This window comes from Alosa pseudoharengus, unplaced genomic scaffold, assembly GCF_046254945.1.
Source record: "Alosa pseudoharengus isolate Yale_2024_CS ecotype anadromous, Long Island Sound unplaced genomic scaffold, YU_APseudo_1.1 YU_APseudo_1.1_scf_7, whole genome shotgun sequence".
Classification (NCBI taxonomy): Eukaryota; Metazoa; Chordata; class Actinopteri; order Clupeiformes; family Clupeidae; genus Alosa; species Alosa pseudoharengus.
The window spans coordinates 11475106-11619284 of NW_027468859.1; the positions used below are offsets into that span (position 1 = coordinate 11475106).

At 42.6% G+C, this 144179-nt stretch overlaps 3 protein-coding genes and 6 pseudogenes across 3 annotated transcripts; 2 read left to right on the forward strand and 7 right to left on the reverse strand.

Annotated features, from left to right (window-relative positions):
• The first annotated feature begins 14129 nt into the window (after positions 1 to 14129).
• Positions 14130 to 30538, forward strand: LOC143110327 (trace amine-associated receptor 9-like). Its single transcript, XM_076273206.1, has 2 exons — positions 14130 to 14505; positions 29658 to 30538. Exons 1-2 carry the CDS (start codon positions 14130 to 14132, stop codon positions 30536 to 30538), a joined length of 1257 nt encoding a protein of 418 aa, XP_076129321.1.
• Positions 30539 to 33658: 3120 nt separating this feature from the next.
• LOC143110328 (uncharacterized) lies at positions 33659 to 34534 on the reverse strand (annotated as a pseudogene).
• Positions 34535 to 55192: 20658 nt separating this feature from the next.
• LOC143110330 (trace amine-associated receptor 8b-like) lies at positions 55193 to 74293 on the forward strand. The gene is made up of 4 exons (XM_076273207.1): positions 55193 to 55244; positions 71677 to 71844; positions 72229 to 72345; positions 74274 to 74293. Exons 1-4 carry the CDS (start codon positions 55193 to 55195, stop codon positions 74291 to 74293), a joined length of 357 nt encoding a protein of 118 aa, XP_076129322.1.
• A 458-nt stretch (positions 74294 to 74751) lies between these two features.
• On the reverse strand, positions 74752 to 77101 carry LOC143110331 (uncharacterized; annotated as a pseudogene).
• Positions 77102 to 77103: 2 nt separating this feature from the next.
• Positions 77104 to 78710, reverse strand: LOC143110332 (uncharacterized; annotated as a pseudogene).
• Positions 78711 to 87490: 8780 nt separating this feature from the next.
• Positions 87491 to 96191, reverse strand: LOC143110333 (uncharacterized; annotated as a pseudogene).
• A 14781-nt stretch (positions 96192 to 110972) lies between these two features.
• LOC143110334 (uncharacterized) lies at positions 110973 to 111859 on the reverse strand (annotated as a pseudogene).
• Positions 111860 to 111864: 5 nt separating this feature from the next.
• Positions 111865 to 113138, reverse strand: LOC143110336 (uncharacterized; annotated as a pseudogene).
• Positions 113139 to 133514: 20376 nt separating this feature from the next.
• Positions 133515 to 134510, reverse strand: LOC143110337 (trace amine-associated receptor 13c-like). The gene has a single exon (XM_076273208.1). It carries the CDS (start codon positions 134508 to 134510, stop codon positions 133515 to 133517), a length of 996 nt encoding a protein of 331 aa, XP_076129323.1.
• Between the last annotated feature and the right edge of the window lie 9669 nt (positions 134511 to 144179).

The window sequence follows — 144179 nt, forward strand, 5'->3', positions numbered from 1 at the left end:
AGCTACTGAGACCTTGAATTTCCCCTTGGGGATCAATAAAGTATCTATCTATCTATCTATCTAGCCCTGCAAGGGTTATAGCCTGGGTGTTCCCATGCTGCCTTGCGCGCGATTTGATTCACGCTGCTAAGGCAGCCTGGAAACTACCGCCCTAATTTTTGCCTCAGATAGGGAACCAATCACAGAACAGTGCATGCGATGAGCTATGCACAGACGCATTTGATAGACATCCGTGGCACCCAATAAACGGATCTGGGCATTTTTTTCAAATACGAGAAAATGAACGTTTGGTTCCCAGACCACGTCTTATTGAGAAGTGGTGGCGCAAGCCAGGCTACAAGGGTTAGGGTAAAAACCCTGAATCGTCGGGCCCAACGATAGAAAGCGATAAGCCATATCTCAGGATAGGAAGGTCATAGAGACCACAGACCAAGTGTCCTGGATGCCTTTCGTCAAGACAAATCGATAGGTGGCACTCCCGACTTCCTGCGATAACCGGAAGTTGGTGTAATTCCGGAAACAAGAACGGAAGGTCGTAGGGACATGGGGACAGGTCAGGCAGAAAAGAAAAAAACATTTGACCTATGACCTTTCGTTCCGGAGATATAGGCGATTGAAATTTTCCCATTGAAATTAATGGAGATAGAAGAAAGCTGAAATTTTGTGTTGAGGCCAAAATCGTACCCACAGAAAGTGTAGAGGAGTATGTTTCAGAGCATTTGGATTCGTTTGGTACCCACTTTTTGTGAGATTTTTTTTTGTGAATCGACAGAACTTTGAAAATTACTTACCGTAGCCACCGTCCATTTTGTTATTCGTTAATATCTCGAGAACTGAAGGTCATAGAGACTTAAAACCAACATCCGCCCCACATAATTCGACTACGAACTTTCCAACGGTACCATACACGAGTTTCTACGATGTACGGTTCCTGAGTTACGATTTGTTTAAAAATACCAAACTTTTGTATGCATATTTCCCGACGTCGTGCAATGTTGAGAGTGGTACCGTTGGAAAGGTCTACGACCTACTACGACCTTCCTTACCGAATCCAATGACCATTTCGTTATTCGTTAATAATAGAGACTTAAAACCATGATCCGCCATACATAATTCGACCACGAGCTTTCCAACGGTACCACCCACGAGTTTGTACGATGTACGGTTCATGAGCTACGAATTTTTAAAAATAGGAAAATAATGAACCTTTGTACACATATTTCCCGACATCGTACAATGCCGAGAGTGGCACCGTTGGAACAGGCGTGGTCGATTTAGTGGGGTTTCAGGTCTTCCTATGAAGAGAAACAAATATGAAGAGAAACAAATATGAAAAGATTAAGTGGAAAAGACATTTTCATAAAATATTTTTATTTTCGGTATTTGTTATTTTAAAAAACAGAGGTTATAAATAGGGATGCTCTGACTTGAGTGCCATTCAGAGCTGCACAGAACCAAGCAACTGTACAGAGCTGCACAAAGCTGGACAGTAGCATTTTGCTAATCTTCTATGGATTTCCAAGATGTTGACGTTGGCCACGTTGTAACGGCCATAGAAAACATCCACAATCTAGAAGCAACCTGGTGTCCCGCCGAAAGCGTGGACTGTTTCTTGCGGGCCGACCTGACGATTCCGCTTCACGCCAGCACCATAAGTCAGCTCTCGGCATTCCTTGAGTACAGCTGTGATATTGACGGTGTCAATGTCCAGCTCCAAAAGGTGACAGCAGGTCTTCACTACCTGTTCTTGCCACCAGTACTGAAGGTGAGGAATCAGTACTTCCTGCAGAGGAAGCATGTGGACTTGCAGTCCTATTCGGCCAAAGAGCGGATGGCGTTGTGGAACTGCTGTTGGATTGTTCTTGCTCACTTGGATTGGCACTGTTCTTAAACTTGACAGCCATGCCTAAGGACCCAAGAAACCCCAATCCAATCCTGGAACAGCAACTGGCATACCTCACTGTTGCCACCGAGGCTTTGAATGAAGTGAGGGAAAACTTCCTGGAGCAACTTCAGGTACTTCCAGAAGAAGATCTTAGAAGACCGTCCCTCATGAAACAATGCCTCTTCCACACCACCAGGTTTGAGGTCCTGCCGCAATTTGTCATGTCACTACTAGGGATCGACCGATATATCGGCCGGCCGATATTTGCGTTTTTTACATGTATCGGCATCGGCCGATAAGCGCCTGCGTTCGCCGATAGTTTTTTCCCCCGCATTATTTACATACAGGCGTCCACAGGCAGCTCTGTGTTGCTGGAGACTCTGCAATTCACGTGCAGACTGCCCCTCCCCCACGAACAGAGCTGAAAGCCTGCTCTTCAAGACAACAGTAAACTTTAAACTTTCAAAGCATCTTTTAACTGTTTGACTTAGCTTAAATATTGCCATACACTTTGAAGGTGGAAGCAAGTTTGTGGGTCCAAGTGGAAAATGCGAATGATATAGGTAGCCTACTTTATTTAATGCTAATGCCTCGTTTATAAAACTGCTTGCTATTGTATTTAGGTAGCTGCAAATAGCTAAGTTGTAGGCTAGGCTATCCATCATATGATTAATGCCAACGTTGTTCCGTGGTATTTGTGGGAGTTTTATTCAGCGACCACCTGGCTGAGTGTTGGACGCGTGTGGTGTGTGTGTGTCTCCCTCCCTGAATGCCCCTCTTCTATAAGACTGCTTGCCATTGTATTTAGGGAGCTGCACTAAGTTGTAGGCTATCCGTTTGCATGGGGTAGCGGTAGCTGTTACGAACACTGGTCAATCATATGATTAAGTAATGCCGACGTTGTTCCGTGGTATTTGTGGGAGTTTTATTCAGCGACCACCTGGCTGAGTTTTGGACGCGTGTGGTGTGTGCGTCTCCCTCCCCCTCTCCCTTCGAGCGGGCAGAGTTGCCATCGCAGTGATATCAGAGCTTTAATAATGAGAGACGTGTTATATGTAGTTGAATATTAATTCGTGTTAACGTTTATCATGTACCAGACATACCGTGTATGCCTTACTTGTTTAGAGCCGTTTGCTAACGTTATCATTATCAATCCAGTTCAATGGTGGTTCGTCAGCTACCAAACAGAAGTTTGTGTGTGCGTCTGTCTGTCTAACTCAGTGGGACACACGCATCACAGCGATATGAGAGTGCTGCGCTACCTGAAGGAGAGATTTTAAAACTGAGAGATATGTTTATATAGGCTACCTTTTGACGTTGATGCCGTTTAGAACAGAAACATTTGACACCACGTTATTTTCCTCTGCTGATTTATGTTCTGTGGTTGACATCTGGCAGCTTTTTTTTAGAAAAATATAGACATAGAAAAATTGAAACCATGCAGTCTTAAATTACAAATCAAGCACTTTATTTCAATAGCTAATTTTCAGGCTTATTGTTTTCTTAAATTATTTAAATGTGTTGACAAAGGACATTTTGTGATGACCTGAATTATGTCTTATAGTATGTCAGCAAGCAATGCGTCATCAAGGCTGTGTTGTAAGATGTTGATGAAAGCATTTTGCACAGTTAACCATATTCAGTGCACCCATCAATGTTCAATGTTACAAGTTCAATGTTCCTTTTTTAAATTGAGACTTATAACATTTGTTATCATTTGTGTAATTATGTGTCATTTGTATGATGTAAATTGAGGGAGCAAAATAAAAGCAGTATCGGCTCCAAATATCGGCTCAAGAAAATCGGCAGCCTGTATCGGTCATCGGCTTAGGCTGATGGAAAAAAATCGGTATCGGTATCGGCACTAAAAAATCCATATCGGTCGATCCCTAGTCTCTACGTCTCTCATGTTGACCCTAGGCCAATTTGGCCAGAAAGACCCCTCATCCCTCAGACTTTTGGATGTTGTTGACCTCCCTGAGGTCATCAGCATCTCAGTTCATGTTGCCATCAGGGCCGTTTCAAGGAATTTGGGGGCCCCAAGCAAAATGGACATGGAGCACACACCCCCCACACACACACACGCAAAGCCTACAGGAACCACCGCATAGCTATACAGTTTAAGTTCACCCACAGTTTATATAAATACAAAATTTTGACAGTGCAATACTGCAGTTGCATATATACTGTGCATTAGTTTTGAACATTTGAACATTTGCAAAAACACCACCGTACCATAAAATCCAATATAAATGTAAAAAAAGTGCACAATAACTAAATCCAACATACTTAAACACACACACACACACTCACATTAACATTTTTCAGTGAGAAAATAAAACACTGCCATCTTATGCAGAAAAAGGATGCATTGTTCAAACTATAAAGAGTGCAGGTTGTATAGCAATTTAAAAATCCAACATAAATACAAGTACACACACACACACACATACACATAAGATATACCTTTCAGGCCATCTTCATCAGTGGAGGTATCCTTAGGAAGAGCCTGAGGGCTGAGAAATTTAAGCAAAGCACCTTGATGGAGAAAGAAAAGATATGTTAGCATTTCCATATTTTGATATTTAGAAGGGATGCAGCTGCTTTCACAACTACCAATGCTTACTGTAAAAACATCCCAAGCTAATGTTATACATTGACCTAGGCCTACTTGTAGCTTAACATACAGTAGCATTTAAGCATTCTGCTGTTTGAGAATTAGACAGACGCACCTGATGCTTTAAAGACAGTAAACAGCTGGCGTGCATGAATACTACTAGACATGAATGTTCCAGTCTGCTTTGATGCACGGAATTTATCGTGTGGTTTTCCTAACCCCCTTTGGTAAATAGATTATCACGGTCGAATAGTTAGTATAGCAGAGAAGCTATGCCACTTTCATCAAAACCTATTACAAAGCTATAGCAATGATATGTCATTAAATACGATAAACAGTGATTCTGGAACAGATCTGCGTCTTCCTTATCCCGTTAATAAACATATTACAGTATGTAACCATATTCCGTCCGTTCGGAAAAAAAAGTTGCGCTAACTGTTCTAGTTTGTTACAAGCAGCATGAGCCGTCAGGCAGGTAGTTAACATAAACATTTTTTGCTAGGCTAGTCTTCCTGCTGCGACATTACACCATTTGTACAAGACAAGTAGAGCTATTTTATCCAGTGTAATATATCACTTACCACTATCTTGTTTTTTCTTGTCATTCTCTTCCTTTCTCTTCTGGCCTCCAGACGCATAACTCCGCTTCATTATGACTGCCGAGGTTTTATATTTTCGCGGCAGCAGCAAACCTGGCTGGCTGGCTGCTGTCAGCGACTACTGAGAGGGGCCCCCTTGAGGGGGATCCCGGTATTGCTGGTAACAGTGTCGTTGCACTTGCATTGACTATCAAAGGGGCGCTCACAGTTTGTCATTGCATTTTATTTTTAACCAGTCGTTGTCTTGGGGCCCCTGGCCAGCTCGGGGCCCCAAGCAATTGCTTGGTTTGCTTGCCTTCTAGCGACGGGCCTGGTTGCCATGTCCATCAGGCCAAACCCCGTGGGCAACCTAGGCTCCCTCACCCACCTGATGTGGGTTAGGTACAGCCTAGAACGGGTGACGGGGCCTAGGGGCCAAATGTATACAAATTTGTCAATTCACGAGTCGGCAAATTTTCAGACAAATTTGGACACCAGACATTTGGACATCAGTCCATTGTTGTATGTAATCCTGAAAGAGCAGCCAGAGCGTCCCCGTCTGACCCACCTGCAAATGTGCTGTGACTCGGCCCACACGCACCAGTGACTGGGGTGATTGCAGCGTGTGGGCTGTTGCACCCAAAGCAAACCAAGGCCATGTCAGCTCGTGCCGAGGACTACATGAGCCACATGGAGGACCTGGTGGCTAAGGCAGACATTCTGCTGCCAGCACGGGTTGAGGCGGTACTTTTGTTTGACGAGGAACGGGACATCCCGGACATTTTGGAGCTCCTGCCCTTCAGGGATACAGATGGGGAGGGGTTGCACACCGTAACCCAGGGTGTCATACGTTTCTTGTGTGAGGACCTTAGGAACTCATTCCTAATGGCTGAGCACACAGGGGGCTATGACCATTCAAGGCTGGCAATCCAGAGAGAGTTGGCTCTGGAAGAATACTTCCATGGCCAGCCACAGTGTTCAGTCTCGCGCCAATACAGTGTAAGCCTGGGGACAAGCTCCACAAATATTAACAGCGTAACGAAGACCCGGGAGTTTTTGGGTCTGGCGCCCCACTCAAGTGCAACCGCTGGGCTGGTCCCTCCACCGTTGGAGCCCTTCGTTTGTGACTTGAGGCAAAGGGAGAGGATCCAGAGGCTATTTTTATTATCTGATTCACAGCCGGCTGGCTTGGCAAGGAGCTCATCCTCATCCTGTTAAAGGATATCTACCGCCGGAACTGCAACATTCCAGTGGATGTATTATCATCCGCCACAAAAACAGGTGTTGTGGCCAACTCAATAAACACTGAGTCCTTCATAAGGAACATTAACGATCATGTAGGAAAGTTTCCTTGTGTTTTCCTAAGGGCCTACAATATGATTACCCATTTTGGGAACGACTTCTCCCTTCTTATGATGGAGGGTATGAAGTCCCTAGGGTTGAAGTGGTTCCCGAGGATGAGGTTTTATAAGGGCAGGGCCCGAAGGATGAACTGGGACGGGAGGGAATACATGGAGGTGTACTTTAGGGATGAAGAGAGGGTGATGCCGATGAACCTCACTTTACAAAACTCTATCCTAGAGTTTGTTGTGACCCGGCAGCTGTGTTTTGAAACAGGGATACATCGCTATAGAGAGTGGGGGATGCCTTGGCTGCCCGAAGTCATGATGAGGCTTGGGGGCAGGTGGAGGCACCCCCAAACCCCAAATGATGAGGAGAAGCAACTGAGATTGCTCGCCTTTGTCAGTTGCATTGCGTTCATCCAGAACAACACCTATGTTGTTTTTTAAAACTCTTTTGGAGTTGTACAGAAGCTGCCCAATGACAGTGAAGGGCTTAAGGGAATTGAAGGTTCTCAGCAATTTTACTCTCTCCCTCAACGTGGAAGGGATTCAGCTTTATCAGCTGGGACGAGACATCCCATTCCAGGTCAATGAAGGGAAGCTGGGCCCAGCACCCAGGCCAACCGAACCACCTGGAGAGGAACCCGAGCTTGTGGCTGAGGATTGTCATCTCCTTAAAGAGGATGAACCGCTCCCAGAGAGATCAAGGGCGATGGTGTTGCCGGCCAACAGCAGCAAGGTGTGGTCGAGCCAGGAGTTGGCATTGATCCTAGGGTTGTCTGGGTCTCGTAGAGAGGCGTACAGTAGGTACATAAAGGCCACCCAAGATGCTGGGTTCCAAATCCGGTCGATAAGAGCCTTCGCCTATAGGTGGAAGCAGGTGAAGGAAGCTGACGGTTAGGGCTTGGTTTAGGTTTAGTCTAGTTTTTTTGTGTTACAGTTTTAACTTTTTTGTTCCACGCATGAGAGTGTGAGACCTGATAATTGGCAACCGTAAGTCGTGGTGTTTTTGTAAATAGTTGTAGTGTGTAGTAGTGTGTTCTGGTGTGTGTAGTGTAAGATCTAGTTTAAAAATAAGGGCTGCTGATACAGATACCTCCACGTGGTGCAGCCTGGATACTGCTGATTGGTACAGTGGGCATCGCTTTCAAATGACCACTTCAGTCGCGCATTACGAGGCGTGAAGCTTCGTTAAGATTTAGTACCACTTTCAGCCACTGTGCGTCGCTCTGCCACTGTACATCGCTCTGCCTGCCGCCCCTACTGAAAAAGCAGGAGACTTGCCGAGAGTAATCCCAGCCTACGAATTCAATAACAAAATAAATCATGCATAATTAAACATTACCTCGATTTAGGCTACTTGGGTATGTCTTAAGGCTTGACTACACGGTGGTAACGAAAATTAGCTGTCTACATTATTGTCAGTGTTGGGGGTAACGCAGTTACGCAAATGAAAACAGTGGTGTGATAATTGAGCCAGTAGAGAAATAACTGTTCAGAATGAATCTGTAGCTTTGGGTAGGCTTCTGCAGAAAACAATGTTGTTGCCGATTTAATACTATCTGGCGACGTTTTTAACAGGCTACGCAATAGAGGCTTAGACAACTATGACCCACGTTTTGGTTTCGTAAATTAATTTGCCCTACTTCTTGACTGCAATGTAGTCATTTGACTGCTTGACATGTCATTTTTTTTTTTCTGTACAATAAACAAATACATCTGCTTTATGCCGCAGAATTACATTCATATTTGGCTGACTTCTGCAGACGCGCAAAAAAACACTGCCAGGCCATCCTTAAAAATATTTTTGTTTGCCGTAACCCGACCGACCCTGTGAATTTAGAACCGACCCAAATATTTATTTTTTTCCCCTTTTAGTCCGACCGACTTGCCGGTTGTAAACTTGCGTTAAGACCGACCGATTTTTTTTTACTCTAAACAACCAATACAAATAAAATACTATTTATTTTAGTAGGTTATTTATTTAAGTATTGTGAATATAAATTGCCTACATACAAACTAGGGGTGTGAATCTCTCATGTAAAAGACGATACGATTCGCATCTAGATACATGGGCACGATTCGATACAAGAAAAGATACATGTTTATAAAAAACGATTCAGTACGATTCGATGCAGTTCAAGAATGGAAAGCATTCTGAAAGATTTTTTATAATTTGCTCAAGGTGCACATTCATTTTATATTATCAATTATCATGGTCATGGTTGTCAATTAGGCAACAAAATGTGTGAATATAATTATCTAAACTGAGGTTTGTTTCATATACTGTATTGAAATGAAAAAAGAATAGTCTACATTTCAGTCAAGCACAGCAGCCAAATACAACATAAAAATACATTTTTATAGACTTTACAGATTGTATAGAGTTATATCTGATTGTTTTCATGGAGCTGTAGCCTTGTTGAGGTAAGACAATACAGAAATAAAATAAAACAGTGCTTAAGACACTCTTGGCCTTTTCTCATATAGGCCTAGCCTACCCTACAAGAATAAAATAGGCCTACAAATCAATGAACTCTCTGGGCTTATTTTGTTCCAAAACCTAATGCAGAAACCTAAAATGCCAGAAGTCTGAGTGAATATGAACAAAATCATTGGCTAATAATTTATGCATCGTTTTAGCAGCAAGGGCCAAATTATTATTTAACATTAAGGAAATCCCTTCATCAAAGGTAAGGCTACTCTACAGACTATCGTTGCCGTTTAGGAATGCTATAAGTGCTTAATTTCGCGCTGGATTTCGAAAAACAAAAGCCGACCGAGTGCAAGTTGTCACATGGTTAAGTTGCAATGGATGTATGGGTAATGAGGTCATTTGACAACTTTGGGCAATGAATGTAACCAAAAACTAACTGCATTACCCACAATTCCATGCCACGGTTTCAAAACTGGAAGTGGGATGAACGCGCTGCTTGGAACGTAAATGAGTCTGAAAAGGTTGTGCACCGATTCATAACAAGTAAATCGATATAACGATCGGTTCATTTCAGTTTCTTTCCGATACGGGGCTTCACGTATCGATGTAGCCGTATCTTAAACGTTAAAAACGGATACCGATACGTATCGGTTAATCTTTACACCCCTAATACAGTGGGCAGTGCTTCGACTTCCCTCGCGGTCCGCGCGCGGGATCACGCGACTTTAATTTGTATTTTTCCAGTGACGCTGCAACAGCCGGCAGAGGTCTCAGGGTGTCTCGTAAAAACAAATGGAGCTGGAAAACCCTATACAGACTTCACTACAGACTTTAGCAGACTGGTTTAGAAATAATTTATTAGCCAGAAATATGCCTGCCCTGCCCTAATAAAGAAATATTTGGTTAACGGCGAGTGAATCCCGTTTGCAGCCGTAGAAGAAACGCAGGACAAATTAAACATTCTGGTTTTCTCCGAGTGCAACGATGATAGACAGACATCATTTGGACAAAATATAGAGCATATTAACCTCCGTTGCTCAGCCAAATGCCTTCCTGTTACGTCCTGTTATCATGGAGTTACAGGCGATAAACGATTTTTGATGGTCACAAGTTTACTTCATTAGCGTTTATTTTTTTGATTATTAAAGAGTGTTTTACATTTAAAGGCTTGACTTCGTGCTTATTCAGAAAAGCATTTAGTGCTCTCCCCAATCCCAGACATTCACATGGCATGTTTGTTTGTAATGGATGCAACCGCGAGATACGCTTGTCATAGGTGCCGATACCGTGGGTGCTCCGTCTCTCGGGCACCCACTGAAAACAACGATCACCCACGTGTGCCAGCTTACAGTCCCGGCTAAATTACCATTAATTTAAAATCAAACATCACAGTTTATGTTAAATTCAGCATCTCTCATAATGTGATTGGATATGTTGCTGTCAATTCCCTACTCCATATACTAACCACCAATGAGAGCGTCTCTCGTATGAAAATTCCTGACACTTCCCACCTGAATAATTAACGCAAGGCTTTGTCGGCCTGAATAGCCCTGAATATCATTTTAAAAGTAGTCTGACAAAGCTTATTGTTTTGTGACACAGCTAAACACTGGTACCTCATAGAACGTCTATAACAGCCTAGGTGGTCGCAACTCACAAAAGTAAAGCAGATAGAAAAAAACTCATGCAAATCTAGCCTACAACACACAGACAGCTTCATGCGCAGGGAAGAAAGCGCGCGCGCGCGCACTGTGCTTTATGATTGTTGGCTTCTGATGGTATCTTGCTATTCACTGAACTGCATTAGGTGACACAAATGGTATTGCCTTTATCTTATAACTCCTTGTCTGAGCGACTACCAGGCCTATGGTTTTTAAAAGTCAGATGTTCCCTGACAAAGACATTCAAAAATTAAGAATGTTTATTGACTTGAAAAATACACTAATTTTTGCAAACTTCATTCAACCCTTGAAGAAATCGCGGTCTGGTGCGCTATGTAGATTGTTTCTCGTACCATTTAATTTCTCAGAATGTAGGTCTACTAGGCCTACAATAACGTCATCACCAAATACATCTTTTATTTTTAGTTGATCAACCACAAAGAGTAGCATAGGCCTACTGTGCACAGTGCACTGACGACTGTAGCAGCCCAAGGTTGTTGTAGATGAGAGGCAACCCCTTGTTTCAGATAGCCTGGACAACATGTTACCTGGGTGTTGCCTACGTTATTAATTAATGGTAGGCTACAATAGTTAATTGATTTGCGTAACATATTAGTTGGCTCAAAGAGTAGGGAATCAGGATGGAGAGAGTCACGCGTGTGTTGCTTTTGCGGGATCGAATCCAGTTTAATGCTAGTTTTCAAAATATATATTTTTTTACATGTCTTTTGTCCGAGTGGCTGTAATGTAACCGCCTAAAACAACTTGTTTGTGAATGTCTGACAACTGCTGCAGCGCATGCACGCGCAAGGAAACCAGTAGGTGGAGAAACCAGAAGGCACACAACACCGGAGAGCATTGGCGCTTGCATATTTGGCCTTATGTCTACGAGCGCACCTGCCTACCATCAGGCTACTCAGCTACTAGAGAAAGAATTTCCCCTGTTTGTATGTTCACTCCAAGTTGGCCTACCATAACTTAGCAACTCTGCACTGTAGACCCTGAACTGGCTATTTATATTTTTCTGTGAAATAAGCAAATGTATTTGTTCAACTTTATGAAGCAGAATGCACTAGGCTACTTGGAACGTAACACATTTGACAAAGGACAGATGTATGTTGCTAGTGACAAAATATTAACTTTCAGTGTTTTACGATGTCTTTGTCATAGGGAAGTTTTTTTTCCCATGCATTTATTCTAGGCTACTGTCAGTGACTGCCGTGAGAGAAGCGGGTTCTGTGTTTCGTTCATGTCAGTGACTGACGCGGGAGAAGCGGGGTCTGTGTTGCGTTAATTTATTTTCAATTGGGCATGCCGTGCCGTGTTGTCCACAGCTCAGTTCTGACAAAGCCGAATTTACTCCTTTTGAGACAATGAGTGCGCGCGTTTGTATGGTTATATTGCTTGACAGGGGGATCCCAAGCAGCTTTCAGCCATAAGGCTACTTTGAGAACATTTCCTAATTCACCCGACACTAATATTCAAAATGTTGAAAACTATTTCGGCATAGCCTATTAACTGACCACCCGATTCACGTTGACTAGGGGGCAGGGGGGGCCATCAGACATTTGTGCCCAGTTAATCCGGCCCTGCCCCCAACAAATCACACCTTCCCACCAGCTGTGACAGCTTAAAAGAAGTCAAGAGGACTCCTAACTCACAGACCTATTCACAAACCGGTTTTGTGGCATTTCGCCTGTTTTGAAATCCTATGCGGCTACAGGAGCTTCCAATCGTGAGGAAGCAATTTTGCATTGTAGGCATAACTAACATGCAATAACGCCACCAACAACAACCAAAACTAGGCTACTCATTGTCAACATGTAAATTAAATGTAACATTATTGTGAATCAAATTAAAATGTTCTCTTTTGCAAACGTAGGCATAGGCATAGTAACAGATTAATTAATAATGTTACAAAGATACTACATCAATCCGTATGTTTCATTAGGCTACTAGGCTATTTGTTCATCATCATCTGTCCTTGTGTAGCGCACGCATTCTCAGACCTGTCACCTGCCACTCATCGTAAGGGAGGTGTTTGGAATCATTCCCGCGTTACAATCATCAGCCAATCAAGGTGGTCACTTCAGTCAAGCTCGTGCATTAGAGTAATAACGTCATCCATAGCAACGAAGACTCACTCACTCTTAGACTGTTAGTCAAAGATTCTAGAGCGCTCAGCTCCAGAATCTGTTCAGGAGTTGTCATTTTCCCTTACTAAGAGTAGCCTAGGTCTGAAAGGCATTGTGAATAACTTAATAAGAGAAACTCCTATAGCTAAAATCTTTTATTGCTATTTAGGAGTAGCCTACTCCTAGTGGTAAGATAAAAGGCTTTGTGAATATGGCCCCTGGTGTCTAACCCAATGCATAGCCCATTTACACAAAATAATGGTCGAATATTAGGCTACTGATGATCATTGTTATTTAAGAACATGCAGAGCACCAAAAACATCTTGCTCGTAAAAAATCATCATACCGCACATTGAGGCGGGTCTGTTATTTAACCTACTTACTGTAGGCTGCGCAAACCACAGGCCTTAATTTTGGGCAAGCCTGCATTCGAGGCAGGCCTTCTGTTGAATAATTTTATATAAAGCCTGCGCTAACAGTAATCCTCCTGCCCCCGATACCACAGCTGTGGATAGTGTGGAATGCAAGTAATAACACAATCCAATGTGTGTCTCAATTGTCTCCCGCTGACCACCTCACACATTTCTAGATTTTGCAACGACCTTAAAATGCCAGTGTTTAGGACACCGAATAATGTTTGTAATGATACCACCAGTTGACTGATGATAGTGGACATAACGTGTTATCCCGAGGCCTTTGCAAGTCAGCATCTCCGACGGTAGTCTACCCTATTAAAAATATACGTTTTCGATGTCCCAAACGGAGAGCCATACTTTATTGTTTTAACGATCTCTATGCTACTCACCAAAATGTAGGCATGGGAACATGATGAAGTATCCAACTGTCGTGTGTTAAATTATTGTGATTACGAGCCAGTGGTTTTCAAACATTATGTCCTAAAACAACCCTTAACATTCGTTTTCAAAACTGTGCAACTCACCAAGTGGTTAGTGGTGTTCGTTGATGTTCCAAAACAAGTAGCGTAGCGAAATACAGTTTCTGTCGTGTTTTATTTGGCATTTTGTAAAATCCCATTTATTTCTGTTGGTAGACTCATTGCACGTTGATATTACTGCGCCACCGTCTATGCTTCAGGCTCAAATATTGAGCGGAAGTTTATACGCGGTTGTGAGGTGTCTGAAAAAATAGGTCCACAATAGCAAATAAGACGGCTGGAAATCATACATTGCGCTGATATATTTGATTTTAATAATCAACAAACACCACTAACCACTCAGTGAATTGCACAGTTTTGAAAACGAACGTTAAGGGTTGTTTTAGGACATGTTTGAGCATGCCTGTAGGCAGCCACTCTGACTAGTCAAAGGCGATTCAAAACGAGTCAGAAAAGTCGAGACAGGACCAATCATCAAAATTTCGGTGTCCACCACTCTAGTTCATCCAAAACAACCCAGAAAAGGGACTCAAAGTGCTAAATACCGGAATTTTCCTTTAAGCAACTGATTATATGTTATGATATCAGCATTTGTGCCTCCAACTCCGTCCAACCTCTTCTGCTGGGGTAAAGCAGTGACTCCTCCTTGCTCGTTGTGTTCTGGGGTTGGGACCCTGGAGCACATTCTCAGCTGCTTCTCGAAAGTCCTGGAAGAAGGACGTTATCACGGCCAGGTGCTGAAGACAGTGGCTGAGTCCATCAGTTCAGCCATTGCCCGTTCCCGGCACCAGAAACCAGCTAGACAGACCATCCCCTTTGTTGAGGCAGGAGAGAAGCCCAGACCGCACCAAAGGGCAGACATGGTGCTTCAGTCAATAACAGCAAGACAGGTAATTCTGGAGCTCACAGTCCTCTGGCAGGACCGGATGAAAGAGGTGAGAGGAAGCAAGCCAGGTATGCTGACCTGGCAGACGAGGTGCAGGACATGGTGCCGCCCATTGAGGGCATACCATCTCCTAGACATCATAGGTGCCTACAAAAGGAAGGCCATCAGACACTGCAAAGAGGCAGAAGAAAAGGCCTCAAGATGGCTGTGGTTAAAGAGGAGCAAACCGTGGAGAGGTGCTACTCAGACACAAGTCAGATAATATTACTAGTATTATGAAAAGCATGAACCAGGTAAAGAAATGGTCTTTCGAGCTCGGCAGGCTCTCTGTTGATCAGGCCTAATTGATTGATTATATAGAAAGGAATAAAATATAACAGCTTGCTATGTTCATCAAAAACATGGAAAACGTGTATCCTCCTCCTCCTCATCAGCCACATCATTATCCTCAGCATCATCATCAACCCAACCCCCCAAAAATCTCAAAGCACAAGATACAACTCAGCTCCAAACTCTACTGGTCTCTAAGCATAACCCTCTTTAAGAAAACCCATGTGAAAACTTTTGCCAACAGCTGCATGATTATCTCAGTGTTCTTGCAGGCTCATGTAAATATAAATGAAAATTGGTGACACTAACTAAGGCAGTGTTTCTCAAACTTTTTCAGACCAAGGACCACTTAACCAATTAAAAAAACCTCACAAACCACCTAGCTAAAAAAAAGAGTAGACCTACTTAAACAGTATAATAACACTATGCCTACTCACTGAACCACCTTGCTTATTGTCTTTGCAGAACTGTTTAGATTTACATACAAGTTGGTTCAATATTGCAAACAACTCATCTATATTATATTTTACCACGTCTGCTCGCGGACCACTTGGGATAGCTTGCGGACAAGCAGTGGTCCCCGGACCACACTTTGAAAAACACTGCACTAAGGCATCCCATGTGTTAATTTGCCTCATTGGTACAGTACTTAGGCACTTCACATTGATCTTACATAATTCTGTTGGATAAATTCATTGTTGTAGCAAAATATGCCAGTTCAACGTAATAACAATGTGTTTGAAGGAAAAACATGAGCTTGTTTAACATGTTTTGTGGTTTAGTAACTGTGACAAACCCTCTTTTCCTTTTTACATATGCATACTCTATGTGATTCAATTAGAAAAATGGATTGCTTGATTGGAATTACTATTTGAACACAATAATGTTCCATTCAAAACTAGTTTCATGTAATTGTAATGCAATATGGTTTGATAAATTGGACAGCCCTGACTTTTCCTTTTTTTACAGTGTAGGCCATTATGCCCATAAAAACAAGAAGATGAATCTTAACCCATGAATGCTTTCCTAGGGTTGTAGGTAATTAGCTTTAGCAGACGTTTGACATGTTTCACACCTGTAATTGGGGATGAGCTCTACTGGTACCCCTGATATCCCCAAGGACTCCTGGCAATTAAAGGTGTTGGCAAACAAACCCTCACTCTACATGATGTAATGTGTTGTTGCACTTATCATATCAACTGATATCATATGAGTTTGTCAATAATATGACTCCCCTTGGTGATTGTGATGACAGGTTACCTGCTGCAAAGGTTAAATTAGTAATGTAACCTTTATTGATGTGTGTGTCTCAGCAGTGTTTTGTTTGTGTGTGTTGTTTGAATTTGTAATATTTGTATTTATATGTACATGCAGGGATGGGCACAAATACATCAAAATGTATTTCCAAATACCCACCTTAAAAGTGTATCCAAATAAGCTACAAAATACAGCAGCCAAAAAATGAATCAAAATAAAATACCGTATTTTTGTATTTTCAAAATTCTACAAAATACTTTTTGCTTACTTGGCTTACTTACTTTTTTTCGTCTATCCCTTCACTTGTAGGCCTACACTACCTGGAAAAACCACTGAAAGCAAGAGACAGCAGAGTTGCGACAGTTCCGTGTGAATTTCCTGCTACTTGAAAACAAAGATGAATGCTGCTGTTGGCGAACAGCGCAACTAGAGTTAAGCTTGTTTTAAGTTGCCAAAAGTTTGATCAACTAGCTCCGCTGGTGGCAAAACCTACGACGGAGTATTAGGGCCACACATGAAGAAAAAAATCTTTTTGCCATAATTAAACTCGACAAGTTGACTTTAAAGTAGCCATGTCGACATTAAACTCCGACCGATCCAAAGTAGGTTGCCTAACCGTGACGATTGAAAAGGAGGACGAATGAAACATTCCAGTTTTCTTCGAGTGCTACGGCGATACATAGGCCTACGCATGTGGACAAAACATAGAAAATATTAACCTCCATTGCTCAGCCAAATTCCTGTTAGGCCTACGTCCTTTTATCACGGAGTTACAGGGATAAATGCGATGGTCAAAAGTAAACTTCATTAGCGGTTTATTTATTTATTGTAGGCCTATTATTAAAGAGTGTTTTTCATCTAAAGGTTCGACTTCATGCTTATGCACTAGACTAGGCATAAGTGCTCTCCCCAATCCCAGACTTTCACTTTGCATGTTTGTTTGTACACACACACATAAACACGTACACGCACACAATTCAACATTTTCTCAGAATTATGAACAGGCAAGATGGGGGTGGGGTTGTATAAAATGCATTTTACATGTGAAATCTATGAACTAATCATGTTTTGGTACTTTGTCTAGCAGATACCAGTGAGAATTGGGTGTGCATAATGCAATTCAGTGAGACAGTTAGAATCATATATGCCTTTCACCTTTTATTTTTAGCCAGCAGCCAGACCAGCAGATACCCTGACTTTGCTGAATTACTGAAGCTAAGCAGGAACAAAGTAGGAAATGAATACAATTTAACAAGCATGACTTATTTTTGTTGAAAAAATGTGCTGGACTGGGCGGCGGTCATATTTTGTACCGTTCTGCGGTACAAAACCTGTCATTGGTGGAGTTAAGGCTACGACACATTCTCTTTACAAAACTGATGTTCCACAGAGTATTCCATAACTGATTTATAAACCAATTATTATGACCGCTGCTAGCGAAGCTAGCGAAGCGGTCATATAGGGATTGTCAAAGTTTTTTTTTTTTTTTTTTTCCCCCGTCATCTACTTCCTGAAATTTTGGTCAACGATACCCGGGGCACCGAAACACCAGGGCACATGAAATTTGGTGGGTATGTAGCCCCACTAGACTTTTACGGAAAAATTTCGTTTGGTCCCCGGGGGCCACTCCCCCTCCGCGCTGGGCCCCCCGAAACCCAAAAAATGCAGTTTTTCCTAAATAACTACCTGAACCGTGGCACCGAGGATGAAGACATTTTTATGGCATGTTGGTCTCAAGGGCCCACATTAACCTAGCCCATAATCACTCATTTGTGATTTGCACCCCCCCCGGTAAAAAATGAAAATGCAATATCATTCTGCTTTAATCGCCCCTCTCTTCAGTAAAGACGTTCAGAACTGCACCAAATTGTATGTGTATGATTAACCTGACATTCTCTGGGGGTATGCCAAGTTTCGTAGAATTTCATCCATGGGGGGGTTCTAAAAAATTAAGTTATGTGTACATTTAGTGACTGTACACTCATTGGCCTGTAGATGGTGGTGCACACATATACACATGCACACACACACAGGCACCCACATACTATCGGTATTAGAACGGCCGATACATAATTACAAATTCAGTAGGATTAAAAGAAAGCCAAAATAAATATTCATCATCATGGCTGCATTTCCAGTATTGGCGATAAGTAGTCGTTTGTCCACTAGATGGCGCATCGTTGCAGTGAGACGTAATTTTGTTGGAAGTTAAACGTGGGTTGGAATAACAATGGACGCTTCCTACAAGGACTGTAGTTTACCGCAGAGAACGTCTAATAAGGATAGGATGATGTTCACATGAAATGTAATTCCCATTTCTTCTTGACGCCGAAATAAATCTGAGGATGTTTATCGGACATGCTTGGTTTTTACTGCAGGTACGTTAATCTTATAATATCAATAAGGACCTAGGTAATGTTACCGTCAGCGTTGGTTGAGTGATGGAGGCCAATTTGATTGATTGCATTTGTAGAAAACTATAAATGCGGTTATACCAAGCAAATTGATAGCAGCACTGTAATTGTATCTTTCGACTGTCATTTGTTGCACGTGCTACAAAAATCATTCTGTGCAATGGAAGATTTACCAACGTTACACCGGTCTGATACAGTTTTGCCTATACATGCGTGAGACTGAGACGCCTGTTTATTTTGTTTTAAGTGCGTGCAGGGTGTGAGAGGGGAATCGATGTGCTTTGATTCCAGCTTGGTAGTTGTAGTGAAATTAAAAAGCGTGTGTGTGTGAAGTATCCAAACAATGACACCTTCATGCCAACCATGCCTATGCCAACATCCGAGAATACCCACCTTCTATATGCTCCCTAAGGTTCATAAGTCCCTTGTATCTCCTCCTGGCAGACCTATCATATCGTCCAATGGATCTCTTACTGAGCCAGCCTCGCAATTCATAGACTTTCACATTAAGCCGCTGGCTCAACAGCTTCCTTCCTTCATACAAGATACTACTCATGTGTTGAAGGTTTTAAGTGATTTGAATGTTCCAGACAACTGTTTTTTAGTCACGTTAGATGTGGAGTCTCTTTACACTAATATTGCTCATGACGATGGACTGAAAGCCCTACAGCATTTTCTGAAGAATAGGCCTACAGACTCTTTGCCTCCCTCTGAATTTATTATCCAGCTCACCGAATGGACATTAAAAAACAATGTTTTCCTTTTCCAAGACCTTTTGTACATTCAGGTTCGGGGTACAGCAATGGGTGCGTGCTTTGCCCCTAACTATGCTAACCTGTTTTTAGGTTTATGGGAGAGGGATTTTGTCTATTCAAACGAATACAGTGACAAGATAAAATGGTGGGGGAGGTATATTGATGATATTTTTTTGATATGGGGTGGTTCTTATGAAGAACTGTTGTTGTTTTATGATCATCTGAACAACAATAACAGGAATGTAAAATTGTGTATGGAATATTCCAAAACTACTATCAATTTTTTAGATCTAACCATTTCTAGTGGTAATGATGGTAAGCTCCATACTACTGTATATCGTAAAACTACAGATAGGAACACCACGTTGAAAGCGGATAGCTTCCATCCAAATTGGCTTAAAAATAATATACCTTTTGGCCAGTTCCAATGTCTTAGACGAATTTGTGATACTGATAATGAATATGAAGTGCAAGCAAAGATAATGTCTAACCGATTTTCACAAAGGGGCTACCACACAGAAACTATACAAAATGCCTATAGGAAAGCTCAGTCCATTCCTAGATCAGAGCTACTCCAGAAAAAGAAAAGGCGGTCCTCTGAAGAAAAAAAACAGGCTTATTTTGTTACAAAATACAGCTCTTTAGCTAATCCTATAAAAAAGATAATACACTCAAATTGGAATCTCATCGAGAGTGACCTGGTACTCAGAGAAGTGTTTTCTGCACCACCAATAATTAGCTTTAGGAGGGCTCCCACACTACGTGATAGGCTAGTACCAAGTCATCTCCCTGCTAAAAAACAGGTTACTTGGCTTCATAGACAGTTAAAAGGTACCTACAGATGTGGATCTTGCAATCATTGTTCCAATATTAAAGAATGCAAACAATTCTGTGATTTCAAGACAAACAAGACGCATAATATAAAAACATTCATTAATTGCAATACTACGTTTGTGGTATATAGACTATCATGCAAATGTCAATGCTTTTACATTGGTCGAACCAAGAGACGCCTTAAAGACAGAGTATGTGAGCACAAAAACACCATTAGAAAAGCTAATTCGGATTACCCTATGGCAAAACACTTCCAAAATGTGCACAACTGCAATCCAGAAGGCCTTATGGTAGAGGGTTTAGAAACTATTAAAAAGAACATTCGGGGTGGTGACCGATTAAAATTACTTTTACAAAGAGAAACATTCTACATATACAATCTACAGGCCACAGTTTACCCTGGGTTGAATGAAGAAATAGATTTCAGTCCTTTTTTGTGATCATCTTTTCTCTGTATGTATTTACTTAGGCTTAACTGGTAATAATCTTTCATTATACCTTGTACTCTCTCTGGAGGCTTATATTCACGATGTATAGCCACCTAGTGGATTATTTTTGTCTTCATTTTTTTGTCTTTTTTGTATGTGAACATCTATAGCCAGCCACCTAGTGGACTGTTCTGGCATGTTTCATGTGGTAATTCACCATATCACTCAGGTGTTTCCAATTAGCCTACAAAAGGGGAAATTGTTTGTCTGTGAAGCACACCCTGAAGAAGGCTGCTTGTGCCGCTACGCGTGGGTTGCTTCTCCTTATGTTTTTAAACGTTCTATGATGAATTAGCCAGTTAAATAAAGCTTTTTATATTTTTTTGAAGAAGAGTGCCTTGGACCCCCTTTTTTTCTATTTACTATTGGATTCCCGAACCCAAAGAGCACCTTCAAATTTCTGATTGGAACTTCCTGAGCACCCTGGACTTTTTTTGCCTTTTCATGAATCAGCCTATATTTGCACGAACAATAACGGACAACAGCTCTTCAACTTTGGCCCGTTAAAATGTGTATGAACAGTCTAGCGACGCATTTCATCAAGGCCCATTTGGACATGTCAGTTATTTGCACCACTAGATGTAAAACAGCATTTCGTTTCAGACTACTGTTACTTAATTTGTGCATTGACAATAAAGTATTACATGAACTAATGATGACTAAAATCTTAGAAGAAGAAACATTCACAAAAAAATCCATCCATCCAAAAATGACCTTTGTTTTTGATAGCTGTTGAAAACGGCATGGAACTGACAGAGATGTTTTTGTAAATAAATAAATAAATAAATAACATTATGCTGATACCTTTTGCTTTTCCCAAATACAATGTAGCCTACAGGTGTAAGTGACCTTTCAGCAATCCAGTTGCAATGGATGAACTGCCCTACTTGTGATTGTTTAGAGATTTTAAAGGTTTTATAACAATGCTACATCTTCTTTGGCTATTCTACAATCTATTCACCTTTTCAGCACCAGTAGGCTACTTTCTGTGCAGCCGCACACACACACACTCAGGCATGCCAAACAAGCATACACAAAAGTTTCAAGAGTGGGGGATGGAGTAAAATATGGAGACAAATTGAAGTGTAATTTATTTTCGCGGAACGGATGTACAGGACTGAGCGGCGGTCATATTTTGTACAGCTATGCGGTACATCTAGTTTCAGAGGTTTTCGATGGATTGGCTGTAGGTCGGGAGAGTAGAAAGATGATTAGGCTAAAACTTTTTTGTTTTGTTTTACCATGATTGTGTTTGAAGATGATCATGTCTGGTAGTTTCAACATTAACACGACTTGATATCACAATAACTAGATGTACCGCAGAGCGGTACAAAATATGACCACCGCCCAGTCCAGCACATTTTTTCCACAAAAATAAATCACACTGAAAGGCATTTATGATTCTAACTGTCTCACAAAATTGCATTATTTACACTAAATTCTCACTGGTATCTGCTAGACAACAAGTACCAAAACATGATTAGTTCATAGATTTGACATGTAAAATTCATTTTATACAACGCCACCCCCATCTTGCCCGTTCATAATTCTGAGAAATTCTTGAATTGTGTGCATGTGTGCGTGTACATGTTTATGTGTGTGTGTGTGTGTGTGGTCGATTGTGTGTGTGCCTGCGTATGAGCCTGTGCATGCATGCGTACATATGTCTACTGTGTGAGTATGTGTCATACGTATGATTACTGTGAATGTATGTGTGTGCGTGTATATCTGTTCATGTGCATGTGTGCATATGGAATAGGTTAACATGACCCCTGGAGGCAAACATATGGAAAACATTTGTCATCCTAGGCCCTACGGTTCTCAAGATATTCACAGAAAACTCTGTTGGTGTACGGTCACTAAATGTACACATAATTTATTTTATTGTAAGGCCCCCCATGAACGAAAGTTCACGAAACTTGACATGCATTCGGAGGGTGTCATAATGATCCTACACTTTCAATTTCGTGCAGTTTTGACCATGTCAGTACGAGATATTGTGATGAAAACACCAAAATTTTTGCTTTTTAATTTTTAACTAGGTGGCGCTATACATGAAATAAGTGGTAATGGGATGGGTTGACATGGCCCCTTAAGACCAACATACAAACAAAAGGTGGTCCTCCTGTTCTCGAGATATTCACAGAAAACTGTCTCCGGCCACCTATAGGCCAGTTGGTGTATAGTAACATAAATTAATTTATTGTGTGGCCCCCCATGAACGGAATTCCACGAAACTTGGCGTGCATTCAGAGGGTGTCATAATGATCCTACACTTCCCATTTCATGCAGTTTTGACTATGTTAGGTCACAGATACCTGCGATTACAACACCTCATTTTTACTTTTTTGTGTTTAACTAGGTATACATGAAATGAGTGGTTATGGAATGGGTTGACATGGCCCCTTGAGATCAACATACAAAGAAATGGTCCTCCTAAACCCTACGGTTCTCGAGATATTCACAGAAAACTGTCTGCCCTACCCTCCTTTCGGGGGGTCCAGTCCAGCGGGGGGGCTACAGATTAAAAAAAAAATCTATTTTTTGTTATATCTTGTTAACACAAAATAGGGGCTACGGGTTCACCAATCCGGGGTCATCCCTATGTTCCCCAGGCCCTATGTTCCCCGCTCGGGGTTAGGGTTATGGTTAGGGTTTTAAAAAAGGGTCCTATGTTACCCGGTCCCATACAAAGCGGGGAACATAGGACCCAGGGAACATAGGTACGCTCCCCACAAATCCTTGTTACAGATACACAAATCCTATCCTGTGAGTCACAACTTTCAAGAGTAATGCACTCGACACTTTTGCTCCAATCGTTGCAGCGCAGTTGGTGCGAAACACATTTGCACATCCGTGTTTCATAATCTGAGAACATTTCTAAACCCAAATGTGAAGTTGTACATATTTTTTTTATATCTTGTTAACACAAAATAGGGGCTACAGGTTCACAAATCCTTGTTACAGGTACACAAATCCGAAGTTGTGCATCTGTGAAATAATTTCTCATTAATGAAATTCTACAGATCGCTTTGATTTTCTTGCACGACTACAAGTCAATTGATACAAGTGCTCGAATCTGCCTCTACGAGTGACGGATACTTTTGCACCTCGGTAGGTGATATAATTGGAGCAAAAAGATTTGTATGTGTGCACGTCGAGCGAATCGATCGAATCGATCGAGAAAACAAGGCGGCCGGATCTGGATCCTGGATCGCGCTCAGACTAGCATTGCCTGCTCATAAAATAAGTAACCTCAGCTTGTTTCCTTATCAATGAAGGACGCACGATTTATAGTTTTTCTTTGCACAAAGGGAGAAAAAAAAATATTTGTTGTGGTGTGCGGTGTTTTACGACCTTATTGTAGCGCCAAGGCTATTTGCCCCCGTGTTGGACTACTCTCCCCTGTGTGTCTTCTGGCCGCCAAAGGGTACACTTGCCATTACACTTCAGTCCAGCAGATGGTGGTGGTAATGCACTCCAAAAAAAAGCTCACCGAAAAAGAAGGGTTCACTGGCCTGTTCTTCTTCAGTGAGTTTTTTTTGGCAGTTTGCAAACGGAGTGCATTACCACCACCATCTGCTGGACTTAGGTGTAATGGCAAGTGTACCCTTTAGCCTCATTCTGGCCACCGGGTGAATTAGGCGAATTATGCAGATACCCTGACATCCCTAGTATCTCTGTGTGAGAAATGCAAGGTGTGGCGTGTGAGCGTGTAAACTTGTTGAATTAGGTGTGTCCAGGGTGCGATTTGTGTAAAAACCAGAGGGGGGGATGATTTTGATTTTGATGCATTAAACATTGTTTGCTGGTAACCAGCCACAAATAGCCTACAGATTCTTACGCGCGTACATTCTCTATTCTCTCCAAAATGTGCCCGTTCTATAGGCTGGCCAAGTGCGTAATTCTGCGGCATAGAGCAGATGTATTTGTTTATTGTACAGAAAAATAAAAATAACCTGTCAAGCAGTCAATTGACTACATTGCAGTCAATAAGTAGGGCAAATTACGAAACCAAAACGTGGGTCATAGTTTTCCAAGCCTCTGCTGTAAGGCCAAACCCATGAACAAAGACGCATTGATATCTGCAATAGTTTTTTTTTGGCGAAACAAGCTAACAGCCGAACGAGTCATAGCACTGAAGGGAGAGGCAACTGGCATGTGATCTCCCCACGGGCCAATGGATGTACAAGTTTTCTCCTGTGCCTACGATATTTAATCCAGTGTTTTGTCAAGTTGCAAAATGCTATTCGTTTTAACGAATTTTTATGATAGTATGAAGTACTTTTTGTATAGGGTACTATCTTAATTGCTTTATACTCAATACTTGACCAATGGCTATTGCATCTGTCTATTGAAAGTGAGAATGTGGCATGTGATCTACTGTGTAGGCTTCATAAAATAAAATAAACAGATTGCTAATGGCCTACAAGCTGATCTGGGGTGCGTTTCCCGGAGGTTAGCTTTTTACTAACAGGATGCATCGTTCAACTAACCAACATGTAAGTTACAACTGTTTCCCAAAACTGTCGTACTTACATAGTACTGTACATGTGGACCATGATAGTTTCCAAACTTCAGTAGTCTGGACTAAGGTGGTTAATGACGTTTAGTAGCACGTGAACGGGCACCTGCACACTGTGGCGCTGTGTGCTGTGGCGAATCTGGGTTAAGATTTTGACAACAATATTGACATTGTTGTTTACCTAAGTTTATCTTTTGTGCAGATCATATTATCAAAATCAGAATCAGCCTTCTTGGCTTGGTTTGCGTAAACTAACAAAGACCCCCCCCCCTCCATGAAAATCAAAGGCTACATATTCTCAGCTGACTCGTCAAAAAGTGCGCACCACCTTATTATTATCTGCAGGTATGTGACTTTTACTTACGTGAACATGGCTGCAAATTGACTTTTAATTTATGTATTTTCTGCCTTGGGCATTTTAAAATATGGATGTATGATGGTTAGAAGTGTAAATATCAATTAGAAACCTAAATAGATTTATAATTACTAATTTGCAAACAAATAACTGGCGTCAGTGACGTCTACCACAGGTCGAGAGGTGTAGTTGTAACTACACAACTTAACGATAGTGGTTGCGAACGTTTGTTGCTATGGTTTTGGGAAACACTAACGTAGTGTAACGATGCATTGTACTTTGTAAATTCGAAATATGAATGTAATTCTGCGGCATAAAGCAGATGTATTTGTTTATTGTACAGAAAAATACAAAATTAAATGTCAAGCAGTCAATTGACTACATTGCAGTCAAGAAGTAGGGCAAATTAATTTACGAAACCAAAACGTGGGTCAGTTGTCTAAGCCTCTATAGCGTAGCCTGTTAAAAACGTCGCAAAAGCCTACCCAAGGCTACAGATTAATTCTGAACAGTTATTTCTCTACTGGATCAATTATCACACCACTGTTTTGATTTGCGTAGTTGCGTTAACCCAACACTGACAATAATGTAGACAGCAAATTTCGATTTCCGTTACCACCGTGTAGTCAAGCCTTAAGCCATACCCAAGTAGCCTAAATCGAGGTAAATCGAGCTTTTTCAGAAGGGGCGGCAGGCAGAGCGATGTACAGTGGCAGAGCGACGCACAGTGGCTGAAAGTGGTACTATAGCTTCACGCAGCTTCACGCCTCGTAATGCGCGACCGAAGTGGCCATTTGAAAGCGATGCCCACTGTATCTTCCCTAAAACCTGCTGAAGATCAGAGATAAAGTCAATGGCGGAGGTTACTAACATAAACATGTCATAAACATGTTACATACTGTAATACGATAAAGGCTACCTTGTTGTACCTTGTCATGGTCATGGTGGTCAGTGTTCAGGGATACAGCTGAATCATGTGACCATTATCACATGTGGTATCATGTGGTCTATTGTTATCCAATTGCGTGCAGTGAGATTTTTAAATGCATGCTTGTTGCCGCCCCTTGAGTTGGGCCATTACATTGCTCTTTGCCAGACCCTTAATCTTTCTAAACAAAGGACCGTGATTATTTGCAGGCAATACTGAGATGAGTTAGCTCACTTGCTAACATTAGCTGTTTCTTACCTTGGAGCAACGAGACATTCAGCTGCGAATGGGGCCTCCCACACTGCTTAATCCACTCTCAGCATTTGTCAAGCTTGCTGAATTGCTTAATTACAACACACTAGGGACATTAGGCCTCGGACAAACAATAGCACCACCCAGAGGCCAAATGACTCAAACTTCACTAAACTAAGGGCTTGTTTACACGTATCTAGATTTTTTTAAAAACTGATATTTTTGTATGCGTTTGTTTTTTAATCGCACTTACACGACATGCGATTAAAAAATATATCCATACACACTGGAACGCAAAATGATTCCAAAGGCGAATGTTAACGTAGAACCTAGAATAAAGTCTTGCCTACTTGTCTGCGTTGCTCGCCCTCCCTCCCTCCCCTCAATTAGCCTAATGGCAGGAGACGAAAGACGCATTGGTTTACCAGTGCTAGTTTATCAGTTTGGCATAAATGACATGCACAGTAGGCTATGATAGGCCAACAATATACAATATGAGATGGAGATGAGTTGTCAGTTATGTTATATCGTGTTATGGCAAGCATCTATTAAAATGTGCAAAAGCCTACAACATCTCACGGTTCATTTTACACAAATCGGCGTCTGTAACACGCAGGCCAAATGATTGCGCTAGTCAAAGTTCAATCGCATATCCGAGAATAAATTTAGGTAAATTTAAAATGTACAGAAGGCTACGCGATTTAGGCTGATCGAAGGGAAATATGGCAAAAAGAAAATCAAAAAGCGACTCATACATACACACTAATAGCCTATAAAACATTAGCTCTCGCCCATGTTCATTTTGTCAAAGTAGGCCTAGCCCTTGGAGGAAAAAAGGTTGGCGACACCTGCTTTATATCAACACCAGCAATTGCCACTTACACCCAAGTCAATAATGAAAACACGGATGCGCTGTTAGATGTTGCACTGCTGGAATGACGGATGTCACTCATTGGTTTAAATACACCCAAAAGACACCCATGACTGGTTAAAAAACGTAAGAACTATAACATGCGTTAGGGTCAAAATGCTTAATGACAAAACGCCTACAGGTGTAAAAACATTAGGCATTTATTTAGCTATCCACAACGTAAACAAACGATTTTAAATGCCGTGTAGCCTACGCCTACAGACGCCATCCTGCGATCTTACATCCAGGCCTAGGCTAATTCGTAATAAGAATATATCTACATTTTAATAAAGACATGTAATAACACTGCCGCAGACATCCCAAATCTCCCGGAAGTCTCCCATATTGATAGCGGCTCCCTGATGCCCGCAAATTAGATAAAATCTCCCGGAATCTAGAGCGAGCGAGTAAAAGCGCGCTCGCAAGACCAAGACTTCAAATCACGTATGCATCTGAGTTTAGCGCGCACACGACGGAGAGAGAGAGGGAGGGATGGTGCGCTTGTGCCTAAAGCAAGACGCATCCTGATTGGCATGTTTTGCTAAATCAACCAATCAGTTTTCAATGATGTCGGGCTTTTATGTCTTTTATCCCGAACTAAATTAATCAGTTCAGTGTATCTAGGAACAGGAGCGTCTGGCAGAGTCAGAGTGCCCCCAAAAAATGAACATTTAAGACCCATTTCACATCAGACTACACAAAAGTGTACTGTAGGCCTACCTTTGTCTCAAAAGAGTAAAAGATAATGACTGTAGTTGCATGCTGCACTGTTTGTAACAGTGACCTATTGCCCATGGCGAGTTGAACAAGTGTCATTTCATGTGCATAATACCAAAATCTACATATTTTATTATCACAATTTCTATCTATAGGCCTTCTTTATTTGGTGTATTGACTAGACATTATTGAACAAACATTCATCTATTTCAGTATCTAAGTATACCTATAGGCTAAAAGAATTCATTTATATATATATATATTTTTTTTTTTGGGGGGGGGGGGGTGTTTTCAGTATACCTCCCTGAAATGACTTTTTGCAGGTTGGGATGTCTGCAAACAACTGCAAAAGTATTGTAACTTGGCGCGCTGGGCTGTGTGCTTGAGATTCCAACGATGTTTCGCGCTGAGGATTCTGGGAGAACTTTGGGGTTGTTATTGTGTGTGTTTGTGCCTGTATTTACTGTTTATGTACCTGTTTTAGCGTAGCGTGATTCCCTTTAAAATGTTACCTTAGCCAGCAGGCTATAGCTCACTAGTGAAGAATGCTATGAAAATTGTCTCCTTAATCCCAAATGGAGACACAGTTGACCGAGTAGATTCCAGTGTAGTTAAGAGCAGGTAAAAACTTGAGGCTGGCTTGCGAAAGAATAGTTCTTTATTCTGGATGTAACAACAGAGTTCTGGTAACCCTGTTGTACGCACAGCACAGCACAGTGTTGCAAGGTGAAGCCAAGGTAATGAACTGAAGCAAAGATCTGGAAAACTTCTGGCTAATTATAATACCAGAATATACATTCACGTCTGGGGTCAAATTGGAGGGGGGGGGGAAACAGACAGTGATATAGCCTTATTCAATTAAGATGTCTTGTGGGGGAACAATTAGTTAGGTACACCATTTGCTATTGTAAGGTGACAACATTCTGTCTGCTTACATCCTGTCCTCGCAGTTTCTGCAGTATTAAACAAAGAACCAAAAGAATGACATACAGAAAACCACTAAAATCTAACACTAGCAACTAGACAGTTAAGTGGTAACCACAATTTTCTGGGGGCGACACTGACAAGATACAATGTCCGTCCCTGCAGACTGTTGTCCTAGTGTCCCTGTACCAGCATCACTGTAAGGTCTAAAATTAGCTACACTAAGAGAGGGAGATATATGCAGCAACAAACTCCCTTCCCTCTTAGTGAGGGAGAGCTTGCCTCTCTGACCTCCAATAGGCGTACTTCACACTCAGATCTATCACAATAGCAATAGTTTGAAATGGACCTGTAAATGTTATTCTGTCTAAGATTTCTTATTAGTATTATTTCATGAAAACATTTAATTCAGCAAAAATAATCTAATGAATTCGATTGTTGTGAGTAAACTGAACATAACATTGTGCTCCAACAACACAAACCAAGATTTTCAGGTGTCACCTTCTATTGTCCTTTTCTATACCTGTGGAGCTATACTTGTCGTCTTGACCGTCTGTGGAAACCTGCTTGTGATCATCTCCATCTCACACTTCAAGCAGCTCCACACACCAACAAACTTCTTAATTGTTTCTCTCTCAACAGCCGATCTGATTGTTGGCACAGCTGGTGTGCCATTTCTGTTGGTGTTCATGAATCCAGGCTTGCACATTGATACAACCCTTTATTACGTAGTCTTAATGTGTTTTGCATATGTTACATTTCTATCTATTTACAATGTGGCCTTAATTTCCCTGGATCGATTTTATGCTTTGAGCAACCCATTTCAGTACTCAAAGAAAGTCACAGTCAAAGTAATTTCTATTGTAATTTGCTCAATGTGGTTTATTTCATTTATGTATAACCTGGCTTTTGTTTATTTCAATGTAATAAGCACAGATGAGCTTGGGATCTGGGCAAACATAGACTTTATAGTCTATTTCCTCTTACCATGTTGTGCCATCATTATTTTGTACACCAAGATATTTGTTATTGCTAGAAAACATGCCATAAGCATTAGGTGCACCAGAGAACAACACATTTCAGGTACTACAAAGTATAGAGAGACTTTTCCTAGAGAACATTCAGAGAGGAAAGCTGCCATGAAACTTGGGATTCTTGTCATTGTGTTTGTCATATGTTTCTTGCCATATTTTATAATTAGTCATTTAAGTACCATTGTTCCAGCTACAATGGTTGTTCACGTTACAGATGCATCTGTGACTATAGTACAACTGAACTCTGCAATTAATCCAATAATTTATGCTCTCCTCTACCCCTGGTTCAGAAGATGTGCAAAGCTCATCCTCACATTAAGGATTTTCCGTCGTGACTCCTCTCTCAGCAATGTACTTACAAAAACTGGGCCACAGTGACATATCTGAAATATTTAGCTCCTCTCAATGTATGTCGTTTTGATTATATGTAATAATGCACATGAGTAACATTTCAGTAGGCCTAAGGCTGAAGGATATTTATTATCTTTTAATGCATTACAATGGTCAGAGAAAGAGAACATTAGTGAAAGTGATCGCCCCAACCTCAACTGTCAAAAGGCTCTCTGATCTTTACACTCCCAAAGACTTCCATTATTTTTTTTATCATTCATAGAAACTCTCATGCATTGACTATAAAGCACAGCATGTTCTGGCCAACTCGGATTGTATGCCTCTTGTAATCTATAAATAACTATGAATGTTATCTACTTATGTTAAATCTCGAATTGATCCATACAGTAATGGGCAGCTGTCTGATTATAGTACATTCATGTCAATTTTGTGCATAGCAGTGTTTTTGACTGAGGCCCACTTTAATGAAATGCAATTTGGTGAAATTGACCCCCTCAGCCTAACCAGCTTTGTCGTGCCAGTCAGGTCTAGTTCCCTTTTCCCACGCCTGTGCCCTTTGGTTCTTTGTCTCTTTTCTCTCCCTCAAGTGCTATCGCATTTACTTCTATTTGGGCTGGTTAATAGAGTTTACAGTTCATGCATTGTATGTTTTAACAGGTTTATTTGGACATGCAAATGTATTTTGTTTAATTGACATTCAACCTTTTTATATTTTAGTTATTCTAGTGTTATTTACCGTCTTGTTAGGGCCCAAGCACCAGGTGCGAAAGCGCCATTGTTTCTGTAAGTTTTATTATCATTAGAGCCTGAGCACCAGAGGTGAGAAGCCCTATTGTTTGTGGAAGGATTGTTGGGGGCCTAGCACCAAAGGTATATAATTAATAAATTAATATATGTGGACATTTAGTGACTGTACGAAATTTAAAGTGTAGGATGGATCATTATGACACCTTCTAAGTGTCAAGTTTGTGCATGCCAAGTTTCATGGAATTTCGTTCACGGGGGGGGGGCATACAATAAATTAATATATGTGTACATTCAGTGACTGTACACTACGCACGCACGCATAAAGACACACACATGCACACACACACACATAAACACACAAGCACAGACACACATCGGACACACACACACACACACACAGTACACATGCACACACACGAATGCACATGCTGTGAGGGGGAAATTACAAAGATGGAATGATGATAGAAATGTTCTTAACCCAGTTTTAATGTCCTTGGTTCTTAATTAACTCATTGTATTGACTAAGTCATGTGTGTGTGCAGGGAGGTGTAATAATACAATGATACAATGATATTACGATATGATGCAAGGTATAAATGTGTGTATGAGAAATAACTGATTGTCTCTTTGGTGCACATACTTTGTCTCTGTATCCTGATTGCAGGATGCATATGATACCTCTCTGCAGAGATTAATAAACTACTAACAAGAAAGACAAAACATACACAACTAAAACCTCTCATACACTGGTGAAACCATTTACATAAACTATTGAAATGCTCTCACACTCATAGTAAAATGTATATACACTACTGAAAAACATCCTCTCACACACACATACTGTATGAAACCATTCACACACTATGAAAGCCTTACATGCACAAGTGAAACATTTTACATACACTGCTGAAACGCTTTCAAACATAGGCCTAATAGTGAAATGCACTCACATACACATATGAAGCATTCACAAACTATAGTGAAAACCTCACACATACAGTAGGCTACACAACTGAAATGCTCACACAAACAAATGAAATATTAGCTTCTCAAATACACAACGAAAAAGCTCTCATTGAAAATAGTGAAACCTTTTACATACACTATTGAAACGCTCTCTCGCACACTAGTGAAATGCATTCATATACATAACTGAAAATGTACCTCTCACATACACATTTGAAATTCATTTACATACGATACTGAAAACCTGACACACATACAAATAAAAAGCGCTTATATACACAACTGAAATGTTGTCTCACAAACTGCTGAAAACAATCGTTTACATAACCCCGGTTCTCTGATAACAGAGTGAGGTATCTCACTATGGGAGACGCCCTCTGGCATGACCGACCACGGAAGCACCAATTACACCACGTCTGTCGCAGACAGACCAATCACAGCTGTGATACGGAGGCCGCCCTCCATATATATACTACAGTATCAGCAGCTACCTGTCATTCATAGCATGCGCTCTTCCCCGTGCGTGAATGCAAGAAGGGAAGTGTGGTGAGATACCTCACTCTGTTATCAGAGAACTGGGGTTATGTAAATAACCTAACGTTCTCTTTCAAACATTCGCTCGGTATCTCACTATGGGAGATATAGCCAACTCCCGGATTGCATGCTCGAGTTCGCAACAGACGTGAAATGGGGAGCCCCTGATGTGAAGTAGCCCATGACACGAACAGCTGACTACTTTTCCTAAGTATCTTTGTCCTGTCCACGTAAATGCGTAAGGCACAGACTGGGCACAGGCAATGGAGCCTCGCCTCCTCTTCTGAAGAGAAGGGGGGCAGGTGAAACGCGTCCAGGTCAAAAGAATTACACCTATAAGATGATTCAACGACCTTCGGAACGAAAGCGGGGTTGGGCTGTAAAGACACTTTTTTGAACGAAGGGCTAAATTGCAAGCAAGAGGGATGCACTGACAGGGCCCGTAATTCACTCACTCGCTTAGCTGACACAAGCGCCAGTAAGAGGACAGTCTTGAGCGTAAGAAGCTTCAACTCGATTCCGTCCATCAGTTCAAAAGGCGGATGAGAGAGCGCCTCCAGGACCTCGGACAGGTCCCAGGACGGGAAAAGACGTTTTGTCGCTGGGAGTAAACGGCGTGCCCCCTTCATAAAGCGACACACCAGAGGGTGTTTGCCCGCCGACGCTTTGTCGAACCCCACATGACAGGCGGAGATGGCTGATAAGTAGACTTTAATCGTGGAGAAGGCCTTACCCTTGTCCAACAATGACTGTAGAAAACACAGCACATTAGCAACATCGCATTGGAAGGGCACGATTTGTTTGTCATCACACGACATTTATTATCATATAGGGCGCGTGTGGAGGGTGCTCGAGCGCTTTGAATGGTGGCGATCACATTATCGGGGAGACCAACCGCATTCAAGTTGAACCGCTCAGGGGCCAGACCCAAAGAGCTAGCCGGTCGGGCTGGGGATGAAATATTTGACCTCGCGCTTGGGAGAGAAGGTCCCGGCGCAGAGGAAGCTGCCACGGCTCTCCGTAGAGGAGTTGCGTTATCTCTGATAGCCACATCCTCCCTGGCCAAAGGAGGGCTATGAGAAGCAGTTACAGGCCGTGCTCTCTTACCCTGGCGAGCGTGGGTGAGATGAGAATCATCGGTGGAAACGCATAAAGCAGCACGTTTGGCCACGGGTGAGCCAGAGCGTCCACACCCAAGGGAGCATCTGTGTCTGTTAGAGAGAAGTAGAGGGGACAGTGCGCGTTTTCGTGCGAGGCGAAGAGATCTACGGCAGCTTTGCCGAACCTCTCCCAAATCATCTCGACCACCTGAGTGTGAAGCCTCCACTCTCCGTAGAGGGGATTCCCTCTGGAGAGGAGATCTGCCCCCCTGTTTAGGACTCCCAGAATGTGTGTGGCGAGATGCGTGCTGCACCACAACACAAGTCCGCGCGCTAGCCTGTGAAGCTGGAGAGAGCGCGTCCCACCCTGTCTGTAGATGTAAGCTACCACGGTCGTGTTGTCCGACCTGATTTGAACATGACAGTTGTGGATGAAGGGGAGGAAGTGTTTCAACGCCAAAATCATCGCTAATAGCTCCAGGGCGTTTATGTGGTGGCTGCGGATGTGCAGAGGCCAGATGCCGTTTACTGTTCTGCCTTTGTACACCGCTCCCCAGCCTGTCAGGGACACGTCTGTTGTTATTACCTTCCTCAGAGAAACCATACCTAGGGGGGCTCCCGTGAGGAAGATCGCAGGGTCCCGCCACCAGCGTAGGGCTGCGAGGCATTGTGCAGTGATATAGCGCAATAGGAGATAGAATTTATCTGGACCCCCAGATATTCTATCCTCTGGCAGGGTGTCAAACAACTCTTTGTGAGATTGATGTTGAAGCCCAAATTTCTGAGGTGGGAGACGAGACGAGCCGTGTCTCGCTCCGATTGCTCTCTGGTTGAACAGCATAGAAGGTAATCGTCTATAAATGCTGATATCCTGAGCCCCGAGTGTCTCAGTGGAGCTAGAGCAGCCTCGATGCATTTGGTGGAAATTCTGGGCGCGAGCGTATACCCGAAAAGGACTCTCAGGTATTCGTAAGCTGTGCCCTGATGCGAACCTCAGATATTTCCGGTGTGCAGGTATCACGCCTATGTGGAAATATGCGTCCTTCAGGTCTACCGTAGTGAACCAGTCCCCTGGCCGGATAGAGCTGAACAGTGTTTTGTGAGTGAGCATTCTGAAGGTGAATTTTCTTACATGACCGTTCAGAACACGCAAATCGAGGATGGGGCGAAGCCCCCCGTCCCGTTTCGGAACCAGGAAGGAACGGGAGTAATGACCCTTCTCCATTTCTCCCTTCGGGACTTTTTGTATAGCTCCCTTCTCTAGAAGGGAAGCTATTTCGGCTTCCAGAACGCGAGCTGATTCCCCCTGAGCCTCTGAAACTAAAACCCCGTTGAAAGGAGGTGGTTTCTTTATTAACTGTAATCGAAGGCCCTTCGATACGGTGGAGAGTACCCGGGGGGGGGGGGGGGGGGGGGGGGAGGGGGGGTGGGGGGGGGGGGGGTGCCACACGCACGCCAGGCTTCTATTTGGGGAGCAAGGGGGCCGATGTGGTTTATTCGTTGTGTTGGAGCGCCCTCCTCTGGCGAACACGGGGCGTGTGCCAGAGGGAGGTGAAACACTTCGTGTGAATTTCCCCGCACCAGAGGCTGAGGGCCTGGGCGAGGGCAAAATTTTAATATGTTTAATAACGGCTCTATAACAGAGGTTATCTGGCGCCACCGGTCACACTTTTCTCCTCTCCAGCGGAGCTCCGAGAGGGGCTGGGGAAAAAGTGTGTGCGGGAGTGCTTGTGAAAACTGACTGTGAGATGGGGAAGTTGAACTGGCCATGACACATTGTAAACACTTTATTGACATTACCCTGCAGTGAGACTCCGTGAGTGACTGCGAGGGGTGACTGCACTCGATTACGCTCTCTTTGTACACCGGGGAAGCCGGGCTGGCTGAAGCACAATGAGCTGGGGTTTCTGGTGCTTGCAGACGCCTCTTCTTTTGCGGAGGGGGCGAAGCGCTGCTGGCGGGGGGGAACAAGCCAGGTAGCCCTAGGAGCTGGCTGTTCATCCCGTTGGCGAGAGACACCTAAGTATCCCCTGAGGGTTACCAGGCCGGTGCCTGGCGGCGGCCGCGAAGAAGGTGTTCCTCGCCCAGGACCTCGGGCCTGACGCCCTAGGCTGGGTGTTCGCGGTCTGCTCAGCCTGTTGGGGTCTGGGTGGCCTGACTGGCTGCTGGAATCCCCTCGGCTGCTGCGGGGATGGTGTCGGGGCGCGAGCCGTCGAAGCGGGGTGGGGTGTCTGTTTGCGAGGCAGACATACATCGAACGCCTCGTTCTCCTTCTTCTGCAGGTCGCACTTCGTGCGCATTGCAGCGACTGCTGGGCCGAAAAGCACCTTCGGGTCAACCTCGGCATCGAGGAGATCCACCTTTTCTTTGTCGTTTAGGCTTGATAGATTCAGCCACAATGACCACTCACCGACGACGGCCAGTCCCATGGTGTAGCCGCAGCATTGGATCGCGCCGCGTGAGGTGCGGAGATTCAAATCTGTTATGTAGCATATCTCCTCCCAAAGGGCTGGATTCGGGTTTCCGGATTCCAGCTGGGACCCCATCTCGTCCAGCAGCTCGGCTTGGTAGGCTGTTAGAAGAGTGGTAGCGTTGAGGGCTCTAACCACGAGGCCAGACGACTTGTAGATTTTCTGATAAATGGACGCTGTGAAGCGGTCCATTTTCCCTGGCAGTGTCAGGTTACACGCGGAGAGGAAGGGTTCTCCGGCTAGGGTGCAAATGATGAGCGACAGACGCCTCGACTGCCGGTGGGGCGGAGAGCCCAAGCTCGTCCATCCCCTGGACATCCACTGCGGAGAAACCTTTGACAGGCACCCGATGGGAAAAGGGTTTGTCCCAGAAACGCTTCATCTCGGCTATGCACGCCGGAACTGCGGGAAGGAGTTGTTTCGCTGGCGGGGCTCGGGAGGGTAGGCGTTTTCCGTCGAAAATGTCTCTCGCTGCACCCGCGTCTTATACAGCCATCTTAATCCATAGCCATCCAAGACAATGTTGATGGTTGTATGCATGCATATTACATGTTCACAAACTGGTGTAGTGGTAATGCTAAATAGCGCAGACATTTTAAATTGAAACTCTGGGCTGTATTTTGGGCACCAGCGCATGGCGTAAAACTCATTTTTCACCCGCGGAAAGTTTAATTTGGTATTTTGCACGTTTATTTTTTAAACATTGCGCCCAGGGGTGTGGCAATTAACAACCTAGGGAGGGGCCAGGCGCGTTGTCTAAATATCGCTATCGTACACCACCTAAACCTGGTCAGAAGTCAATGGCGAGTTGTTCATATGCTATTTTAAGAGCGCATGTCAACAGTCATATTGGCAGGTGCACGCACCATCCTTCTATCATTCATGAACGCACACCAGCACACGTCCATACAAAGCATTACAAATTGCACGATTACAATGGGAAACAATTAGAATAAAGATCTGACAAAATATTGTACATCTCATGATGAGTAGTTATTCACCATCATTTGCAAATTGGTAATGACGGTTAAAAGTGATTAGGGGAGAGGCGAGAGACATGTATGGAGCACAGCTGAAGACGTACTGTCACGAGATATAAGCAACTCCTCTGCAGGATAAATGTTGTTTTATTCAGTCATTTGAGCAATATTAGGGTAAGCGTTGCTTTTTCCAGCCTATGTTTTCGAAGGTAACCCATTGTCAGTCAATAGTGAAAGTAACTGCATATAACTGTCTTCGTTGACTGACACCTTGGTGAAGTTAGTTTCACTTTGCCAATGAGTTCAAATAATAGACGAGTGCAAATGCGTGAAGGCTATGCTAGGTTTTAGTAATGAATGGTTTAAGAATGACTATTTCATACGGTCTCGCAAGCAGCCTCCATCAAATGCGCCGTTGAATGCCAAAATACCGATGCATTTATTTGACATATCGCGCTTTGCGCCGTTAAAGGGAATGACAGATGTCATTCTCATTGGTTTAAAATGATGTTACGCCCCAAACACACCCATATGACTGATTAAAAAACCTAGGAACACCTTGTTGCGCCATGCGCTCCACATTTGATAACGAAACCCCTCCCAATGTGAACTGGACATCCTACTAAATTTGAATAGACTTTTGACGAGTGACGATGCACTTTAGAATGTCATGATAGGGCCCTCTGGCATAATTCAAACCTGGGTCCGATTTTTTATGTCCATACTTTCTGCAGGGACAAAAATTAAGAAAGGGTAGAGCATTGAATAGGCTAGCTAAGCTTTTATGCAGTATAATGCAGTCATGTGTATAGTGTCACGTCATTGACGCCAAAGTAAACCTGACTACTAACAAAGCTCAACATTAGGCTAAGTGTCGGCCAACATGGACGGGATCCTTACCGAGTTAACCACGTCAGAGCCCGTTTACGGAGAGCCGGTTCACTCCCTATTAACTCCATTGTACCTGCAATCTGTTGCAGTTCTGCTAGGGGCGATCACAAATAAGTGCAAAAACAATGGGGGTCTATGGAGCTAGACGGCTTAATGTGTCTCTTTCACCTGGTTGTCATTACAAAAAATAGAAGATTTGATTGTGGTTTCTGCAAGTTCAATATGGATTACAGGTTAAAAGTTGAATGAACGAGTACTTACGTCCTTTTGATTTCTTACAGGTTGAGTCGTTGTTGCCCACAACACTAGCTTTCTGCTAATGAATGATGTCATTGACACATTTGAAAAGCTTTTTAGAACAAATAAGTGATGCGTCATGAAGAGGAAAAAAGTCGCACTGGACCATACGTTTATTTAGAAATGTATTTTACAAAATCCAAGACCAAGAACAGACATTTAATCTGGAAAGGCAAGTTATTCAACTACACAATAGCCAGGGTTCTCAAGTTTTGAGCTCAGCATGGAGTGAGATTGGGGGGGGGGGGGGGCACTCACTCACTCACTTAATGTTTGGCTTGTATGCTAAATCATGTGCTCATTTTAATTGTTGTAAAATGAGTGTAGAATTGAATAAAGTAAGTGCAATATTTACTAAGATGAGTGCACCAATTACTAAAATAAGTGCACGATTTATTAAAACTTGCGCACTATGTAGCAAAAGGTGCGCACACATGGACGGGTTATCAGCCAGTGGGCCCCTAGGCACAGATGTGAAAAGGGCCCCCCTGGCCACTTCAAAAGGTTGGTAACTCAGCTTAGTTAGGGTGGTCTGGGGGCATGCTCTCCCAGAATAATAATAAAGAAAATAACGACTTCTGGCAAGTGTTTTTGGAAAGAAGCATTAACCCTTTGAGACCTTGAATTTGTCATTGTAATCCATACATCCTATATCTTGTTTTTGTTTATTTTTCAGGACAGTCTGGGATTTGTACCAAGGGGGCATGCGAATTCCCGGAAGTTGAACCACCCATGGAGCCGTGGTTATCAACTCTCTGCTAACCCCATAGAACGCCCATTCATTTGGGATTTTTTTAAATTACTTCATATAACATATAAAGTGCCGACATTGTAGCTTCTGTATTATTTACATGAAGGCAAAATAGGCTCAACTACCTCGTACATAACGTTGGGTTCCCATAAGAAGAATAGTTAGCATGTCCGGTTGTAGGGAAGCTAACTTTTGACGTAATTTGACGCAATTATGCCTGCGTCTTTCTGTCGCACAGTAGGGAAACAACCGTATTGTTTGGATAAGAAGCTAAGTCTAGCCAGCACAGAAACAAAGCTATGTAGCCTACAATACCATTGTATGTTAAGGTAAAGCATTACATAGAGGTAAGTAAACCTAATAAAAAAAATGGCACTAACGTTAATCATTTCAGAGGTTTTCGATGGATTGGCTGTAGGTCGGGAGAGTAGAAAGACGATTAGGCCGAAACTTTTTTGTTTTGTTTTACCATGATTGTGTTTGAAGATGATCATGTCTGGTAGTTTCAACATTAACACGACTTGATATCACAATAACTAGATGTACCGCAGAGCGGTACAAAATATGACTCCAGCACATTTTTTCCACAAAAATAAATCACACTGAAAGGCATATATGATTCTAACTGTCTCACAAAATTGCATTATTTACACTCAATTCTCACTGGTATCTGCTAGACAACAAGTACCAAAACATGATTAGTTCATAGATTTCACATGTAAAATAAATTTTATACAACGCCAACCCCATCTTGCCCGTTCATAATTCTGAGAAATTCTTGAATTGTGTGCATGTGTGCGTGTACATGTTTATGTTTATGTGTGTGGGTGTGTGTGTGTGTGTGATTGTGTGTGTGCCTGCGTATGTGCCTGTGCATGCATGCGTACATATGTCTACTGTGTGAGTATGTGTCATACGTATGATTACTGTGAATGTATGTGTGTGCGTGTGTCTCTGTTTATGTACATGTGTGCATATGGAATAGGTTAACATGACCCCTGGAGGCAAACATATGGAAAACATTTGTCATCCTAGGCCCTACGGTTCTCAAGATATTCACAGAAAACTCTGTTGGTGTACGGTCACTAAATATACACATAAATTATTTTATTGTAAGGCCCCCCATGAATGAAAGTTCACAAAACTTGACATGCATTCGGAGGGTGTCATAATGATCCTACACTTTCAATTTCGTGCAGTTTTGACCATGTCAGCACGAGATATTGTGATGAAAACACCTAATTTTTTGCTTTTTAATTTTTAACTAGGTGGCGCTATACATGAAATAAGTGGTAATGGGATGGGTTGACATGGCCCCTTAAGACCAACATACAAAACAAAGGTGGTCCTCCTAAGGCCCTACGGTTCTCGAGATATTCACAGAAAACTGTCTCCGGCCACCTATAGGCCAGTTGGTGTATAGTAACATAAATTAATTTATTGTGTGGCCCCCCATGAACGGAATTCCACGAAACTTGGCGTGCATTCAGAGGGTGTCATAATGATCCTACACTTCCAATTTCATGCAGTTTTGACTATGTTAGGTCACAGATACCTGCGATTACAACACCTCATTTTTACTTTTTTGTGTTTAACTAGGTGGCGCTATACATGAAATGAGTGGTTATGGAATGGGTTGACATGGCCCCTTGAGATCAACATACAAAAAAATGGTCCTCCTAAACCCTACGGTTCTCGAGATATTCACAGAAAACTGTCTGCCCTACCCTCCTTTCGGGGGGTCCAGTCCAGCGGGGGGGCTACAGATAAAAAAAAAAAAATCTCTTTTTTGTTATATCTTGTTAACACAAATTGGGGGCTACGGGTTCACCAATCCGGGGTCATCCCTATGTTCCCCAGGCCCTATGTTCCCCGCTCGGGGTTAGGGTTATGGTTAGGGTTTTAAAAAAGGGTCCTATGTTCCCCGGTCCCATACAAAGCGGGGAACATAGGACCCAGGGAACATAGGTACGCTCCCCACAAATCCTTGTTACAGATACACAAATCCTATCCTGTGAGTCACAACTTTCAAGAGTAATGCACTCGACACTTTTGCTCCAATCGTTGCAGCGCAGTTGGTGCGAAACACATTTGCACATCCGTGTTTCATAATCTGAGAACATTTGTAAACCCAAATGTGAAGTTGTACATATTTTTTTTAAATCTTGTTAACACAAAATAGGGGCTACAGGTTCACAAATCCTTGTTACAGGTACACAAATCCGAAGTTGTGCATCTGTGAAATAATTTCTCATTAATAAAATTCTACAGATCGCTTTGATTTTCTTGCACGACTACAAGTCAATTGATACAAGTGCTCGAATCTGCTTCTACGAGTGACGGATACTGATATAATTGGAGCAAAAAGATTTGTATGTGTGCACGTCGAGCGAATCGATCGAGAAAACAAGGCGGCCGGATCTGGATCCTGGATCGCGCTCAGACTAGCATTGCCTGCTCATAAAATAAGTAACCTCAGCTTGTTTCCTTATCAATGAAGGACGCACGATTTATAGTTTTTCTTTGCACAAAGGGAGAAAAAAAAATATTTGTTGTGGTGTGCGGTGTTTTACGACCTTATTGTAGCGCCAAGGCTATTTGCCCCCGTGTTGGACTCTCCCCTGTGTGTCTTCTGGCCGCCAAAGGGTACACTTGCCATTACACTTCAGTCCAGCAGATGGTGGTGGTAATGCACTCCAAAAAAAAGCTCACCGAAAAAGAAGGGTTCACTGGCCTGTTCTTCTTCAGTGAGTTTTTTTTGGCAGTTTGCAAACGGAGTGCATTACCACCACCATCTGCTGGACTTAGGTGTAATGGCAAGTGTACCCTTTAGCCTCATTCTGGCCACCGGGTGAATTAGGCGAATTATGCAGATACCCTGACATCCCTAGTATCTCTGTGTGAGAAATGCAAGGTGTGGCGTGTGAGCGTGTAAACTTGTTGAATTAGGTGTGTCCAGGGTGCGATTTGTGTAAAAACCAGAGGGGGGGATGATTTTGATTTTGATTTTGATGCATTAAACATTGTTTGCTGGTAACCAGCCACAAATAGCCTACAGATTCTTACGTGCGTACATTCTCTATTCTCTCCAAAATGTGCCCGTTCTATAGGCTGGCCAAGTGCGTAATTCTGCGGCATAGAGCAGATGTATTTGTTTATTGTACAGAAAAATAAAAATAACCTGTCAAGCAGTCAATTGACTACATTGCAGTCAATAAGTAGGGCAAATTACGAAACCAAAACGTGGGTCATAGTTTTCCAAGCCTCTGCTGTAAGGCCAAACCCATGAACAAAGACGCATTGATATCTGCAATAGTTTTTTTTTGGCGAAACAAGCTAACAGCCGAACGAGTCATAGCACTGAAGGGAGAGGCAACTGGCATGTGATCTCCCCACGGGCCAATGGATGTACAAGTTTTCTCCTGTGCCTACGATATTTAATCCAGTGTTTTGTCAAGTTGCAAAATGCTATTAGTTTTAACGAATTTTTATGATAGTATGAAGTACTTTTTGTATAGGGTACTATCTTAATTGCTTTATACTCAATACTTGACCAATGGCTATTGCATCTGTCTATTGAAAGTGAGAATGTGGCATGTGATCTACTGTGTAGGCTTCATAAAATAAAATAAACAGATTGCTAATGGCCTACAAGCTGATCTGGGGTGCGTTTCCCGGAGGTTAGCTTTTTACTAACAGGATGCATCGTTCAACTAACCAACATGTAAGTTACAACTGTTTCCCAAAACTGTCGTACTTACATAGTACTGTACATGTGGACCATGATAGTTTCCAAACTTCAGTAGTCTGGACTAAGGTGGTTAATGACGTTTAGTAGCACGTGAACGGGCACCTGCACACTGTGGCGCTGTGTGCTGTGGCGAATCTGGGTTAAGATTTTGACAACAATATTGACATTGTTGTTTACCTAAGTTTATCTTTTGTGCAGATCATATTATCAAAATCAGAATCAGCCTTCTTGGCTTGGTTTGCGTAAACTAACAAGGACCCCCCCCCTCCATGAAAATCAAAGGCTACATATTCTCAGCTGACTCGTCAAAAAGTGCGCACCACCTTATTATTATCTGCAGGTATGTGACTTTTACTTACGTGAACATGGCTGCAAATTGACTTTTAATTTATGTATTTTCTGCCTTGGGCATTTTAAAATATGGATGTATGATGGTTAGAAGTGTAAATATCAATTAGAAACCTAAATAGATTTATAATTACTAATTTGCAAACAAATAACTGGCGTCAGTGACGTCTACCACAGGTCGAGAGGTGTAGTTGTAACTACACAACTTAACGATAGTGGTTGCGAACGTTTGTTGCTATGGTTTTGGGAAACACTAACGTAGTGTAACGATGCATTGTACTTTGTAAATTCGAAATATGAATGTAATTCTGCGGCATAAAGCAGATGTATTTGTTTATTGTACAGAAAAATACAAAATTAAATGTCAAGCAGTCAATTGACTACATTGCAGTCAAGAAGTAGGGCAAATTAATTTACGAAACCAAAACGTGGGTCAGTTGTCTAAGCCTCTATAGCGTAGCCTGTTAAAAACGTCGCAAAAGCCTACCCAAGGCTACAGATTAATTCTGAACAGTTATTTCTCTACTGGATCAATTATCACACCACTGTTTTGATTTGCGTAGTTGCGTTAACCCAACACTGACAATAATGTAGACAGCAAATTTCGATTTCCGTTACCACCGTGTAGTCAAGCCTTAAGCCATACCCAAGTAGCCTAAATCGAGGTAAATCGAGCTTTTTCAGAAGGGGCGGCAGGCAGAGCGATGTACAGTGGCAGAGCGACGCACAGTGGCTGAAAGTGGTACTATAGCTTCACGCAGCTTCACGCCTCGTAATGCGCGACCGAAGTGGCCATTTGAAAGCGATGCCCACTGTATCTTCCCTAAAACCTGCTGAAGATCAGAGATAAAGTCAATGGCGGAGGTTACTAACATAAACATGTCATAAACATGTTACATACTGTAATACGATAAAGGCTACCTTGTTGTACCTTGTCATGGTCATGGTGGTCAGTGTTCAGGGATACAGCTGAATCATGTGACCATTATCACATGTGGTATCATGTGGTCTATTGTAATCCAATTGCGTGCAGTGAGATTTTTAAATGCATGCTTGTTGCCGCCCCTTGAGTTGGGCCATTACATTGCTCTTTGCCAGACCCTTAATCTTTCTAAACAAAGGACCGTGATTATTTGCAGGCAATACTGAGATGAGTTAGCTCACTTGCTAACATTAGCTGGTTCTTACCTTGGAGCAACGAGACATTCAGCTGCGAATGGGGCCTCCCACACTGCTTAATCCACTCTCAGCATTTGTCAAGCTTGCTGAATTGCTTAATTACAACACACTAGGGACATTAGGCCTCGGACAAACAATAGCACCACCCAGAGGCCAAATGACACAAACTTCACTAAACTAAGGGCTTGTTTACACGTATCTAGATTTTTTTAAAAACTGATATTTTTGTATGCGTTTGTTTTTTAATCGCATTTACACGACATGCGATTAAAAAATATATCCATACACACTGGAATGCAAAATGGTTCCAAAGGCGAATGTTAACGTAGAACCTAGAATAAAGTCTTGCCTACTTGTCTGCGTTGCTCGCCCTCCCTCCCTCCCCTCAATTAGCCTAATGGCAGGAGACGAAAGACGCATTGGTTTACCAGTGCTAGTTTATCAGTTTGGCAGAAATGACATGCACAACACAGTAGGCTATGATAGGCCAACAATATACAATATGAGATGGAGATGAGTTGTCAGTTATGTTATATCGTGTTATGGCAAGCATCTATTAAAATGTGCAAAAGCCTACAACATCTCACGGTTCATTTTACACAAATCGGCGTCTGTAACACGCAGGCCAAATGATTGCGCTAGTCAAAGTTCAATCGCATATCCGAGAATAAATTTAGGTAAATTTAAAATGTACAGAAGGCTACGCGATTTAGGCTGATCGAAGGGAAATATGGCAAAAAGAAAATCAAAAAGCGACTCATACATACACACTAATAGCCTATAAAACATTAGCTCTCGCCCATGTTCATTTTGTCAAAGTAGGCCTAGCCCTTGGAGGAAAAAAGGTTGGCGACACCTGCTTTATATCAACACCAGCAATTGCCACTTACACCCAAGTCAATAATGAAAACACGGATGCGCTGTTAGATGTTGCACTGCTGGAATGACGGATGTCACTCATTGGTTTAAATACACCCAAAAGACACCCATGACTGGTTAAAAAACGTAAGAACTATAACATGCGTTATGACAAAATGCGTTAAAAAACGTTATCAAAATGCTTAATGACAAAACGCCTACAGGTGTAAAAACATTAGGCATTTATTTAGCTATCCACAACGTAAACAAACGATTTTAAATGCCGTGTAGCCTACGCCTACAGACGCCATCCTGCGATCTTACATCCAGGCCTAGGCTAATTCGTAATAAGAATATATCTACATTTTAATAAAGACATGTAATAACACTGCCGCAGACATCCCAAATCTCCCGGAAGTCTCCCATATTGATAGCGGCTCCCTGATGCCCGCAAATTAGATAAAATCTCCCGGAATCTAGAGCGAGCGAGTAAAAGCGCGCTCGCAAGACCAAGACTTCAAATCACGTATGCATCTGAGTTTAGCGCGCACACGACGGAGAGAGAGAGGGAGGGATGGTGCGCTTGTGCCTAAAGCAAGACGCATCCTGATTGGCATGTTTTGCTAAATCAACCAATCAGTTTTCAATGATGTCGGGCTTTTATGTCTTTTATCCCGAACTAAATTAATCAGTTCAGTGTATCTAGGAACAGGAGCGTCTGGCAGAGTCAGAGTGCCCCCAAAAAATGAACATTTAAGACCCATTTCACATCAGACTACACAAAAGTGTACTGTAGGCCTACCTTTGTTTTAAAAGAGTAAAAGATAATGATACTGTAGTTGCATGCTGCACTATTTGTAACAGTGACCTATTGCCCATGGCGAGTTGAACAAGTGTCATTTCATGTGCATAATACCAAAATCTACATATTTTATTATCACAATTTCTATCTATAGGCCTTCTTTATTTGGTGTATTGACTAGACATTATTGAACAAACATTCATCTATTTCAGTATCTAAGTATACCTATAGGCTAAAAGAATTCATTTATATATATATATATTTTTTTTTTTTTGGGGGGGGGGGTGTCTTCAGTATACCTCCCTGAAATGACTTTTTGCAGGTTGGGATGTCTGCAAACAACTGCAAAAGTATTGTAACTTGGCGCGCTGGGCTGTGTGCTTGAGATTCCAACGATGTTTCGCGCTGAGGATTCTGGGAGAACTTTGGGGTTGTTATTGTGTGTGTTTGTGCCTGTATTTACTGTTTATGTACCTGTTTTAGCGTAGCGTGATTCCCTTTAAAATGTTACCTTAGCCAGCAGGCTATAGCTCACTAGTGAAGAATGCTATGAAAATTGTCTCCTTAATCCCAAATGGAGACACAGTTGACCGAGTAGATTCCAGTGTAGTTAAGAGCAGGTAAAAACTTGAGGCTGGCTTGCGAAAGAATAGTTCTTTATTCTGGATGTAACAACAGAGTTCTGGTAACCCTGTTGTACGCACAGCACAGCACAGTGTTGCAAGGTGAAGCCAAGGTAATGAACTGAAGCAAAGATCTGGAAAACTTCTGGCTAATTATAATACCAGAATATACATTCACGTCTGGGGTCAAATTGGAGGGGGGGGGGGAAACAGACAGTGATATAGCCTTATTCAATTAAGATGTCTTGTGGGGGAACAATTAGTTAGGTACACCATTTGCTATTGTAAGGTGACAACATTCTGTCTGCTTACATCCTGTCCTCGCAGTTTCTGCAGTATTAAACAAAGAACCAAAAGAATGACATACAGAAAACCACTAAAATCTAACACTAGCAACTAGACAGTTAAGTGGTAACCACAATTTTCTGGGGGCGACACTGACAAGATACAATGTCCGTCCCTGCAGACTGTTGTCCTAGTGTCCCTGTACCAGCATCACTGTAAGGTCTAAAATTAGCTACACTAAGAGAGGGAGATATATGCAGCAACAAACTCCCTTCCCTCTTAGTGAGGGAGAGCTTGCCTCTCTGACCTCCAATAGGCGTACTTCACACTCAGATCTATCACAATAGCAATAGTTTGAAATGGACCTGTAAATGTTATTCTGTCTAAGATTTCTTATTAGTATTATTTCATGAAAACATTTAATTCAGCAAAAATAATCTAATGAATTCGATTGTTGTGAGTAAACTGAACATAACATTGTGCTCCAACAACACAAACCAAGATTTTCAGGTGTCACCTTCTATTGTCCTTTTCTATACCTGTGGAGCTATACTTGTCGTCTTGACCGTCTGTGGAAACCTGCTTGTGATCATCTCCATCTCACACTTCAAGCAGCTCCACACACCAACAAACTTCTTAATTGTTTCTCTCTCAACAGCCGATCTGATTGTTGGCATGGCTGGTGTGCCATTTCTGATGGTGTTCATTAATCCAGGCTTGCACATTGATACAACCCTTAATTTCGTAGTCTTAATGTGTTTTGCATATGTTACATTTCTATCTATTTACAATGTGGCCTTAATTTCCCTGGATCGATTTTATGCTTTGAGCAACCCATTTCAGTACTCAAAGAAAGTCACAGTCAAAGTAATTTCTATTGTAATTTGCTCAATGTGGTTTATTTCATTTATGTATAACCTGGCTTTTGTTTATTTCAATGTAATAAGCACAGATGAGCTTGGGATCTGGGCAAACATAGACTTTATAGTCTCTTTCCTCTTACCATGTTGTGCCATCATTATTTTGTACACCAAGATATTTGTTATTGCTAGAAAACATGCCATAAGCATTAGGTGCACCAGAGAACAACACATTTCAGGTACTACAAAGTATAGAGAGACTTTTCCTAGAGAACATTCAGAGAGGAAAGCTGCCATGAAACTTGGGATTCTTGTCATTGTGTTTGTCATATGTTTCTTGCCATATTTTATAATTAGTCAGTTAAGTACCATTGTTCCAGCTACAATGGTTGTTCACGTTACAGATGCATCTGTGACTATAGTACAACTGAACTCTGCAATTAATCCAATAATTTATGCTCTCCTCTACCCCTGGTTCAGAAGATGTGCAAAGCTCATCCTCACATTAAGGATTTTCCGTCGTGACTCCTCTCTCAGCAATGTACTTACAAAAACTGGGCCACAGTGACATATCTGAAATATTTAGCTCCTCTCAATGTATGTCGTTTTGATTATATGTAATAATGCACATGAGTAACATTTCAGTAGGCCTAAGGCTGAAGGATATTTATTATCTTTTAATGCATAACAATGGTCAGAGAAAGAGAACATTAGTGAAAGTGATCGCCCCAACCTCAACTGTCAAAAGGCTCTCTGATCTTTACACTCCCAAAGACTTCCATTATTTTTTTTATCATTCATAGAAACTCTCATGCATTGACTATGAAGCACAGCATGTTCTGGCCAACTCGGATTGTATGCCTCTTGTAATCTATAAATAACTATGAATGTTATCTACTTATGTTAAATCTCGAATTGATCCATACAGTAATGGGCAGCCGTCTGATTATAGTACATTCATGTCAATTTTGTGCATAGCAGTGTTTTTGACTGAGGCCCACTTTAATGAAATGCAATTCGGTGAAATTGACACCCTCAGCCTAACCAGCTTTGTCGTGCCAGTCAGGTCTAGTTCCCTGTTCCCACGCCTGTGCCCTTTGGTTCTTTGTCTCTTTTCTCTCCCTCAAGTGCTATCGCATTTACTTCTATTTGGGCTGGTTAATAGAGTTTACAGTTTATGCATTGTATGTTTTAACAGGTTTATTTGGTCATGCAAATATATTTTGTTTAATTGACATTCAACCTTTTTATATTTTAGTTATTCTAGTGTTATTTACCGTCTTGTTAGGGCCCAAGCACCAGGTGCGAAAGCGCCATTGTTTCTGTAAGTTTTATTATCATTAGAGCCTGAGCACCAGAGGTGAGAAGCCCTATTGTTTGTGGAAGGATTGTTGGGGGCCTAGCAACGAAGGTATATAATTAATAAATTAATATATGTGTACATTTAGTGACTGTACGAAATTGTAGGATGGATCATTATGACACCTTCTAAGTGTCAAGTTTGTGCATGCCAAGTTTCATGGAATTTCGTTCATGGGGGGGGGGGGATGGGGGGCATACAATAAATGAATATATGTGTACATTCAGTGACTGTACACTACGCACGCATGCACGCACGCACACATAGACACATGCGCACACACACATAAAGACACACACATGCACACATAAACACACAAGCACAGACACACATCGGACACACACGCACACACACACACAGTACACATGCACACACACGAATGCACATGCTGTGAGGCGGAAATGACAAAGGTGGAATGATGATAGAAATGTTCTTAACCCAGTTTTAATGTCCTTGGTTCTTAATTAACTCATTGTATTTCCTATAATCAATTCAGATCTGTAATCACAAACCTTCCTATGTCAATTTGTACCTGCTTTAAGTAAATGTCTTTATTATTATTATTATTATTATTATTATTATTATTATTTTATTATTAAGATTTTATGTATTTTTCTACATATATCCTCTATAATGTATATCTTATTATTTATTTATTTTACTTTGTTTTATTTTATTTATAGGCCTTGACCTATACCTATACTTTTTTTTTTCTCTCTCTTTTTACATTTTGTTACTTCATTGTTTCTGTTATCTCGGCTTCATTGAAAATGAGGGCTTCCCTCAATGACCCTCTGAGAATAAATAAAGGTTGAATGAATGAATGAATGAATGTATTGACTAAGTCATGTGTGTGTGCAGGGAGGTGTAATAATACAATGATACAATGATATTACGATATGATGCAAGGTATAAATGTGTGTATGAGAAATAACTGATTGTCTCTTTGGTGCACAGACTTTGTCTCTGTATCCTGATTACAGGATGCATATGATACCTCTCTGCAGAGATTAATAAACTACTAACAAGAAAGACAAAACATACACAACTAAAAGCTCTCATACACTGGTGAAACCATTTACATAAACTATTGAAACGCTCTCACACTCATAGTAAAATGCACTCATATACACTACTGAAAAACATCCTCTCACACACACATACTGTATGAAACCATTCACACACTATGAAAGCCTCACATGCACAAGTGAAACATTTTACATACACTGCTGAAACGCTTTCAAACATAGGCCTACTAGTGAAATGCACTCACATACACATATGAAGCATTCACAAACTATAGTGAAAACCTCACACATACAGTAGGCTACACAACTGAAATGCTCTCACACAAACAAATGAAATATTAGCTTCTCAAATACACAACGAAAAAGCTCTCATTGAAACTAGTGAAACCTTTTACATACACTATTGAAACGCTCTCTCGCACACTAGTGAAATGCATTCATATACATAACTGAAAATGTACCTCTCACATACACATTTGAAATTCATTTACATACGATACTGAAAACCTGACACATACAAATAAAAAGCGCTTATATACACAACTGAAATGTTGTCTCACAAACTGCTGAAAAAAATCGTTTACATAACCCCGGTTCTCTGATAACAGAGTGAGGTATCTCACTATGGGAGACGCCCTCTGGCATGACCCACCACGGAAGCACCAATTACACCACATCTGTCGCAGACAGACCAATCACAGCTGTGATACGGAGGGCCGCCCTCCATATATATACTACAGTATCAGCAGCTACTCGTCATTCATAGCATGCGCTCTTCCCCGTGCGTGAATGCAAGAAGGGAAGTGTGGTGAGATACCTCACTCTGTTATCAGAGAACCGGGGTTATGTAAATAACCTAACGTTCTCTTTCAAACATTCACTCGGTATCTCACTATGGGAGATAAAGCCAACTCCCGGATTGCATGCTCGAGTTCGCAACAGACGTGACATGCCAACTTATAACACACATTGAACACTATTTGAGTTTGGTGTCCAAGTCCGACCAAACGGGCACCAACACTAAGGACTGCGTGAGCCAGTGAGGGCGCAGTAACATCCAGTCTATAAAATCTCATAAACGTATGGGGATTTTCCCAGCAAGCTGCGGCGCAAATATCACGGACTGATATTCCTCTGAACAGCGCCCAGGACGTAGAAATACCCCTTGTAGAATGCGCTCTGAGGCGCACCTGGAGCGGCACGCCCCTCGCCTCGTAAGCCAAACCAATAGCCTCCACCATCCAGTGAGACAAACGCTGGGATGAAATGGGGAGCCCCTGATGTGAAGTAGCCCATGACACGAACAGCTGACTACTTTTCCTAAGTATCTTTGTCCTGTCCACGTAAATGCGTAAGGCACAGACTGGGCACAGGCAATGGAGCCTCGCCTCCTCTTCTGAAGAGAAGGGGGGCAGGTGAAACACGTCCAGGTCAAAAGAATTACACCTATAAGATGATTCAACGACCTTCGGAACGAAAGCGGGGTTGGGCTGTAAAGACACTTTTTTGAATGAAGGGCTAAATTGCAAGCAAGAGGGATGCACTGACAGGGCCCGTAATTCACTCACTCGCTTAGCTGACACAAGCGCCAGTAAGAGGACAGTCTTGAGCGTAAGAAGCTTCAACTCGATTCCGTCCATCAGTTCAAAAGGCGGATGAGAGAGCGCCTCCAGGACCTCGGACAGGTCCCAGGACGGGAAAAGACGTTTTGTCGCTGGGAGTAAACGGCGTGCCCCCTTCATAAAGCGACACACCAGAGGGTGTTTGCCCGCCGACGCTTTGTCGAACCCCACATGACAGGCGGAGATGGCTGATAAGTAGACTTTATTCGTGGAGAAGGCCTTACCCTTGTCCAACAATGACTGTAGAAAACACAGCACATTAGCAACATCGCATTGGAAGGGCACGATTTGTTTGTCATCACACGCCATGTATTATCATATAGGGCGCGTGTGGAGGGTGCTCGAGCGCTTTGAATGGTGGCGATCACATTATCGGGGAGACCAACCGCATTCAAGTTGAACCGCTCAGGGGCCAGACCCAAAGAGCTAGCCGGGCTGGGGATGAAATATTTGACCTCGTGCTTGGGAGAGAAGGTCCCGGCGCAGAGGAAGCTGCCACGGCTCTCCGTAGAGGAGTTGCGTTATCTCTGATAGCCACATCCTCCCTGGCCAAAGGAGGGCTATGAGAAGCAGTTACAGGCCGTGCTCTCTTACCCTGGCGAGCGTGGGTGAGATGAGAATCATCGGTGGAAACGCGTAAAGCAGCACGTTTGGCCACGGGTGAGCCAGAGCGTCCACACCCAAGGGAGCATCTGTGTCTGTTAGAGAGAAGTAGAGGGGACAGTGCGCGTTTTCGTGCGAGGCGAAGAGATCTACGGCAGCTTTGCCGAACCTCTCCCAAATCATCTCGACCACCTGAGTGTGAAGCATCCACTCTCCGTAGAGGGGATTCCCTCTGGAGAGGAGATCTGCCCCCCTGTTTAGGACTCCCAGAATGTGTGTGGCGCGTATCGAGGCGAGATGCGTGCTGCACCACAACACAAGTCCGCGCGCTAGCCTGTGAAGCTGGAGAGAGCGCGTCCCACCCTGTCTGTAGATGTAAGCTACCACGGTCGTGTTGTCCGACCTGATTTGAACATGACAGTTGTGGATGAAGGGGAGGAAGTGTTTCAACGCCAAAATCATCGCTAATAGCTCCAGGGCGTTTATGTGGTGGCTGCGGAGGTGCAGAGGCCAGATGCCGTTTACTGTTCTGCCTTTGTACACCGCTCCCCAGCCTATCAGGGACGCGTCTGTTCCTTCCTCAGAGAAACGATACCTACGGGGGCTCCCGTGAGGAAGATCCCAGAGTCCGCCACCAGCGTAGGGCTGCGAGGCATTGTGCAGAAGACAGGTTCTGAATGGGACATGCCCTCTTGTGTGGAATTGAGACAGACATTGCCGAAATGACTCGATGCGTCTCTGTGACAGTATAGCGCGATAAGAGATAAAATTTATCTGGACACCCAGATATTCTATCCTCTGGCAGGGTTTCAAACAACTCTTTGTGAGATTGATGTTGAAGCCCAAATTTCTGAGGTGGGAGACGAGACGAGCCGTGTCTCGCTCCAATTGCTCTCTGGTTGAACAGCATAGAAGGTAATCGTCTATAAATGCTGATATCCTGAGCCCCGAGTGTCTCAGTGGAGCTAGAGCAGCCTCGATGCATTTGGTGAAAATTCTGGGGCACGAGCGCATACCCGAAAAGGACTCTCAGGTATTCGTAAGCTGTGCCCTGATATGCGAACCTCAGATATTTCCGGTGTGCAGGTAGCACGCCTATGTGGAAATATGCGTCCTTCAGGTCTACCGTAGTGAACCAGTCCCCTGGCCGGATAGAGCTGAACAGTGTTTTGTGAGTAGGCATTCTGAAGGTGAATTTTCTTAAATGACCGTTCAGAACACGCAAATCGAGGATGGGGCGAAGCCCCCCGTCCCGTTTCGGAACCAGGAAGTAACTGGAGTAATGACCCTTCTCCATTTCTCCCTTCGGGACTTTTTGTATAGCTCCCTTCTCTAGAAGGGAAGCTATTTCGGCTTCCAGAACCCGAGCTGATTCCCCCTGAGCCTCTGAAACTAAAACCCCGTTGAAAGGAGGTGGTTTCTTTATTAACTGTAATTGAAGGCCCTTCGATACGGTGGAGAGTACCCAGGGGGAAAAAGTGTGTGCGGGAGTGCTTGTGAAAACTGACTGTGAGATGGGGAAGTTGAACTGGCCATGACACATTGTAAACACTTTATTGACATTACCCTGCAGTGAGACTCCGTGAGTGACTGCGAGGGGTGACTGCACTCGATTACGCTCTCTTTGTACACCGGGGAAGCCGGGCTGGCTGAAGCACAATGAGCTGGGGTTTCTGGTGCTTGCAGACGCCTCTTCTTTTGCGGAGGGGGCGAAGCGCTGCTGGCGGGGGGGAACAAGCCAGGTAGCCCTAGGAGCTGGCTGTTCATCCCGTTGGCGAGAGACACCTAAGTATCCCCTGAGGGTTACCAGGCCGGTGCCTGGCGGCGGCCGCGAAGAAGGTGTTCCTCGCCCAGGACCTCGGGCCTGACGCCCTAGGCTGGGTGTTCGCGGTCTGCTCAGCCTGTTGGGGTCTGGGTGGCCTGACTGGCTGCTGGAATCCCCTCGGCTGCTGCGGGGATGGTGTTGGGGCGCGAGCCGTCGAAGCGGGGTGGGGTGTCTGTTTGCGAGGCATACATACATCGAACGCCTCGTTCTCCTTCTTCTGCAGGTCGCACTTTGTGCGCATTGCAGCGATTGCTGGGCCGAAAAGCACCTTCGGGTCAACCTCGGCATCGAGGAGATCCACCTTTTCTTTGTCGTTTAGGCTTGATAGATTCAGCCACAATGACCTCTCACCCACGACGGCCAGTCCCATGGTGTGGCCGCAGGTTTGGATCTCGCCGCGTGAGGTGCGGAGATTCAAATCTGTTATGTAGCATATCTCCTCCCAAAGGGCTGGATTCGGGTTTCCGGAGTCCAGCTGGGACCCCATCTCGTCCAGCAGCTCGGCTTGGTAGGCTGTTAGAAGAGTGGTAGCGTTGAGGGCTCTAACCGCGAGGCCAGACGACTTGTAGATTTTCTGATAAATGGACGCCGTGAAGTGGTCCATTTTCCCTGGCAGTGTCAGGTTACCCGCGGAGAGGGAGGTTCTCCGGCTAGGGTGCAAATGATGAGCGACGGACGCCTCGACTGCCGGTGGGGCGGAGAGCCCAAGCTCGTCCATCCCCTGGACATCCACTGCGGAGAAACCTTTGACAGGCACCCGATGGGAAAAGGGTTTGTCCCAGAAACGCTTCATCTCGGCTATGCACGCCGGAATTGCGGGAAGGAGTTGTTTCGCTGGCGGGGCTCGGGAGGGTAGGCGTTTTCCGTCGAAAATGTCTCTCGCTGCACCCGTGTCTTATACAGCCATGTTAATCCATAGCCATCCAAGACAATGTTGATGGTTGCATGCATGCATATTACATGTTCACAAACTGGTGTAGTGGTAATGCATGAAATAGCGCGGACATTTTAAATTGACACTCTGGGCTGTATTTTGGGCACCAGGGCATGGCGTAAAACTCATTTTTCACCCGCGGAAAGTTTAATTTGGTATTTTGCACGTTTATTTTTTAAACATTGCGCCCAGGGGTGTGGCAATTAACAACCTAGGGAGGGGCCAGGCGCGTTGTCTAAATATCGCTATCGTACACCACCTAAACCTGGTCAGAAGTCAATGGCGAGTTGTTCATATGCTATTTTAAGAGCGCATGTCAACAGTCATTAGCAGGTGCACGCACCATCCTTCTATCATTCATGAACGCACACCAGCGCACGTCCATGCAAAGCATTACAAATTGCACGATTACAATGGGAAACAAGAATAAAGATATGAGTAGTTATTCACCATCATTTGCAAATTGGTAATGACGGTTAAAAGTGATTAGGGGAGAGGCGAGAGACATGTATGGAGCACAGCTGAAGACGCACTGTCACGAGATATAAGCAACTCCTCTGCAGGATAAATGTTGTTTTATTCAGTCATTTGAGCAATATTAGGGTAAGTGTTGCTTTTTCCAGCCTATGTTTTCGAAGGTAACCCATTGTCAGTCAATAGTGAAAGTAACTGCATATAACTGTCTTCGTTGACTGACACCTTGGTGAAGTTAGTTTCACTTTGCCAATGAGTTCAAATAATAGACGAGTGCAAATGCGTGAAGGCTATGCTAGGTTTTAGTAATGCATGGTTTAAGAATGACTATTTCATACGGTCTCGCAAGCAGCCTCCTTCAAATGCGCCGTTGAATGCCAAAATACCGATGCATTTATTTGACATATCGCGCTTTGCGCCGTTAAAGGGAATGACGGATGTCATTCTCATTGGTTTAAAATGATGTTACGCCCCAAACACACCCATATGACTGATTAAAAAACCTAGGAACACCTTGTTGCGCCATGCGCTCCACGTTTGATAACGAAACCCCTCCCAATGTGAACTGGACATCCTACTAAATTTGAATAGACTTTTGACGAAATTAAGAATGGGTAGAGCATTGAATAGGCTAGCTAAGCTTTTATGCAGTATAATGCAGTCATGTGTATAGTGCAGGGGTCTCAAACACCCGGCCCGCGGGCCAAATCTGGCCCGCGTCCGGCCCAATTCCGGCCCGCGACGTATGTCAAAATAATAATTCAATCCGGCCCTTGAGACTATTTTTAATTGCGACAAACAACGATACTGATTAAAATAGACGATAGTTCCAAGTACTGTGACAAATCTCATTTGTACTCTGCTCCACTATGTGCTAGACATCCAGAGCTTCATTCAAACCCAAAATCGCTGCGCAAAGTTTTCAGGAAATACTTGTATTAGGCTACACGCGAGAAACACAAAGACGTGCATTTGTAATGACGCGGAAGCGATGCAGGTCATAGTGTTGCATAAATTGAAGCAGAAATTAAGCAGAAATAGGCCTACACCAAATGTTGAAAAACGTTTACGTGTGATGAAGTCTTAGGTAAGCTATGTTATTCACCTATTCTAAATCTGAAGAAGAATATCCTTTTGGAGATTATGATCCATCGTCTATTGAATGGAGGTGCGTCTGCGTGTAGCCTACCATGCTTATTTCGACCCTCTGCCCAACATAGCTTGGAGGTTGCAGTGGTAATCGTGATGATAGTGTCCGTAATAGACGTGGTAGTAGCTAGTAGAAATAGGGCTCTAAACTACAAAGTCACCCGCAATATGATGCGAACTTCTGGGTACTCAGATTACCCGCGATAGGAACTGATTTGACCAGAATACTTTATTGTAGGCCTTGTGGTTTAGAAACCATATACATCTTAGGTGTTGGTATACATCTTAGATGTTTTCCTGTTAATTTGTTATGTGGGTAATATGAAAAAAGGAAAGTAAACCTGCTCAAATATGTTCATCCAGTATTTACTGAAAGGTGCATAATTTGAGGTGCTTGCCATCCAGTGGCAAATTAGATGGGTAAATTTACCCCCTTCATAACCTTTTGTTTTACTCAAAGATTTTTACATTTACAGTAGGACTTTATCTCTGACCACTTTCAAGCCATGGCCTTTTGAAATTTTGATATAAAAATCCAATGGTGTTGCTTTCTTATAGTTTGCCAGGTTTAAAAATGTTAAAATATTTTTATTTATAAGCTAAGGTTGCTAGCACAGGTGTCTAAAACTAGATAAAAACACTTGCACTTTCTGTTTGCAGTTTTGTGTGGTATTTGAAAAAAAGAACATTGCATTTTCAGAAATAGCCGGCCCTCCAATCAGATGACGTTGGCAGAATTGGCCCCCAGCTCATTTGAGTTTGAGACCCCTGGTATAGTGTCACGTCATTGACGCCAAAGTAAACCTGACTACTAACAAAGCTCAACATTAGTGTCGGCCAACATGGACGGGATCCTTACCGAGTTAACCACGTCAGAGCCCGTTTACGGAGAGCCGGTTCACTCCCTATTAACTCCATTGTACCTGCAATCTGTTGCAGTTCTGCTAGGGGCGATCACAAATAAGTGCAAAAACAATGGGGGTCTATGGAGCTAGACGGCTTAATGTGTCTCTTTCACCTGGTTGTCATTACAAAAAATAGAAGATTTGATTGTGGTTTCTGCAAGTCCAATATGGATTACAGGTTAAAAGTTGAATGAACGAGCACTTACGTCCTTTTGATTTCTTACAGGTTGAGTCGTTGTTGCCCACAACACTAGCTTTCTGCTAATGAATGACGTCATTGACATGTTTGAAAAGCTTTTTAGAACAAATAAGTGATGCGTCATGAAGAGGAAAAAAGTCGCACTGGACCATACGTTTATTTAGAAATGTATTTTACAAAATCCAAGACCAAGAACAGACATTTAATCTGGAAAGGCAAGTTATTCAACTACACAATAGCCAGGGTTCTCAAGTTTTGAGCTCAGCATGGAGTGAGATTGGGGGGGGGGGGGGGGGCACTCACTCACTCACTTAATGTTTGGCTTGTATGCTAAATCATGTGCTCATTTTAATTGTTGTAAAATGAGTGTAGAATTGAATAAAGTAAGTGCAATATTTACTAAGATGAGTGCACCAATTACTAAAATAAGTGCACGATTTATTAAAACTTGCGCACTATGTAGCAAAAGGTGCGCACACATGGACGGGTTATCAGCCAGTGGGCCCCTAGGCACAGATGTGAAAAGGGCCCCCCTGGCCACTTCAAAAGGTTGGTAACTCAGCTTAGTTAGGGTGGTCTGGGGGCATGCTCTCCCAGAATAATAATAAAGAAAATAACGACTTCTGGCAAGAGTTTTTGGAAAGAAGTATTAACCCTTTGAGACCTTGAATTTGTCATTGTAATCTATACATCCTATATCTTGTTTTTGTTTATTTTTCAGGACAGTCTGGGATTTGGAGCCGTGGTTATCAACTCTCTGCTAACCCCATAGAACGCCCATTCATTTGGGATTTTTTAAAATAACTTCATATAACATATAAAGTGCCGACATTGTAGCTTCTGTATTATTTACAGCGAAGCTAGCGAAGCGGTCATATAGGGATTGTCAAAGTTTTTTTTTTTTCCCGTCATCTACTTCCTGAATTTTTGGTCAACGATACCCGGGACACCGAACCACCGGGGCACATGAAATTTGGTGGGTATGTAGCCCCACTAAACTTTTACGGAAAAATTTCGTTTCGTCCCCGGGGTCCACTCCCCCCCCGTGCTGGGCCCCCCGAACAGCAAAAAAAGCAGTTTTTCCTAAATAACTACCTGAACCGTGGCACCGAGGATGAAGAATCTTTTATGGTATGTTGGTCTCAAGGGCCCACATCAATCTGGCCCATAATCACTCATTTGTGATTTGCACCCCCCCAGTAAAAAATGAAAATGCAATATTATTCTGCTTTAATCGCCCCTATCTTCAGTTAAGATGTTCAGAACTGCACCAAATTTTATGTGTATGATTGACCTGGCATTCTCTGGGGGTATGCCACGTTTCGTAGAATTTCATCCATGTGGGGGTCTTTAAAAAATTAGATTATGTGTACATTTAGTGACTGTACACTCATTGGCCTGTAGATGGCGGTGCACACATATACACATGCACACACACACAGGCACCCACATACTATCGGTATTAGAACGGCCGATACATAATTACAAATTCAGTAGGATTAAAAGAAAGCCAAAATAAATATTCATCATGGCTGCATTTCCAGTATTGGCGATAAGTAGTCGTTTGTCCACTAGATGGCGCATCGTTGCAGTGAGACGTAATTTTGTTGGAAGTTAAACGTGGGTTGGAATAACAATGGACGCTTCCTACAAGGACTGTAGTTTACCGCAGAGAACGTCTAATAAGGATAGGATGATGTTCACATGAAATGTAATTCCCATTTCTTCTTGACGCCGAAATAAATCTGAGGATGTTTATCGGACATGCTTGGTTTTTACTGCAGGTACGTTAATCTTATAATATCAATAAGGACCTAGGTAATGTTACCGTCAGCGTTGGTTGAGTGATGGAGGCCAATTTGATTGATTGCATTTGTAGAAAACTATAAATGCGGTTATACCAAGCAAATTGATAGCAGCACTGTAATTGTATCTTTCGACTGTCATTTGTTGCACGTGCTACAAAAATCATTCTGTGCAATGGAAGATTTACCAACGTTACACCGGTCTGATACAGTTTTGCCTATACATGCGTGAGACTGAGACGCCTGTTTATTTTGTTTTAAGTGCGTGCAGGGTGTGAGAGGGGAATCGATGTGCTTTGATTCCAGCTTGGTAGTTGTAGTCTGTGAAATTAAAAAGCGTGTGTGTGTGAAGTATCCAAACAATGACACCTTCATTTCATTATGGCTGCTTTAGCAACACACCTTAAGCTACTGTGTAGGCTAGTGGGTCCCATTTAGAAGTGGCTACTTCATTCGCGCTTTCCTTGACTCATGGAGCTGCGTGAATTTTATTACAACTTTTCGCCACGATATGGCAATTTAAGTCCGCTTGATACTGTAAGGCGTAAGCCATTGGTTTCCAAAGGAGATTTTATTTGTGTCGCCAGCATAGCCTATTGACAATTTATGTTGTAAATAGGCCTACCTTATAAGCCTACCTAGCTTAGGGAAGCTAACAGCTTTCTATTAGGATCTAGTTTGTTAGTTACAGTTTTGTCATAACTCCCTGATGCATTTTTGCATTTAGAATAGCCAGAGCGTGAACAATATCGGGTGCCTATGGACTAGGCTTGGTGAACCCAGCCTGATCTGCCCGCTATTTATTTTTTGATTTCTTAAAAGATTGAGCTTGGTCTGGTGAAAGCCAGACTAGCCATGGACCTCAGTTACACAATGCAAGGGAACATGAATCAGCCTATAATAGAAAATGTCCAATATGTCTTCATCAGCTGCTTCTACCACATCGGATTTTTTAGACGAAAGACCCAAACAGAAAAAATCCAACTTAAAAAGAAGAAAACAAGGAGAGGCAGAAAACAGTCGAGGACAAAGACAACAACAATGGATTCTCAGGGACCGGAACAAGAGCAGACGGTAATCAATCTATCAAAAACTTCTCTAGACTCTGACTGTGTTAGTGTGTTGTCTAAGGGACTTTCTTTCTCTCCCACTTACTATACAAATGAGTTCAATACCAAGGTGGATCTATTTAGATTCTACCGCAGTCTTCATCTCAAAGTTTGGTATCACCAATACAATCAGATAAATGAGAACACAGCCAAAAGATCTCCCTTTAGACCGAAATCATACTTTATGCCTCCAGTTTCAAATGTGACGTTGACTGCTTTTACAAAAAAGGTGGACTTCGACATTGAGAGACTGTTCCAATCATCAAACCAAAAAATCAGAGAAAATCTGACCAAAACTCAAAAGCTGGCCATAGATTACTTGGCAAAGAATGAATCCATAATTATCAAACCAGCAGACAAAGGGGGAGCTGTCGTGATATTGGACAAGGACAAATATGTTGAAGAAGCCTTACGTCAATTGAACAATCAAGACTATTATCAACGGCTGTTATCCAATCCAATTGACAACACAAAAGAGAGCTTGAAAGAACTGTTGCTCACAGCTAAGGACATTGGGTGGATTTCAAAACAGGAACATAGTTTCCTTTTATGCCAACATCCGAGAATACCCACCTTCTATATGCTCCCTAAGGTTTATAAGTCCCTTGTATCTCCTCCTGGCAGACCTATCATATCGTCCAATGGATCTCTTACTGAGCCAGCCTCGCAATTCATAGACTTTCACATTAAGCCGCTGGCTCAACAGCTTCCTTCCTTCATACAAGATACTACTCATGTGTTGAAGGTTTTAAGTGATTTGAATGTTCCAGACAACTGTTTTTTAGTCACGTTAGATGTGGAGTCTCTTTACACTAATATTGCTCATGACGATGGACTGAAAGCCCTACAGCATTTTCTGAAGAATAGGCCTACAGACTCTTTGCCTCCCTCTGAATTTATTATCCAGCTCACCGAATGGACATTAAAAAACAATGTTTTCCTTTTCCAAGACCTTTTGTACATTCAGGTTCGGGGTACAGCAATGGGTGCGTGCTTTGCCCCTAACTATGCTAACCTGTTTTTAGGTTTATGGGAGAGGGATTTTGTCTATTCAAACGAATACAGTGACAAGATAAAATGGTGGGGGAGATATATTGATGATATTTTTTTGATATGGGGTGGTTCTTATGAAGAACTGTTGTTGTTTTATGATCATCTGAACAACAATAACAGGAATGTAAAATTGTGTATGGAATATTCCAAAACTACTATCAATTTTTTAGATCTAACCATTTCTAGTGGTAATGATGGTAAGCTCCATACTACTGTATATCGTAAAACTACAGATAGGAACACCACGTTGAAAGCGGATAGCTTCCATCCAAATTGGCTTAAAAATAATATACCTTTTGGCCAGTTCCAATGTCTTAGACGAATTTGTGATACTGATAATGAATATGAAGTGCAAGCAAAGATAATGTCTAACCGATTTTCACAAAGGGGCTACCACACAGAAACTATACAAAATGCCTATAGGAAAGCTCAGTCCATTCCTAGATCAGAGCTACTCCAGAAAAAGAAAAGGCGGTCCTCTGAAGAAAAAAAACAGGCTTATTTTGTTACAAAATACAGCTCTTTAGCTAATCCTATAAAAAAGATAATACACTTAAATTGGAATCTCATCGAGAGTGACCTGGTACTCAGAGAAGTGTTTTCTGCACCACCAATAATTAGCTTTAGGAGGGCTCCCACACTACGTGATAGGCTAGTACCAAGTCATCTCCCTGCTAAAAAACAGGTTACTTGGCTTCATAGACAGTTAAAAGGTACCTACAGATGTGGATCTTGCAATCATTGTTCCAATATTAAAGAATGCAAACAATTCTGTGATTTCAAGACAAACAAGACGCATAATATAAAAACATTCATTAATTGCAATACTACGTTTGTGGTATATAGGCTATCATGCAAATGTGGATGCTTTTACATTGGTCGAACCAAGAGACGCCTTAAAGACAGAGTATGTGAGCACAAAAACGCCATTAGAAAAGCTATTCGGATTACCCTATGGCAAAACACTTCCAAAATGTGCACAAAAGCTATTCGGATTACCCTATGGCAAAACACTTCCAAAATGTGCACAACTGCAATCCAGAAGGCCTTATGGTAGAGGGTTTAGAAACTATTAAAAAGAACATTCGGGGTGGTGACCGATTAAAATTACTTTTACAAAGAGAAACATTCTACATATACAATCTACAGGCCACAGTTTACCCTGGGTTGAATGAAGAAATAGATTTCAGTCCTTTTTTGTGATCATCTTTTCTCTGTATGTATTTACTTAGGCTTAACTGGTAATAATCTTTCATTATACCTTGTACTCTCTCTGGAGGCTTATATTCACGATGTATAGCCACCTAGTGGATTATTTTTGTCTTCATTTTTTTGTCTTTTTTGTATGTGAACATCTATAGCCAGCCACCTAGTGGACTGTTCTGGCATGTTTCATGTGGTAATTCACCATATCACTCAGGTGTTTCCAATTAGCCTACAAAAGGGGAAATTGTTTGTCTGTGAAGCACACCCTGAAGAAGGCTGCTTGTGCCGCTACGCGTGGGTTGCTTCTCCTTATGTTTTTAAACGTTCTATGATGAATTAGCCAGTTAAATAAAGCTTTTTATATTTTTTTGAAGAAGAGTGCCTTGGACCCCCTTTTTTTCTATTTACTATTGGATTCCCGAACCCAAAGAGCACCTTCAAATTTCTGATTGGAACTTCCTGAGCACCCTGGACTTTTTTTGCCTTTTCATGAATCAGCCTATATTTGCACGAACAATAACGGACAACAGCTCTTCAACTTTGGCCCGTTAAAATGTGTATGAACAGTCTAGCGACGCATTTCATCAAGGCCCATTTGGACATGTCAGTTATTTGCACCACTAGATGTAAAACAGCATTTCGTTTCAGACTACTGTTACTTAATTTGTGCATTAACAATAACGTTTCAGACTACTGTTACTTAATTTGTGCATTGACAATAAAGTATTACATGAACTAAAGATGACTAAAATCTTAGAAGAAGAAACATTCACAAAAAAATCCATCCATCCAAAAATGACCTTTGTTTTTGATAGCTGTTGAAAACGGCATGGAACTGACAGAGATGTTTTTGTAAATAAATAAATAAATAACATTATGCTGATACCTTTTGCTTTTCCCAAATACAATGTAGCCTACAGGTGTAAGTGACCTTTCATCAATCCAGTTGCAATGGATGAACTGTGATGAACTGCCCTACTTGTGATTGTTTAGAGATTTTAAAGGTTTTATAACAATGCTACATCTTCTTTGGCTATTCTACAATCTATTCACCTTTTCAGCACCAGTAGGCTACTTTCTGTGCAGCCGCACACACACACTCAGGCATGCCAAACAAGCATACACAAAAGTTTCAAGAGTGGGGGATGGAGTAAAATATGGAGACAAATTGAAGTGTAATTTATTTTCGCGGAACGGATGTACAGGACTGAGCGGCGGTCATATTTTGTACAGCTATGCGGTACATCTAGTTTCAGAGGTTTTCGATGGATTGGCTGTAGGTCGGGAGAGTAGAAAGACGATTAGGCTAAAACTTTTTTGTTTTGTTTTACCATGATTGTGTTTGAAGATGATCATGTCTGGTAGTTTCAACATTAACACGACTTGATATCACAATAACTAGATGTACCGCAGAGCGGTACAAAATATGACCACCGCCCAGTCCAGCATATTTTTTCCACAAAAATAAATCACACTGAAAGGCATTTATGATTCTAACTGTCTCACAAAATTGCATTATTTACACTAAATTCTCACTGGTATCTGCTAGACAACAAGTACCAAAACATGATTAGTTCATAGATTTGACATATAAAATTCATTTTATACAACGCCACCCCCATCTTGCCCGTTCATAATTCTGAGAAATTCTTGAATTGTGTGCATGTGTGCGTGTACATGTTTATGTGTGTGTGTGTGTGTGTGGTCGATTGTGTGTGTGCCTGCGTATGACCCTGTGCATGCATGCGTACATATGTCTACTGTGTGAGTATGTGTCATACGTATGATTACTGTGAATGTATGTGTGTGTGTGTATATCTGTTTATGTGCATGTGTGCATATGGAATAGGTTAACATGACCCCTGGAGGCAAACATATGGAAAACATTTGTCATCCTAGGCCCTACGGTTCTCAAGATATTCACAGAAAACTCTGTTGGTGTACGGTCACTAAATGTACACATAAATTATTTTATTGTAAGGCCCCCCATGAACGAAAGTTCACGAAACTTGACATGCATTCGGAGGGTGTCATAATGATCCTACACTTTCAATTTCGTGCAGTTTTGACCATGTCAGCACGAGATATTGTGATGAAAACACCAACATTTTTGCTTTTTAATTTTTAACTAGGTGGCGCTATACATGAAATAAGTGGTAATGGGATGGGTTGACATGGCCCCTTAAGACCAACATACAAACAAAAGGTGGTCCTCCTAAGGCCCTACGGTTCTCGAGATATTCACAGAAAACTGTCTCCGGCCACCTATAGGCCAGTTGGTGTATAGTAACATAAATTAATTTATTGTGTGGCCCCCCATGAACGGAATTCCACGAAACTTGGCGTGCATTCAGAGGGTGTCATAATGATCCTACACTTCCAATTTCATGCAGTTTTGACTATGTTAGGTCACAGATACCTGCGATTACAACACCTCATTTTTACTTTTTTGTGTTTAACTAGGTATACATGAAATGAGTGGTTATGGAATGGGTTGACATGGCCGCTTGAGATCAACATACAAAAAAATGGTCCTCCTAAATCCTACGGTTCTCGAGATATTCACAGAAAACTGTCTGCCCTACCCTCCTTTCGGGGGGTCCAGTCCAGCGGGGGGGCTACAGATTAAAAAAAAAATCTATTTTTTGTTATATCTTGTTAACACAAAATAGGGGCTACGGGTTCACCAATCCGGGGTCATCCCTATGTTCCCCAGGCCCTATGTTCCCCGCTCGGGGTTATGGTTAGGGTTTTAACTAAGGGTCCTATCTTACCCGGTCCCATACAAAGTGGGGAACATAGGACCCAGGGAACATAGGTACGCTCCCCACAAATCCTTGTTACAGATACACAAATCCTATCCTGTGAGTCACAACTTTCAAGAGTAATGCACAGGACACTTTTGCTCCAATCGTTGCAGAGCAGTTGGTGCGAAACACATTTGCACATCCGTGTTTCATAATCTGAGAACATTTGTAAACCCAAATGTGAAGTTGTACATATTTTTTTTATATCTTGTTAACACAAAATAGGGGCTACAGGTTCACAAATCCTTGTTACAGGTACACAAATCCGAAGTTGTGCATCTGTGAAATAATTTCTCATTAATAAAATTCTACAGATCGCTTTGATTTTCTTGCACGACTACAAGTCAATTGATACAAGTGCTCGAATCTGCTTCTACGAGTGACGGATACTTTTGCACCTCGGTAGGTGATATAATTGGAGCAAAAAGATTTGTATGTGTGCACGTCGAGCGAATCGATCGAGAAAACAAGGCGGCCGGATCTGGATCCTGGATCGCGCTCAGACTAGCATTGCCTGCTCATAAAATAAGTAACCTCAGCTTGTTTCCTTATCAATGAAGGACGCACGATTTATTCTTTGCACAAAGTGAGGAAAAAAATATTTGTTGTGGTGTGCGGTGTTTTACGACCTTATTGTAGCGCCAAGGCTATTTGCCCCCGTGTTGGACTCTCCCCTGTGTGTCTTCTGGCCGCTAAAGGGTACACTTGCCATTACACTTCAGTCCAGCAGATGGTGGTGGTAATGCACTCCGTGTGCAAACTGCCAAAAAAAAGCTCACCGAAAAAGAAGGGTTCACTGGCCTGTTCTTCTTCAGTGAGTTTTTTTTGGCAGTTTGCAAACGGAGTGCATTACCACCACCATCTGCTGGACTTGCAAGGTGTAATGGCAAGTGTACCCTTTAGCCTCATTCTGGCCGCCGGGTGAATAAGGCGAATTATGCAGATACCTTGACATCCCTAGTATCTCTGCGTGAGAAATGCAAAGTGTGGCGTGTGAGCGTGTAAACTTGTTGAATTAGGTGTGTCCAGGGTGCGATTTGTGTAAAAACCAGAGGGGGGGATGATTTTGATTTTGATGCATTAAACATTGTTTGCTGGTAACCAGCCACAAATAGCCTACAGATTCTTACGTGCGTACATTCTCTATTCTCTCCAAAATGTGCCCGTTCTATAGGCTGGCCAAGTGCGTAATTCTGCGGCATAAAGCAGATGTATTTGTTTATTGTACAGAAAAATAAAAATAACCTGTCAAGCAGTCAATTGACTACATTGCAGTCAATAAGTAGGGCAAATTACGAAACCAAAACGTGGGTCATAGTTTTCCAAGCCTCTGCTGTAAGGCCAAACCCATGAACAAAGACGCATTGATATCTGCAATAGTTTTTTTTTGGCGAAACAAGCTAACAGCGGAACGAGTCATAGCACTGAAGGGAGAGGCAACTGGCATGTGATCTCCCCACGGGCCAATGGATGTACAAGTTTTCTCCTGTGCCTACGATATTTAATCCAGTGTTTTGTCAAGTTGCAAAATGCTATTCGTTTTAACGAATTTTTATGATAGTATGAAGTACTTTTTGTATAGGGTACTATCTTAATTGCTTTATACTCAATACTTGACCAATGGCTATTGCATCTGTCTATTGAAAGTGAGAATGTGGCATGTGATCTACTGTGTAGGCTTCATAAAATAAAATAAACAGATTGCTAATGGCCTACAAGCTGATCTGGGGTGCGTTTCCCGTACAACTACGGAGGTTAGCTTTTTACTAACAGGATGCATCGTTCAACTAACCAACATGTAAGTTACAACTGTTTCCCAAAACTGTCGTACTTACATAGTACTGTACATGTGGACCATGATAGTTTCCAAACTTCAGTAGTCTGGACTAAGGTGGTTAATGACGTTTAGTAGCACGTGAACGGGCACCTGCACACTGTGGCGCTGTGTGCTGTGGCGAATCGGGGTTAAGATTTTGACAACAATATTGACATCGTTGTTTACCTAAGTTTATCTTTTATGCAGATCATATTATCAAAATCAGAATCAGCCTTCTTGGCTTGGTTTGCGTAAACTAACAAGGACCCCCCCCCCCCTCCATGAAAATCAAAGGCTACATATTCTCAGCTGACTCGTCAAAAAGTGCGCACCACCTTATTATTATCTGCAGGTATGTGACTTTTACTTACGTGAACATGGCTGCAAATTGACTTTTAATTTATGTATTTTCTGCCTTGGGCATTTTAAAATATGGATGTATGGTGGTTAGAAGTGTAAATATCAATTAGAAACCTAAATAGATTTATAATTACTAATTTGCAAACAAATAACTGGCGTCAGTGACGTCTACCACAGGTCGAGAGGTGTAGTTGTAACTACACAACTTAACGATAGTGGTTGCGAACGTTTGTTGCTATGGTTTTGGGAAACACTAACGTAGTGTAACGATGCATTGTACTTTGTAAATTCCAAATATGAATGTAATTCTGCGGCATAAAGCAGATGTATTTATTTATTGTACAGAAAAATAAAAATGACATGTCAAGCAGTCAATTGACTACATTGCAGTCAAGAAGTAGGGCAAATTAATTTACGAAACCAAAACGTGGGTCAGTTGTCTAAGCCTCTATAGCGTAGCCTGTTAAAAACGTCGCAAAAGCCTACCCAAGGCTACAGATTAATTCTGAACAGTTATTTCTCTACTGGATCAATTATCACACCACTGTTTTGATTTGCGTAGTTGCGTTAACCCAACACTGACAATAATGTAGACAGCAAATTTCGATTTCCGTTACCACCGTGTAGTCAAGCCTTAAGCCATACCCAAGTAGCCTAAATCGAGGTAAATCGAGCTTTTTCAGAAGGGGCGGCAGGCAGAGTGATGTACAGTGGCAGAGCGACGCACAGTGGCTGAAAGTGGTACTATAGCTTCACGCAGCTTCACGCCTCGTAATGCGCGACTGAAGTGGCCATTTGAAAGCGATGCCCACTGTATCTTCCCTAAAACCTGCTGAAGATCAGAGATAAAGTCAATGGCGGAGGTTACTAACATAAACATGTCATAAACATGTTACATACTGTAATACGATACAGGCTACCTTGTTGTACCTTGTCATGGTCATGGTGGTCAGTGTTCAGGGATACAGCTGAATCATGTGACCATTATCACATGTGGTATCATGTGGTCTAGTGTTATCCAATTGCGTGCAGTGAGATTTTTAAATGCATACTTGTTGCCGCTCCTTGAGTTGGGCCATTACATTGCTCTTTGCCAGACCCTTAATCTTTCTAAACAAAGGACCGTGATTATTTGCAGGCAATACTGAGATGAGTTAGCTCACTTGCTAACATTAGCTGGTTCTTACCTTGGAGCAACGAGACATTCAGCTGCGAATGGGGCCTCCCACACTGCTTAATCCACTCTCAGCATTTGTCAAGCTTGCTGAATTGCTTAATTACAACACACTAGGGACATTAGGCCTCGGACAAACAATAGCACCACCCAGAGGCCAAATGACTCAAACTTCACTAAACTAAGGGCTTGTTTACACGTATCTAGATTTTTTTAAAACTGATATTTTTGTATGCGTTTGTTTTTTAATCGCACTTACACGACATGCGATATATATATATCCATACACACTGGAACGCAACATGATTCCAAAGGCGAATGTTAACGTAGAACCTAGAATGAAGTCTTGCCTACTTGTCTGCGTTGCTCTCCCTCCCTCCCCTCAATTAGCCTAATGGCAGGAGACGAAAGACGCATTGGTTTACCAGTGCTAGTTTATCAGTTTGGCAGAAATGACATGCACAACACAGTAGGCTATGATAGGCCAACAATATACAATATGAGATGGAGATGAGTTGTCAGTTATGTTATATCGTGTTATGGCAAGCATCTATTAAAATGTGCAAAAGCCTACAACATCTCACGGTTCATTTTACACAAATCGGCGTCTGTAACACGCAGGCCAACAGATTGCGCTAGTCAAAGTTCAATCGCATATCCGAGAATAAATTTAGGTAAATTTAAAATGTACAGAAGGCTACGCGTTTTAGGCTGATTGAATCGAAGGGAAATATGGCAAAAAGAAAATCAAAAAGCGACTCATACATACACACTAATAGCCTATAAAACATTAGCTCTCGCCCATGTTCATTTTGTCAAAGTAGGCCTAGCCCTTGGAGGAAAAAAGGTTGGCGACACCTGCTTTATATCAACACCAGCAATTGCCACTTACACCCAAGTCAATAATGAAAACACGGATGCGCTGTTAGATGTTGCACTGCTGGAATGACGGATGTCACTCATTGGTTTAAATACACCCAAAAGACACCCATGACTGGTTAAAAAACGTAAGAACTATAACATGCGATAGGGTCAAAATGCTTAATGACAAAACGCCTACAGGTGTAAAAACATTAGGCTACATTTATTTAGCTATCCACAACGTAAACAGACAATTTTAAATGCCGTGTAGCCTACGCCTACAGACGCCATCCTGCGATCTTACATCCAGGCCTAGGCTAATTCATAATAAGAATATATCTACATTTTAATAAAGACATGTAATAACACTGCCGCAGACATCCCAAGTCTCCCGGAAGTCTCCCATATTGATAGCGGCTCCCTGATGCCCGCAAATTAGATATCCCGGAATCTAGAGTGAGCGAGTAAAAGCGTGCACGCAAGACCGAGACTACAAATCACGTATACATCTGAGTTTAGTGCGCACACAACGGAGAGAGAGAGAGGGAGGGGTGGTGCGCGTGTGCCTGAAGCAAGACGTATCCTGATTGGCATGTTTTGCTAAATAAACCAATCAGTTTTCAATGATGTCGGGCTTTTATGTCTTTTATCCCGAACTAAATTAATCAGTTCAGTGTATCTAGGAACAGGAGCGTCTAGCAGAGTGCCCCAAAAAAATGAACATTTAAGACCCATTTCGCATCAGACTACACAAAAGTGTACTGTAGGCCTACCCTTGTCTCAAAAGAGTAAAAAATAATGATACTGTAGTTGCATGCTGCACTGTTTGTAACAGTGACCTAGTGGCGAGATGAACAAGCGCTGAGGATTCTGGGAGAACTTTGGGGTTGTTATTGTGTGTGTTTGTGCCTGTATTTACTGTTTATGTACCTGTTTTAGCGTAGCGTGATTCCCTTTAAAATTTTACCTTAGCCAGCAGGCTATAGCTCACTAGCAACTAGGCAGTTAAGTGGTAACCACAATTTTTTGGGGGCGACACTGACAAGATACAATGTCCGTCCCTGCAGACTGTTGTCCTAGTGTCCCTGTACCAGCATCACTGTAAGGTCTAAAATTAGCTACACTAGGGAGGGAGATATATGCAGCAACAAACTGCCTTCCCTCTTAGTGAGGGAGAGCTTGCCTCTCTGACCTCCAATAGGCCTACTTCACACTCAGATCTATCACAATAGCAATAGTTTGAAATGGACCTGTAAATGTTATTCTGTCTAAGATTTCTTATTAGTATTATTTCATGAAAACATTTAATTCAGCAAAAATAATCTAATGAATTCGATTGTTGTGAGTAAACTGAACATAACATTGTGCTCCAACAACACAAACCAAGATTTTCAGGTGTCACCTTCTATTGTCCTTTTCTATACCTGTGGAGCTATACTTGTCGTCTTGACCGTCTGTGGAAACCTGCTTGTGATCATCTCCATCTCACACTTCAAGCAGCTCCACACACCAACAAACTTCTTAATTGTTTCTCTCTCAACAGCCGATCTGATTGTTGGCACAGCTGGTGTGCCATTTCTGTTGGTGTTCATGAATCCAGGTTTGCACATTGATACAACCCTTCATTACGTAGCCTTAATATGTTCTGGATATGTTACATTTCTGTCTATTTACAATGTGGCCTTAATTTCCCTGGATCGGTTTTATGCTTTGAGCAACCCATTTCAGTACTCAAAGAAAGTCACAGTCAAAGTAATTTCTATTGTAATTTGCTCAATGTGGTTTATTTCATTTATGTATAACCTGGCTTTTGTTTATTTCGATGTAATAAGCACAGATGAGCTTGGGATCTGGGCAAACATAGACTTCATAGTCTCTTTCCTCTTACCATGTTGTGCCATCATTATTTTGTACATCAAGATATTTGTTATTGCTAGAAAACATGCCATAAGCATTAGGTGCACCAGAGAACAACACATTTCAGGTACTACAAAGTATAGAGAGACTTTTCCTAGAGGACATTCAGAGAGGAAAGCTGCCATGAAACTTGGGATTCTTGTCATTGTGTTTGTCATGTGTTTATTGCCATATTTTATAATTAGTCAGTTAAGTACCATTGTTCCAGCTACAATGGTTGTTCACGTTACAGATGCATCTGTGACTATAGTACAACTGAACTCTGCAATTAATCCAATAATTTATGCTCTCCTCTACCCCTGGTTCAGAAGATGTGCAAAGCTCATCCTCACATTAAGGATTTTCCGTCGTGACTCCTCTCTCAGCAATGTACTTACAAAAACTGGGCCACAGTGACATATCTGAAATATTTAGCTCCTCTCAATGTATGTCGTTTTGATTATATGTAATAATGCACATGAGTAACATTTCAGTAGGCCTAAGGCTGAAGGATATTTATTATCTTTTAATGCATAACAATGGTCAGAGAAAGAGAACATTAGTGAAAGTGATCGCCCCAACCTCAACTGTCAAAAGGCTCTCTGATCTTTACACTCCCAAAGACTTCCATTATTTTTTTTATCATTCATAGAAACTCTCATGCATTGACTATAAAGCACAGCATGTTCTGGCCAACTCGGATTGTATGCCTCTTGTAATCTATAAATAACTATGAATGTTATCTACTTATGTTAAATCTCGAATTGATCCATACAGTAATGGGCAGCCGTCTGATTATAGTACATTCATGTCAATTTTGTGCATAGCAGTGTTTTTGACTGAGGCCCACTTTAATGAAATGCAATTAGGTGAAATTGACACCCTCAGCCTAACCAGCTTTGTCGTGCCAGTCAGGTCTAGTTCCCTGTTCCCACGCCTGTGCCCTTTGGTTCTTTGTCTCTTTTCTCTCCCTCAAGTGCTATCGCATTTACTTCCATTTGGGCTGGTTAATAGAGTTTACAGTTTATTCATTGTATGTTTTAACAGGTTTATTTGGACATGCAAATGTGTTTTGTTTAATTGACATTCAACCTTTTTTATTTTAGTTATTCTAGTGTTATTTACCGTCTTGTTAGGGCCCAAGCACCAGGTGCGAAAGCGCCATTGTTTCTGTAAGTTTTATTATCATTAGGGCCTGAGCACCAGAGGTGAGAAGCCCTATTGTTTGTGGAAGGATTGTTGGGGGCCTATCACCGAAGGTATATAATTAATAAATTAATATATGTGTACATTTAGTGACTGTACGAAATTTAAAGTGTAGGATGGATCATTATGACACCTTCTAAGTGTCAAGTTTGTGCATGCCAAGTTTCATGGAATTTCGTTCACGTGGGGGGGGGGGGGGGGCATACAATAAATTAATATATTTGTACATTCAGTGACTGTACACTACGCACGCATGCACGCACGCACACATAGACACATGCGTACACACACACATAAAGACACACACATAAACACACACACACATAAACACACAAGCACAGACACACATCGGACACACACGCACACACACACACAGTACACATGCACACACACGAATGCACATGCTGTGAGGGGGAAATGACAAAGATGGAATGATGATAGAAATGTTCTTAACCCAGTTTTAATGTCCTTGGTTCTTAATTAACTCAGTGATTTCCTATAATCAATTCAGATCTGTAATCACAAACCGTCCTATGTCAATTTGTACCTGCTTTAAGTAAATGTCTTTATTATTATTATTGTTATTATAATTATTTTATTATTAAGATTTTATGTATTTTTCTCCTCCCTCCTCTATAATGTATATCTTATTATTTATTTATTTTACTTTGTTTTATTTTATTTATAGGCCTAGACCTATACTATTTACATTTTGTTACTTCATTGTTTCTGTTATCTCGGCTTCATTGAAAATGAGGGCTTCCCTCAATGACCCTCCGAGAATAAATAAAGGTTGAATGAATGTATTGACTAAGTCATGTGTGTGTCCAGGGAGGTGTAATAATACAATGATACAATGATATTACGATACGATGCAAGGTATAAATGTGTGTATGAGAAATAACTGATTGTCTCTTTGGTGCACAGACTTTGTCTCTGTATCCTGATTGTAGGATGCATATGATACCTCTCTGCAGAGATTAATAAACTACTAACAAGAAAGACAAAACATACACAACTAAAACCTCTCATACACTGGTGAAACCATTTACTATTGAAACGCTCATATACACTACTGAAAAACATCCTCTCACACACACATACTGTATGAAACCATTCACACACTATGAAAGCCTCACATGCACAAGTGAAACATTTTACATACACTGCTGAAACGCTTTCAAACATAGGCCTACTAGTGAAATGCACTCACATACACATATGAAGCATTCACAAACTATAGTGAAAACCTCACACATACAGTAGGCTACACAACTGAAATGCTCTCACACAAACAAATGAAATATTAGCTTCTCAAATACACAACGAAAAAGCTCTCATTGAAACTAGTGAAACCTTTTACATACACTATTGAAACGCTCTCTCGCACACTAGTGAAATGCATTCATATGATACTGAAAACCTGACACATATACAAATAAAAAGCGCTTATATACACAACTGAAATGTTGTCTCACAAACTGCTGAAAAAAATCGTTTACATAACCCCGGTTCTCTGATAACAGAGTGAGGTATCTCACTATGGGAGACGCCCTCTGGCATGACCGACCACGGAAGCACCAATTACACCACGTCTGTCGCAGACAGACCAATCACAGCTGTGATACGGAGGGCCGCCCTCCATATATATACTACAGTATCAGCAGCTACTCGTCATTCATAGCATGCGCTCTTCCCCGTGCGTGAATGCAAGAAGGGAAGTGTGGTGAGATACCTCACTCTGTTATCAGAGAACCGGGGTTATGTAAATAACCTAACGTTCTCTTTCAAACATTCACTCGGTATCTCACTATGGGAGATATAGCCAACTCCCGGATTGCATGCTCGAGTTCGCAACAGACGTGACATGCCAACTTATAACACACATTGAACACTATTTGAGTTTGGTGTCCAAGTCCGACCAAACGGGCACCAACACTGAGGACTGCGTGAGCCAGTGAGGGCGCAGTAACATCCAGTCTATAAAATCTCATAAACGTATGGGGATTTTCCCAGCAAGCTGCGGCGCAAATATCACGGACTGATATTCCTCTGAACAGCGCCCAGGACGTAGAAATACCCCTTGTAGAATGCGCTCTGAGGCGCACCGGGAGCGGCACGCCCCTCGCCTCGTAAGCCAAACCAATAGCCTCCACCATCCAGTGAGACAAACGCTGGGATGAAATGGGGAGCCCCTGATGTGAAGTAGCCCATGACACGAACAGCTGACTACTTTTCCTAAGTATCTTTGTCCTGTCCACGTAAATGCGTAAGGCACGGCCTGGGCTCAGGCAATGGAGCCTCGCCTCTGAAGAGAAGAGGGGCAGGTGAAACGCGTCCAGGTCAAAAGAATTACACCTATAAGATGATTCAACGACCTTCGGAACGAAATCGGGGTTGGGCTGTAAAGACACTTTTTTGAATGAAGGGCTAAATTGCAAGCAAGAGGGATGCACTGACAGGGCCCGTAATTCACTCACTCGCTTAGCTGACACAAGCGCCAGTAAGAGGACAGTCTTGAGCGTAAGAAGCTTCAACTCGATTCCGTCCATCAGTTCAAAAGGCGGATGAGAGAGCGCCTCCAGGACCTCGGACAGGTCCCAGGACAGGAAAAGACGTTTTGTCGCTGGGAGTAAACGGCGTGCCCCCTTCATAAAGCGACACACCAGAGGGTGTTTGCCCGCCGACGCTTTGTCGAACCCCACATGACAAGCGGAGATGGCTGATAAGTAGACTTTAATCGTGGAGAAGGCCTTACCCTTGTCCAACAATGACTGTAGAAAACACAGCACATTAGCAAAATCGCATTGGAAGGGCACGATTTGTTTGTCATCACACCACTTTTCAAACACATGCCATTTATTATCATATAGGGCGCGTGTGGAGGGTGCTCGAGCGCTTTGAATGGTGGCGATCACATTATCGGGGAGACCAACCGCATTCAAGTTGAACCACTCAGGGGCCAGACCCAAAGAGCTAGCCGGTCGGGCTAGGGATGAAATATTTGACCTCGCGCTTGGGAGAGAAGGTCCCGGCGCAGAGGAAGCTGCCACGGCTCTCCGTAGGAGTTGCGTTATCTCTGATAGCCACATCCTCCCTGGCCAAAGGAGGGCTATGAGAAGCAGTTACAGGCCGTGCTCTCTTACCCTGGCGAGCGTGGGTGAGATGAGACTCATCGGTGGAAACGCGTAAAGCAGCACGTTTGGCCACGGGTGAGCCAGAGCGTCCACACCCAAGGGAGCATCTGTGTCTGTTAGAGAGAAGTAGAGGGGACAGTGCGCGTTTTCGTGCGAGGCAAAGAGATCTACGGCAGCTTTGCCGAACCTCTCCTAAATCATCTCGACCACCTGAGTGTGAAGCATCCACTCTCCGTAGAGGGGATTACCTCTGGAGAGGAGATCTGCCCCCCTGTTTAGGACTCCCAGAATGAGTGTGGCGCGTATCGAGGCGAGATGCGTGCTGCACCACAACACAAGTCCGCGCGCTAGCCTGTGAAGCTGGAGAGAGCGCGTCCCACCCTGTCTGTTGATGTAAGCTACCACGGTCGTGTTGTCCGACCTGATTTGAACATGACAGTTGTGGATGAAGGGGAGGAAGTGTTTCAACGCCAAAATCATCGCTAATAGCTCCAGGGCGTTTATGTGGTGGCTGCGGAGGTGCAGAGGCCAGATGCCGTTAACTGTTCTGCCTTTGTACACCGCTCCCCAGCCTATCAGGGACGCGTCTGTTGTTATTACCTTCCTCAGAGAAACCATACCTAGGGGGGCTCCCGTGAGGAAGATCGCAGGGTCCCGCCACCAGCGTAGGGCTGCGAGGCATTGTGCAGTGATATAGCGCAATAGGAGATAGAATTTATCTGGACCCCCAGATATTCTATCCTCTGGCAGGGTGTCAAACAACTCTTTGTGAGATTGATGTTGAAGCCCAAATTTCTGAGGTGGAAGACGAGACGAGCCATGTCTCGCTCCGATTGCTCTCTGGTTGAACAGCATAGAAGGTAATCGTCTATAAATGCTGATATCCTGAGCCCCGAGTGTCTCAGTGGAGCTAGAGCAGCCTCGATGCATTTGGTGAAAATTCTGGGGCACGAGCGCATACCCGAAAAGGACTCTCAGGTATTCGTAAGCTGTGCCCTGATGCGAACCTCAGATATTTCCGGTGTGCAGGTATCACGCCTATGTGGAAATATGCGTCCTTCAGGTCTACCGTAGTGAACCAGTCCCCTGGCCGGATAGAGCTGAACAGTGTTTTGTGAGTGAGCATTCTGAAGGTGAATTTTCTTACATGACCGTTCAGAACACGCAAATCGAGGATGGGGCGAAGCCCCCCGTCCCGTTTCGGAACCAGGAAGTAACGGGAGTAATGACCCTTCTCCATTTCTCCCTTCGGGACTTTTTGTATAGCTCCCTTCTCTAGAAGGGAAGCTATTTCGGCTTCCAGAACGCGAGCTGATTCCCCCTGAGCCTCTGAAACTAAAACCCTGTTGAAAGGAGGTGGTTTCTTTATTAACTGTAATCGAAGGCCCTTCGATACGGTGGAGAGTACCCAGGGGGGGGGGGGTGCCACACGCACGCCAGGCTTCTATTTGGGGAGCAAGGGGGCCGATGTGGTTTATTCGTTGTGTTGGAGCGCCCTCCTCTGGCGAACACGGATCGTGTGCCAGAGGGAGGTGAAACACTTCGTGTGAATTTCCCCGCACCAGAGGCTGAGGGCCTGGGCGAGGGCAAAATTTAAATATGTTTAATAACGGCTCTATAACAGAGGTTATCTGGCGCCACCGGTCACACTTTTCTCCTCTCCAGCGGAGCTCCGAGAGGGGCTGGGGAAAAAGTGTGTGCGGGAGTGCTTGTGAAAACTGACTGTGAGATGGGGAAGTTGAACTGGCCATGACACATTGTAAACACTTTATTCACATTACCCTGCAGTGAGACTCCGTGAGTGACTGCGAGGGGTGACTGCACTCGATTACGCTCTCTTTGTACACCGGGGAAGCCGGGCTGGCTGAAGCACAATGAGCTGGGGTTTCTGGTGCTTGCAGACGCCTCTTCTTTTGCGGAGGGGGCGAAGCGCTGCTGGCGGGGGGGAACAAGCCAGGTAGCCCTAGGAGCTGGCTGATCATCCCGTTGGCGAGAGACACCTAAGTATCCCCTGAGGGTTACCAGGCCGGTGCCTGGCGGCGGCCGCGAAGAAGGTGTTCCTCGCCCAGGACCTCGGGCCTGACGCCCTAGGCTGGGTGTTCGCGGTCTGCTCAGCCTGTTGGGGTCTGGGTGGCCTGACTGGCTGCTGGAATCCCCTCGGCTGCTGCGGGGATGGTGTCGGGGCGCGAGCCGTCGAAGCGGGGTGGGGTGTCTGTTTGCGAGGCATACATACATCGAACGCCAAAATACCGATGCATTTATTTGACATATCGCGCTTTGCGCTGTTAAAGGGAATGACAGATGTCATTCTCATTGGTTTAAAATGATGTTACGCCCCAAACACACCCATATGACTGATTAAAAAACCTAGGAACACCTTGTTGCGCCATGCGCTCCACGTTTGATAACGAAACCCCTCCCAATGTGAACTGGACATCCTACTAAATTTGAATAGACTTTTGACGAGTGACGATGCACTTTAGAATGTCATGATAGGGCCCTCTGGCATAATTCAAACCTGGGTCCGATTTTTTATGTCCATACTTTCTGCAGGGACAAAAATTAAGAATGGGTAGAGCATTGAATAGGCTAGCTAAGCTTTTATGCAGTATAATGCAGTCATGTGTATAGTGTCACGTCATTGACGCCAAAGTAAACCTGACTACTAACAAAGCTCAACATTAGGCTAAGTGTCGGCCAACATGGACGGGATCCTTACCGAGTTAACCACGTCAGAGCCCGTTTACGGAGAGCCGGTTCACTCCCTATTAACTCCATTGTACCTGCAATCTGTTGCAGTTCTGCTAGGGGCGATCACAAATAAGTGCAAAAACAATGGGGGTCTATGGAGCTAGACGGCTTAATGTGTCTCTTTCACCTGGTTGTCATTACAAAAAATAGAAGATTTGATTGTGGTTTCTGCAAGTTCAATATGGATTACAGGTTAAAAGTGAATGAACGAGTACTTACGTCCTTTTGATTTCTTACAGGTTGAGTCGTTGTTGCCCACAACACTAGCTTTCTGCTAATGAATGACGTCATTGACACGTTTGAAAAGCTTTTTAGAACAAATAAGTGATGCGTCATGAAGAGGAAAAAAGTCGCACTGGACCATACGTTTATTTGTATTTTACAAAATCCAAGACCAAGAACAGACATTTAATCTGGAAAGGCAAGTTATTCAACTACACAATAGCCAGGGTTCTCAAGTTTTGAGCTCAGCATGGAGTGAGCTTGGGGGGGGGGGGGGGGGCACTCACTCACTCACTTAATGTTTGGCTTGTATGCTAAATCATGTGCTCATTTTAATTGTTGTAAAATGAGTGTAGAATCGAATAAAGTAAGTGCAATATTTACTAAGATGAGTGCACCAATTACTAAAATATAAGTGCACGATTTATTAAAACTTGCGCACTATGTAGCAAAAGGTGCGCACACATGGACGGGTTATCAGCCAGTGGGCCCCTAGGCACAGATGTGAAAAGGGCCCCCCTGGCCACTTCAAAAGGTTGGTAACTCAGCTTAGTTAGGGTGGTCTGGGGGCATGCTCTCCCAGAATAATAATAAAGAAAATAACGACTTCTGGCAAGTGTTTTTGGAAAGAAGCATTAACCCTTTGAGACCTTGAATTTGTCATTGTAATCTATACATCCTATATCTTGTTTTTGTTTATTTTTCAGGACAGTCTGGGATTTGTACCAAGGGGGCAGGCGAATTCCCGGAAGTTGAACCACCCATGGAGCCGTGGTTATCAACTCTCTGCTAACCCCATAGAACGCCCATTCATTTGGGATTTTTTTAAATAACTTCATATAACATATAAAGTGCCGACATTGTAGCTTCTGTATTATTTACATGAAGGCAAAATAGGCTCAACTACCTCGTACATAACGTTGGGTTCCCATAAGAAGAATAGTTAGCATGTCCGGTTGTAGGGAAGCTAACTTTTGACGTAATTTGACGCAATTATGCCTGCGTCTTTCTGTCGCACAGTAGGGAAACAACCGTATTGTTTGGATAAGAAGCTAAGTCTAGCCAGCACGGAAACAAAGCTATGTAGCCTACAATACCATTGTATGTTAAGGTAAAGCATTACATAGAGGTAAGTAAACCTAATAAAAAAAATGGCACTAACGTTAATCATTTCAGAGGTTTTCGATGGATTGGCTGTAGGTCGGGAGAGTAGAAAGACGATTAGGCTAAAACTTTTTTGTTTTGTTTTACCATGATTGTGTTTGAAGATGATTATGTCTGGTAGTTTCAACATTAACACGACTTGATATCACAATAACTAGATGTACCGCAGAGCGGTACAAAATATGACCGCCGCCCAGTCCAGCACATTTTTTCCACAAAAATAAATCACACTGAAAGGCATATATGATTCTAACTGTCTCACAAAATTGCATTATTTACACTCAATTCTCACTGGTATCTACTAGACCTAAGTACCAAAACATGATTAGTTCATAGATTTCACATGTAAAATTCATTTTATACAACGCCACCCCCATCTTGCCCGTTCATAATTCTGAGAAATTCTTGAATTGTGTGCATGTGTGCGTGTACATGTTTATGTTTATGTGTGTGTGTGTGTGTGCGTGATTGTGTGTGTGCCTGCGTATGTGCCTGTGTTTGTGCATGTGCATGCATGCGTACATATGTCTACTGTGTGAGTATGTGTCATACGTATGATTACTGTGAATGTATGTGTGTGCGTGTGTATCTGTTTATGCACATGTGTGCATATGGAATAGGTTAACATGACCCCTGGAGGCAAACATATGGAAAACATTTGTCATCCTAGGCCCTACGGTTCTCAAGATATTCACAGAAAACTCTGTTGGTGTACGGTCACTAAATGTACACATAAATGATTTTATTGTAAGGCCCCCCATGAATGAAAGTTCACGAAACTTGACATGCATTCGGAGGGTGTCATAATGATCCTACACTTTCAATTTCGTGCAGTTTTGACCATGTCAGCACGAGATATTGTGATGAAAACACCTAATTTTTTGCTTTTTAATTTTTAACTAGGTGGCGCTATACATGAAATAAGTGGTAATGGAATGGGTTGACATGGCCCCTTAAGACCAACATACAAAAAAAAGGTGGTCCTCCTAAGGCCCTACGGTTCTCGAGATATTCACAGAAAACTGTCTCCGGCCACCTATAGGCCAGTTGGTGTATAGTAACATAAATTAATTTATTGTGTGGCCCCCCATGAACGGAATTCCACGAAACTTGGCGTGCATTCAGAGGGTGTCATAATGATCCTACACTTCCAATTTCATGCAGTTTGGACTATGTTAGGTCACAGATACCTGCGATTACAACACCTCATTTTTTGTTTTTTGTGTTTAACTAGGTGGCGCTATACATGAAATGAGTGGTTATGGAATGGGTTGACATGGCCCCTTGAGATCAACATACAAAAAAAATGGTCCTCCTAAACCCTACGGTTCTCGAGATATTCACAGAAAACTGTCTGCCCTACCCTCCTTTCGGGGGGGTCCAGTCCAGCGGGGGGGCTACAGATAAAAAAAAAATATATATTTTTTGTTATATCTTGTTAACACAAAATAGGGGCTACGGGTTCACAAAATAGGGGCTACGGGCGGCCGGATCTGGATCCTGGATCGCGCTCAGACTAGCATTGCCTGCTCATAAAATAAGTAACCTCAGCTTGTTTCCTTATCAATGAAGGACGCACGATTTATAGTTTTTCTTTGCACAAAGTGAGGAAAAAAATATTTGTTGTGGTGTGCGGTGTTTTACGACCTTATTGTAGCGCCAAGGCTATTTGCCCCCGTGTTGGACTCTCCCCTGTGTGTCTACACTTGCCATTACACTTCAGTCCAGCAGATGGTGGTGGTAATGCACTCCGTGTGCAAACTGCCAAAAAAAAGCTCACCGAAAAAGAAGGGTTCACTGGCCTGTTCTTCTTCAGTGAGTTTTTTTTGGCAGTTTGCAAACGGAGTGCATTACCACCACCATCTGCTGGACTTAGGTGTAATGGCAAGTGTACCCTTTAGCCTCATTCTGGCCGCCGGGTGAATAAGGCGAATTATGCAGATACCTTGACATCCCTAGAATCTCTGCGTGAGAAATGCAAGGTGTGGCGTGTGAGCGTGTAAACTTGTTGAATTAGGTGTGTCCAGGGTGCGATTTGTGTAAAAACCAGAGGGGGGGATGATTTTGATTTTGATGCATTAAACATTGTTTGCTGGTAACCAGCCAAAAATAGCCTACAGATTCTTACGTGCGTACATTCTCTATTCTCTCCAAAATGTGCCCGTTCTATAGGCTGGCCAAGTGCGTAATTCTGCGGCATAAAGCAGATGTATTTGTTTATTGTACAGAAAAATAAAAATAACCTGTCAAGCAGTCAATTGACTACATTGCAGTCAATAAGTAGGGCAAATTACGAAACCAAAACGTGGGTCATAGTTTTCTAAGCCTCTGCTGTAAGGCCAAACCCATGAACAAAGACGCATTGATATCTGCAATAGTTTTTTTTTGGCGAGCTCACAGCCGAACGAGTCATAGCACTGAAGGGAGAGGCAACTGGCATGTGATCTCCCCACGGGCCAATGGATGTACAAGTTTTCTCCTGTGCCTACGATATTTAATCCAGTGTTTTGTCAAGTTGCAAAATGCTATTCGTTTTAACGAATTTTTTATGATAGTATGAAGTACTTTTTGTATAGGGTACTATCTTAATTGCTTTATACTCAATACTTGACCAATGGCTATCTGTCTATTGAAAGTGAGAATGTGGCATGTGATCTACTGTGTAGGCTTCATAAAATAAAATAAACAGATTGCTAATGGCCTACAAGCTGATCTGGGGTGCGTTTCCCGTACAACTAAGGAGGTTAGCTTTTTACTAACAGGATGCATCGTTCAACTAACCAACATGTAAGTTACGGCTGTTTCCCAAAACTGTCGTACTTACATAGTACTGTACGTTTGGACCATGATAGTTTCCAAACTTCAGTAGTCTGGACTAAGGTGGTTAATGATGTTTAGTAGCACGTGAACGGGCACCTGCACACTGTGGCGAATCTGGGTTAAGATTTTGACAACAATATTAACATCGTTGTTTACCTAAGTTTATCTTTTGTGCAGATCATATTATCAAAATCAGAATCAGCCTTCTTGGCTTGGTTTGCGTAAACTAACAAGGACCCCCCCCCCCCCCCCATGAAAATCAAAGGCTACATATTCTCAGCTGACTCGTCAAAAAGTGCGCACCACCTTATTATTATCTGCAGGTATGTGACTTTTACTTACGTGCACATGGCTGCAAATTGACTTTTAATTTATGTATTTTCTGCCTTGGGCATTTTAAAATATGGATGTATGGTGGTTAGAAGTGTAAATATCAATTAGAAACCTAAATATATTTATAATTATTAATTTGCAAACAAATAACTGGCGTCAGTGACGTCTACCACAGGTCGAGAGGTGTAGTTGTAACTACACAACTTAACGATAGTGGTTGCGAACGTTTGTTGCTATGGTTTTGTTTGTAAGTTCCAAATATGAATGTAATTCTGCGGCATAAAGCAGATGTATTTTACAGATGTGTTTATTGTACAGAAAAATAAAATGACATGTCAAGCAGTCAATTGACTACATTGCAGTCAAGAAGTAGGGCAAATTAATTTACGAAACCAAAACGTGGGTCAGTTGTCTAAGCCTCTATAGCGTACCCTGTTAAAAACGTTGCAAAAGCCTACCCAAGGCTACAGATTAATTCTGAAGAGTTATTTCTCTACTGGATCAATTATCACACCACTGTTTTGATTTGCGTAGTTGCGTTAACCCAACACTGACAATAATGTAGACAGCAAATTTCGATTTCCGTTACCACCGTGTAGTCAAGCCTTAAGCCATACCCAAGTAGCCTAAATCGAGGTAAATCGAGCTTTTTCAGAAGGGGCGGCAGGCAGAGCGATGTACAGTGGCAGAGCGACGCACAGTGGCTGAAAGTGGTACTAAAGCTTCACGCAGCTTCACGCCTCATAATGCGCGACTGAAGTGGCCATTTGAAAGCGATGCCCACTGTATCTTCCCTAAAACCTGCTGAAGATCAGAGATAAAGTCAATGGCGGAGGTTACTAATATAAACATGTCATAAACATGTTACATACTGTAATACGATAAAGGCTACCTTGTTGTACCTTGTCATAGTCATGGTGGTCAGTGTTCAGGGATACAGCTGAATCATGTGACCATTATCATTATGCAGGACAGATCATAACCATGATCTAATCATGAACTATGTACACTATGAGTCCAATTGATATGTCCGTACAAAATACCAAATGTGTTGCAAGCTTTCATTCATTCCATAAAAATTACGTTTCATATACTTAAAATTACGTCAAAGTGAATCTCCGTTTGTCTCTAATCACAATCGTTTAGATTAAATGCATGCCTTTTGTACCCTGGAAATCCAGAGTTCTCGCGAGAGCACATTGAAATTGTCTCTGCGAGACACTCTGGCAAAGAGCAATGATGCACGTTACTTTTTCCCCTTGCATTCCGGGGAACCAGCTAAACTGACGAAGACAGCGCTGCAACGTTGGAGGACAGTACACGTTGGTCGTAGTGTTATCCGATTGCGTCGAAGTCCCGAAATCATTCAGTGTAAACATGGTCTAGTGTTATCCAATTGCGTGCAGTGAGATTTTTAAATGCATGCTTGTTGCCGCCCCTTGAGTTGGGCCATTACATTGCTCTTTGCCAGACCCTTAATCTTTCTAGACAAAGGACCGTGATTATTTGCAGGCAATACTGAGATGAGTTAGCTCACTTGCTAACATTAGCTGGTTCTTACCTTGGAGCAACGAGACATTCAGCTGCGAATGGGGCCTCCCACACTGCTTAATCCACTCTCAGCATTTGTCAAGCTTGCTGAATTGCTTAATTACAACACACTAGGGACATTAGGCATCGGACAAACAATAGCACCACCCAGAGGCCAAATGACTCAAACTTCACTAAACTAAGGGCTTGTTTACACTTATCTAGATTTTTTTAAAAACTGATATTTTTGTATGCGTTTTTTTTAATCGCATTTACACGACATGCGATTAAAAAATATATCCATACACACTGGAACGCAAAATGATTCCAAAGGCGAATGTTGACGTAGAACCTAGAATAAAGTCTTGCCTACTTGTCTGCGTTGCTCGCCCTCCCTCCCTCCCCTCAATTAGCCTAATGGCAGGAGACGAAAGACGCATTGGTTTACCAGTGCTAGTTTATCAGTTTGGCAGAAATGACATGCACAACACAGTAGGCTATGATAGGCCAACAATATACAGTATGAGATAGAGATGAGTTGTCAGTTATGTTATATCGTGTTATGGCAAGCATCTATTAAAATGTGCAAAAGCCTACAACATCTCACGGTTCATTTTACACAAATGAATCTGTAACATGCCAGTCTGTAACACGCCAGGCCAACAGATTGCGCTAGTCAAAGTTCAATCGCATATCCGAGAATAAATTTAGGTAAATTTAAAATGTACAGAAGGCTACGTGTTTTAGGCTGATTGAATCGAAGGGAAATATGGCAAAAAAAAATAATCAAAAAGCGACTCATACATACACACTAATAGCCTATAAAACATTAGCTCTCGCCCATGTTCATTTTGACAAAGTAGGCCTAGCCCTTGGAGGAAAAAAGGTTGGCGACACCTGCTTTATATCAACACCAGCAATTGCCACTTACACCCAAGTCAATAATGAAAACACGGATGCGCTGTTAGATGTTGCACTGCATGCTGGAATGACGGATGTCACTCATTGGTTTAAATACACCCAAAAGACACCCATGACTGGTTAAAAAACGTAAGAACTGTTACATGCGATAGGGTCAAAATGCTTAATGACAAAACGCCTACAGGTGTAAAAACATTAGGCTACATTTATTTAGCTATCCACAACGTAAACAGACGATTTTAAATGCCGTGTAGCCTACGCCCACAGACGCCATCCTGCGATCTTACATCCAGGCCTAGGCTAATTCATAATAAGAATATATCTACATTTTAATAAAGACATGTAATAACACTGCCGCAGACATCCCAATTCTCCCGGAAGTCTCCCATATTGATAGCGGCTCCCTGGCCTGATGCCCGCAAATTAGATAAAATCTCCCGGAATCTAGAGCGAGCGAGTAAAAGCGCGCGCGCAAGACCGAGACTTCAAATCACGTATGTATCTGAGTTTAGCGCGCACACGACGGAGAGAGAGAGAGGGAGTGGTGGTGCACGTGTGCCTGAAGCAAGACACATCCTGATTGGCATGTTTTGCTAAATAAACCGGTTTCAGTTTTCAATGATGTCGGGCTTTTATGTCTTTTATCCCGAACTAAATTAATCAGTTCAGTGTATCTAGGAACAGGAGCGTCTGGCAGAGTCAGAGTGCCCCAAAAAAATGAACATTTAAGACCCATTTCGCATCAGACTACACAAAAGTGTACTGTAGGCCTACCCTTGTCTCAAAAGAGTCAAAAATAATGATACTGTAGCGTCGGTGGATGTACATGTTTAACGTTGAATGAGTGTCTCCCAGAATGCAGTGCGAGTGAATGCTAGAATGTGTAATGTCGGTTATAATAGTTGTAGTTACGTTTACCATGTTGTGTATTTGTTAGCGTGTTAGTCTCTTTGGTTGTACCTCATGTGCTTATCCTCGTGTTGATGTGTGTGGTAAACCCTTATTGTGTGTAGTATGTGCAGCTGAGACTACCCCTGTGTTGCTCTATGTAGTTGTCTGTGTCCGTATGAGTCTTCCTGTTCCAATAAATGGCCGTCCTGGCCAAAGGTGAATCTTGTCTGAGGGTGAGATCGCTACATTGGTGTCAGAAGTGGGATGGGCCCCTTCCGGGGCGCGAAGATCTACGCCAGATCAAGATGGAGAAGAAGGCCGAAGACCAGACCAGCAAGATGGCGGCGAACCTCAGCAGATGTTCCATTGGTCCTTTTAAGGACTAGCCAGCTCGCCGAGCTCGCCACTTCGGAGGATGGAGGACCTGTCGGCCCGGCGCGGGACCTGTGCAGGCGACCAGCGGGACCAGCCCTGCACAGCCGACGAGAGCTGCCAGCGCTGGAGGAAGCGGCCCCGGCTGAGGAGTTCCCGGCTCGACGCCGATGTCGATGCTGCCGTCATCCGAGGATCTCATCCATAGAGAGCGCGAACTCTCTGACGACCTTGGAACACGACCACAGCGGCCGGGTTTACACCGCCAGCTACGGAAGAACTTCCAGAGAGTCAGCTGCCGGTCGAGAGTGTGATGGAGTCATAGCTGCTAGTTCGGGAGCTTGCGGTGCTCCAGCTAGTGACCAAGAGGGTAACGTCGACCTGTAGAGCCTTGGGAGCTATCGTTTTGTGGACTGTTTGAGATTTTAAGTGCGCACGTTCCGGTTGACGCAAGTCTGCGCAATGTTTTTCATGTTTTGTGTGTGAGTTCCTGTGTGTCCCGAGCCTGCTGAGAGGGTCGGGGTCTCCATTTCCCGCCACAGTGGAGCATTGTTGTGCTCGAGAGACAGCCGACAAAAGTTCTACAAGAGGGCAGCGCGAGGAGGGACCTCGACGTGGACTGCTGACCGCCTGGAGATCGGCACACTGTGGACAGGTGGCAACGGCCACGAGCTGTCACAGTAGCCAGAGGGGGCTACCGAACGTCCAGGGGTTCCAGCGTATCCGGGGGTTCGGCTTGCAGTGGGACTGTTTGCTGCTGTTTCAGGTAGCGCAGCTGCACGGCGGGAAACCGAGGGCCCAAGCGACACCACGACCCACGTCTGGCCGGTTCTGGTGCTTGTTCGGGGGAGAACTGACGTGACAGAGGCAGCCGAGAGCCCTTCCAGTCGGGATGGGTTATCGTGCAGCCGGAGGCTTTCCGGTCACTTGGACTAAGCACTGGGATTGACACAGACGCAGCCGCGAGCGGTGAGCTGAGCTGTCATTGCCGGGGACGACAATGGCTCGGGAGGGGGTTATGTAGCGTCGGTGGATGTACATGTTTAACGTTGAATGAGTGTCTCCCAGAATGCAGTGCGAGTGAATGCTAGAATGTGTAATGTCGGTTATAATAGTTGTAGTTACGTTTACCATGTTGTGTATTTGTTAGCGTGTTAGTCTCTTTGGTTGTACCTCATGTGCTTATCCTCGTGTTGATGTGTGTGGTAAACCCTTATTGTGTGTAGTATGTGCAGCTGAGACTACCCCTGTGTTGCTCTATGTAGTTGTCTGTGTCCGTATGAGTCTTCCTGTTCCAATAAATGGCCGTCCTGGCCAAAGGTGAATCTTGTCTGAGGGTGAGATCGCTACAATACTGTAGTTGCATGCTGCACTGTTTGTAACAGTGACCTAGTGGCGAGTTGAACAAGTGTCATTTCATGTGCATAATACCAAAATAGTATAGCTAAAAACTATAGCTCACTAGCAACTAGGCAGTTAAGTGGTAACCACAATTTTCTGGGGGCGACACTGACAAGATACAATGTCCGTCCCTGCAGACTGTTGTCCTAGTGTCCCTGTACCAGCATCACTGTAAGGTCTAAAATTAGCTACACTAAGAGAGGGAGATATATGCAGCAACAAACTGCCTTCCCTCTTAGTGAGGGAGAGCTTGCCTCTCTGACCTCCAATAGGCGTACTTCACACTCAGATCTATCACAATAGCAATAGTTTGAAATGGACCTGTAAATGTTATTCTGTCTAAGATTTCTTATTAGTATTATTTCATGAAAACATTTAATTCAGCAAAAATAATCTAATGAATTCGATTGTTGTGAGTAAACTGAACATAACATTATGCTCCAACAACACAAACCAAGATTTTCAGGTGTCACCTTCTACTCTCCTTTTCTATACCTGTGGAGCTATACTTGTCGTCTTGACCGTCTGTGGAAACCTGCTTGTGATCATCTCCATCTCACACTTCAAGCAGCTCCACACACCAACAAACTTCTTAATTGTTTCTCTCTCAACAGCCGATCTGATTATTGGCACAGCTGCTGTGCCATTTCTGTTGGTGTTCATGAATCCAGGCTTGCACATTGATACAACCCTTTATTACGTAGCCTTAATGTGTTTTGCATATGTTACATTTCTGTCTATTTACAATGTGGCTTTAATTTCCCTGGATCGGTTTTATGCTTTGAGCAACCCATTTCAGTACTCAAAGAAAGTCACAGTCAAAGTCATTTCTATTGTAATTTGCTCAATGTGGTTTATTTCATTTATGTATAACCTGGCTTTTGTTTATTTCGATGTAATAAGCACAGATGAGCTTGGGATCTGGGCAAACATAGACTTCATAGTCTCTTTCCTCTTACCATGTTGTGCCATCATTATTTTGTACATCAAGATATTTGTTATTGCTAGAAAACATGCCATAAGCATTAGGTGCACCAGAGAACAACACATTTCAGGTACTACAAAGTATAGAGAGACTTTTCCTAGAGAACATTCAGAGAGGAAAGCTGCCATGAAACTTGGGATTCTTGTCATTGTGTTTGTCATGTGTTTATTGCCATATTTTATAATTAGTCAGTTAAGTACCATTGTTCCAGCTACAATGGTTGTTCACGTTAGAGATGCAACTCTGACTATATTACAACTGAACTCTGCAATTAATCCAATAATTTATGCTCTCCTCTACCCCTGGTTCAGAAGATGTGTAAAGCTCATCCTCACATTAAGGATTTTCCGTCATGATTCCTCTCTCAGAAATGTACTTACAAAAACTGGGCCACAGTGAAATATCTAAAATATTCAGCTCCTCTCAATGTATGTCGTTTTGATTATATGTAATAATGCACATGAGTAACATTTCAGTAGGCCTAAGGCTGAAGGATATGTATTATCCTTTAATGCATAACAATGGTCATGAGAAAGAGAACATTAGTGAAAGTGACCGCCCCGACCTCAACTGTCAAAAACTTACACTCCCAATTCCATTATTTTTTATCTTTCATAGAAACTCTCATGCATTGACTATGAAGCACAGCATGTTCTGGCCAACTCTGATTGTATGCCTCCTTGTAATCTATAAATAACTATGAATGTTATCTACTTATGTTAAATCTCGAATTGATCCATACAGTAATGGGCAGCCGTCTGATTATAGTACAATTTTGTGCATAGCAGTGTTTTTGACTGAGGCCCACTTTAATACAATTCGGTGAAATGAAATGCAATTAGGTGAAATTGACACCCTCAGCCTAACCAGCTTTGTCGTGCCAGTCAGGTCTAGTTCCCTGTTCCCACGCCTGTGCCCTTTGGTTCTTTGTCTCTTTTCTCTCCCTCAAGTGCTATCGCATTTACTTCCATTTGGGCTGGTTAATAGAGTTTACAGTTTATTCATTGTATGTTTTAACAGGTTTATTTGGACATACAAATGTATTTTGTTTAATTTACATTCAACCTTTTTTATTTTAGTTATTCTAGTGTTATTTACCGTCTTGTTAGGGCCCGAGCAGCAGGTGCGAAAGCGCCATTGTTTCTGTAAGTTTTATTATCATTAGAGCCTGAGCACCAGAGGTGAGAAGCCCTATTGTTTGTGGAAGGATTGTTGGGGGCCTAGCAACGAAGGTATATAATTAATAAATTAATATATGTGGACATTTAGTGACTGTACGAAATTTGTGTAAAAATGTAGGATCATTATGACACCATATAAGTGTCAAGTTTGTGCATGCCAAGTTTCATGGAATTTCGTTCACGGGGGGGGGGGGGGGTGGGGGGGGGCATACAATAAATTTAATATATTTGTACATTCAGTGACTGTACACTACGCACGCACGCATAAAGACACACACATGCACACACACACATAAACACACAAGCACAGACACACATCGGACACACACACACAGTACACATGCACACACACGAATGCACATGCTGTGAGGGGGAAATGACAAAGATGGAATGATGATAGAAATGTTCTTAACCCAGTTTTAATGTCCTTGGTTCTTAATTAACTCATTGTATTGACTAAGTCATGTGTGTGTGCAGGGAGGTGTAATAATACAATGATACAATGATATTACGATACGATGCAAGGTATAAATGTGTGTATGAGAAATAACTGATTGTCTCTTTGGTGCACAGACTTTGTCTCTGTATCCTGATTGTAGGATGCATATGATACCTCTCTGCAGAGATTAATAAACTACTAACAAGAAAGACAAAACATACACAACTAAAACCTCTCATACACTGGTGAAACCATTTATATAAACTATTAAGACGCTCTCACACTCATAGTAAAATGAACTCATATAAACTACTGAAAAACATCCTCTCACACACACATACTGTATGAAACCATTCACACACTATGAAAGCCTCACATGCACAAGTGAAACATTTTACATACACTGCTGAAACGCTTTCAAAGATAGGCCTACTAGTGAAATGCACTCACATACACATATGAAGCATTCACAAACTATAGTGAAAACCTCACACATACAGTAGGCTACAAAACTGAAATGCTCTCACACAAACAAATGAAATATTAGCTTCTCAAATACACAACGAAAAAGCTCTCATTGAAACTAGTGAAACCTTTTACATACACTATTGAAACGCTCACTCGCACACTAGTGAAATGCATTCATATACATAACTGAAAATGTACCTCTCACATACACATTTGAAATTCATTTACATACGATACTGAAAACCTGACACATATACAAATAAAAAGCGCTTATATACACAACTGAAATGTTGTCTCACAAACTGCTGAAAAAAATAGTTTACATAACCCCGGTTCTCTGATGAGTGAGGTATCTCACTATGGGAGACGCCCTCTGGCATGACCGACCACGGAAGCACCAATTACACCACGTCTGTCGCAGACAGACCAATCACAGCTGTGATACGGAGGGCCGCCCTCCATATATATACTACAGTATCAGCAGCTACTCGTCATTCATAGCATGCGCTCTTCCCCGTGCGTGAATGCAAGAAGGGAAGTGTGGTGAGATACCTCACTCTGTTATCAGAGAACCGGGGTTATGTAAATAACCTAACGTTCTCTTTCAAACATTCGCTCGGTATCTCACTATGGGAGATATAGCCAACTCCCGGATTGCATGCTCGAGTTCGCAACAGACGTGACATGCCAACTTATAACACACATTGAACACTATTTGAGTTTGGTGTCCAAGTCCGACCAAACGGGCACCAACACTGAGGACTGCGTGAGCCAGTGAGGGCGCAGTAACATCCAGTCTATAAAATCTCATAAACGTATGGGGATTTTCCCAGCAAGCTGCGGCGCAAATATCACGGACTGATATTCCTCTGAACAGCGCCCAGGACGTAGAAATACCCCTTGTAGAATGCGCTCTGAGGCGCACCGGGAGCGGCACGCCCCTCGCCTCGTAAGCCAAACCAATAGCCTCCACCATCCAGTGAGACAAACGCTGGGATGAAATGGGGAGCCCCTGATGTGAAGTAGCCCATGACACGAACAGCTGACTACTTTTCCTAAGTATCTTTGTCCTGTCCACGTAAATGCGTAAGGCACGGACTGGGCACAGGCAATGGAGCCTCGCCTCCTCTCCTGATGAGAAGGGGGGCAGGTGAAACGCATCCAGGTCAAAAGAATTACACCTATAAGATGATTCAACGACCTTCGGAACGAAAGCGGGGTTGGGCTGTAAAGACACTTTTTTGAACGAAGGGCTAAATTGCAAGCAAGAGGGATGCACTGACAGGGCCCGTAATTCACTCACTCGCTTAGCTGACACAAGCGCCAGTGAGAGGACAGTCTTGAGCGTAAGAAGCTTCAACTCGATTCCGTCCATCAGTTCAAAAGGCGGATGAGAGAGCGCCTCCAGGACCTCGGACAGGTCCCAGGACGGGAAAAGACGTTTTGTCGCTGGGAGTAAACGGCGTGCCCCCTTCATAAAGCGACACACCAGAGGGTGTTTGCCCGCCGACGCTTTGTCGAACCCCACATGACAGGCGGAGATGGCTGATAAGTAGACTTTAATCGTGGAGAAGGCCTTACCCTTGTCCAACAATGACTGTAGAAAACACAGCACATTAGCAACATCGCATTGGAAGGGCACGATTTATTTGTCATCACACCACTTTTCAAACACACGCCATTTATTATCATATAGGGCGCGTGTGGAGGGTGCTCGATCGCTTTGAATGGTGGCGATCACATTATCGGGGAGACCAACCGCATTCAAGTTGAACCGCTCAGGGGCCAGACCCAAAGAGCTAGCCGGTCGGGCTGGGGATGAAATATTTGACCTCGCGCTTGGGAGAGAAGGTCCCGGCGCAGAGGAAGCTGCCACGGCTCTCCGTAGAGGAGTTGCGTTATCTCTGATAGCCACATCCTCCCTGGCCAAAGGAGGGCTATGAGAAGCAGTTACAGGCCGTGCTCTCTTACCCTGGCGAGCGTGGGTGAGATGAGACTCATCGGTGGAAACGCGTAAAGCAGCACGTTTGGCCACCACAACACAAGTCCGCGCGCTAGCCTGTGAAGCTGGAGAGAGCGCGTCCCACCCTGTCTGTTGATGTAAGCTACCACGGTCGTGTTGTCCGACCTGATTTGAACATGACAGTTGTGGATGAAGGGGAGGAAGTGTTTCAACGCCAAAATCATCGCTAATAGCTCCAGGGCGTTTATGTGGTGGCTGCGGAGGTGCAGATGCCGTTAACTGTTCTGCTCCCCAGCCTGTCAGGGACACGTCTGTTATTACCTTCCTCAGAGAAACCATACCTAAGGGGGCTCCCGTGAGGAAGATCGCAGGGTCCCGCCACCAGCGTAGGGCTGCGAGGCATTGTGCAGTGATATAGCGCAATAGGAGATAGAATTTATCTGGATCCCCAGATATTCTATCCTCTGGCAGGGTGTCAAACAACTCTTTGTGAGATTGATGTTGAAGCCCAAATTTCTGAGGTGGGAGACGAGACGAGCCGTGTCTCGCTCCAATTGCTCTCTGGTTGAAAAGCATAGAAGGTAATCGTCTATAAATGCTGATATCCTGAGCCCCGAGTGTCTCAGTGAAGCTAGAGCAGCCTCGATGCATTTGGTGAAAATTCTGGGGCACGAGCGCATACCCGAAAAGGACTCTCAGGTATTCGTAAGCTGTGCCCTGATATGCGAACCTCAGATATTTCCGGTGTGCAGGTATCACGCCTATGTGGAAATATGCGTCCTTCAGGTCTACCGTAGTGAACCAGTCCCCTGGCCGGATAGAGCTGAACAGTGTTTTGTGAGTGAGCATTCTGAAGGTGAATTTTCTTCAATGACCGTTCAGAACACGCAAATCGAGGATGGGGCGAAGCCCCCCGTCCCGTTTCGGAACCAGGAAGGAACGGGAGTAATGACCCTTCTCCATTTCTCCCTTCGGGACTTTTTGTATAGCTCCCTTCTCTAGAAGGGAAGCTATTTCGGCTTCCAGAACCCGAGCTGATTCCCCCTGAGCCTCTGAAACTAAAACCCCGTTGAAAGGAGGTGGTTTCTTTATTAACAATAATCGAAGGCCCTCTGATACGGTGGAGAGTACCCAGGGGGAAAAAGTGTGTGCGGGAGTGCTTGTGAAAACTGACTGTGAGATGGGGAAGTTGAACTGGCCATGACACATTGTAAACACTTTATTGACATTACCCTGCAGTGAGACTCTGTGAGTGACTGCGAGGGGTGACTGCACTCGATTGCGCTCTCTGAAGCACAATGAGCTGGGGTTTCTGGTGCTTGCAGACGCCTCCTCTTTTGCGGAGGGGGCGAAGCGCTGCTGGCGGGGGGGAACAAGCCAGGTAGCCCTAGGAGCTGGCTGTTCATCCCGTTGGCGAGAGACACCTAAGTATCCCGCCTCTTCTTGTTCCCCTGAGGGTTACCAGGCCGGTGCCTGGCGGCGGCCGCGAAGAAGGTGTTCCTCGCCCAGGACCTCGGGCCTGACGCCCTAGGCTGGGTGTTCGCGGTCTGCTCAGCCTGTTGGGGTCTGGGTGGCCTGACTGGCTGCTGGAATCCCCTCGGCTGATGCGGGGATGGTGTCGGGGCGCGAGCCGTCGAAGCGGGGTGGGGTGTCTGTTTGCGAGGCAGACATACATCGAACGCCTCGTTCTCCTTCTTCTGCAGGTCGCACTTTGTGCGCATTGCTGCTGGGCCGAAAAGCACCTTCGGGTCAACCTCGGCATCAAGGAGATCCACCTTTTCTTTGTCGTTTAGGCTTGATAGATTCAGCCACAATGACCTCTCACCCACGACGGCCAGTCCCATGGTGTGGCCGCAGGTTTGGATCGCGCCGCGTGAGGTGCGGAGATTCAAATCTGTTATGTAGCATATCTCCTCCCAAAGGGCTGGATTCGGGTTTCCGGAGTCCAGCTGGGACCCCATCTCGTCCAGCAGCTCGGCTTGGTAGGCTGTTAGAAGAGTGGTAGCGTTGAGGGCTCTAACCGCGAGGCCAGACGACTTGTAGATTTTCTGATAAATGGACGCCGTCAAGCGGTCCATTTTCCCTGGCAGTGTCAGGTTACCCGCGGAGAGGGAGGTTCTCCGGCTAGGGTGTAAATGATGAGCGACGGACGCCTCGACTGCCGGTGGGGCAGAGAGCCCAAGCTCGTCCATCCCCTGGACATCCACTGCGGAGAAACCTTTGACAGGCACCCGATGGGAAAAGGGTTTGTCCCAGAAACGCTTCATCTCGGCTATGCACGCCGGAATTGCGGGAAGGAGTTGTTTCGCTGGCGGGGCTCGGGAGGGTAGGCGTTTTCCGTCGAAAATGTCTCTCGCTGCACCCGCGTCTTATACAGCCATCTTAATCCATAGCCATCCAAGACAATGTTGATGGTTGCATGCATGCATATTACATGTTCACAAACTGGTGTAGTGGTAATGCATGAAATAGCGCGGACATTTTAAATTGACACTCTGGGCTGTATTTTGGGCACCAGGGCATGGCGTAAAACTCATTTTTCACCCGCGGAAAGTTTAATTTGGTATTTTGCACGTTTATTTTTTAAACATTGCGCCCAGGGGTGTGGCAATTAACAACCTAGGGAGGGGCCAGGCGCGTTGTCTAAATATCGCTATCGTACACCACCTAAACCTGGTCAGAAGTCAATGGCGAGTTGTTCATATGCTATTTTAAGAGCGCATGTCAACAGTCATTAGCAGGTGCACGCACCATCCTTCTATCATTCATGAACGCACACCAGCGCACGTCCATGCAAAGCATTACAAATTGCACGATTACAATGGGAAACAATTAGAATAAAGATATGAGTAGTTATTCACCATCATTTGCAAATTGGTAATGACGGTTAAAAGTGATTAGGGGAGAGGCGAGAGACATGTATGGAGCACAGCTGAAGACGCACTGTCACGAGATATAAGCAACTCCTCTGCAGGATAAATGTTGTTTTATTCAGTCATTTGATCAATATTAGGGTAAGTGTTGCTTTTTCCAGCCTATGTTTTCGAAGGTAACCCATTGTCAGTCAATAGTGAAAGTAACTGCATATAACTGTCTTCGTTGACTGACACCTTGGTAAAGTTAGTTTCACTTTGCCAATGAGTTCAAATAATAGACGAGTGCAAATGCGTGAAGGCTATGCTAGGTTTTAGTAATGCATGGTTTAAGAATGACTATTTCATACGGTCTCGCAAGCAACCTCCTTCAAATGCGCCGTTGAATGCCAAAATACCGATGCATTTATTTGACATATCGCGCTTTGCGCCGTTAAAGGGAATGACGGATGTCATTCTCATTGGTTTAAAATGATGTTACGCCCCAAACACACCCATATGATTGATTAAAAAACCTAGGAACACCTTGTTGCGCCATGCGCTCCACGTTTGATAACGAAACCCCTCCCAATGTGAACTGGACATCCTACTAAATTTGAATAGACTTTTGACGAGTGATGATGCACTTTAGAATGTCATGATAGGGCCCTCTTGCATAATTTTATGTCCATACTTTCTGCAGGGACAAAAATTAAGAATGGGTAGAGCATTGAATAGGCTAGCTAAGCTTATATGCAGTATAATGCAGTCATGTGTATAGTGTCACGTCATTGACGCCAAAGTAAACCTGACTACTAACAAAGCTCAACATTAGTGTCGGCCAACATGGACGGGATCCTTACCGAGTTAACCACGTCAGAGCCCGTTTACGGAGAGCCGGTTCACTCCCTATTAACTCCATTGTACCTGCAATCTGTTGCAGTTCTGCTAGGGGCGATCACAAATAAGTGCAAAAACAATGGGGGTCTATGGAGCTAGACGGCTTAATGTGTCTCTTTCACCTGGTTGTCATTACAAAAAATAGAAGATTTGATTGTGGTTTCTGCAAGTTCAATATGGATTACAGGTTAAAAGTGAATGAACGAGTACTTACGTCCTTTTGATTTCTTACAGGTTGAGTCGTTGTTGCCCACAACACTAGCTTTCTGCTAATGAATGACGTCATTGACACGTTTGAAAAGCTTTTTAGAACAAATAAGTGATGCGTCATGAAGAGGAAAAAAGTCGCACTGGACCATACGTTTATTTGTATTTTACAAAATCCAAGACCAAGAACAGACATTTAATCTGGAAAGGCAAGTTATTCAACTACACAATAGCCAGGGTTCTCAAGTTTTGAGCTCAGCATGGAGTGAGCTTGGGGGGGGGGGGGGGGGCACTCACTCACTCACTTAATGTTTGGCTTGTATGCTAAATCATGTGCTCATTTTAATTGTTGTAAAATGAGTGTAGAATCGAATAAAGTAAGTGCAATATTTACTAAGATGAGTGCACCAATTACTAAAATATAAGTGCACGATTTATTAAAACTTGCGCACTATGTAGCAAAAGGTGCGCACACATGGACGGGTTATCAGCCAGTGGGCCCCTAGGCACAGATGTGAAAAGGGCCCCCCTGGCCACTTCAAAAGGTTGGTAACTCAGCTTAGTTAGGGTGGTCTGGGGGCATGCTCTCCCAGAATAATAATAAAGAAAATAACGACTTCTGGCAAGTGTTTTTGGAAAGAAGCATTAACCCTTTGAGACCTTGAATTTGTCATTGTAATCTATACATCCTATATCTTGTTTTTGTTTATTTTTCAGGACAGTCTGGGATTTGTACCAAGGGGGCAGGCGAATTCCCGGAAGTTGAACCACCCATGGAGCCGTGGTTATCAACTCTCTGCTAACCCCATAGAACGCCCATTCATTTGGGATTTTTTTAAATAACTTCATATAACATATAAAGTGCCGACATTGTAGCTTCTGTATTATTTACATGAAGGCAAAATAGGCTCAACTACCTCGTACATAACGTTGGGTTCCCATAAGAAGAATAGTTAGCATGTCCGGTTGTAGGGAAGCTAACTTTTGACGTAATTTGACGCAATTATGCCTGCGTCTTTCTGTCGCACAGTAGGGAAACAACCGTATTGTTTGGATAAGAAGCTAAGTCTAGCCAGCACGGAAACAAAGCTATGTAGCCTACAATACCATTGTATGTTAAGGTAAAGCATTACATAGAGGTAAGTAAACCTAATAAAAAAAATGGCACTAACGTTAATCATTTCAGAGGTTTTCGATGGATTGGCTGTAGGTCGGGAGAGTAGAAAGACGATTAGGCTAAAACTTTTTTGTTTTGTTTTACCATGATTGTGTTTGAAGATGATCATGTCTGGTAGTTTCAACATTAACACGACTTGATATCACAATAACTAGATGTACCGCAGAGCGGTACAAAATATGACCACCGCCCAGTCCAGCACATTTTTTCCACAAAAATAAATCACACTGAAAGGCATATATGATTCTAACTGTCTCACAAAATTGCATTATTTACACTCAATTCTCACTGGTATCTGCTAGACAACAAGTACCAAAACATGATTAGTTCATAGATTTCACATGTAAAATAAATTTTATACAACGCCACCCCCATCTTGCCCGTTCATAATTCTGAGAAATTCTTGAATTGTGTGCATGTGTGCGTGTACATGTTTATGTTTATGTGTGTGGGTGTGTGTGTGTGTGTGATTGTGTGTGTGCCTGCGTATGTGCCTGTGCATGCATGCGTACATATGTCTACTGTGTGAGTATGTGTCATACGTATGATTACTGTGAATGTATGTGTGTGCGTGTGTCTCTGTTTATGTACATGTGTGCATATGGAATAGGTTAACATGACCCCTGGAGGCAAACATATGGAAAACATTTGTCATCCTAGGCCCTACGGTTCTCAAGATATTCACAGAAAACTCTGTTGGTGTACGGTCACTAAATGTACACATAAATTATTTTATTGTAAGGCCCCCATGAATGAAAGTTCACAAAACTTGACATGCATTCGGAGGGTGTCATAATGATCCTACACTTTCAATTTCGTGCAGTTTTGACCATGTCAGCACGAGATATTGTGATGAAAACACCTAATTTTTTGCTTTTTAATTTTTAACTAGGTGGCGCTATACATGAAATAAGTGGTAATGGGATGGGTTGACATGGCCCCTTAAGACCAACATACAAAACAAAGGTGGTCCTCCTAAGGCCCTACGGTTCTCGAGATATTCACAGAAAACTGTCTCCGGCCACCTATAGGCCAGTTGGTGTATAGTAACATAAATTAATTTATTGTGTGGCCCCCCATGAACGGAATTCCACGAAACTTGGCGTGCATTCAGAGGGTGTCATAATGATCCTACACTTCCAATTTCATGCAGTTTTGACTATGTTAGGTCACAGATACCTGCGATTACAACACCTCATTTTTACTTTTTTGTGTTTAACTAGGTGGCGCTATACATGAAATGAGTGGTTATGGAATGGGTTGACATGGCCCCTTGAGATCAACATACAAAAAAATGGTCCTCCTAAACCCTACGGTTTTCGAGATATTCACAGAAAACTGTCTGCCCTACCCTCCTTTCGGGGGGTCCAGTCCAGCGGGGGGGCTACAGATAAAAAAAAAAAAATCTCTTTTTTGTTATATCTTGTTAACACAAATTGGGGGCTACGGGTTCACCAATCCGGGGTCATCCCTATGTTCCCCAGGCCCTATGTTCCCCGCTCGGGGTTAGGGTTATGGTTAGGGTTTTAAAAAAGGGTCCTATGTTCCCCGGTCCCATACAAAGCGGGGAACATAGGACCCAGGGAACATAGGTACGCTCCCCACAAATCCTTGTTACAGATACACAAATCCTATCCTGTGAGTCACAACTTTCAAGAGTAATGCACTCGACACTTTTGCTCCAATCGTTGCAGCGCAGTTGGTGCGAAACACATTTGCACATCCGTGTTTCATAATCTGAGAACATTTGTAAACCCAAATGTGAAGTTGTACATATTTTTTTTATATCTTGTTAACACAAAATAGGGGCTACAGGTTCACAAATCCTTGTTACAGGTACACAAATCCGAAGTTGTGCATCTGTGAAATAATTTCTCATTAATAAAATTCTACAGATCGCTTTGATTTTCTTGCACGACTACAAGTCAATTGATACAAGTGCTCGAATCTGCTTCTACGAGTGACGGATACTGATATAATTGGAGCAAAAAGATTTGTATGTGTGCACGTCGAGCGAATCGATCGAGAAAACAAGGCGGCCGGATCTGGATCCTGGATCGCGCTCAGACTAGCATTGCCTGCTCATAAAATAAGTAACCTCAGCTTGTTTGCTTATCAATGAAGGACGCACGATTTATAGTTTTTCTTTGCACAAAGGGAGAAAAAAAAATATTTGTTGTGGTGTGCGGTGTTTTACGACCTTATTGTAGCGCCAAGGCTATTTGCCCCCGTGTTGGACTCTCCCCTGTGTGTCTTCTGGCCGCCAAAGGGTACACGCTCACACGCCACACCTTGCATTTCTCACACAGAGATACTAGGGATGTCAGGGTATCTGCATAATTCGCCTAATTCACCCGGTGGCCAGAATGAGGCTAAAGGGTACACTTGCCATTACACCTAAGTCCAGCAGATGGTGGTGGTAATGCACTCCGTTTGCAAACTGCCAAAAAAAACTCACTGAAGAAGAACAGGCCAGTGAACCCTTCTTTTTCGGTGAGCTTTTTTTTGGAGTGCATTACCACCACCATCTGCTGGACTGAAGTGTAATGGCAAGTGTACCCTTTAGCCTCATTCTGGCCACCGGGTGAATTAGGCGAATTATGCAGATACCCTGACATCCCTAGTATCTCTGTGTGAGAAATGCAAGGTGTGGCGTGTGAGCGTGTAAACTTGTTGAATTAGGTGTGTCCAGGGTGCGATTTGTGTAAAAACCAGAGGGGGGGATGATTTTGATTTTGATGCATTAAACATTGTTTGCTGGTAACCAGCCACAAATAGCCTACAGATTCTTACGTGCGTACATTCTCTATTCTCTCCAAAATGTGCCCGTTCTATAGGCTGGCCAAGTGCGTAATTCTGCGGCATAGAGCAGATGTATTTGTTTATTGTACAGAAAAATAAAAATAACCTGTCAAGCAGTCAATTGACTACATTGCAGTCAATAAGTAGGGCAAATTACGAAACCAAAACGTGGGTCATAGTTTTCCAAGCCTCTGCTGTAAGGCCAAACCCATGAACAAAGACGCATTGATATCTGCAATAGTTTTTTTTTGGCGAAACAAGCTAACAGCCGAACGAGTCATAGCACTGAAGGGAGAGGCAACTGGCATGTGATCTCCCCACGGGCCAATGGATGTACAAGTTTTCTCCTGTGCCTACGACATTTAATCCAGTGTTTTGTCAAGTTGCAAAATGCTATTCGTTTTAACGAATTTTTATGATAGTATGAAGTACTTTTTGTATAGGGTACTATCTTAATTGCTTTATACTAAATACTTGACCAATGGCTATTGCATCTGTCTATTGAAAGTGAGAATGTGGCATGTGATCTACTGTGTAGGCTTCATAAAATAAAATAAACAGATTGCTAATGGCCTACAAGCTGATCTGGGGTGCGTTTACCGGAGGTTAGCTTTTTACTAACAGGATGCATCGTTCAACTAACCAACATGTAAGTTACAACTGTTTCCCAAAACTGTCGTACTTACATAGTACAGTACATGTGGACCATGATAGTTTCCAAACTTCAGTAGTCTGGACTAAGGTGGTTAATGACGTTTAGTAGCACGTGAACGGGCACCTGCACACTGTGGCGCTGTGTGCTGTGGCGAATCTGGGTTAAGATTTTGACAACAATATTGACATTGTTGTTTACCTAAGTTTATCTTTTGTGCAGATCATATTATCAAAATCAGAATCAGCCTTCTTGGCTTGGTTTGCGTAAACTAACAAGGACCCCCCCCCTCCATGAAAATCAAAGGCTACATATTCTCAGCTGACTCGTCAAAAAGTGCGCACCACCTTATTATTATCTGCAGGTATGTGACTTTTACTTACGTGAACATGGCTGCAAATTGACTTTTAATTTATGTATTTTCTGCCTTGGGCATTTTAAAATATGGATGTATGATGGTTAGAAGTGTAAATATCAATTAGAAACCTAAATAGATTTATAATTACTAATTTGCAAACAAATAACTGGCGTCAGTGACGTCTACCACAGGTCGAGAGGTGTAGTTGTAACTACACAACTTAACGATAGTGGTTGCGAACGTTTGTTGCTATGGTTTTGGGAAACACTAACGTAGTGTAACGATGCATTGTACTTTGTAAATTCGAAATATGAATGTAATTCTGCGGCATAAAGCAGATGTATTTGTTTATTGTACAGAAAAATACAAAATTAAATGTCAAGCAGTCAATTGACTACATTGCAGTCAAGAAGTAGGGCAAATTAATTTACGAAACCAAAACGTGGGTCAGTTGTCTAAGCCTCTATAGCGTAGCCTGTTAAAAACGTCGCAAAAGCCTACCCAAGGCTACAGATTAATTCTGAACAGTTATTTCTCTACTGGATCAATTATCACACCACTGTTTTGATTTGCGTAGTTGCGTTAACCCAACACTGACAATAATGTAGACAGCAAATTTCGATTTCCGTTACCACCGTGTAGTCAAGCCTTAAGCCATACCCAAGTAGCCTAAATCGAGGTAAATCGAGCTTTTTCAGAAGGGGCGGCAGGCAGAGCGATGTACAGTGGCAGAGCGACGCACAGTGGCTGAAAGTGGTACTATAGCTTCACGCAGCTTCACGCCTCGTAATGCGCGACTGAAGTGGCCATTTGAAAGCGATGCCCACTGTATCTTCCCTAAAACCTGCTGAAGATCAGAGATAGAGTCAATGGCGGAGGTTACTAACATAAACATGTCATAAACATGTTACATACTGTAATACGATAAAGGCTACCTTGTTGTACCTTGTCATGGTCATGGTGGTCAGTGTTCAGGGATACAGCTGAATCATGTGACCATTATCACATGTGGTATCATGTGGTCTAGTGTTATCCAATTGCGTGCAGTGAGATTTTTAAATGCATGCTTGTTGCCGCCCCTTGAGTTGGGCCATTACATTGCTCTTTGCCAGACCCTTAATCTTTCTAAACAAAGGACCGTGATTATTTGCAGGCAATACTGAGATGAGTTAGCTCACTTGCTAACATTAGCTGGTTCTTACCTTGGAGCAACGAGACATTCAGCTGCGAATGGGGCCTCCCACACTGCTTAATCCACTCTCAGCATTTGTCAAGCTTGCTGAATTGCTTAATTACAACACACTAGGGACATTAGGCCTGGGACAAACAATAGCACCACCCAGAGGCCAAATGACTCAAACTTCACTAAACTAAGGGCTTGTTTACACGTATCTAGATTTTTTAAAAAACTGATATTTTTGTATGCGTTTGTTTTTTAATCGCACTTACACGACATGCGATTAAAAAATATATCCATACACACTGGAACGCAAAATGATTCCAAAGGCGAATGTTAACGTAGAACCTAGAATAAAGTCTTGCCTACTTGTCTGCGTTGCTCTCCCTCCCTCCCCTCAATTAGCCTAATGGCAGGAGACGAAAGACGCATTGGTTTACCAGTGCTAGTTTATCAGTTTGGCAGAAATGACATGCACAACACAGTAGGCTATGATAGGCCAACAATATACAATATGAGATGGAGATGAGTTGTCAGTTATGTTATATCGTGTTATGGCAAGCATCTATTAAAATGTGCAAAAGCCTACAACATCTCACGGTTCATTTTACACAAATCGGCGTCTGTAACACGCAGGCCAAATGATTGCGCTAGTCAAAGTTCAATCGCATATCCGAGAATAAATTTAGGTAAATTTAAAATGTACAGAAGGCTACGCGATTTAGGCTGATCGAAGGGAAATATGGCAAAAAGAAAATCAAAAAGCGACTCATACATACACACTAATAGCCTATAAAACATTAGCTCTCGCCCATGTTCATTTTGTCAAAGTAGGCCTAGCCCTTGGAGGAAAAAAGGTTGGCGACACCTGCTTTATATCAACACCAGCAATTGCCACTTACACCCAAGTCAATAATGAAAACACGGATGCGCTGTTAGATGTTGCACTGCTGGAATGACGGATGTCACTCATTGGTTTAAATACACCCAAAAGACACCCATGACTGGTTAAAAAACGTAAGAACTATAACATGCGATAGGGTCAAAATGCTTAATGACAAAACGCCTACAGGTGTAAAAACATTAGGCTACATTTATTTAGCTATCCACAACGTAAACAAACAATTTTAAATGCCGTGTAGCCTACGCCTACAGACGCCATCCTGCGATCTTACATCCAGGCCTAGGCTAATTCGTAATAAGAATATATCTACATTTTAATAAAGACATGTAATAACACTGCCGCAGACATCCCAAGTCTCCCGGAAGTCTCCCATATTGATAGCGGCTCCCTGATGCCCGCAAATTAGATAAAATCTCCCGGAATCTAGAGTGAGCGAGTAAAAGCGTGCACGCAAGACCGAGACTACAAATCACGTATGCATCTGAGTTTAGTGCGCACACAACGGAGAGAGAGAGAGGGAGGGGTGGTGCGCGTGTGCCTGAAGCAAGACGTATCCTGATTGGCATGTTTTGCTAAATAAACCAATCAGTTTTCAATGATGTCGGGCTTTTATGTCTTTTATCCCGAACTAAATTAATCAGTTCAGTGTATCTAGGAACAGGAGCGTCTAGCAGAGTGCCCCAAAAAAATGAACATTTAAGACCCATTTCGCATCAGACTACACAAAAGTGTACTGTAGGCCTACCCTTGTCTCAAAAGAGTAAAAAATAATGATACTGTAGTTGCATGCTGCACTGTTTGTAACAGTGACCTAGTGGCGAGATGAACAAGCGCTGAGGATTCTGGGAGAACTTTGGGGTTGTTATTGTGTGTGTTTGTGCCTGTATTTACTGTTTATGTACCTGTTTTAGCGTAGCGTGATTCCCTTTAAAATTTTACCTTAGCCAGCAGGCTATAGCTCACTAGCAACTAGGCAGTTAAGTGGTAACCACAATTTTTTGGGGGCGACACTGACAAGATACAATGTCCGTCCCTGCAGACTGTTGTCCTAGTGTCCCTGTACCAGCATCACTGTAAGGTCTAAAATTAGCTACACTAGGGAGGGAGATATATGCAGCAACAAACTGCCTTCCCTCTTAGTGAGGGAGAGCTTGCCTCTCTGACCTCCAATAGGCCTACTTCACACTCAGATCTATCACAATAGCAATAGTTTGAAATGGACCTGTAAATGTTATTCTGTCTAAGATTTCTTATTAGTATTATTTCATGAAAACATTTAATTCAGCAAAAATAATCTAATGAATTCGATTGTTGTGAGTAAACTGAACATAACATTGTGCTCCAACAACACAAACCAAGATTTTCAGGTGTCACCTTCTATTGTCCTTTTCTATACCTGTGGAGCTATACTTGTCGTCTTGACCGTCTGTGGAAACCTGCTTGTGATCATCTCCATCTCACACTTCAAGCAGCTCCACACACCAACAAACTTCTTAATTGTTTCTCTCTCAACAGCCGATCTGATTGTTGGCACAGCTGGTGTGCCATTTCTGTTGGTGTTCATGAATCCAGGTTTGCACATTGATACAACCCTTCATTACGTAGCCTTAATATGTTCTGGATATGTTACATTTCTGTCTATTTACAATGTGGCCTTAATTTCCCTGGATCGGTTTTATGCTTTGAGCAACCCATTTCAGTACTCAAAGAAAGTCACAGTCAAAGTAATTTCTATTGTAATTTGCTCAATGTGGTTTATTTCATTTATGTATAACCTGGCTTTTGTTTATTTCGATGTAATAAGCACAGATGAGCTTGGGATCTGGGCAAACATAGACTTCATAGTCTCTTTCCTCTTACCATGTTGTGCCATCATTATTTTGTACATCAAGATATTTGTTATTGCTAGAAAACATGCCATAAGCATTAGGTGCACCAGAGAACAACACATTTCAGGTACTACAAAGTATAGAGAGACTTTTCCTAGAGGACATTCAGAGAGGAAAGCTGCCATGAAACTTGGGATTCTTGTCATTGTGTTTGTCATGTGTTTATTGCCATATTTTATAATTAGTCAGTTAAGTACCATTGTTCCAGCTACAATGGTTGTTCACGTTACAGATGCATCTGTGACTATAGTACAACTGAACTCTGCAATTAATCCAATAATTTATGCTCTCCTCTACCCCTGGTTCAGAAGATGTGCAAAGCTCATCCTCACATTAAGGATTTTCCGTCGTGACTCCTCTCTCAGCAATGTACTTACAAAAACTGGGCCACAGTGACATATCTGAAATATTTAGCTCCTCTCAATGTATGTCGTTTTGATTATATGTAATAATGCACATGAGTAACATTTCAGTAGGCCTAAGGCTGAAGGATATTTATTATCTTTTAATGCATAACAATGGTCAGAGAAAGAGAACATTAGTGAAAGTGATCGCCCCAACCTCAACTGTCAAAAGGCTCTCTGATCTTTACACTCCCAAAGACTTCCATTATTTTTTTTATCATTCATAGAAACTCTCATGCATTGACTATAAAGCACAGCATGTTCTGGCCAACTCGGATTGTATGCCTCTTGTAATCTATAAATAACTATGAATGTTATCTACTTATGTTAAATCTCGAATTGATCCATACAGTAATGGGCAGCCGTCTGATTATAGTACATTCATGTCAATTTTGTGCATAGCAGTGTTTTTGACTGAGGCCCACTTTAATGAAATGCAATTAGGTGAAATTGACACCCTCAGCCTAACCAGCTTTGTCGTGCCAGTCAGGTCTAGTTCCCTGTTCCCACGCCTGTGCCCTTTGGTTCTTTGTCTCTTTTCTCTCCCTCAAGTGCTATCGCATTTACTTCCATTTGGGCTGGTTAATAGAGTTTACAGTTTATTCATTGTATGTTTTAACAGGTTTATTTGGACATGCAAATGTGTTTTGTTTAATTGACATTCAACCTTTTTTATTTGAGTTATTCTAGTGTTATTTACCGTCTTGTTAGGGCCCAAGCACCAGGTGCGAAAGCGCCATTGTTTCTGTAAGTTTTATTATCATTAGGGCCTGAGCACCAGAGGTGAGAAGCCCTATTGTTTGTGGAAGGATTGTTGGGGGCCTATCACCGAAGGTATATAATTAATAAATTAATATATGTGTACATTTAGTGACTGTACGAAATTTAAAGTGTAGGATGGATCGATCATTATGACACCTTCTAAGTGTCAAGTTTGTGCATGCCAAGTTTCATGGAATTTCGTTCACGTGGGGGGGGGGGGGGGGCATACAATAAATTAATATATTTGTACATTCAGTGACTGTACACTACGCACGCATGCACGCACGCACACATAGACACATGCGTACACACACACATAAAGACACACACATAAACACACACACACATAAACACACAAGCACAGACACACATCGGACACACACGCACACACACACACAGTACACATGCACACACACGAATGCACATGCTGTGAGGGGGAAATGACAAAGATGGAATGATGATAGAAATGTTCTTAACCCAGTTTTAATGTCCTTGGTTCTTAATTAACTCAGTGATTTCCTATAATCAATTCAGATCTGTAATCACAAACCGTCCTATGTCAATTTGTACCTGCTTTAAGTAAATGTCTTTATTATTATTATTGTTATTATAATTATTTTATTATTAAGATTTTATGTATTTTTCTCCTCCCTCCTCTATAATGTATATCTTATTATTTATTTATTTTACTTTGTTTTATTTTATTTATAGGCCTAGACCTATACTATTTACATTTTGTTACTTCATTGTTTCTGTTATCTCGGCTTCATTGAAAATGAGGGCTTCCCTCAATGACCCTCCGAGAATAAATAAAGGTTGAATGAATGTATTGACTAAGTCATGTGTGTGTCCAGGGAGGTGTAATAATACAATGATACAATGATATTACGATACGATGCAAGGTATAAATGTGTGTATGAGAAATAACTGATTGTCTCTTTGGTGCACAGACTTTGTCTCTGTATCCTGATTGTAGGATGCATATGATACCTCTCTGCAGAGATTAATAAACTACTAACAAGAAAGACAAAACATACACAACTAAAACCTCTCATACACTGGTGAAACCATTTACTATTGAAACGCTCATATACACTACTGAAAAACATCCTCTCACACACACATACTGTATGAAACCATTCACACACTATGAAAGCCTCACATGCACAAGTGAAACATTTTACATACACTGCTGAAACGCTTTCAAACATAGGCCTACTAGTGAAATGCACTCACATACACATATGAAGCATTCACAAACTATAGTGAAAACCTCACACATACAGTAGGCTACACAACTGAAATGCTCTCACACAAACAAATGAAATATTAGCTTCTCAAATACACAACGAAAAAGCTCTCATTGAAACTAGTGAAACCTTTTACATACACTATTGAAACGCTCTCTCGCACACTAGTGAAATGCATTCATATGATACTGAAAACCTGACACATATACAAATAAAAAGCGCTTATATACACAACTGAAATGTTGTCTCACAAACTGCTGAAAAAAATCGTTTACATAACCCCGGTTCTCTGATAACAGAGTGAGGTATCTCACTATGGGAGACGCCCTCTGGCATGACCGACCACGGAAGCACCAATTACACCACGTCTGTCGCAGACAGACCAATCACAGCTGTGATACGGAGGGCCGCCCTCCATATATATACTACAGTATCAGCAGCTACTCGTCATTCATAGCATGCGCTCTTCCCCGTGCGTGAATGCAAGAAGGGAAGTGTGGTGAGATACCTCACTCTGTTATCAGAGAACCGGGGTTATGTAAATAACCTAACGTTCTCTTTCAAACATTCACTCGGTATCTCACTATGGGAGATATAGCCAACTCCCGGATTGCATGCTCGAGTTCGCAACAGACGTGACATGCCAACTTATAACACACATTGAACACTATTTGAGTTTGGTGTCCAAGTCCGACCAAACGGGCACCAACACTGAGGACTGCGTGAGCCAGTGAGGGCGCAGTAACATCCAGTCTATAAAATCTCATAAACGTATGGGGATTTTCCCAGCAAGCTGCGGCGCAAATATCACGGACTGATATTCCTCTGAACAGCGCCCAGGACGTAGAAATACCCCTTGTAGAATGCGCTCTGAGGCGCACCGGGAGCGGCACGCCCCTCGCCTCGTAAGCCAAACCAATAGCCTCCACCATCCAGTGAGACAAACGCTGGGATGAAATGGGGAGCCCCTGATGTGAAGTAGCCCATGACACGAACAGCTGACTACTTTTCCTAAGTATCTTTGTCCTGTCCACGTAAATGCGTAAGGCACGGCCTGGGCTCAGGCAATGGAGCCTCGCCTCTGAAGAGAAGGGGGGCAGGTGAAACGCGTCCAGGTCAAAAGAATTACACCTATAAGATGATTCAACGACCTTCGGAACGAAATCGGGGTTGGGCTGTAAAGACACTTTTTTGAATGAAGGGCTAAATTGCAAGCAAGAGGGATGCACTGACAGGGCCCGTAATTCACTCACTCGCTTAGCTGACACAAGCGCCAGTAAGAGGACAGTCTTGAGCGTAAGAAGCTTCAACTCGATTCCGTCCATCAGTTCAAAAGGCGGATGAGAGAGCGCCTCCAGGACCTCGGACAGGTCCCAGGACAGGAAAAGACGTTTTGTCGCTGGGAGTAAACGGCGTGCCCCCTTCATAAAGCGACACACCAGAGGGTGTTTGCCCGCCGACGCTTTGTCGAACCCCACATGACAAGCGGAGATGGCTGATAAGTAGACTTTAATCGTGGAGAAGGCCTTACCCTTGTCCAACAATGACTGTAGAAAACACAGCACATTAGCAAAATCACATTGGAAGGGCACGATTTGTTTGTCATCACACCACTTTTCAAACACATGCCATTTATTATCATATAGGGCGCGTGTGGAGGGTGCTCGAGCGCTTTGAATGGTGGCGATCACATTATCGGGGAGACCAACCGCATTCAAGTTGAACCACTCAGGGGCCAGACCCAAAGAGCTAGCCGGTCGGGCTAGGGATGAAATATTTGACCTCGCGCTTGGGAGAGAAGGTCCCGGCGCAGAGGAAGCTGCCACGGCTCTCCGTAGAGGAGTTGCGTTATCTCTGATAGCCACATCCTCCCTGGCCAAAGGAGGGCTATGAGAAGCAGTTACAGGCCGTGCTCTTTTACCCTGGCGAGCGTGGGTGAGATGAGACTCATCGGTGGAAACGCGTAAAGAAGCACGTTTGGCCACGGGTGAGCCAGAGCGTCCACACCCAAGGGAGCATCTGTGTCTGTTAGAGAGAAGTAGAGGGGACAGTGCGCGTTTTCGTGCGAGGCGAAGAGATCTACGGCAGCTTTGCCGAACCTCTCCCAAATCATCTCGACCACCTGAGTGTGAAGCCTCCACTCTCCGTAGAGGGGATTCCCTCTGAAAAGGAGATCTGCCCCCCTGTTTAGGACTCCCAGAATGTGTGTGGCGCGTATCGAGGCGAGATGCGTGCTGCACCACCTGTGAGCCTCTGAAGCTGGAGAGAGCGCGTCCCACCCTGTCTGTTGATGTAAGCTACCACGGTCGTGTTGTCCGACCTGATTTGAACATGACAGTTGTGGATGAAGGGGAGGAAGTGTTTCAACGCCAAAATCATTGCTAATAGCTCCAGGGCGTTTATGTGGTGGCTGCGGATGTGCAGAGGCCAGATGCCGTTTACTGTTCTGCCTTTGTACACCGCTCCCCAGCATGTCAGGGACACGTCTGTTGTTATTACCTTCCTCAGAGAAACCATACCTAGGGGGGCTCCCGTGAGGAAGATCGCAGGGTCCCGCCACCAGCGTAGGGCTGCGAGGCATTGTGCAGTGATATAGCGCAATAGGAGATAGAATTTATCTGGACCCCCAGATATTCTATCCTCTGGCAGGGTGTCAAACAACTCTTTGTGAGATTGATGTTGAAGCCCAAATTTCTGAGGTGGGAGACGAGACGAGCCGTGTCTCGCTCCGATTGCTCTCTGGTTGAACAGCATAGAAGGTAATCGTCTATAAATGCTGATATCCTGAGCCCCGAGTGTCTCAGTGGAGCTAGAGCAGCCTCGATGCATTTGGTGGAAATTCTGGGCGCGAGCGTATACCCGAAAAGGACTCTCAGGTATTCGTAAGCTGTGCCCTGATGCGAACCTCAGATATTTCCGGTGTGCAGGTATCACGCCTATGTGGAAATATGCGTCCTTCAGGTCTACCGTAGTGAGCCAGTCCCCTGGCCAGATAGAGCTGAACAGTGTTTTGTGAGTGAGCATTCTGAAGGTGAATTTTCTTACATGACCGTTCAGAACACGCAAATCGAGGATGGGGCGAAGCCCCCCGTCCCGTTTCGGAACCAGGAAGTAACGGGAGTAATGACCCTTCTCCATTTCTCCCTTCGGGACTTTTTGTATAGCTCCCTTCTCTAGAAGGGAAGCTATTTCGGCTTCCAGAACGCGAGCTGATTCCCCCTGAGCCTCTGAAACTAAAACCCTGTTGAAAGGAGGTGGTTTCTTTATTAACTGTAATCGAAGGCCCTTCGATACGGTGGAGAGTACCCAGGGGGGGGGGGGGGGTGCCACACGCACGCCAGGCTTCTATTTGGGGAGCAAGGGGGCCGATGTGGTTTATTCGTTGTGTTGGAGCGCCCTCTGGCGAACACGGGGCGTGTGCCAGAGGGAGGTGAAACACTTCGTGTGAATTTCCCCGCACCAGAGGCTGAGGGCCTGGGCGAGGGCAAAATTTTAATATGTTTAATAACGGCTCTATAACAGAGGTTATCTGGCGCCACCGGTCACACTTTTCTCCTCTCCAGCGGAGCTCCGAGAGGGGCTGGGGAAAAAGTATGTGCGGGAGTGCTTGTGAAAACTGACTGTGAGATGGGGAAGTTGAACTGGCCATGACACATTGTAAACACTTTATTGACATTACCCTGCAGTGAGACTCCGTGAGTGACTGCGAGGGGTGACTGCACTCGATTACGCTCTCTTTGTACACCGGGGAAGCCGGGCTGGCTGAAGCACAATGAGCTGGGGTTTCTGGTGCTTGCAGACGCCTCTTCTTTTGCGGAGGGGGCGAAGCGCTGCTGGCGGGGGGGAACAAGCCAGGTAGCCCTAGGAGCTGGCTGATCATCCCGTTGGCGAGAGACACCTAAGTATCCCCTGAGGGTTACCAGGCCGGTGCCTGGCGGCGGCCGCGAAGAAGGTGTTCCTCGCCCAGGACCTCGGGCCTGACGCCCTAGGCTGGGTGTTCGCGGTCTGCTCAGCCTGTTGGGGTCTGGGTGGCCTGACTGGCTGCTGGAATCCCCTCGGCTGCTGCGGGGATGGTGTCGGGGCGCGAGCCGTCGAAGCGGGGTGGGGTGTCTGTTTGCGAGGCATACATACATCAAACGCCTCGTTCTCCTTCTTCTGCAGGTCGCACTTCGTGCGCATTGCAGCGATTGCTGGGCCGAAAAGCACCTTCGGGTCAACCTCGGCATCGAGGAGATCCACCTTTTCTTTGTCGTTTAGGCTTGATAGATTCAGCCACAATGACCTCTCACCGACGACGGCCAGTCCCATGGTGTAGCCGCAGCATTGGATCGCGCCGCGTGAGGTGCGGAGATTCAAATCTGTTATGTAGCATATCTCCTCCCAAAGGGCTGGATTCGGGTTTCCGGAGTCCAGCTGGGACCCCATCTCGTCCAGCAGCTCGGCTTGGTAGGCTGTTAGAAGAGTGGTAGCGTTGAGGGCTCTAACCACGAGGCCAGACGAGCTGTAGATTTTCTGATAAATGGACGCCGTGAAGCGGTCCATTTTCCCTGGCAGTGTCAGGTTACACGCGGAGAGGGAGGTTCTCCGGCTAGGGTGCAAATGATGAGCGACGGACGCCTCGACTGCCGGTGGGGCGGAGAGCCCAAGCTCGTCCATCCCCTGGACATCCACTGCGGAGAAACCTTTGACAGGCACCCGATGGGAAAAGGGTTTGTCCCAGAAACGCTTCATCTCGGCTATGCACGCCGGAACTGCGGGAAGGAGTTGTTTCGCTGGCGGGGCTCGGGAGGGTAGGCGTTTTCCGTCGAAAATGTCTCTCGCTGCACCCGCGTCTTATACAGCCATCTTAATCCATAGCCATCCAAGACAATGTTGATGGTTGTATGCATGCATATTACATGTTCACAAACTGGTGTAGTGGTAATGCATGAAATAGTGCAGACATTTTAAATTGAAACTCTGGGCTGTATTTTGGGCACCAGCGCATGGCGTAAAACTCATTTTTCACCCGCGGAAAGTTTAATTTGGTATTTTGCACGTTTATTTTTTAAACATTGCGCCCAGGGGTGTGGCAATTAACAACCTAGGGAGGGGCCAGGCGCGTTGTCTAAATATCGCTATCGTACACCACCTAAACCTGGTCAGAAGTCAATGGCGAGTTGTTCATATGCTATTTTAAGAGCGCATGTCAACAGTCATATTGGCAGGTGCACGCACCATACTTCTATCATTCATGAACGCACACCAGCACACGTCCATACAAAGCATTACAAATTGCACGATTACAATGGGAAACAATTAGAATAAAGATCTGACGAAATATTGTACATCTCATGATGAGTAGTTATTCACCATCATTTGCAAATTGGTAATGACGGTTAAAAGTGATTAGGGGAGAGGCGAGAGACATGTATGGAGCACAGCTGAAGACGTACTGTCACGAGATATAAGCAACTCCTCTGCAGGATAAATGTTGTTTTATTCAGTCATTTGAGCAATATTAGGGTAAGTGTTGCTTTTTCCAGCATATGTTTTCGAAGGTAACCCATTGTCAGTCAATAGTGAAAGTAACTGCATATAACTGTCTTCGTTGACTGACACCTTGGTGAAGTTAGTTTCACTTTGCCAATGAGTTCAAATAATAGACGAGTGCAAATGCGTGAAGGCTATGCTAGGTTTTAGTAATGCATGGTTTAAGAATGACTATTTCATACGGTCTCGCAAGCAGCCTCCATCAAATGCGCCGTTGAATGCCAAAATACCGATGCATTTATTTGACATATCGCGCTTTGCGCCGAGGGAATGACAGATGTCATTCTCATTGGTTTAAAATGATGTTACGCCCCAAACACACCCATATGACTGATTAAAAAACCTAGGAACACCTTGTTGCGCCATGCGCTCCACATTTGATAACGAAACCCCTCCCAATGTGAACTGGACATCCTACTAAATTTGAATAGACTTTTGACGAGTGACGATGCACTTTAGAATGTCATGATAGGGCCCTCTGGCATAATTCAAACCTGGGTCCGATTTTTTATGTCCATACTTTCTGCAGGGACAAAAATTAAGAATGGGTAGAGCATTGAATAGGCTAGCTAAGCTTTTATGCAGTATACTGCAGTCATGTGTATAGTGTCACGTCATTGACGCCAAAGTAAACCTGACTACTAACAAAGCTCAACATTAGGCTAAGTGTCGGCCAACATGGACGGGATCCTTACCGAGTTAACCACGTCAGAGCCCGTTTACGGAGAGCCGGTTCACTCCCTATTAACTCCATTGTACCTGCAATCTGTTGCAGTTCTGCTAGGGGCGATCACAAATAAGTGCAAAAACAATGGGGGTCTATGGAGCTAGACGGCTTAATGTGTCTCTTTCACCTGGTTGTCATTACAAAAAATAGAAGATTTGATTGTGGTTTCTGCAAGTTCAATATGGATTACAGGTTAAAAGTTGAATGAACGAGTACTTACGTCCTTTTGATTTCTTACAGGTTGAGTCGTTGTTGCCCACAACACTAGCTTTCTGCTAATGAATGACGTCATTGACACGTTTGAAAAGCTTTTTAGAACAAATAAGTGATGCGTCATGAAGAGGAAAAAAGTCGCACTGGACCATACGTTTATTTAGAAATGTATTTTACAAAATCCAAGACCAAGAACAGACTTTTAATCTGGAAAGGCAAGTTATTCAACTACACAATAGCCAGGGTTCTCAAGTTTTGAGCTCAGCATGGAGTGAGATTGGGGGGGGGGGCACTCACTCACTCACTTAATGTTTGGCTTGTATGCTAAATCATGTGCTCATTTTAATTGCTGTAAAATGAGTGTAGAATTGAATAAAGTAAGTGCAATATTTACTAAGATGAGTGCACCAATTACTAAAATAAGTGCACGATTTATTAAAACTTGCGCACTATGTAGCAAAAGGTGCGCACACATGGACGGGTTATCAGCCAGTGGGCCCCTAGGCACAGATGTGAAAAGGGCCCCCCTGGCCACTTCAAAAGGTTGGTAACTCAGCTTAGTTAGGGTGGTCTGGGGGCATGCTCTCCCAGAATAATAATAAAGAAAATAACGACTTCTGGCAAGTGTTTTTGGAAAGAAGCATTAACCCTTTGAGACCTTGAATTTGTCATTGTAATCTATACATCCTATATCTTGTTTTTGTTTATTTTTCAGGACAGTCTGGGATTTGGAGCCGTGGTTATCAACTCTCTGCTAACCCCATAGAACGCCCATTCATTTGGGATTTTTTAAAATAACTTCATATAACATATAAAGTGCCGACATTGTAGCTTCTGTATTATTTACATGAAGGCAAAATAGGCTCAACTACCTCGTACATAACGTTGGGTTCCCATAAGAAGAATAGTTAGCATGTCCGGTTGTAGGGAAGCTAACTTTTGACGTAATTTGACGCAATTATGCCTGCGTCTTTCTGTCGCACAGTAGGGAAACAACCGTATTGTTTGGATAAGAAGCTCTAGCCAGCACGGAAACAAAGCTATGTAGCCTACAATACCATTATGTTAAGGTAAAGCATTACATAGAGGTAAGTAAACCTAATAAAAAAAATGGCACTAACGTTAATCATTATGACCGCCGCTAGCGAAGCTAGCGAAGCGGTCATATAGGGATTGTCAAAGTTTTTTTTTTTTTCCCGTCATCTACTTCCTGAATTTTTGGTCAACGATACCCGGGACACCGAACCACCGGGGCACATTAAATTTGGTGGGTATGTAGCCCCACTAAACTTTTACGGAAAAATTTCGTTTCGTCCCCAGGGTCCACTCCCCCCCCGTGCTGGGCCCCCCGAACAGCAAAAAAAGCAGTTTTTCCTAAATAACTACCTGAACCGTGGCACCGAGGATGAAGAATCTTTTATGGTATGTTGGTCTCAAGGGCCCACATCAATCTGGCCCATAATCACTCATTTGTGATTTGCAGCCCCCCAGTAAAAAATGAAAATGCAATATTATTCTGCTTTAATCGCCCCTATCTTCAGTTAAGATGTTCAGAACTGCACCAAATTTTATGTGTATGATTGACCTGGCATTCTCTGGGGGTATGCCACGTTTCGTAGAATTTCATCCATGTGGGGGTCTTTAAAAAATTAGATTATGTGTACATTTAGTGACTGTACACTCATTGGCCTGTAGATGGCGGTGCACACATATACACATGCACACACACACAGGCACCCACATACTATCGGTATTAGAACGGCCGATACATAATTACAAATTCAGTAGGATTAAAAGAAAGCCAAAATAAATATTCATCATCATGGCTGCATTTCCAGTATTGGCGATAAGTAGTCGTTTGTCCACTAGATGGCGCATCGTTGCAGTGAGACGTAATTTTGTTGGAAGTTAAACGTGGGTTGGAATAACAATGGACGCTTCCTACAAGGACTGTAGTTTACCGCAGAGAATGTCTAATAAGGATAGGATGATGTTCACATGAAATGTAATTCCCATTTCTTCTTGACGCCGAAATAAATCTGAGGATGTTTATCGGACATGCTTGGTTTTTACTGCAGGTACGTTAATCTTATAATATCAATAAGGACCTAGGTAATGTTACCGTCAGCGTTGGTTGAGTGATGGAGGCCAATTTGATTGATTGCATTTGTAGAAAACTATAAATGCGGTTATACCAAGCAAATTGATAGCAGCACTGTAATTGTATCTTTCGACTGTCATTTGTTGCACGTGCTACAAAAATTATTCTGTGCAATGGAAGATTTACCAACGTTACACCGGTCTGATACAGTTTTGCCTATACATGCGTGAGACTGAGACGCCTGTTTATTTTGTTTTAAGTGCGTGCAGGGTGTGAGAGGGGAATCGATGTGCTTTGATTCCAGCTTGGTAGTTGTAGTCTGTGAAATTAAAAAGCGTGTGTGTGTGAAGTATCCAAACAATGACACCTTCATTTCATTATGGCTGCTTTAGCAACACACCTTAAGCTACTGTGTAGGCTAGTGGGTCCCATTTAGAAGTGGCTACTTCATTCGCGCTTTCCTTGACTCATGGAGCTGCGTGAATTTTATTACAACTTTTCGCCACGATATGGCAATTTAAGTCCGCTTGATACTGTAAGGCGTAAGCCATTGGTTTCCAAAGGAGATTTTATTTGTGTCGCCAGCATAGCCTATTGACAATTTATGTTGTAAATAGGCCTACCTTATAAGCCTACCTAGCTTAGGGAAGCTAACAGCTTTCTATTAGGATCTAGTTTGTTAGTTACAGTTTTGTCATAACTCCCTGATGCATTTTTGCATTTAGAATAGCCAGAGCCACAACAATATCGGGTGCCTATGGACTAGGCTTGGTGAACCCAGCCTGATCTGCCCGCTATTTATTTTTTGATTTCTTAAAAGATTGAGCTTGGTCTGGTGAAAGCCAGACTAGCCATGGACCTCAGTTACACAATGCAAGGGAACATGAATCAGCCTATAATAGAAAATGTCCAATATGTCTTCATCAGCTGCTTCTACCACATCGGATTTTTTAGACGAAAGACCCAAACAGAAAAAATCCAACTTAAAAAGAAGAAAACAAGGAGAGGCAGAAAACAGTCAAGGACAAAGACAACAACAATGGATTCTCAGGGACCGGAACAAGAGCAGACGGTAATCAATCTATCAAAAACTTCTCTAGACTCTGACTGTGTTAGTGTGTTGTCTAAGGGACTTTCTTTCTCTCCCACTTACTATACAAATGAGTTCAATACCAAGGTGGATCTATTTAGATTCTACCGCAGTCTTCATCTCAAAGTTTGGTATCACCAATACAATCAGATAAATGAGAACATCCTTTACATCCATCCACTCCCTTTAGACCGAAATCATACTTTATGCCTCCAGTTTCAAATGTGACGTTGACTGCTTTTACAAAAAAGGTGGACTTCGACATTGAGAGACTGTTCCAATCATCAAACCAAAAAATCAGAGAAAATCTGACCAAAACTCAAAAGCTGGCCATAGATTACTTGGCAAAGAATGAATCCATAATTATCAAACCAGCAGACAAAGGGGGAGCTGTCGTGATATTGGACAAGGACAAATATGTTGAAGAAGCCTTACGTCAATTGAACAATCAAGACTATTATCAACGGCTGTTATCCAATCCAATTGACAACACAAAAGAGAGCTTGAAAGAACTGTTGCTCACAGCTAAGGACATTGGGTGGATTTCAAAACAGGAACATAGTTTCCTTTTATGCCAACATCCGAGAATACCCACCTTCTATATGCTCCCTAAGGTTCATAAGTCCCTTGTATCTCCTCCTGGCAGACCTATCATATCGTCCAATGGATCTCTTACTGAGCCAGCCTCGCAATTCATAGACTTTCACATTAAGCCGCTGGCTCAACAGCTTCCTTCCTTCATACAAGATACTACTCATGTGTTGAAGGTTTTAAGTGATTTGAATGTTCCAGACAACTGTTTTTTAGTCACGTTAGATGTGGAGTCTCTTTACACTAATATTGCTCATGACGATGGACTGAAAGCCCTACAGCATTTTCTGAAGAATAGGCCTACAGACTCTTTGCCTCCCTCTGAATTTATTATCCAGCTCACCGAATGGACATTAAAAAACAATGTTTTCCTTTTCCAAGACCTTTTGTACATTCAGGTTCGGGGTACAGCAATGGGTGCGTGCTTTGCCCCTAACTATGCTAACCTGTTTTTAGGTTTATGGGAGAGGGATTTTGTCTATTCAAACGAATACAGTGACAAGATAAAATGGTGGGGGAGGTATATTGATGATATTTTTTTGATATGGGGTGGTTCTTATGAAGAACTGTTGTTGTTTTATGATCATCTGAACAACAATAACAGGAATGTAAAATTGTGTATGGAATATTCCAAAACTACTATCAATTTTTTAGATCTAACCATTTCTAGTGGTAATGATGGTAAGCTCCATACTACTGTATATCGTAAAACTACAGATAGGAACACCACGTTGAAAGCGGATAGCTTCCATCCAAATTGGCTTAAAAATAATATACCTTTTGGCCAGTTCCAATGTCTTAGACGAATTTGTGATACTGATAATGAATATGAAGTGCAAGCAAAGATAATGTCTAACCGATTTTCACAAAGGGGCTACCACACAGAAACTATACAAAATGCCTATAGGAAAGCTCAGTCCATTCCTAGATCAGAGCTAATCCAGAAAAAGAAAAGGCGGTCCTCTGAAGAAAAAAAACAGGCTTATTTTGTTACAAAATACAGCTCTTTAGCTAATCCTATAAAAAAGATAATACACTCAAATTGGAATCTCATCGAGAGTGACCTGGTACTCAGAGAAGTGTTTTCTGCACCACCAATAATTAGCTTTAGGAGGGCTCCCACACTACGTGATAGGCTAGTACCAAGTCATCTCCCTGCTAAAAAACAGGTTACTTGGCTTCATAGACAGTTAAAAGGTACCTACAGATGTGGATCTTGCAATCATTGTTCCAATATTAAAGAATGCAAACAATTCTGTGATTTCAAGACAAACAAGACGCATAATATAAAAACATTCATTAATTGCAATACTACGTTTGTGGTATATAGGCTATCATGCAAATGTGGATGCTTTTACATTGGTCGAACCAAGAGATGCCTTAAAGACAGAGTATGTGAGCACAAAAACGCCATTAGAAAAGCTAATTCGGATTACCCTATGGCAAAACACTTCCAAAATGTGCACAACTGCAATCCAGAAGGCCTTATGGTAGAGGGTTTAGAAACTATTAAAAAGAACATTCGGGGTGGTGACCGATTAAAATTACTTTTACAAAGAGAAACATTCTACATATACAATCTACAGGCCACAGTTTACCCTGGGTTGAATGAAGAAATAGATTTCAGTCCTTTTTTGTGATCATCTTTTCTCTGTATGTATTTACTTAGGCTTAACTGGTAATAATCTTTCATTATACCTTGTACTCTCTCTGGAGGCTTATATTCACGATGTATAGCCACCTAGTGGATTATTTTTGTCTTCATTTTTATGTCTTTTTTGTATGTGAACATCTATAGCCAGCCACCTAGTGGACTGTTCTGGCATGTTTCATGTGGTTATTCACCATATCACTCAGGTGTTTCCAATTAGCCTACAAAAGGGGAAATTGTTTGTCTGTGAAGCACACCCTGAAGAAGGCTGCTTGTGCCGCTACGCGTGGGTTGCTTCTCCTTATGTTTTTAAACGTTCTATGATGAATTAGCCAGTTAAATAAAGCTTTTTATATTTTTTTGAAGAAGAGTGCCTTGGACCCCCTTTTTTTCTATTTACTATTGGATTCCCGAACCCAAAGAGCACCTTCAAATTTCTGATTGGAACTTCCTGACCACCCTGGACTTTTTTTTGCCTTTTTTTGCCTTTTCATGAATCAGCCTATATTTGCACGAACAATAACGGACAACAGCTCTTCAACTTTGGCCCGTTAAAATGTGTATGAACAGTCTAGCGACGCATTTCATCAAGGCCCATTTGGACATGTCAGTTATTTGCACCACTAGATGTAAAACAGCATTTCGTTTCAGACTACTGTTACTTAATTTGTGCATTAACAATAATGTTTCAGACTACTGTTACTTAATTTGTGCATTGACAATAAAGTATTACATGAACTAAAGATGACTAAAATCTTAGAAGAAGAAACATTCACAAAAAAATCCATCCATCCAAAAATGACCTTTGTTTTTGATAGCTGTTGAAAACGGCATGGAACTGACAGAGATGTTTTTGTAAATAAATAAATAAATAAAATTATGCTGATACCTTTTGCTTTTCCCAAATACAATGTAGCCTACAGGTGTAAGTGACCTTTCATCAATCCAGTTGCAATGGATGAACTGTGATGAACTGCCCTACTTGTGATTGTTTAGAGATTTTAAAGGTTTTATAACAATGCTACATCTTCTTTGGCTATTCTACAATCTATTCACCTTTTCAGCACCAGTAGGCTACTTTCTGTGCAGCCGCACACACACACTCAGGCATGCCAAACAAGCATACACAAAAGTTTCAAGAGTGGGGGATGGAGTAAAATATGGAGACAAATTGAAGTGTAATTTATTTTCGCGGAACGGATGTACAGGACTGAGCGGCGGTCATATTTTGTACAGCTATGCGGTACATCTAGTTTCAGAGGTTTTCGATGGCTGTAGGTCGGGAGAGTAGAAAGACGATTAGGCTAAAACTTTTTTGTTTTGTTTTACCATGATTGTGTTTGAAGATGATCATGTCTGGTAGTTTCAACATTAACACGACTTGATATCACAATAACTAGATGTACCGCAGAGCGGTACAAAATATGACCACCGCCCAGTCCAGCACATTTTTTCCACAAAAATAAATCACACTGAAAGGCATTTATGATTCTAACTGTCTCACAAAATTGCATTATTTACACTTAATTCTCACTGGTATCTGCTAGACAACAAGTACCAAAACATGATTAGTTCATAGATTTGACATGTAAAATTCATTTTATACAACGCCACCCCCATCTTGCCCGTTCATAATTCTGAGAAATTCTTGAATTGTGTGCATGTGTGCGTGTACATGTTTATGTGTGTGTGTGTGTGTGTGGTCGATTGTGTGTGTGCCTGCGTATGAGCCTGTGCATGCATGCGTACATATGTCTACTGTGTGAGTATGTGTCATACGTATGATTACTGTGAATGTATGTGTGTGCGTGTATATCTGTTTATGTACATGTGTGCATATGGAATAGGTTAACATGACCCCTGGAGGCAAACATATGGAAAACATTTGTCATCCTAGGCCCTACGGTTCTCAAGATATTCACAGAAAACTCTGTTGGTGTACGGTCACTAAATGTACACATAAATTATTTTATTGTAAGGCCCCCCATGAACGAAAGTTCACGAAACTTGACATGCATTCGGAGGGTGTCATAATGATCCTACACTTTCAATTTCGTGCAGTTTTGACCATGTCAGCACGAGATATTGTGATGAAAACACCAACATTTTTGCTTTTTAATTTTTAACTAGGTGGCGCTATACATGAAATAAGTGGTAATGGGATGGGTTGACATGGCCCCTTAAGACCAACATACAAACAAAAGGTGGTCCTCCTAAGGCCCTACGGTTCTCGAGATATTCACAGAAAACTGTCTCCGGCCACCTATAGGCCAGTTGGTGTATAGTAACATAAATTAATTTATTGTGTGGCCCCCCATGAACGGAATTCCACGAAACTTGGCGTGCATTCAGAGGGTGTCATAATGATCCTACACTTCCAATTTCATGCAGTTTTGACTATGTTAGGTCACAGATACCTGCGATTACAACACCTCATTTTTACTTTTTTGTGTTTAACTAGGTATACATGAAATGAGTGGTTATGGAATGGGTTGACATGGCCCCTTGAGATCAACATACAAAAAAATGGTCCTCCTAAACCCTACGGTTCTCGAGATATTCACAGAAAACTGTCTGCCCTACCCTCCTTTCGGGGGGTCCAGTCCAGCGGGGGGGCTACAGATAAAAAAAAAAATCTATTTTTTGTTATATCTTGTTAACACAAAATAGGGGCTACGGGTTCACCAATCCGGGGTCATCCCTATGTTCCCCAGGCCCTATGTTCCCCGCTCGGGGTTAGGGTTTTAAAAAAGGGTCCTATGTTACCCGGTCCCATACAAAGCGGGGAACATAGGACCCAGGGAACATAGGTACGCTCCCCACAAATCCTTGTTACAGATACACAAATCCTATCCTGTGAGTCACAACTTTCAAGAGTAATGCACTCGACACTTTTGCTCCAATCGTTGCAGCGCAGTTGGTGCGAAACACATTTGCACATCCGTGTTTCATAATCTGAGAACATTTGTAAACCCAAATGTGAAGTTGTACATATTTTTTTTATATCTTGTTAACACAAAATAGGGGCTACAGGTTCACAAATCCTTGTTACAGGTACACAAATCCGAAGTTGTGCATCTGTGAAATAATTTCTCATTAATAAAATTCTACAGATCGCTTTGATTTTCTTGCACGACTACAAGTCAATTGATACAAGTGCTCGAATTTGCCTCTACGAGTGACGGATACTTTTGCACCTCGGTAGGTGATATAATTGGAGCAAAAAGATTTGTATGTGTGCACGTCGAGCGAATCGATCGAGAAAACAAGGCGACCGGATCTGGATCCTGGATCGCGCTCAGACTAGCATTGCCTGCTCATAAAATAAGTAACCTCAGCATGTTTCCTTATCAATGAAGGACACACGATTTATTCTTTGCACAAAGTGAGGAAAAAAATATTTGTTGTGGTGTGCGGTGTTTTACGACTTTATTGTAGCGCCAAGGCTATTTGCCCCCGTGTTGGACTCTCCCCTGTGTGTCTTCTGGCCGCCAAAGGGTACACTTGCCATTACACTTCAGTCCAGCAGATGGTGGTGGTAATGCACTCCGTGTGCAAACTGCCAAAAAAAAGCTCACCGAAAAAGAAGGGTTCACTGGCCTGTTCTTCTTCAGTGAGTTTTTTTTGGCAGTTTGTAAACGGAGTGCATTACCACCACCATCTGCTGGACTTAGGTGTAATGGCAAGTGTATCCTTTAACCTCATTCTGGCCGCCGCGTGAATAAGGCGAATTATGCAGATACCTTGACATCCCTAGTATCTCTGCGTGAGAAATGCAAGGTGTGGCGTGTGAGCGTGTAAACTTGTTGAATTAGGTGTGTCCAGGGTGCGATTTGTGTAAAAACCAGAGGGGGGGGATGATTTTGATTTTGATGCATTAAACATTGTTTGCTGGTAACCAGCCACAAATAGCCTACAGATTCTTACGTGCGTACATTCTCTATTCTCTCCAAAATGTGCCCGTTCTATAGGCTGGCCAAGTGCGTAATTCTGCGGCATAAAGCAGATGTATTTGTTTATTGTACAGAAAAATAAAAATAACCTGTCAAGCAGTCAATTGACTACATTGCAGTCAATAAGTAGGGCAAATTACGAAACCAAAACGTGGGTCATAGTTTTCTAAGCCTCTGCTGTAAGGCCAAACCCATGAACAAAGACGCATTGATATCTGCAATAGTTTTTTTTTGGCGAAACAAGCTCACAGCCGAACGAGTCATAGCACTGAAGGGAGAGGCAACTGGCATGTGATCTCCCCACGGGCCAATGGATGTACAAGTTTTCTCCTGTGCCTACGATATTTAATCCAGTGTTTTGTCAAGTTGCAAAATGCTATTCGTTTTAACGAATTTTTATGATGGTATGAAGTACTTTTTGTATAGGGTACTATCTTAATTGCTTTATACTCAATACTTGACCAATGGCTATTGCATCTGTCTATTGAAAGTGAGAATGTGGCATGTGATCTACTGTGTAGGCTTCATAAAATAAAATAAACAGATTGCTAATGGCCTACAAGCTGATCTGGGGTGCGTTTCCCGTACAACTACGGAGGTTAGCTTTTTACTAACAGGATGCATCGTTCAACTAACCAACATGTAAGTTACGACTGTTTCCCAAAACTGTCGTATTTACATAGTACTGTACGTTTGGACCATGATAGTTTCCAAACTTCAGTAGTCTGGACTAAGGTGGTTAATGACGTTTAGTAGCACGTGAACGGGCACCTGCACACTGTGGCGCTGTGGCGAATCTGGGTTAAGATTTTGACAACAATATTGACATCGTTGTTTACCTAAGTTTATCTTTTGTGCAGATCATATTATCAAAATCAGAATCAGCCTTCTTGGCTTGGTTTGCGTAAACTAACAAGGACCCCCCCCCCATGAAAATCAAAGGCTACATATTCTCAGCTGACTCGTCAAAAAGTGCGCACCACCTTATTATTATCTGCAGGTATGTGACTTTGACTTATGTGCACATGGCTGCAAATTCACTTTTATTTTTTGTATTTTCTGCCTTGGGCATTTTAAAATATGGATGTATGGTGGTTAGAAGTGTAAATATCAATTAGACACCTAAATATATTCATAATTATTAATTTGCAAACAAATAACTGGCATCAGTGACGTCTACCACAGGTCGAGAGGTGTAGTTGTGACTACACAACTTAACGATAGTGGTTGCGAACGTTTGTTGCTATGGTTTTGGGAAACACTAACGTAGTGTAACGATGCATTGTACTTTGTAAGTTCCAAATATGAATGTAATTCTGCGGCATAAAGCAGATGTATTTGTTTATTGTACAGAAAAATAAAAATGACATGTCAAGCAGTCAATTGACTACATTGCAGTCAAGAAGTAGGGCAAATTAATTTACGAAACCAAAACGTGGGTCAGTTGTCTAAGCCTCTATAGCGTAGCCTGTTAAAAACGTCGCAAAAGCCTACCCAAGGCTACAGATTAATTCTGAACAGTTATTTCTCTACTGGATCAATTATCACACCACTGTTTTGATTTGCGTACTTGCGTTAACCCAACACTGACAATAATGTAGACAGCAAATTTTGATTTCCATTACCACCGTGTAGTCAAGCCTTAAGCCATACCCAAGTAGCCTAAATCGAGGTAAATCGAGCTTTTTCAGAAGGGGCGGCAGGCAGAGCGATGTACAGTGGCAGAGCGACGCACAGTGGCTGAAAGTGGTACTAAAGCTTCACGCAGCTTCACGCCTCGTAATGCACGACTGAAGTGGCCATTTGAAAGCGATGCCCACTGTATCCTCCCTAAAACCTGCTGAAGATCAGAGATAAAGTCGGTAGGCTTGGGGGCGGTGGTAGTGTAGTGGTTAAGGAGCTGGGCTAGCGTGCAGTTGCCTGAAAGTTGTCGGTTCAATTCCCAGCTTCCACCGTTGTGCCCTTGAGCAAGGCACTTAACCCCAGTGCTCCGGGGACAATGTGATCCCTTGTAATATACTGTACAGTAGCTGAGATATGTAAGTCACTTTGGTCAAAAAAAAAAAGTGAATGCTAAATGTAATGTAATGTAATGTAATGTAATAAAGTCAATGGCGGAGGTTACTAACATAAACATGTCATAAACATGTTACATACTGTAATACGATAAAGGCTACCTTGTTGTACCTTGTCATGGTCATGGTGGTCAGTGTTCAGGGATACAGCTGAATCATGTGACCATTATCATTATGCAGGACAGATCATAACCATGATCTAATCATGAACTATGTACACTATGAGTCCAATTGATATGTCCGTACAAAATACCAAATATGTTGCAAGCTTAAATGTACATTTCATTCCATCAAAATTACGTTTCATATACATAAAATTACGTCAAAGTGAATCTCCGTTTGTCTCTAATCACAATCGTTTAGATTAAATGCATGCCTTTTGTACCCTGGAAATCCAGAGTTCTCGCGAGAGCACAATGGAATTGTCTCTGCGAGACACTCTGGCAAAGAGCAATGATGCACGTTACTTTTTCCCCTTGCATTCCGGGGAACCAGCTAAACTGACGAAGACAGCGCTGCAACGTTGGAGGACAGTACACGTTGGTCGTAGTGTTATCTGATTGCGTCGAAGTCCCGAAATCATTCAGTGTAAACATGGTCTAGTGTTATCCAATTGCGTGCAGTGAGATTTTTAAATGCATGCTTGTTGCCGCCCCTTGAGTTGGGCCATTACATTGCTCTTTGCCAGACCCTTAATCTTTCTAAACAAAGGACAGTGATTATTTGCAGGCAATACTGAGATGAGTTAGCTCACTTGCTAACATTAGCTGGTTCTTACCTTGGAGCAATGAGACATTCAGCTGCGAATGGGGCCTCCCACACTGCTTAATCCACTCTCAGCATTTGTCAAGCTTGCTGAATTGCTTAATTACAACACACTAGGGACATTAGGCCTCGGACAAACAATAGCACCACCCAGAGGCCAAATGACTCAAACTTCACTAAACTAAGGGCTTGTTTACACGTATCTAGATTTTTTAAAAAACTGATATTTTTGTATGCGTTTGTTTTTTAATCGCATTTACACGACATGCGATTAAAAAATATATCCATACACAATGCAGGGTGCTTGCGCAAGTCTTGAAAGTCTTAATAAGTATGGAATTTTGAAACACTGTTTTCCAGACCTTGAAAAGTCTTGAATTTTGTGTGAAAGTCTTTATAAAGTATGGAAAAAATGTATGGTAGAATCTTACAGTATGCTCAAAGGCATTGTGAAATGAGAAATAGGAAGGTAGGCTATAAAACTATAATTTTACTAACTGGTCACGTAGCCTACTGTATTAGCCTAATGCAATGATATCCAATCAACGCTTGGTTAGCCTAGTCTGGCACCTTTTCGTCACTGCTGAGGTCTATTGACACATAGCTAGCCTGGTCAACAGAAATGGGTCGTTGCGTGTTTTTGAATTTATGGCTGGATTTGAAGTCTGAGACTGTGCAGTTTATTTTTTGTTCTAACCAAGTGTGCTAGGTCAAATGTATGCACTTTTGTGAGTGTTGTGATACAGCTTGTTCAGAAGTTAAAATGAGATAACATAAAGATAAGTTCAGTCATGTCAAGGACAGAAAAAATGAGATGTGAGTGAGACTGAATTCTACATACATTCATCCATCCATTCATGTTTTTTTATAGATAGTTTGGTAACACTTTACTTGACGGGTGAGTTCTTAACACATTCATAGCAGCTGTCATTAACTTCACATAAAGCATTCATGACTGTTTCATGCATATGGTTTCATACCAAACCTTTCATGAATGTGGAAGACAGAACGACGACAACTCGTCAAAATAAAAGTCCATCAATCGCAAAGCAGCATTGCCGTTTTTGTTCCAAACCTCTTACCTGACCATGTCACATCTGAGTCAATGGGCTAGTCCAGTGCCAAAAACACAGAACATGGTCAAGCAAATATTTTTTGTTTCATAAAAATGTATTTGTTTTATGATGTAACCTTTGCAGATAATTTCTCATCTTTTGCTACTGGGAATGTTCAACCATTCCAGGTTACACAAATACAAGTCGAATGTAGGCTAGTTTGCCTCCCAGTGTTAAACTCAGTGATTACAAATACTTCACAACTTGTATAGTAAAGTGACATTCAATGTAGACTTCATAAGATATTCATGAAATATTTACAAAAACGGCAATGCTGCTTTGCGATTGATGGACTTTTATTTTGACAAGGTTTCGTCGTTCTGTCTTCCACATTCATGAAAGGTTTGGTATGAATGTTGAGTCATGTCTCATGAAACAGTCATGAATGCTTTATGTGCAGTTTATGACAGCTGCTATGAATGTGTTATGAACTCACCCGTCAAGTAAAGTGTTACCGATAGTTTTTGTGACACTTGTTTGATGTGAAATTCATGTACTTGTGATTTTCATGTTTTGAAACATTTTCATCAGTAAAAGCATAATTTACTGTGAATAATGCATTTGTTCATTGAATTCTAGCCTATAAAAATGTAATTTCTAATAAACACAGTTGGTAGCCTACAATCTCAACCAATGAAGTAGGAAGTAGGCACATAAGTATACAAGTAGGCTACATAAAGTTAAGGTCTTGAGAAAAAAAATCCAGTTTTAAAAAAGTCTGGAAAAAGTCTGGAATTTTAATTTGGAAAAAGAGCAAGCACCCTGTTTATAAGGGCACACCTGGACAATGAATTTAGCTTTCGCTGGATTTTTTTGACCCAGGGAAATGGCCTGAGATTGAATGACACCATGTCCATTTCAATTGTGGGGGTGAGAAAATTATTCCTTTGGGATGTTTTTCAACCAGGGGGACCTGGTGACTTTCTCAAAGTAAACGCTAACACTAAAACAAGAGGCTACATTAAGATTAGAAGGAAAAGATCAGGCAGTGTGCCGAGAGACCTGCCACAATAGTAAATAAGTTAGTAAGTATAGATACTCTTTTGATCCCGTGAGGGAAATTTGGTCTCCCAATCCGCGAATTAGTGAAGCACAGTGAACACACAGTGAGGTGAAGCACACAATGAGCACACAGTGAGGTGAAGCACACACCAACCCGGAGCAGTGAGCTGTCTGCTACAACGGTGCTCGGGGATCAATGAGGGGTTAGGTGCCTTACTCAAGGGCACTTCAGCCGTGGATGTGGGCATGAGAGCAGTGCTCAACCACTTCCCCCACCCACATTTTTTCTACTGGTCGGGGATCGAACCGGCAAGCCCGAAGCTTGTCGAATTAAAAGATAACTAGGCTATCATTAAAAAGTTGCATTGCTTGCATGATAAAATGTAATCAGGTAATCCCCAACAATGTAACTGTAATCTGATTACACAATTTTTTTATTGTAATCTGGGCTGATTATAGTTACTTGATTTTTGTAATCTGATTACGTAATCCAGATTACATGTAATCCGTTACTACCCAACCCTGGTTATGTGTGCTGGCTCATGTCTGCCTGGCTTATGATTTGCTGTGGTTTTTGGTTGCCCTTTGTTTTGGGATTGTGTGCATACATTTTGCTGTGTATCAATTCTTGTGTGTAATAACATATTGGTATTTTTGGACTCATGTCTCTGGTTTGCTTCGTGGTCACGAACCTGTGTTGCCTAGTAGAGCTTTAGGTGGTTATTAAAACCCCTTCACTACTAGACCTAAAATTGGTAGAATATTCCTGTGGTGTAAGTCCTCAGGTGGCGTAGTCGGGTATAAACAATTGCTATCTCTCCTCCATGCCGCAGTAGCCTAGTCTCCTGCTCAACATGACATTAGCTGTTATGTTTATTGATAACAAACTCAACTAGCCTACTGATCAACTCGTTTTCACTACTAGCCTAACTATAAAATACAAGTCTATACCGAACGTTTTTGTTCTAAGACATTTATTTCAAACATAATTTAAACATAACATAAATTTCACGACACAAATTAGATATGTCAGTTACCTTGGTGCATACATCCCAGAGAGCAGGCTACCACACCCCAGAGTGATGGGCCTATAGCGTTCTTACGCGTTCAGTGTGGGGTATAAACAAGCTGAGAATTTAGCGGTGTCACGTCTGCCTGTCACAGACGTGGGGAGCTCTTTGAAGCTTGGGATAATGTGGTACAGTTACTACAGTAACAGTATTTATTTTTTCATTTTATAAATGCTTTGTTTAAATGCTGTTGGAACAAATAGTAGTTGATTAAAGTCAACTTTCTGTTGCAATTTTCTGTGTTCTGGACTGGTAACTTGTTAAGCCAACATGTTCTAACACTGCATAAATATTAACTGCAAACACATAGTGTAGAGTTGATTTGGTTTATACCAGACAATTTAAGTATAGGCCTAACTAGGCTATTTGATCATGTAGTCTATGTTTGGATCATAGGCATGATTCATTCATGGCTTCATAAAATATAAACATCCCATGTTGCTTTTAGAGGATTCTACCATTGGCCCAAATAGTGTGAAATAAATCTAAAATAAACTAGATGTACCGCAGAGCGGTACAAAATATGACCACCGCCCAGTCCAGCACATTTTTTCCACAAAAAGAAATCACGCTGAAAGGCCTATATGATTAGTAGTAACTGTCTCACTAAATTGCATTATCCACACTCAATTCTCACTGATATCTGCTAGACAACAAGTACCAAAACATGATTAGTTCATAGATTTCACATGTAAAATTAATTTTATACAACCCCACCTCCATCTTGCCTGTTCATAATTCTGAGAAATTCTTGAATTGTGTGCATGTGTGCATGTACATGTTTATGTTATGCGTGTGTGTGTGTGTGTGTGTGTGTGTGTGTGTGTGTGTGTGTGTGTGCGTGCTTGTGTGTGTGCCTGCGTATGTGCCTGTGCATGCAAGCGTACATATGTCTACTGTGTGAGTATGTGTCATACGTATGATTACTGTGAATGTATGTGTGTGTGTGTGTGTGTGTGTATCTGTTTGTGCACATGTGTGCACATGAAATGGGTTAACATGACCCCTGGAGGCAAACATACGGAAAAAAATGGTCATCCTAGGCCCTACAGTTCTCAAGATATTCACAGAGAACTGTGTCTGCCCTACCCTCCTTTCGGGGGGTCCAGTCCAGCGGGGGGGGCTACAGATCAAAACAAAAAATTACGGTTCCATGCTATCCATGTGGGGGTACATGCCCACCAAGTTTTGTGTACCCCGGTCTTTCAGTGTCCCGGGAATCCTTGTTGGTGTACGTCACTAAATGTACACATAAATTATTTTATTGTAAGGCCCCCCATGAACGAAAGTACACAAAACTTAGCATGCATTCGGAGGGTGTCATAATGATCCTACACTTTTAATTTCGTGCAGTTTTGACCTTGTCAGCCAGAGATATTGTGATGAAAACACCTAATTTTTTGCTTTTTAATTTTTAACTAGGTGGCGCTATACATGAAATAAGTGGTAATGGGATGGGTTGACATGCCCCCTTAAGACCAACATACATAAAAAAGGTGGACCTCCTAGGCCCTACGGTTATCGAGATATTCACAGAAAACTGTCTCCGGCCACCTACAGGCCAGTTGGTGTATAGTAACATAAATTAATTTATTGTGTGGCCCCCCATGAACGGAATTCCACGAAACTTGGCGTGCATACAGAGGGTGTCATAATGATCCTACACTTCCAATTTTGTACAGTTTTGACTTTGTTAGGTCACAGATACCTTCAATTACAACACCTCATTTTTACTTTTTTGTGTTTAACTAGGTGGCGCTATACATGAAATGAGTGGTTATGGAATGGGTTGACATGGCCCCTTGAGATCAACATAAAAAAAAAATGGTCCTCCTAAACCCTATGGTTTTCGAGATATTCACAGAAAACTGTGTCTGCCCTACCCTCCTTTCGGGGGGTCCAGTCCAGCGGGGGGGCTACAGATCAAAACGAAAAACGATGGTTCCATGCTATCCCTGTGGGGTTACATGCCCACCAATTTTCGTGTACCCCGGTCTTTCAGTGTCCCGGGAATCATTGACAGAAATTTGGGCATGCGAAAAAAAAAAAAAAAAAAAAAAAAAAAAAATCTGACTAAACCTATATGACCGCCGCTTCGCTGCGCGGCGGTCATAATAAATAAAAGTAGAATTGCACATAGCAAGAAGCTGGTCTGAGGGCAGATCTGGCATTGTGCTCATCTCACAGTTTTGACCATTTTTATCAAAAATATTTTAAAAAACAATCAATGGTATTATCTTAATATTCTGGCAAGTTTATGGTCGAAAGAGGGCCAGAGGTGGCGAACCGATATCTGGAAATCTGTTACTGCCAATTAGAAACACTAAGATAAATCAATTGTTGCCATATGGCAACACCATGCAATAGAGGGTTAACTGCATTTTTCAAGCACATTGATTAGAGAAGAGTTAGGGTTGAAAATCCTGAGCATGAGGATGATTTTGACACATGTGCGGAACCAAGGGTAGAAAAGAGCATAAATTATTGGATTTACCGTGGAGTTCAGGTATAATAAAGTAAGACTTCCGTCAAGCACATCACCAATTATTTGATCTGGAATAAAAGAACTCATTGCAACAAATATGAAATAGGGTAACAAACATGTGACAAATACAACTACCAGAATTCCAAGTGTGGTGGCTGCTTTCCTCTCTGAAGCTTTAGTAACAATGTGCCCATACTTGCTATTCCTTGAGATGTGCTGGCCTTTTGCGCACCCAATGTTTTTTGCATGTTTTCTAGCAATGGCAAACATTTTCATACAAGAAACCATTATGACAGAACATGGCAAAACAAATACCAACATAAGGTCTATGACTGACCAAAGGTTTTTTGCTGTTGCACTGCATTCTCCTAAGCACAGCATATCAGAAGTGGCAGGACCATTAAAATAAACAAAAGTCATGTTGTAACAAAATGAAATCGACCACTTCATGTAGATGATAGTGGACATGCGTTTGGCTGTGACTTTGTTTGAATATTGAAATGGGTTGCTTAAAGCATACATACGATCTAGAGAAATTAAAGACACATTGTATATAGACACAAAGGTAACGTTTGTTGTACACAGTAAACAAACATAGCAAAGTATTTTGCTAACATGGAAGCATATGCTCTTTGATATGAAATGCAGGGGCAAGACAATAACACCAACCATCATGTCAGCTGTAGCAAGAGAAAAGATTAAGAAGTTTGTTGGCGTGTGGAGCTGCTTGAAATGAGAGATGGATATGACCACAAGCAAGTTCCCACAGACAGTCAATATGATGACTGGTGCATAAAGAATTACAAAAGTAAGTGGCACCTGTGCATGTTGAGTTGTGACATTAAAGCAACATTTCAGTTCATTCACAATGCTAATATTCATTGGTCTAATTACATGTGTTATGGCTTACTAATATTAGGTCAAAAACAATATCCCACTAAAAACAATATCCCAAGAGCAAAATCACGAAAAGAAACCAGGTTGCGAGGAGTGTGGAAGGTCCATAAGATGCAGACCCTCTGAGGTAGAAAGCTCTGAAGTGGTTGATTATATGTCCTGTGACAAGTTTAAATTTAGATTTCCTGATGCAAATAGGCTCTGTTTTGTGACGTTGGTGGAAGTCTACGCCAGTGGTTTTCAATGTGGGGGCTGGGGCCCCCTGGTGGGCTGCGAGGGGGTGCCACAGCAAGTTGGAAGGAAAAATAAATATATTTTAAAATGTTAAAATATACCCATTACTATGAGGGTTGTTATAAAATACCATTATAATACTTTGTTGCATATCTGGGGCGGTGGTAGTGTAGTGGTTAAGGAGCTGGGCTGGAGCTGGGCTAGCGTGCAGTAGCCTGAAAGTTGTCGGTTCAATTCCCGGCTTCCACCGTTGTGCCCTTGAGCAAGGCACTTAACCCCAAGTTGTTCCGGGGACAATGTGATCCCTTGTAATATAGCTGACATATGTAAGTCACTTTGGTCAAGAAGTGTCTGCTAAATGTAATGTAATGTAATCTGAACATTATATTGTCCATGATAGTGGCTGGGAATAATAGTGGAGTAATAGCTCTCATATAGCAGAAAACCAAATGCAATTATCACACACTGTATGCTCCATCATGAAGTGCTTTTGGCTGAACTAATAGAGGATTAGCCTAATTTATTTTTACATTTGCTGTAGTATTGTTGATGGGGTTAATAACAGAAAGGCCTAGTGGCATTTGGGGGGCCTTGTCATAGAAAAGTTTGGGAACCCCTGGTCTACGCTGTCGGAGTGCACTTCTAGTTAAAGGTTGCATCAGTGATTGCAGGCCCAAAAAAGGCCCAAACATAAATGATCACATTCATCTAATCTTTCCTAACGATCTGCTAGCTGCCTGCTCCATAAGCAGGCTGTCAAAAAACGCGTCTCTGTAGGCAGCCTAAGCTCTGAGATCAGCACACAAAAACAATTGCTACCAACAAGTGTTGCCAACCACTCAAAGGCAAAACTAGATGTAGGCTATTTAACATTAACGTGACATTGCTTGCTTTTAGGAAAACAATCTTTTTATCATAGTTCCCTGTTCAATGAGCGATTACCAGCTCGTTTTTGTAACAGAGATAGCTGTTTATTGTCCCTAGGTTTACAGAAATACCTATTCATATTAATACGTAGCCTATGGAGTGCTGCCGACCACTGTTCATTACGGCCCAGAACAGACATGTGGACTCGAGTCACATGACTTGGACTCGAGTCAGACTCGAGTCATGATTTTAATGACTTCAGACTTGACTTGATAAAATTCGGCATGACTTGCGACTCGACTTGGACTTGAATACTATTTACTTGAGACTTGACTCGGACTTTGCCTCTTTGACTTGTGATGACTTGACATGTCTCGAATCAAAAAATTAATTTCCTGATCGTGGACCAGTCACCCCAGAGACGCTTTCCCGTGACTAAAAAAAAAATAATAATAGCGGAGACAAGCGGCCAGAGCACAGTACAGTACTGCCGCTACCCCCACACGCGTTACGCTCTGTGTGTAGGGCAAGAGACAGAGGAAGGACCAAGATTTAGCCAATCACTAGTAGCTTTACTGCAAACTGATTTGCACTCTTGTTAGAGAACGTTTAATGTCAAAAGGCACCAACAGCATGTTACATAAAGTTGATACTTTTCGAGTCCTCTCCATTAAGATCCAACTTGAACTTATGCTACCCTACTGCATTTAATTGAGAACGCATCTAAGCACGCACGAGAGGGAGAGAAAATGAGTAGGTTCCAGCTGGCTTGTCATTGTTGATGATTGATATCTTCTTTTAAATATAAGAAACATATAAAAGGAAATCGTGAAGGCAACAAATACGAGATTAGAGGAGATTGTGAATTTATCCGGTTCTCACTACTGTACTGTTATAAACTATGATATCCAGGTCACTATGACATAGCTGCACTCACTGTGATTTGGAAAGTGGACAAGAATATTATGAAGAGTTGTCTTTGCCTTGTGTAATGGAACTGGTGAGTCTTGAAGTATTCAATAATGTATTTACATGAAGCACATGATATGCCGATTGAAACGCATTTCACTCAGCTACTGTAGCTAGGTGGCTACTGGCTACCAGGCTCATAATTCACTTTTAATTGCAAACAGAAAATGTCAAGCAAGCATCATGTCATACATGCTTCTCTTTCCAAGGGAATGATGTTTGAGTTTGTGGACTAGCCATAGGCTATATTTGAATGGAGCTGGTAAAAAAAGATCATTATGAGAACGTGTGGACAGTGGCACACAATGACACAATAGGCTTAAAGTGACAGTGCACCATTTACAAATGAGATAAACAGCATCAAATGTGTAGTATTTCTAAAGAAATGAATACTTTAAAACAAAATTACTGTCATTATTATGACCGCCGCGCAGCGAAGCGGCGGTCATATAGGTTTAGTCAGATTTTTTTTTCTTTTTTTCTTTTTCGCATGCCCAAATTTCTGTCAATGATTCCCGGGACACTGAAAGACCGGGGTACACGAAACTTGGTGAAGTGTAGGATCATTATGACACCCTCTGTATGAACGCCAAGTTTCGTGGAATTCCGTTCATGGGGGGCCACACAATAAATTAATTTATGTTACTATACACCAACTGGCCTGTAGGTGGCCGGAGACAGTTTTCTGTGAATATTTCGATAACCGTAGGGCCTAGGAGGTCCACCTTTTTTATGTATATTGGTCTTAAGGGGGCATGTCAACCCATCCCATTACCACTTATTTTATGTATAGCGCCACCTAGTTAAAAATGAAAAAGCAAAAAATTAGGTGTTTTCATCACAATATCTCTGGCTGACAAGGTCAAAACTGCACGAAATTAAAAGTGTAGGATCATTATGACACCCTCCGAATGCATGCCAAGTTTTGTGTACTTTCGTTCATGGGGGGCCTTACAATAAAATAATTTATGTGTACATTTAGTGACGTACACCAACAAGGATTCCCGGGACACTGAAAGACCGGGGTACACAAAACTTGGTGGGCATGTACCCCCACATGGATAGCATGGAACCGTAATTTTTCGTTTTGATCTGTAGCCCCCCCGCTGGACTGGACCCCCTGAAAGAAGGGTAGGGCAGACACAGTTCTCTGTGAATATCTTGAGAACTGTAGGGCCTAGGATGACCATTTTTTTCCGTATGTTTGCCTCCAGGGGTCATGTTAACCCATTTCATGTGCACACATGTGCACAAACAGATACACACACACACACACACACATACATACATTCACAGTAATCATACGTATGACACATACTCACACAGTAGACATATGTACGCTTGCATGCACAGGCACATACGCAGGCACACACACAAGCACGCACACACACACACACACACACACACGCATAACATAAACATGTACATGCACATAATTCAAGAATTTCTCAGAATTATGAACAGGCAAGATGGAGGTGGGGTTGTATAAAATTAATTTTACATGTGAAATCTATGAACTAATCATGTTTTGGTACTTGTTGTCTAGCAGATATCAGTGAGAATTGAGTGTGGATAATGCAATTTAGTGAGACAGTTAGAATCATATAGGCCTTTCAGCGTGATTTCTTTTTGTGGAAAAAATGTGCTGGACTGGGCGGCGGTCATATTTTGTACCGCTCTGCGGTACATCTAGTTATCTTTGAAATAATATAAAAGTGTTGACCTTGGCTTCCCTTATGAGTCGCCACTGGCAGACAGCCTAATAAATAGTTTGCAGGCAAATCTGTGGCCTAGAGCAGTGAAATTATTACTATCAGTCAAATTATTACTCATCCTTACAGTGGGCTCCGCAATTTGGAAAAACATTATATATATTTGCAGCTGTGCTGAGTGTCATGTAGCTATCCGTTTACAGATTACTCAGGTATGCACATGTGTATATTACACAGGTATGTGCATGCATATGTCGTAAAAGATTACAAGACAGAAACATTGAACATATTTTAATCTGTATTCCTAAAAAAAATACTGTGGATTAGATGTAAGTGCTAAAATGATCGATAGTCTAATAATTGCATTATTAAGTGAAGAGTACCTGATGACTTGTTCAGGACTTGAAAAAGATTGGGACTTGGACTTGGACTCGACTTGGCTTTGATGTGACTTGGACTTGGACTCGACTTGCCCTTCTCTGTATTTTCTTGGGACTTGACTTGGACTTGACTGCTAAGACTTGGGACTTACTTGTGACTTGCCAAACAGTGACTTGGTCCCACCTCTGGCCCAGAATGCCTTGCATGTCTTTGCAACAAAACAACCCAGTAAAACCTAATTTCCCGTAAACATATGAATTTGCATACTTGTAACATTTTTAATAATACTCTCCCATCATGATATTTAACAATAATGAAAAATTTAATTTGAATACCGTCAATGTGAAAACAACTCTATTATGTAAGCTATATATAGCTACTGTTCTCCTTGCTATTTCAGTTTGTAAGTAAATACTATCCGATGGCAGAGCAAGGATTTCATGATTGGGCAAGGTTGCCCCAAGACATTGTGGCTGCCCAGAGGCATTGAGCATACCTGGAAGGCATTGTGATAGAAGGTGAATGGTGCAAAAGTGAATGGTGAATGGTGAGAGTTACCAAATACCTGTGGGAGGTTTACCAAAAGTGAATGGTGAGAGTTACCAAATACCTGTGGGAGGTTTGCAAAATGATGAAAAATTTTGGAATATTTCTTTTTTTTTTTAGCTTATGCACCCTCACATTGGAGTCCCCAGTTCATATACAAAATTTGGTATCGATATGTGACAGTGTTCCTGAGATATGGACGACGATTTCGTTTGGCTGTGACGGGCAAACGCTTTCGAAATTCAAAAATCCTTCCGGTAACTTTTGTGAGGCTTGGTCCAAGGATAATGTACGTCAAGTTTCGTGGCGTTCGGACCAAATTTGTGACCTGTGAAAATTTTGTTTCGCTTTCTGTTCAATCCAATATGGCGGACGAACGACACGCCCATCTTCGCGACCAACTTACACCGGTACTGAACGGTGTCTCTGTCTCAAAGGGCCTAGGCGCTAGAGCTGACAAAAAATTAGGGAGACGGGAAAAATAATAAAACTTAAGAAGAACAATAAGTGTGCTGCTTTGCAAGCACACTTAATAAAACTTAAGAAGAACAATAAGTGTGCTTGCAAGCACACTTAATTATATAAAGTAGGCCTATTTAAATATTTAAATAGCTTAGTCTAACTTTGAAAAAGAAATTGAAGGGAATCCATGTCTTTGGCAAGTAGCCTAGGCTACTACAGACACAGGTGAAGAACAGTCAGCCTCAGTCAGTAAGCACAACCAAATATGTACAGCCAGCTTCAAAAGCAAGCAGCCCAGACCCTAAAATTGGGCATTTATAGCTGTGAAGGTAATTCACATACACAATTATTTTCGCCAAAATATATTTGATAACTTCTATAGACATCCAAAATGGGGTGGGGGTTGAAATTTGTAGAAAAAAAACTATTGCATAAAACAGTTTTAAGTTGTCGTATGTATCTTTTTGCCGTGGTATAGTCTTAATTTTTTTATTTAGATGTCTTGAAAAGGTCTTAAAAGTCTTTAAATTTGCACTTGGAAAATGTGCAGATGCCCTGTTTAAATATTGCGTTTTTTGCTCCCACGCGTTGAGTAGCTTTGTTTCTAAATTACTCTATAAACTTTAACACACCTTATGTGCGATTTTGGAAACTCTATGATGAATAGAACTGAAAGATGACGAAAACTCATTAAAAAGGCACAATCTGGACATAGTATGTGTCCATAGCCATAACATAGAATACGCTTAGCCTGACATAGCCATACTCAATTCTAGTCAGAATATGAGTCTGATACTGCTCCATTGGGACGTAATTATTGGGCGTGTTTCAACCGATACAGGGGGGGGAATGCCTCTGCACTCAATTGGATAGACCTAACCAATCAGGGGGTCGTTTCCAGAAAGCGTCGCAACCTTGGTAGGGGAGCGTACCTATGTTCCCCGGGTCCTATGTTCCCCGCTATTTGTATGGGACCGGGGAACATAGGACCCTTTTTGTAGAATGAGATATGCTTGCGAGTGCACATTTCGTGCACAAACGGTAGCAAAGTGTTTTTTTCTATCAATGTTGCTGGCCGTAGCACACCAGGTAGACCACACATACGCGCACGGTGCAATATTGACACAAGCCAGAAGGGCGATTTTCCTAACTTCCACGTTGAGTATAGCGAAGTAAAAGAATAGATGAAGAATGTTTTTTATAACATAGGCCTACAATGGTTTTACTTGTGCTTCTTTACTGAATGTAACGAGTTCAAAATTAACATTCTAGGTAACTTCGCATTGTCCGCTTCAGCACTAAATTGAGGACAGCAACGTACACGAGCTGCACCTCTCACAGAAGAAACGCGCTACAACTACATGCCTTTTTAAGTTGATATTTAATTGGTTTGTTTTGTTCATTTTTCCGTTCGCTGGCACGCTGCAGGGGGGACTGCGCGTTGCTCCGAAGCCCCTTTGTCTGACTCGTCAATAATCCAAAAATGTCCCTTTGGTTTAGTTATAGTATACAGTATAGTTTGATATCTCTTTGTTCCATTAAAATTAATCCCATTCTTCCGACAGCTCAACCAAAGGCTATAGATCACCTCCCTTACCTCTTGTACAGTAAGAATCAACAATGACATGCCAAGTGCAAAGACAATGACAAGCTTGGGACTGAAGCCATGCAGACTCGGCTAGATTTAACAGGGTTTCTCAAACTTTTTTTCTGGGGACCCACTTTTTAAAAATGACAGACTATCGTGACCTAACTCGTGACTGTGGTAGTTAACAAACTAGATCAGTGGTTCTCACTTTTTCTTTCATTCCCCACTTTGAGGGGGCATTCTCGAGCCCCACCTGTCCCTCATCGCTCTAAGAAAGTGGTAGGTCAAGCTTAAAATTGTCAAATTTATTGAAATAATGACAAGTTCTAAATATATCCTCTTCAACAGAGTTAAAATCAGCTGGTGCTGCAGATATAATAATAAATAAATAGCCTACATAACACACATATTTCTGTTTTCCAGCAACATATTAGGAAGCATAGGCCATTATACAGCATTGTACAATATATTCAATGAAATGCCAACATGCTGCATTAAATGGATCCATAATCCAGTCATACTGAGCACTGCTGGTTGGGAAATATTTTTGAAATAAACTTTGCAGGGATGTGATGTAGGCCTACTGTTTAATACATGGGATCACAAGAGTGCCTCCCAATCAGACGTTTCAGCGATTTCGCTCAGAAATCTCAAAGGCATAATACTGTCGCGATCGAGGCGCCTGTCCTACTCAAGTTTTTTTGGTGAATGTAATCTTATTTGCTAGGTGAGGTGCTTGTCTTTGCCTTGTAACTGGACATTTAACTCAAATGTATCGCTAAGATATATCAAATAAATCGCTAAGATAGGCCAGCTTCGTCAAGAAATGTTCATTAGTGAACGTGCTTGCAGATTCAAACATGCGCTCTTCCTCCAAGAAGAGGCGACTCGGAGCTCAAACACGCGCGCGACAGCTCTTTACCAACCCGCGCCTTGCCGTGCGGCTGCAGTCTACTTTGAAGCAGCGGGGAACATAGGACCCTTTTTTCAAAAAAGGGTCCTATGTTCCCCGGTAGCGGGGAACATAGGACCCGGGGAACATAGGGATGACCCCCTTGGTAGTACGCTCCATCGTTCTTGGATTTGGTGTTTCTAGAAAGGGTAGTTCGAACTCAATCGCAAACAAGGACGCAAAGTTTGGTCGTTTGAACTACTGCCCCTAGGCAGTCGCACTTGTGTCGTTCCTTGGTAGTTCCTGTTGGTGTCCAGAGCGCCTAACCAAAAATCACAACCGCCTAAACAAAAATTGCGAAGTGGATGTTTATCTCGTGACTCAATGATTGATCGATCTATCCTGTAGCTTAATTTTGATTAAGACACTGCTCCCCTACTTGGCTCATTCTTGCTATTTATGTTAATTAAAGTATTGCCTTGATTTTAGTATTATAATCTTCACAGTTCAACAACAGCAGTGTTAAATGGTGTAGTGGCTAAAGCAGATGACTTATTATCCCAACGTTGTAGGTTCGATTTTCTTATGATGTGAGATTGTCCTCTTGCTTCTCGCTACCTGCAGGTGAACTAGTGTGACACGTAGATTAAATTGTTTTTGACTGATGTATTGTACCTATGGTCTCTCGATGTAGAGTAACTATATACATAAATATGTATGGTCAAAACCTATTGTTGTGTCTCGTAGGCCTACTCTTACTCAGAGATGAAAAGAAGAGATAGGATGCGAACTCCGGCCGAGCGTGCAGTGCACCAACGCACTGCCGTTAAGCCACGAGACAGTTGATAACCTATGGGATACCCAGATATTTGTCCAGGCTATATATTTTTTCCAACACATAGATATTTAACACAAATAATGACTCATATTGGTCTGCTTAAGTTAACTGTTTTATATGCTTGCAATAGGTTTAGGTTTTGGCTGATGGCAATGACAATAGCCTACCAGCATTAATCACTCGGTTTAGATTAGAAACATGTCGACATAGGCCGTGACAGAACATTTCTAGGGGGTGGGGTATTACACGTTGCCACTGTTTCCACCAATGATATGTATCGCTGCATCATCAACAACGTTGTTGGAACTATGGTGTTCGAACGTCGGAGGTAGCGAATTGCGACACAGGTACGATGCTTTCTGGAAACAGGTGTAACAGTGTCGTTGTTTGGTCGCAAGTTGCGTCGTACCATGGTGGTTGAGCAACGTCGTTGCTAACTTTTCTAGAAACGACCCCCAGAGCAACGAAATAGCTTACTGTGAGGTGTAGGAAGAACACACGAACCATCCTTCTTCTCCACAAATGCCTTAACATTGTTTTTTCTGGTCTTTTGTAAAAGTTATTGTGCCGTCAATATCTCCTACAACACTCATGGTAATGCCATACCATAATTTGCTGCGCAGTTGATCAAGGGGACCGACAAAAAAAGAAAACAAACGTTTCTGCTATCGATGTCATTAAACATGGAGCCATACAATAAAGTGGTGGTAGGCTATGAGCGTTCATTCAATGCAGGCGTCTGCGCTAGAGAAACTGAAACTAATCGATAACGTTGGTATCAAAGCTCCGCTTCAACCTGTTGAATGCTATTTAATTGTTTAACGACACTTAATAGAACAACGTTGATTTTTGGAACTTCCATAGAAACAGAGCAGAGACTGTATAATACACGGTATAGCACTGAGTATTGTATAGTCAAATTTGAATATAACATGGCCTTTCTATCTGTTAAAGATCAACAGATCAGTGATTTACGCCTATCTGCTCGCCGAAAAAGCTGGCATTGTGTTTTCTGAAATTAAACTTCATTAAAAAACGTGCATTTTTTTCTCCATTTCCTACCAATGTATGATGCTTGCATGAGGGAAACATCCCAAAACAATAGCACCCATATAATTCTTGCTGTTTTGAGAAGTATTTCTTTTCTTATGCAAGCATCATGCAA

Coding starts and splice junctions, on each gene's coding strand:
- LOC143110327 (XM_076273206.1), top strand. CDS start 14,130: ATGATATCAGCATTTGTGCCTCCAACTCCGTCCAACCTCTTCTGCTGG. Junction 14,506..29,657: donor GGTGAGAGGAAGCAAGCCAG/GTATGCTGACCT, acceptor ATACCTGTGGAG/CTATACTTGTCGTCTTGACC.
- LOC143110330 (XM_076273207.1), top strand. CDS start 55,193: ATGCACGCCGGAATTGCGGGAAGGAGTTGTTTCGCTGGCGGGGCTCGG. Junction 55,245..71,676: donor CGCTGGCGGGGCTCGGGAGG/GTAGGCGTTTTC, acceptor ATACCTGTGGAG/CTATACTTGTCGTCTTGACC. Junction 72,346..74,273: donor ATTGCCATATTTTATAATTA/GTCAGTTAAGTA, acceptor TTTGGTGCACAG/ACTTTGTCTCTGTATCCTGA.
- LOC143110337 (XM_076273208.1), bottom strand. CDS start 134,510: ATGAATATTAGCATTGTGAATGAACTGAAATGTTGCTTTAATGTCACA.